The sequence below is a fragment of the Mytilus edulis genome, chromosome 9, assembly GCF_963676685.1.
Source record: "Mytilus edulis chromosome 9, xbMytEdul2.2, whole genome shotgun sequence".
NCBI lineage: Eukaryota > Metazoa > Mollusca > Bivalvia > Mytilida > Mytilidae > Mytilus > Mytilus edulis.
The window spans coordinates 40413629-40520412 of NC_092352.1; the positions used below are offsets into that span (position 1 = coordinate 40413629).

Here is a 106784-nt window from a genome sequence, read left to right on the forward strand (position 1 = left end):
GTTAATTATCACAATTAACATCATCACCATTTATTGAGTTTATCAGACTTGTTAATTGCATTCGACTCATGATGATGACACGCGTGCCATTGTAATTTGATTATTATAATATCAAAGATTAAATTTGGTCAAGGATCACTCGACAATAAAAGATACAGCAATACAAACAAATATAGTATAAAACAGACATTAGAAAGTGGGTTATAAAAATGCCTTACTAAAAGTTTTTATAAACAATAAAAAAAAATATATATAAAAAAAATTTACAGCAATTTTTCGTCACATGTTTTTTTTTTACGGATTTGTTGTTTTAACACATCATAATGACACTGACATACATAATCATAATTTAAAGTAATAATATTTATAATCACTTTAAAAATAAAACCATGTCAAAATGATTATCATGGATTAAATGATAAGAACAAGGACATACCCTTAAGATAAACTATCAATCATTGACTATGTTCTTCACAGTTTAAATAGTCACTATCAATTTAATGACATGTAAGATATGAAGAAAAGGGGTTGTAACGGTACAACTAACAACAATATCCTTGTTGTCTTTTGAAAGCTTCAAAATATTAAATTAAAGAATACATCGATGATCGTCTTGCAATGGCGAGTTATCTCGGACAAACCAAGACACTGCTTTAAGTCAAGACAACGCTTAATTGTAATCGGTATACTAAATAGGTTTAAACAATACACTTTTAAAAACCGATTACTTATATATATCAGATCGAGAACATCTTATAGTAATGTGACATAGATATGAACCCCGCTTTGTACATAACCGACATGGCGACCATGACTCTGTGTTTAACGTGCTATAAGTAACTATAGGTGAAGTTCACAGGAAGACATCTTATTACTCTGCCCAGACACACAGTTCTGACCCTGCGATCAGACACGTCTTTGCTCTTAGTGCCGTCTGTGCTTAGGGGAGTAGCAGCAGATATCCACAATTTTCAAGTCTATAACTTTAACCGTCCGGAATTAAATTACGACCGTTTGCATAGGAAAGTAGCAGGCTTCCAGGAGACAAACATGGTGGGTTAAAGAAAAAAGAGACAAGGCATAAATGAGATAAAATATTACAGTTAATATTTTTTAGTTGATAATATAACTTTACTTAAACTAGTACACTTCATTTTAAAAATTTCGGAAAGAAGAAGCAGTATGTTTTTTATTTGCATTTTTTGTTTGTAAAATGCATAACGTCTAGAACGAACGCCAGGCACTAAAGACGTGAGATGTATAAATACTGAATAACCATTCAAAAGAAGGAGCCTGTAATTCAGTGATTGTCGTTTGTTGCTATGTTGCATATTTGTTTTTCGTTCATTTTTTGTACATTAATTAGGCCCTTAGTTTTCTCGTTTGAATTGTTTTTGTCATTTTTCATTGCTGGACCCTTTCTGAAATACTATGCGGTATAGGCTTTGCTCATTGTTCAAGGCCGTACAGTGACCTGTAGTTGATAATTTCTGTGTCATTTGATCTTTTTGAATGAGTAGTCTCGTTGGCAATCATACCACATCTTCTTTTTCATAATAGCAAACGATATAAATGTATTGTATTTTACATGTACGGTTTTTTATGAATTATTAGGTGTCTTCATTTTTAAGAACAATTATTAAATGCTTATAAGGAGTAAGCATGTTGTCATGAAGTCACACATTTTAAAAACATTTAATTTTGTTCAAGTTACATGCGTATATTGGTTATTTGTGTTTGATTTAGAATTGACAGTATTTGTACCAAGAGCGATAACTCTAATTTGTTCTTATGACTTGAACGCAGAGCACAGATAGATAAATGTCTACTTGACCAAGGATTTGTATAGTATTGTTTACTATACAAATCCTTGACTTGACTAATCGGTTGACTTCATTAGTTCAGAATTAAGGTCTTAGTATTAACAAAACTTATATCTACACATGGTTTTCATATGGTATATTCCATTCCTTGGATTTTTTTTCACTTATTTTATTCGAAGCAAGGAAATTATCTAAAGGCTTCTATATTATTTTACTGATACAGGAAAACAGGTGAACCTTCATTATTCATAAGGATACTATTATAATGTTCCCTGTCTCAGCATTCTTACTTGCATATCACCACCACAGAAAAAAAGACACGTTGAGAAACTGCGACGAGCTTACTGGAAATATATAGAGAGTATAGTAACAACACAACAGATCGATCACAAACTTTAAGGCACTAGCAAGGAGCATTTTTGAATCAACATAAAACAAGATACCGTGACGTTTAAAGATATTATATGTCTCTGATCAAACAAAAGACCTGAAATTTGATAAAAACTTTATCAACACGCAGATAGATTTCAGCAAAGCATTTGATAAAGTGTTGAACACAGTCTATTAACACATGAATTTGGATCCAAAAGTTCCCAAGAGACAGAAAACAAGCTGTACTCTATTGTAATGGAATTTGATGCGATTGTCATAGAAGTGAGAGGTTTAGCTACTTTAAAACCAGGTTCAATCCACCATTTTCTACATAAGAAAATGCCTGTACCAAGTCAGGAATATGACAGTTGTTATCCATTCGTTTGATGTAAAAGAGCTATTGATTTTGCCATTGATTTGGGACTTTCCTTTTTGAATTTTCAAGGAGTTCAGTATTTTTGTGTTTCTTCTTTTTGTGACAAAATAATTGATAAAAATCTCAAACTAGGTTGGACACTTTTATTAAACGTTGAGTGGTATCAATATCATTACTACAAATTATAGTTGGGTAGAGAGATGAGAGAAAAGAACAATAAGCAGACCATGCTATATTACAAACATATCAACAAAATTTCAATATTTCAACACCTATTGTATTCTAGATTTTCCTGTTGCTGATTCCAGCCTTTCTTCAATTGATTGTGAGTTTGCTTCCTCCTTTATTGTGCATGGTATAAGTCAATACGATAGCTAGAGTTTCACGCTACGATAATAGTTGTCACAATAGAACAGTGTGAGGATGTTTAAAGTGACAGGAACATCAACAAAGCCTGGAAAAATTTTTACACCTCTGAATTACAGTAAGGAGGTACAGCATAAAAAAAGATACAGCATTTTATCAGTTGAACATTTTACCTGAAGGCCAGATCGTTAACCTAAAATTTCAACAAAAGCCACCTGAAATCGAGGATACAACTATACCGTGTGTGCAGGAACCGTGGACAGTTCCACCGCAAATTAACTTTCAGTCTGTTTTTTACCAACCAACTGGATCTGTATACCAATCAACAACCAGTTGACCGCCTGTTGTGTCGAGAACTTTACAGCCAACAAAAGTTGATCGATCGAAAATTCCGCACACCTTGCTGGTTAATTCAAAAGGACCAACAACAACTGGACCAGCGCCACCATCTCTTTCAAATACTGGTACTCCGTTGGCAGTTAATACACTCCCGCTGCCTCCTTTACAGACACCGTCTCACCTTTCAGCCAAAGCTGTATCAACTACAACGACAGCAGTAACAGTTGGGACAGCAGCAGCAACAACCGTTCCAGCTACATCTACATCAGCAGTTTCGATAACATCTGCACCAACAGCAGCAGTCCCAACCATATCATCAGTAATTTCAGCAGGTTGGACAATAATACCTTCCCATGCTGAACATCTATCTTAAAGATTGAGAAATTTATAGGCGACAATTCGCAAAATCCTGAAACATGTTGAAATGATTAAAAGCAATATTGTTCATGTTATGTCGTGGAATTGTCAAAACAAAAGACTGCCGAGTCATCCCCTTTCCATTTAGGACACCATGTCAGAATTAAGTATGTCACTTTTTAACTAATTTTGACGAATTGCATGATCTGTTTTCAAAGAAAGATTCAAAGAATAGCAACGTTTGTTATATATATATATATATTTACACCTTACAATATTACAAATTCATCAAGAGGGACTTAATTTATCAAAGTTGTTAAAACTCATAGAAATATATCTGACCATATATTACTGAATGGGTTAAGGTCTGATTTTAAAACAATTGTCATGACAAAAGAACTCCAAAACATATAAAAGTTTATATATTGTCTTAATTAGCAACTGTTTTGTTTGTTCTGTCTTGTGGTAAATATTGTACATAATTGAGTATTTGACTGTCTTCTCTATATCTATGTATATGTTTTATTGAGAATAAAGATATATATATAGTTATAGCTTGTCGCAATTTTAACCAAAAGGACAGTGAACCAGCGAACATACATATCTTCATTTTGTCGAAGACAAGTGCCTGTTTACATATGCTTTTTTAAATACCAATCATAAATGGACTTCACATTTTATTGTTTTGAAGTGACATTAAAAAAATAGAGACAAAGTATACACGAGGGATAGGGTCCTTAATTTCTGTATTCTCTATTTTTATGCCACTTTTCTCTATTCTTCTTTATATTTTTATCCCATTATTCTCTTCTTTTTTTGGAAATGGGGAATGTGTCAAAGAGATAACAACCAGACCAAAGAGCAAACAACAGCCGAAGGCCACCAATTGGTCTTCAATGCAGCGAAAAACTCCCGCAACCGGAGGCGTGCTTAAGCTGGAACCTAAATAAACTGGACCCTGCTGTTGTTTCAATCTTGTCTATTGTGCCGAAGTATCAATCAGCGGGTGGCCAGTTAAGAACCTACACAAAAATGTATACTAGTTCAGTGATAATGGACGTCTAGTCTCATACTAAATTCCGAAATATACACAAGAAACTATAATATAAAAAATCATAAAAATCATAGATCATAGACTAACAAAGGCCAAAGGCTCCTGACTTGGGTCAGGCGCAAAAATGCGGCGGGGTTAAACATGTTTTTGAGATTTCAACCCTCCTCTGTGACCTCTGGCCAATGTAGAAAAAAACAAACACACAACAACACGCACAGTACTTGAAAACTCAGCTCAAAAGAGGTCCGAGTCCGATGTCAGAATATATAACAAAAGAATCTAAACAAAATGACAATGATACATAAATTAACAAAGGACTACTAGCAGTTACTGACATGCCAGCTCCAAACCTCAATTAAACTGATTGAAAGATTATGTCTTCGACATCATATGGATATCAAATACAACCCATCTCGTTAGAGGCATCATAACATATATGGGAGGAATATAACCCGTATCATGCCAACATTTGTCTATTGTCTAAAAGCAATTTCTCTTTCAACGGACTTATCATTTCTAATTATATTTCCAAATGCTTTGAGAATTTTCTAATGAATTTCTCCCTCTATAGGAATACGCCCTAATAATAGTAAAGTTGCAGCTATTGTTGTACGTTTAGGAAAGTGCTGAATTTGCTTTAATAATTGTCTAAAGAATAATTCCATCTTTTTTATATCTGTATTTGAGAGCGATATGACATCTAAACCGTATAGAAGTCTAGGTATAACATATATTTGTATCAAGTGTACAGAAACTTTTGGATTGACTCTATTCAAACCGTGTAACCCCGTACCCACGAGAGAGTATACAGTTTTCCTTGCAGTAGTAATACGCTTGTTCAATGCTATATATATACATGCTCCTAATTGATTTCTTTAAAAAGTTTGTAAAAGTGAATTATAAAAATCTTATAGGCTGTCCAGATATCGCGCGGCCTTGTCTTACACCTTGTTGTTCCTCTATTGAATTTGAAAGCAACCATTTAAATTTAATTTTTGATTTAAGATTTTCATACCATCTTTTAAAGATTAACCAATTGTCCCCGGTGTAACCAAACTTGTGCATTTCTCTCATCAGGCCAACGTATGCCAAAGAATGTCAAAAGCTTTCCTTGCATCCATTAAAGCCACATATAGTGGTGATTTTGTCTTTATTGCTTGGATTATAAGTTCAGTTAAAATTAAAGCAGCAATAATAGGCATTTCTCCGGAGGTAAATACTTTTTGTAGTTTATTTTGGTTTTTAGCTACAGAGTTTTTATTTTGAAATAAATGAGCTTTCTCAACAACTTTTCCTACTGTACATGTAATAGTTTTTTTCCGATATGAGTTCGGATCAATTTTTGGTTTTCCATCATAGGACAGGCTATCCAACCTTTCAATAAAGTTGAAATATGTAAATGTTTAAAAATAGCATTTACAAAAAGAGTCATTATAGTTATCATAATAGGTCCACCATATTTCAAATGTTCAGCTGCTATATTTTCTTCATCAGCAGATTTATTATTTTTCATTTCACTAAAATACTTTTCATTTCACTGACTTCTGTTACAGGTGAAATATTTTCTATCTTATTTTCAGTAAAAGTTTTTATTAATGTTTTATATCATTTTCAACTAGACTAAAGTGTTCATATTGACGTCTTATTATATAACACACAATGCTTTCCCGCCGAACTTGGTATTCGTGTAAACTTTTTGTTTATGGCGCTCCATTCAAAGGAGAGATTATTTGAAAAATAAGGAAAGGAAACGCAGTATCTGTCGTTTCTTTCTCATTTCAAAACTGAACTGCTGGGTACCAATTTTTTTCCAGGTCTGGAAACTTGTTTAGGTCAGTGAGTTAAGCATTACATGAGTAGTTAGACACATGCCAGCATAGACAACAAACCAACGTTAAAACGATAAAGCGAATGCAGGTACAGAAGACAAATAATACTTTTGGTTTTATTTAATTTTAAGGTGGACATGGTGGACGAACATTGCTGTAAATTTTACACCACAGACACTTGTTTCTGTCAATGTGGGGGTTACTATCAACACCCGTACGAAAGTGATTTCGTACGGGTGTGGATAATAAACCCCACATTGACAGAAACAAATGCATGTGCTCACAACTGTAAGTGACAGGTTAAGGGGTGTAACTGTCATGTGACTGAGTGCCAGAGTGGACAGCACAGGCACTTGTTTCTATCTGAGACTACTATAACACAGTTTATAGTGTTATATAACACAGTTTATAGTGTTATATAACACAGTTTATAGTGTTATAGTAGTCTCAGTTTCTATCCATGCATTGATATTGATAGTGGGTCTTCCCATGGATAGAAACGAGTGCCTGTGGTAGACAGTTTCAAATGCAATTCAGGTGGGTTTTTTTAAATTTTTACACCAACTGCAGGAAACGGACAAAAATGCACATCGAAATCAAAATAAGATTTTATCTTTCCGAAACACAAAATGCAGTATGGCTAGTTGACAGTCGGAGGGTATAACTTTAAACTTAAATACATTGTAAAAGAAAAATAAACATGCAAATGTTATTTGTGGACTAAAATTTTAATTTATTGTAATAAATAATGATCAGAGCATGCAATGATGTACTGCCCAAGATTCCAAGTAATTCCCAAGTGTCTCATATATTAAGTTACATAGATATAAGAAGATGTGGTATGATTGCCGATGAGACAACTCTCCATCCAAGTAACAATTTATTAAAAGTAAACCATTATAGGTCAAGGTACGGCCTTGTATGCCTGTATTAATTAATAAAAATATAAGCGCATATGGTATGAGTGTCAATGAGACAACTCACCATTTAAGTCACAATTTGTAAAAGTAAAACAATATAGGTCAAAGTGTGGTATGCAACACAGAGCCTTAGCTCACACCCAACAGCATGAACAGCAAGCTATAAAGGGCCCCACAAAATGAATAGTGAAAAACAATTCTAACATCAAAACCAGTCTATCCTATATCAAAAAAACCTGAGAAACTGTAAACGCTTATGAACCACATCACAATTGACAACCACTGAACATCAGGTTAGGCTTTACCAAGAGTAGTTGTTTTTAGGTTCAGTCATTTTTGTTCCTTTGTCATGCTTGTTATTGATGAACCTTAACATTAAAAGATCTAAATGTCTAACTAAATAAAATAAAAAAATAAGTGTATTTTGATGAAACACACTTTTTTCTCATTACAAGGAAGAAGCAGCTAAACAAGCCACAGAAACACACACACATATCTATTGGAGTATTGGTCATCAGATTGTACTGAACTGGTTCAATTTTCATTTATACACTATTTCAGTGACTTAGGCCACACCAATTTGATTCCTTGTTCGACGGACCCGCCCGCACATATTTTTTTCAAAACAGATTTTTTTTTTTTAAATTCCCGCTTCCCGCATCCGGAAATGTAATCATGTCCATTTTCCGCACCGTGTTTTTGTATATGTTATAAAAAGATCTCAACATTTGTTTTTAAAATCACAGTCTAACCTTTATATAATGATTTTAAACATATAAGCACCCCTCTACACTGTAAATATCTGTGAGAATATTTGTTTCAGCATGAAACCAATGTATCCCAAGTGGGAGTGGTCTGATATAAATACATTGGTTTCTTTCCCCCCTTGTCTTATATTCCCTATCAAAAAATGTTCGTTGTTAAAATAAAGTACAAAGAACTTCAGAAGGATTTGCTTTCAACTGCAATTATATTGTATGCTGACGGCAATTCACGCTGCAGGTTTGTGCACCTGTCCTGATTGATTCAGGGGCCTGTTGTTCATCAGTTATCGTTTGTTGATGTTGTTCATTGGTATTTTCCCGTTTGGAAATATAAATTAGATTGTTGGTTTTCCTGTTCGAATTGTGTACACTAATAATTTTGGGGCCCCTTATAGCTTGCTGTTTGGTCTGGATCAAAGCCCTGTGTAAAAGGCCGTACTTTGACCTATTTTTGTTATTATCAGGTTGGGAACAACCCTCCCTCAGACCAGGGATCATTTTATAGTTGTAGAAAAGAAAATAGAAAAACTAAGAATTTTTCACTCAAAAAGAGGAGAAATACATTATATTTTAAACAACTTCTCTAAATTGGGGTCCACTTTATTTTGATTGATATTAAACTGTTTAAAGTAAATGTGTTAACATGGCTAAAGTCCAGGAATATTATATTACAAAGTTCTTGGACATGTTTTGACCATTTAATACCATATGAATATTACAGTTCTTTGGGAAAATATGAGCCCTTTTGTACTAAAAAGTGTTATACAAAAAAATAAATATTATAACTTATATTGACCCCTTATAAAAGGGATATTTATAACATTAAGGGATTGTTCTGAACCTGATTATGACTTGGATGGAGAATTGTCTCATTGTCAGTCACACATACATAGACCAGATTTAATTACTCAATTATTTCTTGTTGAACAGGGAAAAAATACTCCATAAATTAAAGAAATGTCAAAATACAAGTGATAAATCAAGTTTTAATATAGTCAAAACCAACTATTTTATGTTTACAAAAAAAAATTATAATCGCTCGCCTTTACTTTTTAAGCTTCGCCTCAAAAATTTGCAAATTAAATATTTTTTTATTAAAATTTTCAAATCGCTCGCTCGCCCCAATTTTTGGAGTCCAAAAATCCGTAGAACAAGAAATTAAATTGGTGTGGCCTTATACTTCTATAAATAAGTCTCAGATTGTACCTGTCCAAATACAAATAAGAAATGAATTTAACATTCTTAAAAACAAAAGGGGGGGGGGGGACGAAATGACCCTCATACAGAGAGGAATGTCACAGTAACATTTTCTCAGTTCTGATATAAAACAAATTATACAAGGTGCAATGTGTAATTAAAGAAAGGCAATTTATAGCTGGAAATTTTTGTGTTCAGGAACCGGTTTCAGTTCATTCTTTTTTCTTTTGCAGTACTCATTGAAAGATGTTGACATAACTGTCTATCTTCATCAACATATGAAAACTCCTTTAAATTTACACAAAGAATTTTTTATTACAGAAATTAAAGTGAGAAAATATGGACAAAGACCAGCACCATAACAGCTTAGAACCAGCAAAGGGAGAAAACAGCTTAGAACCAGCAAAGGGAGAAAACAGCTTAGAACCAGCAAACGGAGAACACAGCTTAGAACCAGCAAAGGGAGAAAACAGCTTAGAACCAGCAAACGGAGAAAACAGCTTAGAACCAGCAAACGGAGATAACAGCTTAGAACCAGCAAACGGAGAAAACAGCTTAGAACCAGCAAAGGGAGAAAACAGCTTAGAACCAGCAAACGGAGAAAACAGCTTAGAACCAGCAAACGGAGAAAACAGCTTAGAACCAGCAAAGGGAGAAAACAGCTTAGAATCAGCAAATAAAGAACAAGAATCTGAAGTTCCAGAAGAGGGTATTTCTCAGACTGACGTAACTTCTGATAAAAATACATCAATCATTTCTACACTGAAGCAAAAGGACGGGAAATATCAATGTACAGTTTGCCAAAAGTTTTTTCTAAAACACACAATCAGACGGCATATAAAAAATTTCCATGCTGATGGTAAAACGCATGTTTGTAGAATTTGTCTGGCAGTTTTTAGTCAAAAGTATGATCTTATAATTCATACAAAAACAGCACATTCAAGACCTCCAAATTACAAATGCAATATTTGTGACAAAACTTATATGCACAAGAATTCATTGATTAGACACAAGGAATGCCATTCTGATACAGAATTTCTCTGTAAAATTTGTAATAAAAACTTCAAATCAAGTGATAGTCTTAAAAAGCATTGTTCTTCCCATGGAAAAGAGAAAAAATATATATGTAGCGTGTGTGGAAATAAATTCATGGAAAAACATTATTTAAAGATTCATATGGCGTCCCATTCAAATGACAAACTTAGGGAATGCACAATATGTAATAGAAAATTTAGTACTATTGCTCAATGTAAAACCCACGAAGAAAAAGTGCATGCTGGGAATATTACATTTACGTGTCCAGTCTGTAATAAATTTTATTTTGAATCTTATCAATTAAAAAACCACATGAAAAAACATTCTGTCGCTGAAAAGAAACCTGGTTATAAATGTGGCACTTGTGGCAAAAGTATAACAACTCGTTGGTCATTGAAAAAACATGAGTTAAGACATTTGGGAGTTGAAAAAATTCGATGTGATATATGTGACAAAGGTTTTAGTGATAATTATACATTAAAGAAACATAAAAAGTTGATACATACTCTCAACTTCGATTTTAAATGTCAAATTTGCGGCCAAGGCTTTGTCTGCAAAGAAAAGTATAAACACCATCAAGCAAGGCATCTCAAGATTAGAAAACATCAATGTAATTTCTGCAAGAGAAAGTTTTTGTTAGAGAGGAGTTGCATTAGTCATATGAAAATAAAACATCAGGATGAATATTTTGCTGGTAAAAAATCATCTCTTCATGAATGTGAATTTTGTGGGAAAAAATTCTTGTATTTAAAACTTAGAAATGAACACATCAAGCTTCACACTGGACATAGACCCCTTATTTGTCAATTTTGTAATAAATCATATAGAACACAACAGACTCTTGCACTTCATGAGAAAAGACATACAAATCCATTTGAGTGTGGAATATGCCATGCACAATTTATTCAAAAGCATTTGCTTTTAAAACATTTGAAAAAACATGAAGATACTACTACCAAAGACCATCAACGACAACAGAATATCAGTGTTAAAGAACAAACACAATTTGGTCATGATAATCTACTTAAAATTGAGGCCAACAATTCTCATGATCCAATGTATATGGTACACTCAGAAGGAGCAGTGGATGAACAAAGTCAATTTGGAATGAATAGTAAACTGTCCAAAGAAAATCATACATCAAAGGAATTAAGATGTAGTAACGATGTGTTACAAATTCAAGGTGGGATTCAACCATCATGTGAGACTCCACTAGCATTGTGGACTGAAGGTCTAAATATAGAAGCAGTGAATGATGAGATAAAACCAGAAATCATAAACGAAATTAAGGAGGAAGTAAAAACAATTGAACCAGAGACAAACGATCATCAAATGAAAGAACAAAGTACATTTCTTAATCATGGTCAAAGATCAGATACAGGATACTTAAGTACATGTAGTTCTGGGTTCCCTTTGAAAACAGAACACACTTTACAGCAGAATATAGTAAACCCATTAAATGGTAATGTTGTAACAATGACTAAACTTGGATCAGTGAAGGTGAATACTGAAGATCTTCAGAAAATACTCAATAGGGGAAATATTTTGGATATCATAAAATCTCAGACACAAAATGATTTATAATGAATTACATATGCAAGAGTAAGTTTATTATTATCTATTTATTAAAGTTTGTATTTTTCTGATCTATTCTTTTATTTTTTAGTGGTAATATTTTTATACCCTGTCTGTATTGAAGGGGACATTAAGTTTTACCCTTGTATGTCTGTATGTACGTCCGTCTGTCCATACGTCTCAAAGTTTGTTTCTGCTCTGTAATTTTAGTTTTCCTCAACCAAATGTTATGAAACTTATATCACAAAATACAAATCAAGTTTGAATTTTGGTGGTGTCAATTTAACAGTTCTAGAGTTATGCCCCTTTAAAAATTGCAATATTGGTAAATTTTTCTCTCTGTTCTCTTACTTTTAAACCAAATGTTATGAAACTTATACACAATATAAAAAAGAAGATGTGGTATGATTGCTAATTAGACAACTCTCCACAAAAGATCAAAATGACACAGAAATTAACAACTGTAGGTCACTGTACAACCTTCAACAATGAGTAAAGCCCATACGGCAAAGTCAGCTATAAAAAACACAATGCTTATTAGTTTGAATTTCGGTGGTGTCACTCTTACCAATCTAGAGTTGCTGAATTTTCGTATTCATTCTCTAACTTAAATTTACCTCAACCAACTGTTATGAAACTAATACCTATACTTATTATCATATGGACACATTCCCCATTTATTTTTATGATACAATAACATGTGAACTTTGAAAGTTTGCATTGCAGTATATTTCCATGAGAAACATGAAAAAATTAAAGCTTCAGTATTAACACAAATAACATAAACATAAGCAATTCATCAATCCTTTTTGTCCATTATTTTTAGGAAATCATTCAAAGTTTTCACCATTACTCAGTTTGTAAAGACAAGGCATAAGCAGTCTGCACATCACCCCTTATAATATATATGTCAATATGACTTACAGGTTACCACCAATAAGACAGCAACCCAAAGATACAAAACACCAGTTAGACAGGAACCCAAAGATAAAAAACACCAATTAGAAACTAACCCAAAGATACAAAACACCAATTAGAAACTAACCTAAATATACAAAGCACCAATTAGACACAAAACCCAAAGATACAAAACACCAATTAGACAGCAACCCAATGATACAAAACGTAAATTTGTCACCAACCCAATGATACAATACACCAATAAGACACCAACCCAAAGATACAAACAACCAGTTAGACAGCAACCTGAATATACAAAACACCAATTAGACACCAACCCAAATATACAAAACACCAATTAGACACCAACCAAAGATACAAAACACCAATTAGACACCAACCCTAAGATACCAAACACCAATTGGACACTAACCCAATGACACACACACCAATAAGACACCAACCCAAAGATATAAAACACTAATTAGACACCAACCCAATGATATAAAACACAAATCCAAAGATACAAAACACCAATTTGACAGCAACCTCAAGATATTAGACACCAACTCAAAGATACAAAACACCAATTTGACAGCAACCTCAAGATATTAGACACCAACCCAAAGATACAAAACACCAATTTGACAGCAACCTCAAGATATTAGACACCAACCCAAAGATACAAAACACCAATTTGACAGCAACCTCAAGATATTAGACACCAACCCAAAGATACAAAACACCAATTTGACAGCAACATCAAGATATTAGACACCAACCCAAAGATACAAAACACCAATTTGACAGCAACCTCAAGATATTAGACACCAACCCAAAGATACAAAACACCAATTTGACAGCAACCTCAAGATATTAGACACCAACCCAAAGATACAAAACACCAATTTGACAGCAACCTCAAGATATTAGACACCAACCCAAAGATACAAAACACCAATTTGACAGCAACCTCAAGATATTAGACACCAACCCAAAGATACAAAACACCAATTTGACAGCAACCTCAAGATATTAGACACCAATCCAAAGATACAAAACATCAATTTGACAGCAACCTCAAGATATTAGGTAGCAATACACAGTTAGGAGTTTAGTTTCGCATTTTGGCCCTGTGGATTTTTAAAATAGGAAAGTTATTGTGTAATAAAATTCATTTTTAGGCAGATGCGTGCTAATTTAGCCTTCAAAGATAGTTTATAAGTTCATCAAGATTATGTTTTACATGTTTTATGGGCTGTTTTCTGTTTGACAATCCGTATTTTCATAGCTAGACCGGCCATCGGTCCAGAAATTAATGTACTATTTACACTCTTTTTCTACGCGAAGTTTTTGACGCAATTTTACAAAAAAATGAGATGAAAGACATATGATTTTCATTGGATTTGCTGAATGATATATGTACACAGTTTCAGAAAAGGTATTACTTCAAGCGATTGAAATTCTACTTTTAGCCAAATTTTTGGGGAAATATGTGACATCTTTCCCCCCGTTTTTGCAATATTTTATAACAAACAAATGCAGATTGTTGCCATGGATACACCAAAAAGAAATTATATTTTACCATGATTTTATTTACTGGATATAAAATCTATGGAAGATTCTGATTACATACATATGCGCATATATGACACAAACAGTAAGCTTGATATTGCAAGAAAGCAATGAAAAGGGGATGGTAAAATTCATAAGGGCAAATTTTAGTATTTTTTCCTGACTGTTTATTGCTACCTTAGACACCAAGCCAAAGATACAAAACACAAATTAAACAGCAACTCAATGATACAAAACGTCAATTTGTCAGCAACCCGAAGATACAAAACACCAATTGGACAGCAACCCAATGATACAAAACGTCAATCTGTCACCAACCTAATGATACAATACACCAATTGGACACCAACCCAAAGATACAAACAACCAGTTAGACAGCAACCTAAATATACAAAACACCAATTAGACACCAACCCAATTATACAAAACACCAATTAGACACCAACCAAAAGATACAAAACACCAATTAGACCCCAACCCTATGATACAAAGCACCAATTAGACAGCAACCCAATGTCACACACACCAATTAGACACCAACCCAAAGATATAAAACACTAATTGGACAGCAACCAAATGATACACACACCAATTAGACACCAACCCAAAGATACAAAACACCAATTTGACAGCAACCTCAAGATATTAGACACCAAGCCAAAGATACAAAACACAAATTAAACTGCAACTCAATGATACAAAACGTCAATTTGTCAGCAACCCAAAGATACAAAACACCAATTTGACACCAACCCAAATATACAAAACATCAATTACACACTTAGCCAAAGATACAAAACACCAATTAGAAACCAACCCAAAGAAACAAAACACCAATTAGACAGCAACCCAATGATACAAAACACCGATTAGACAGCAACCCAATGATAAAAAACGTAAATTTGTCACCAACCCAATGATACAAAACGCCAATTAGACAGCAACCCAATGATAAAAAACGTAAATTTGTCACCAACCTAATGATACAAAACGCCAATTAGACAGCAACCCAAAGATACAAAATATCAATTAGACAGCAACCCAATGATATAAAACACCAATTAGAAAGCAACCCAATGACACAAAACACCAATTAGACACCAACCCAAAGATACAAAACACAAATTAGTCACCAATCCAATGACACAAAACACCAATTAGACAGCAACCAATGATAAAACACACCAATTAGACAGCAACCCAAAGATACAAAACACAAATTAAACAGCAACTCAATGATACAAAACGTCAATTTGTCAGCAACCCAAAGATACAAAACACCAATTGGACAGCAACCCAATGATGCAAAACGTCAATCTGTCACCAACCTAATGATACAATACACCAATTAGACACCAACCCAAAGATACAAACAACCAGTTAGACAGCAACCTAAATATACAAAACACCAATTAGACACCAACCCAAATATACAAAACACCAATTAGACACCAACCCAATTATACAAAACACCAATTAGACACCAACCAAAAGATACAAAACACCAATTAGACACGAACCCTAAGATACAAAACACCAATTTGACACCAACCAAAAGATACAAAACACCAATTTGACATCATTTCAATGATGCAAACACTAATTAGACGGCTATCCAAATTATCAAGTGATACAAAACGCCAATAGATAGCAACCGAATGATCAGAACACCAAAAGACAGCAACCAAAATGATACTAAACAAGAATAAGTTAGAAACCCAATGACACATAACAACAATAGACATTAAGAGGTTAAGATGGTGTCTTTGACAACAGATTTATCTAAAATATGTCAAGGGCTAAATTTTCCTAAGTCTGAAGAAGTTGTAATACATTTAATAGAGTACATCAAAGATCTGACATTTAATTTTACATGAACTGATCATCAATCGACTGCTCTCATTTTGCTCGGGTTTCATTTTTGGAAAATATAATAGATGGAGATAATTTGTAAAAAGAAAGTCTTCAACAAAATAAGGTTTAAGAAAAAGTCAAATTGGCAGCAAGTGTTTGCTGACAAGTTGTAGGAGTTATTGCCCTTAAAATATTGTTAGTTTCAGCTTACCTTGCATGAATGGTGATCAGTGGCGGATCCAGGGGGGGGGGGGTGCGGGGGTTGGAACCTCTTTTTTGGACGATCATTTGAATGGGGACATGTGGTTGGAACCCCCCTTTATCCTGTGTAAGGAACCCCCCTTTTTAAAATGGCTGGATCCGCCCCTGACGGTGATCATGTTAACTTTGCGTCTATCCTTGTTGTTCATTGTCTGTCGTCTACCAAACTACCTAGATATTCTGGTATCTTGTGTAATAACTGTATCTTGGTATAATTATGATCCATCAACAAATATGGCAGCGTTTGCTTAAAATAGAACATATAATGGTAAAATTTTGCAAACTTCTAAGCTTTGGGTTATTTTCTTGAAAACTATAACAGAAAGATAGAAATTTTTTATGAGTAACTTTACCTAAACAATAAGATTTTTACAATAATTCAAACTGGACGAATAGTCAATTGACCCCTTAAAACAATTGTCATCCATGAAAGCTGGTGTTTGTCTCGCCTCTGACAAAAGTCACAGCATGCGAGACTTGAGTATTACTGTCCGGCGGTTGCGGCGATGGTGGCGTAAACTGTTTGTTTAAAGCTTTATATTTCTGAAGGTGGCAGACATGGATGCTTCATATCTTGCTAAGATACCTTACATATATGTTACGAAGTTTAGATATCTATCATATGTCCAGTGTCCTTCACCTCATTTCATGGTTCAGCGACTGCTTGAAAAAAAGGAGGTTTTTTTGTAATATGAATTCCTCACTTATTATGAGTAATATCTGTAATACTAAAATTACGAGGTCCAATTTGTCAGCCGTCATCACGTAAAAACGACGAATCAAAGAATTCAGCTTTATATATAACTAATATAGTACAAAGGTGTAGATTAAAAATTACACCACTCCAAGCCATTTTGTTTTCCAGGTAATTAATATTGCCAATAATTAAGAATTTCCGGGTCGAGTCCGATACCGATACCAATAGTATATATTCACCTGTTACCTATTACCTTATCTGTACGTTCCGCATCTAACAGGTGCACCAACAAACGGCGTATTTAGGATTATGCTATATACACGGATCATAATCACATGGTTGACACTACTAAATTCAATCATTGTCAAATTGTCACCTATTGTAGTATTTTAATCAGTAAGACTTTCTAAGATAACAGTACGAATACTAAAAATCTGGACTAAAAATGAGGTGTATATAGGAACCGTTTTCAATTTGTTAGCGGGCATGACATAAAACAGTGAATCAAATAATTCAACTTTATTTATAACTAACATAGGACAATGCTGTTGATTAAAAATTACTCCATTCCAGGACCTTTTGTTATCCAAAAAATTAATATTACCAATAATTGATAAGTTCCAGTTCGACGGGTTCAAACAGAAAGATTTGAAAGCAGAGAAAACTGTGTATCATATTATCGGCATGACTTTATCAGATAAAAAAATAATACTAAAATAAGGCTTGCGCATAGTTATATACTTTAATTCAGTCACGGACCCGCGATATCACGGGTGTGTTCTAGTTAGGATAACCATTTGGTTCATAGGTTCCTTGCAACATCTACATGTCAATCACCAGGGTTCACCTGATCTCGACCTCATTTCATGGATCAGCAATCAAGGTTAATGTAACATGAGTATGTCCGTTCTTCAAATACTATTAACAGTAGGTTAATTAAATGTGATGTATGGAATGACTGTAATGTGTGCATGTCAGTCTGGCAGGTTTGATCTGACCTCGCGGACCTAATCTTTATGGTTATTGGGCGATTTCTAGCTTTTGTGGTTTGGTCTGTTTTTTCAAGTACTAATAGCTGTAGGTCAACTATATTTGGTGTATGGAATGGTTGTATTATTGTGATTTTACAAACAGGCACACATGACTGTTTGCAATAAAGAAAACAATAGATATCAAAATGGCATATATTTTCACCAATAGCCTCTTGATTCATGCACAGTAGGTTAGAATTTTTTTTATTATATGATTATTTAAACACAAAAGAAAAGGCATAAGATTTATCTTTTATCATCGAACAAAAAGGAAGTAAAATGCTCACACTGATGCAGGAACTTTCTATACTAGAATGTCCCTGGTTGATGTGAGGTTTTAGCTTTCAAAAGTGTTCCACGAAAATAGTGTTTTTTTTATGATTTTAAACTTTGCTACTGAAAAGCTAGAGTTATCTGCCTTATACTATAAAAATATCTTGGTGTGGCATGATAAATATATAAAAAAAAAAATGGAAGAGTTCCGTGGAACCCAGTGTCTCGCCTATACTTTTCGCAGGCTCGACAAAAAATGGGCAAACAAATTATTAATTTTTTTTCTCTAGATATAATTTTTTATTGTAAGAAGCAGGAACATTGTTAGAAGCAGAAACATTTCTAATTGTTAGTTATATCGTTTGGTAAAAATCGAGGATGGTTTATGAATCTAATAAATGTTTTAAAAACTTTAATAACTGCAGACTGAATGGTAATGTTTCATGGAAGAAAAACTAAGTCCATGTATTAGTAATATACGGTAAAACAGGAAATAAAGGCTTACCAAATTTCCCTTTATATACTAGCCTGTGATCATAAAAATTGGCAGAAATCCAGGATAGTTTTAGAAAGTTAATAGAATGTTAACCACGTAGTGAATTTAATGTTAAATGGCAGAAAAACTAAGTCCATTTATAAGTAAAATACGGATAAATAGGATTTTTTTTAAAAACATTCTCATCTGGATACTATCTAAAGATCAGAAACATTAAATTTGCAAAAACTTTAACCAAATAAGGCTGTTAGTTTTCTCGTCTGAATTGTTTTACATTGTCATTTCGGGGCTTAACTGACTATGCAGTATGGGCTTTGCTCATTGTTGAAGGCCGTACGGTGACCTATAGTTGTTAATTTCTGTGTCATTTTGGTCTCTTGTGGTGTTGTCTAATTGTTAATCATACCACATCTTCTTTTTTATATTGATCCTTGTTTCTAAAAAATTGGGATTTCAGAGTCAAGATCTTAAGAGCGGGTGTTTCAAGTAAGAAACTATATCGTCGCAAAAGTGTGCTCAACATTTACAGAAACAAGTACAAAAATACAGTTTAACTTGTTATGCGTGTTTGTTAAATTGCTTGTTGTTAACGTCCAGTCACAAATACTTCAAGTATTTTCTGGCAGAAAACAATAAACAAAAATCCATTAGATATTTATTTTCGAAGAATAAGTCGACTAGGATGAGAAACGCACAATTTGACTGCAACGATAAAAAGGGGAAGAGGTATGTTTGGCATAGACAGAAATCTCGCTTTGCAATAGAGCGATCTACGAACCCCTAAAAGATTTGTTCCAATGGTTATTTGTCTTCCAGAGGGTTATGCACATGAGGCAAGGGATTGAAAGTACCCATTTCGACCAAAAGTGGCTGCGTTTTATACCTCACACACAACCATGTGGACTATGTAATTACATAAATTCACAATATCACAACTCCATGCATGTGCTTTGGGGTTCTTTTATACATAGATATATAAAGTGCATAGAAAATCAACCAAACAATGTTATTGTAGATTTGATTCTTTACTTCCGCCCCGGCTGGAACGTGAACATGTACTTTTCACTTCATACAACTACTTTAACACCGCCTAGCATTGCGCAGACGCCTTATCCCACAGATTTTGGCCAAATTTGAATATTTATGCAAAAAAAGATTTGAGATAGACGTTCTTCGATGTTAAAAGCTAGTAAACTATGCAGAGTTTGTGATCTTTTGTGTAAAAAAGCCTTCAAAAGCAGCATATGTCACCGAATAAAAAATATGGAAATGCGCAAAATTGATATACAAATGTTTTTAAAATAGCAATCAGGAATATTCCATCTTCAACTGCTAATTCATGATTTGTAACTTTTATATTTAAATCACATCTTCGCTTGCTTAGGTAACGATCAAGTCTCTTCTTTCCCTGAGGGGACTGGGTTGCAACTCTAGGCTAGCAAAGATTGTCTATTCATGGACAAGCCGAAAACCAAATTAATACAGGAAAACATAAGTGGTAAAGTATTGAAAATAAACCAAAAATAACCACAGGCGAAGCTTCTGACTTTGGACAGGTATATGAAGGGTTACTACTACTAAGGGGTGTTTAATGACAATGACTACCAATAAGGGTGTCCCACAGTCGGTTTGAAGGGGTTACCATTTTTTATACAGACCTAACAACCATTTTGCTCTGAGGGGTGGGGGATATGGTTTAAAAAATCTAATTCCCTACTTTGAATTAAAAAAAATTGGAACAGGAAGAAAAGATTGAATTCCGACTTTTAGTATTTGCGATTAAATTTTGTGTTTACGTATTTCTTTAAAAAAAATAGAGTTTCGTGCGACAAAATATAAATACAATATTTATGCCTGCGTAGTGCAACAAATGTTTTCAGATTGATAAAAAAAATATTAAAAAAATTTCTGAAAGTCAAAATAATGGTCTTTCCCATATGCTGATAGTAATGTTTCTGTTTCGATTAACTTGTTTATTATTTACACAAATGAAATAAAATGCAGGTAATTCAAGAATAACATTTCTGAATGTACCAGAGCACCTGGAAGTTTAACATTTGTAGATTATAAAGGTAAATAGATCAATGTTTTGGGAAAATTCGAATTTCTAATCAATTTTTACCTGGACTTAATTTACTAAATACACCTGACCAAAATGTGTCATAGTGTTTGATAAAAGTTACTCTTATCGATAAAATGTTACTTTATATTGAACAACATGAATATTCATAACTGAAGACCCAATCTCATATCAAAGTTCGCTCTTGGCTCGAATCTTTCTCAGGTGACTAATTTCTCGAAATCGAATCGTTTAGTTAGTTTATCTATCCGATCACCGAGTAAGCCGCATATGGTACTGTACTATACATATGTATTAGAATAAAACAACCAGTTTATGTGACAAAACACAAGTATTTAATTATGGGGGATGAGAAATTCCACCAAGCTGCTAGAGATGGTTATTTGGACTTACTTCGTAGTGCCACAAAAAGGGAATTAAATAGTACGGACGAAGATGGAATGACCGCCACATTGTGGGCTGCTTATTCTGGGAACTTGGACGCACTAAGACAAATTATTGGTAGAGGGTAGGTATTAGATACTGATATAGTAGATTTATACGGGTTTTTTTTTCTTCATTTATCTGCACTTTGGTTCATTCTTCTGATATACATGTATTTCTCATCTTTTTTACTATTTCCTGTATGTGGACAAATTTGTAAAATGATTATTTTCCTTATTGTAAAAAAATCCAACATGATTATAGGTATCACAGTATAATAATAAGGTTATCCAAAATAAACCGTTATAAAAAATATGTCTCAGGTGATTTGAACCTATTTTCTGACGGAACATTTTAACCAAGTGAACTTTTCTTCCTTCCTCGAATTCGAACTCAAACAAATGTCCTTATAGTTAACATTTTGCATGTATGTTTTGGCATTACTTTGTAATATCTAATCATACTTTCATGTAGATTAGGTTAAGATGTAAAACCCCGCTACCATAAATTATCATAATTTTAAAAATACATATACCAAAAAATTTGACTGCTTAAAAGTATTGAAATATAATCCTTGTATCGAAGAAAAGCAAGAATAAGCAATATTTAATGTTGTCCTCCTAAAAAAGACACTCAATGTCATATAAAAACAATAGAAATATTTACATTGAATTTGTTTAGTTGCTGTCGGAGACTGTGTAATAGTATACATAACCAGAAAGATATAATCTAAATACGGTCGAAATAATGGTAATTTTGACAAATACCACTGGGGTGCTTCAGGCTTATATTAAAACGCATTTGGAATATTTCTGACATTGTGAAAGCCTTGTTTGTTAAAATTACAGAAAAATCGAATTTTGCATATATTTGGTCCAAACATTTTTCAATCACGTTATTAACATGTTTTATTACATTAAAAAATATGATGGTTTGATCAGCAAAATAATAAATTTTGTTATCTTGCAATATATTTGAAGCCCAAGGCTTTTACAATCAATGTATTTGTCCGTTTGACATATGGCTGAACACTATGTCCTCTTTGTATGTACAAATACATATGTAAAGTCAATTTTGATCAGATGGCGGTATAGAACAGATTCGAAATATGGAATCTTACAGTATTATTTCACGTCATTTATAAATCTATGCATACTCTAAACTGGTGTTGCGATAAGTGTAACAGGGGTCTAGTTAATTCATACTATTTTTTCTTTACCGTTTTTCTCTAATATGGATACCGTCTATTTTTTATGGGTGAATGTCCAAAGTCCTAAGCCTGTGTAGAATTGCAATTGAAATGTAAAGCAATTTAAATAAGCGTGGTCTGGTTGACAAGGATGCAGATCTCAAGAGTGTATGGTTTCCGAATTTAAAAAAAGCCTTGAGCCATATCCTACCGTTGGCTTTTTTATTTGGGGGAAGTTAGAGTTAATGCCTGATCTTTTTCTATTTTCTATTTAATTAATTCACGATATTAAGACTCCAGGCGATAAATAATTGGACATATTGAAAAGACAACTATCTTTTATGGAAGGCCGTATTTGCCTCTTGTCTTATGTCTGTGTGTGTCGTTCGATTGCTGTTGCATTGATATTTTCTCCACGTCTCCTTATTAAGTTGATATAAATGTATAACCATTCGGTTGTTGTCTGCTCTTTGGTCGGGTTGTTGTCTCTTTGACATACTCCCCATTTCCATTCTCAATTTTATGTGCATAGCCTTAATGTAAAATTAATCCATGTAGGTATTTGGTTTTAATAAAACCTCAGCCATTTCACTTACAAAATATTTCTGTTGGTTAGGATAGGTACATTTCATGTGCAACTATTATTTACACATCAGACCTATAATATTATAATAAATATTTTATGTTAAAGGGTTGGATTATATTGTCGGCCTACAATAGAAGTTGTCAGTTTTCAAGGGTTTTTGTTTCGTGATTGTAAATGTTTGCATTAGATAAGGAAATGAGTTATTGAGGACAAATCTCCATAGTTTATAATCGATTGGCAAGGTTTTAAATTGTGCACAACATATGGCATAACTTCTTTAGATAAAACTTGCATATATATATGCGCATCATGATATTTCAGATTTGAAGATTTCGGGTTGTCTGGTATTGGTGAAATTAAGTTTAATATCTAGCTTAGGATCATACTGCTTATAATCTTTCAAATTTTATATTCACAATAGAATTTAAATTAAGTGTGAAGTTCAACAGATATCTATTATTCTATTCTTCATTGTTGAGGGTCTTGATTTGGCTGACAGAATATATACTAATGGACCAATACAATAAAAAAAAAATGGAATAAAAAATAGAGAAAAAAAGGCGAATAAAATTAGAGAATAATGGGGTGCTGAAATATAAAATTAGAGAATAATGGGGTGCTGCAATATAAGTATATAGAATAATGAGCACATAAAATTACATAAAATATTTGTTGACAGAAACACAACGACACAAAAAATACAGCAATCCATGACTTAATTGTTGTACTCTTGGTTATTTTATACTCTCTCAGAAGTCGGAATCTTCAGTAAAAAAAATTGTAGATAGTGTAACAACGTTAGAGGGTGAAAACATTTTATTATAATTTATGGTTACAACTTGAGAAAAAACAAACAATATAAGTTTAATAGCTGGCAAATTTGGAATATTTGATGACTGCAAATAATGCGTTATTTACACGCTACTGTTCAATAAAATTCAGAGTGGTTTGCCCTGGGACCAACTCTTAAACGAGGAAATAGTATCCGTTAGAAAGTACAGTTAAACACGTTTGAATAGTGCCAGTTTCAATTAACAACCCCTCCTTTACGAGACATTTTGTATGATCATTATCAGAATTGTTTTGTCACCAATGGAATAGATGCAATGACGAATGGTAAATATTGTCACGAAAGAATTCTGATGTGACGTCTAAATGAACTGTAAAGAAAAATGTTTTTGTGGCATAGGATGTTGATCTATTTGATAACACCTACATTGGAATGTGGGAGGATAAAACAGAAAGGTTACTATACTCAGGAAACTTCATAATTGAAAAGAATTACATAAATTTATAACAGAGTAAGTCAGTAGATGTGGTATGAGTGCCAATGAGACAAATCTCTATCCAAGTCACAATGTAAAAAAGTTAACAAACCTCGGTCAAAGTACTGTTTCAATACGGAGCTTTGGTTCACACCAAAAAGCAAGCTATAAAGGTCCCAAAAAATTACTAGTGAGAAACAATAGATATCAGGATGGAAATTTTGTATATCAGATGTGCGTTTCGCCGACAAAAGACTCGCCAGTGACGCTCGAATAAAAACAAACCTCGAAGGCCAAATAAGGTACGAAGTTGAAGAGCATTAAGGACCAAAAATTCGGAAAGGTTTTGCTGGATACATCTCATGTATCTGTTGCTCATCTGGGAAAGTATTTCGAAAAAAAACACAACTGTTTAGTAATATAAATCTTGTTTCAATAGACATTTGTTCAGATTTTTCATGAGTAGTCAGAAAAATTGAAAATGAAGCGTTTAGATTCAAATGATATTTTTACGGTTTTGATATAGAGGAATTTCAGTATGAAATAATACAAAAAGGGACGAAAAAACTAAGAAATAAAAAAGTCGAAATATTTGATTCGGGCAAATCCCGGTTTAAAACAGAGAGAGAGAGAGAGAGGAAAGGAATTCTATTTCAACATTTCTTATTTATAGAATTTAGACCGTCTTCGCAAATGTCTTCTTATCCAGCAGATTATGTTTATTAAAGAATGAATTGATTGTTGTCCAAGTTGGCCAATTCTTATCTCTAACTTTCCAATATTTATTTAAATCTTTCTTTGCATTACACAGAAGTAGATATACGTTAATATAAATTGCATATTTAGATTAAAGCACATAAATTGTTCAAAATAACTTGGTTACTAAAACTTCAAAGAATATCTGAATGTTGAACAAATATTTTGACACACCTATATAATGTACTGATATGTAGTATAGAGTAGAACTTTGACACCTGGCAACACAAGGGTCTTAGGGATTCCATGTTAATAACGAAAATTTATTGCCGTTGTAAAATATTTTAATTCTAACAACAAAAATGTCCAAATAAGCAATTTTCCCTAAATTTGTTTCACTGTCTAGAGGTTTTATTCCGATAATTGTTTTTTTATGAACATAAAAATGAGTCGGAATGAAATACTGATAGGATTTTGCAATCCATTTATACATTCATCTATAAAAATCTTATTCATTAATTACATTAATATTATTGATGAGGGATAATTTTATAAATTATCGTCATTTTTACATGCGCTTAAGTTTTTTGTGAAATTTTGCACCAAACTAACTTATTTTTATCGTGAAGACAAACTCAAAAGTCACTTCTGTAGGTCTTTTTGGTCGTTTACTTGAGACCGTCCTCATTCAATATTGGGATTATTGTACCCAATAAGCTATATATCTTTTCGACGTAAATCCCATGCATAGATATTTATAAATGTTTCTTTTGTACATTTAATGCTTATATATCATTGTTCGTTTGTTAGTTTTTAAATAATCTTTTACCGTATTAAAAACGGATCAAAGTTGCATATGGGATGGAGAGCATTCAAACGCCCAGGGAAGATTACAACCGATTTAGACTGGTTATAAGCATGATCTTTTCAAAGGCAAATGTAAACATTCTCTCCGTATTTACCAATGATCACTGAAATGCAAGAGACCGATAACAAATATTAAGGATATTGTGTACTGCAATACTACCGATCTATATGCACAATATTGTGTATGTGTTATGTAAACACGTTTTAATCAAATTTCTTCAAACTCGATTGACGACGAAACAAGTTACAATTTTTCTTCAATAATAGTTCCATTCAAAGTTAAGTGGAAATCCTTGTTTCTATAATTCGTTGAAAGGAAGTGCAACTACTAATTTAGCTGATTTTTGTTAAATTCATAACGTAAATCGATAGTTTTGTTCATGGTTGCAATTACAAAACTTTTATCAAAGTTACTAAAAAAATGTCTAATTTCAAATTTTTATCAAATTGATACCGTAGGGTTTTTGATATGAAGATGAAGTATAATTTTCATGTTGTTACTCTTTTGAACTCATCATTTGATTAGAACAATTTGACAATAGTGAATAATTACTATTCCATTTTTTTTAAAAAGAAAACGGATGCATGTTACATATTTTTTATGCTTACTTTATAAAGATGACTTTGTGATCGTCATATGGGGACGTTTCGATAGATTTTACTTTTTACAGTGAATATTTCATCTGATGATCTGTACTATAAAGGCGTTGTTCATATCTACATATATTTACGTGCATTTGTGCAGTTTTAATCAACCCGAATTGATACCTGTCATTGAAAGGCACTCAAACAAATATTTCATTATATACCACCAAGAACCACATGATAATTCAAAACAAAAATTAATCCGTGAGAAATCAGATCCATAAAACTGGCAAGGGGATGGGGTCATGATACTAAATAAAGATATACACAGAATGACAAAAGTAATCCAAACAGTACAACCACGCTTAATAGTATATCTCTGAAATGTAAAAGATGATCCTATATATAAAACGAAATTAACGTAGTAAGGACATGCTATGGACATGACATAAAAGTTCACTTTCTCGGTACTCTAAACTTCGTCACTTTATGGCTTAAATCTAGTACCGTCACATGATTAACACAATTATGAATGAAAGTTCTATTATTGTAAATTATTTATCCTTTTATCAGTTTAATTCAAAATAATTGAAATAACTGTCCAGGTTTGGCCATAGACCAACGTCAATAGATTAGATAGCTATCATCATAGTGTAAACTATCTCCGCCAGTTAAACAAACTTCAATAGATATCATCCTGTTGCGTGTGATAAAAACGTTTCAGCAATACTGATAATTCCTTTTACCATATGCATGATCGGCAAAAATGCAATTCCACTTCATATTCAAATTTTATTCTCATTGATAGATATGTTTACATAAATTCATAAAAAAAAATGAAATGGTAACATTGATTTGAATAACGTTATTCAGGAAAAAAAAGGATTTAAAAAAAAAAAGAATTACAAACGGACGGACAGACGCCAACTGATTGCAATGACACACTTCTTAATTCAAAACAGTGTAAGAGACTATTCACATATTTAATAGTACATTGTCCCATTTCATGAATAAAACATTACATGTACAGTAAAATAAAGACAATACAAATTTGTATATTTCCGAAGAAACACTGGGTTATTGACCAACATATGGCCTAGTTACTAGAATATTGAACTCTTGGCATCCTAAAGGGACTGTAAAATAAAAAGGACAAGTCAGAATTAAATGAACTTATATCAATATACATTCTTTCACTCATTAAGAGCTTACTCGGGTTTCTTAGCAAGAACACTATAGACTTGGTAGATATAGTGAACAGGGTTAAAAAATACTTAACCTCTAGTACAGGTTTGCTTGGGTTCATTGATTGTTGATTTGACGCCCATTTCTTCTTTTTCGTTTCAAAATTTCGTCCGCAACTTTTATTGCACTTTTTTTCTCGAATTTGTTCCAAGCAAACCAGATTAATGTCGACATACATTGGTGTTTTTTCCAGATATACTTTAAATGTTAATCATACAAATCAGAAAAGTGTTATTAAAACTTATAATGAAATTTCTGTTAGAGCTAATTTCCTATTAATGCATGTAGAGCAAGACTTTTGTTGGCTTGCTTGCTTTGTTCGTATATTGTACAATTGTAATTGGGATGAGGTCCAATCATTTAAATATACATATTTATATATAATATTTGTTATACATGGTGTGTTAGAGACCTTATACGATATATGGGATCAGTATATTCCATATGGGATGAGAGCAAATATCTAATAAAGGTTTAACTATGCCTACAATATACAATGTTTGAAGAATTCAATCTCAAGCGTTTATACAAACAAAGCAAGCAAGCAAGCCAACCAAAGTTTTATCCTACAAGCATTATGAAATTTGCTCTGACGTTAAGCACGATATTGCGTCTCAAATGGTAACGTCAAATGTTTACGTTTTACGGCGATTACCGATTATTTGGGATAAGTTTTGTATTTAACTTGCATTTTTTGTTTTGCACATCAATGTGGATACGTTTTATAATGTTTTGTTGTACTGAATATGCATTGAATATTTCCCAATGAAGGTAACGTAAGCAACAAACAACAAAATATATCGTGTTTGGGTAATGCATATCTTTATGAAATGAGAGTGAGTGAGTGTTGGTTGCTTTACGCCGCATTAGCACAAAAAGGCTATATCGCGGCGAGAGCTAATTCGAATATTTTTACAATTTAAAGCATATTTTTAAAATAAGACAAACAGTCCTTCAATATACTAAAATTCTTGACTAAAGCAAATTGAGTATATACAAATAAAAATCAACAGTAAAATAACGTGATAAAAATTAAAATCGATTTAAATATAATAACATTTTTATATTCTATAATAAATTCCAATTTCTTTTAAAAAAACAACAATATTTGTAAATGGAACATTATTAAATAAATCATACATATTATTGACATTGAAATGCTTCTTACGAATATCAGCAAAGTCAATACAATTAATTAAAACATGTTTAATAGTATACTTGCAGTTGCAAGGAACACATTGTGGTTCATCTTCATTTTAAAAAAAAAAAATTCATATGAAATGAGAAGATATATATATACGGTATGATGAGTGCCAATGAGACTCTCTACCAGAGATCAATTGACATAAAACGTATTAAAGTGCTATGTTTTCCCATTTAGATCCGAAAAGGAGGAGGATATATATTTTGCTTTAATATAAAAAGTTTGTCGAGAATAACAAGTTAAACGGGTCTTGCTTATAAAATTCACTATAATAGCCGGCGGTACAATTAGATTATGAAATGAAACGATTGTCAGAAAAAAAAGGTTAATTATAAATCATCTCATGTTTACAAGCTTTGTATGATGTGGAGAGGTATATAGCCACGCTTTAGGCCCAATTTTATTTTCACTTTCAATTCTATACACATGAATCTTATTGCAGAGAAATAAAAAAAAAATTGCAGTCAGTTTACGCTTCCCAAATTTGAAAATTTGATAAAGATGATTTGTTATCCTCTTGTGATACAAAACTTTTTCACAACTTGAGAACCTCATCTAAACGAACAAACCCAGTCATCTGAATTTTTTTTATGATGCTTTGTGGTCTTGTTGATAGTATCTGACTATCAAGAAAATTCTTTCTAAGGAACTATATACAGATGATCCACCATAAATAGCGTACCCCGAATCGACAACGTTGAAAACGTACGAAAATCGTCCAATGGACAAATTTGCAAGACATTTCATTTCTTTGAAAACGAAGTCGTTTTGACTACGCAAGTTATCAAAAAGTATGTAGCTGTTTTGTAAAGTTAAAGCACAATTACGGAAAAGGACTATTTAGCATGCAACTAATCTAAATTTTTAATAAATAACGTCGCAAATGACAATTTATTTGTAAAAAAACGGCGAAATCCGACATTGGACATCTTGCAAGACATTTGCCAGAAGCCGTTGCATTTTTATATGTAGTGTGAGTGCTCCAAAAATTCGATTTTGATATGGTCTATGTATGCACATATGCGAGCCGAATTTACACAAACGAAATATCATATAATCTTATATTTTAAAACCTATAAATTTTGATAACTTAACATCTTCCAAAATCTGACCAATATGAACACTATTTGTTTTTGGCAAAAAATAGCATTGGTCGTACCAGAAACACATTTCCAGTAATATTGTTATACTTTATATATGAAGCATATCATTCATTCGAATTTTCGTGGATATAACACTATTTTGAAGAACACAAACACCTCTGCTAAAATGATTATACGTATAGTCTGTTACGTCTGACACGCATATTTTTGACGTTTTGTCAATATGTTGTCCTTATTTTAGACTAAAGTAAAATATGATAAAATAATTTGTACTTTTTTTCGGAATAGTATTTACCTGTCTAGTCTATGGATATAAGTTTTATAAAACTTAACTGTTATGATTTTATAGAAAAGCTGTTTATTAGTGTGGACTGGTTGATTACACGGTATTGACGCAATAACGTGCATAACGTCTCTAAAAACAACATCACAACAACAACTACCCAGGATAACCATCCACCATCCAGTCAACAGTATCCAATAGTTTTCTTACATATTCTTTAAAATCGTTTGAAATGCTGTATTTTCTTTTTTTCTTTTTCAGTGGTGACCATAACAAGGCCGATTTAACAGGATTTACTCCGCTACATCACGCCTGCAAAAATGGACATGAAAATGTTGTTCACTACTTGGTAAATTTTGGATGTAATATTTGGGCTCTTGATAACGAGTACCACACGGCTTTAGACATTGCAAATCTTTATGACAGACGTGATATTGCACAATTTTTGGATAGTACACATTCAAAGCAAGAATCTAAAAATCCGAAAGTCGTTCAGAGTTTGAAGGAAAAGGCGACGCGCGATGCTGAAAACAATGTGAAAAGGTACGAAAGATTGCAAAAAGAGGTTGACCGATATGTGAAAAAACAGGAAAAACATCGTGAGGAAAGAGAGAATAACGACTTCAAAGCTCCAACGAAAGGAGGTTTCTTTAAAACACTGACTATAAAACTTAAAGGAAGTCAACGATTAGCCAACAATAAAAAGTTTCAACAACATTCATCATCGTCCAACTTTTCCGATTTGGCTATCGGGACGGGTAAAAGGGGTGTTGCGAAAAAAATTGCGATGAAACAAATGAGTCAAGAAGGGGGAGGAACTTATGATCCAAAAGAAGTAGGTACCAGTGGAAGGAGAACATTAAGGTCATTGGCACCTGGGTCAATGTTAGTTCAAGCCGGGTCAGCATCAGATGTCATGTATTTGACGAATCGTGAAAGTGATACACAAGGAATACGACCAGCTCTGAATAATGTTTTTACAGGAATGCCAAGTTCGAAGAATAAATGGAAAAGTGATTCTGATTTACTTGACAGTGGAATCGATGATGTTGATGAAGAAGAAGAAAAGCCAGGCATATTCAATCGTCCAATGTTGGGGAAAATTTCATTTTTAAAAAGTCATACCGGAATGTCTGGAACATTTACAGGAATGACAAATGGTCATCGGTCTGCATCTGCAGACGACCTTGATGGTATTGAAACTGTTGTAAATGGCTACCAAAATGGCGACGACCACTCAAGCAGTGGAAGTGAAGACATGCAATTTGCATCACAAACACAGATGAAAGATGTTCCATGGGAGGCTGACGAAGTTATCGATGACGACGACGATGCTACACCGCTCGTCCGATTCCTCGAAACATGCGAACTAAGTGGTTATTTGCATATGTTTACAAAACAAGATATTGATTTGAGTAATCTGTCTCTACTCACAGATGGCGACCTTTTAGATCTAGGATTACCAATGGGTCCGCGTCGTGCTATACAACATGCACTGAAGCAACGACAAAGTGTTTTATCGCAACCACGACCAATTGTTGACAGCTTTTTGTAGACGGAATTCAAAGTGATTACAGTATTTCTTATCTTGCCAAAAACTTAGACTTTAACCAGCATTTTTATTATAAACTCTGTGCATTGATTCGGACATGTATGTTTGGTTGATGCTAAATTTGTGCAAATGGTGGTTAGAAAATAATATCTTTAAACTATAATTTTTTTTTCAAATAATTGATATCATTTTTAAAAAGACAGTAAATTAGAAACAATGAATTGTACTGTCTAAAAACTGTATATAATAGAAGTGAACTTCTTCAACATGTTGTCCTTTGTTAACCTGACTGTAGACCAGCCTGGTCTGCATAGTTATCCATAAATAAGATGCTCATTATTGTTAATAAATTCAATCTTAAAATAAAAATGTTTTAAATTCCCGGTGAACTTGGGTATTACTTCACGTACGATCAAAAGAGCGGGACAGTAAAAATATCTTTGGTCCCTATTAGACCGCGATAAAACCCCGTTCTGTTTGAAAAATAAACATACTATAATTATTTTGCTTGAGAAATTTATTCATGATAAATATTACCTTTTGATTTCAAACTTTGTGAATTTAAGAAGGCAAATATCGCGTTATTTTGAGTTATTAGATTTAGTATTTCTCAATTGTATTATAACTTCTCAGTGTAATTAACTTAATCTTAAAAGAATCGTGAATTTTGGTATTGATGCAATTTCACAGTGGATAATACATATAAAAGAAGGTATATGGTATGATTGCCAATGCGATCTAACTCTCCACAAGAGACCAAATGACACAAAAATTTACAGCTATAGAACATACTGAAAGAAAAACTGTGTAACACAGCAACAAATTAAACGACAACCACTGAACGAATGATGTTATCGTGCTTCATCACGTTATAAAAATCTTTGTTTAAATACTACTTCATAGGAATATTACCTCTTATGTTCAACTTTTACCAAATAATACTTTTTGGCAGTGCACCAACGGACAAAGAAGACTTTTACTTGAGGTCAGTATAGGTCAAAGCTTGAGGTCACCGCAGTAATTGAAATACTAGAATCGAGCAACAGTTTTGGTTTCTGGGTTGCATCTCTTTAACATACGTTCATCCTTCGTCAAACATAAACTATAAAAGACCAACGGAAAGAACAAGATATGACAACTCAATATGCGTAAGTCAAAGGTCAAGGTCGCAGTATTTAAAACAGATTGAAATAGTTAGCACACTTTTATTTGAGACAAACAATTGATATTTTCTGACCATTCATAGGATTTCAAACCAATTTTTTGTGCACGAAAGTACTATTTAGTAAAAAAAAAAAAAGGCCTTTGTTAAAAGCACCGGGTCAAAGGTCAATGGTCACATGAGCAATTTATAGACTGCAATTTTGGCACATTATAAAATTTATCTTTATCACGAACCCAATCCTTTGAATATCCAAAAGGTATCCAACACAACAATAAGTCAAAATACTATGTGTACTTTTAGTCTCAGCTTTATATATGTACTGAATAAAAAATGCTTTCTTTCAAAAGGTCTCAAGGTATTCGTTAGTCTCGATCATCCAGCCGCTTTATTTTTCAAAGTAGATTAAATATGCGTCTGGGTTGTCGAGACTAAGTATTCGTGTGTTTCAGACGGACAGGAAGACTAAAATCATAATGTCATTTGCGGCGAGGACACGTCAATTACTTGGTGTGTGTTGATTGAATTATAACCGTTGTTTTTTGTCTAGCCTGCGACTACTGCCGCAGAAAGCTCGACATGAGGATAGTGATCCGGTGGCGGCGTTAATTTTAAAAGCTTTTTATTTTAGAAGGTGGAAGACCTGGATGCTTCATACTTTGTATATAGATGCCTTATGGTATATGAAGTTTCCGTCTTTCACATATGTCCATTGTCCTTTTTATATTCTAGAAGGCGGAAGACCTAAAGCTGTGGAACACGAAATACGTTTTATATGGGTTTGTCCTTAAATACAGATATCTGATACGAACTTCTTCTGAAATCACTAGATGCTTCATACTTTGTATATGGATGCCTTTATTATGGTATGAAGATTCCGTCTTTCATATATGTCAATTGTCCGTGACCTCATTTTCATAGTTTAAGATTTTTTGTAATGGTAATTTTTATTTCTCTCTTATTATGAGTAATAGGACAACTATATTTGGTATGTGCGTACTTTCCTCACAGTTTCAATTTGACCACGAACTCATTTCATGGATCAGTCAACAAGGTTAAGTTTTAGTGGTAATTTTTTTAATTCCAAATACTATAAGCAATAAGTCTACTATGTCTATATTTCAGGTGTATGGAATGCTTGTTAGGTGTACATCTTCAACTTACAGGTGTCATCTGACCGTGACCTCATTTCCATAATTCAGTGAAAGTTAAGTTTTTGATTTTGGGTATTTCCGTCTAATATACTGTATGCAATATTATAGGTCAACTAGATTTCATGTATGGGAATACTTTATGATGTTCATGACGCCAGTCTCGCAGGTTTTATATTATCTTGACCTCATGTTCACGTTTTATTGCTCGGTGTGAAGTATTTGTCTATGTTTGTTAAACTATAAGCAATATGTCAACTATATTTGTTTTTAAAGGTCCTACTTGCATGGTTCATCTGACCTTGAACTCATTTTTCTTAGTTCATTGGTCAATGTTTAGTTTTTGTCGAGCCTGCGATTTTTTTCGCAGAAAGCTCGACATAGGGATAGTGATCCGGCGTTCGCTAACTTCTTAAAAGCTTTATATTTTAGAAGATGGAAGACCTGGATGCTTCATACTTTGTATATGGATGCCTCATGTTACGAAGTTTCCGTCAGTCACATGTCCAAGGTCCTTGACCTCATTTTCATGGTTCAGTGGTTATAGTTAAGTTTTTGTTTTTCTTATACTGTTTGCAATATGTCTACTATATATGGTGTATGGAATGATTGTAAGGTGTACATGTCTAGCTGGCAGGTGTCATCTGAACTTGACCTCATTTTCAAGGTTCCGTTGTTCAAAGTTAAGTTTTTGAGTTTTGGTCTTTTTTTCTAATACTATATGCAATAGGTCAACTATATTGGGTGTATGGAAATATTTTATGATCAATATGTCAGTCGCGTAGGTTTTATTTGACCTTGACCTCATTTTCACGGTTCATTGCTCAGTGTTAAGTTTTGGTGTTTTGGTCTTAGTTTTTTAAAACTATCAGCAATAGGTCAACTATATTTGTTGTATGGAAAAATTGTTAGCTGTACATGCCTGCCTGGCATGGTTCATCTGACCTTGACCTCATTTGCATGGTTCATTGGTCAATGTTTAGTTTTCTTGGTTAATGTTAAGTTTATATGTGAGCTTTATAATTAGGACTATCAACACAATATCAACGATTAGTAAAGAAGGCGAGACATTTCAGTGTGTGCACTCTTGTCCTGGTTAAGTATATTTCTTAGAAACTTTAAGTAATAGGTCAACTATTTTTGGTGTATTGAATGATTTTAAGATGTACATTTATTTACCATGTGTTTTGTCTGACCTTGATCTCATTTTCTTGAATCGCGTTAAGTTTATGTGATATTTAGTAAAGCTGTATATTTAGACTATCAACATAAAATCAATGGTCAGTAAAGAAGGTGAGACATTTCAGCGTTTGCTCTCCTGTATTTAGTTGGCATATGCTGTTTGTACTTGGACCCACTTTTTTATTTTCCTTTTTTGTATGAGCTTTGTTGTTGCTGCTGTAGATATTCTTTAATATTTTTACTTATTGAATGTTTTCGTCCTTATCCTTTCGATGTAAGAATGACAGCTGCCCTCTAATCATATTGAATGAATTTTTCCATTAGTTTTTTATTTTTGAATTTTATACATTTTCCATGTCAGGTCCTTTAAAGCTGAAAATATGGTTCACTCTTTGTTCATTGTTAAAGGCCGACATTTTCCATGTGAGGTCCTTTTAAAGCTGAAAATATGGTTCAATCTTTGTTCATTGTTAAAGTCCGTATTGTGACTTATAAGTGCTTAAATCTAAGTATTTTCAACTCTGGTGGATAGTTGTTTCATTGGTAATCTGTTGTCTCCTTATTTCTATATAGATGAACAGCATATATGAACCACTGTTATTGTAATTTACATTATAACAAAATTCCGGGTGTTGGAACCCCCCTTTTTGGACAATCAATGCATTTGAATGGGTGCATATAGTTGGAACCCCCTTTAAAATGGGTTGGGATCCTCTTTAAAATGGCTGTAATGTGTAAATATTGTAATTTATATCACAATGGACAAGAACAAAAACTAATTAAATGGTGCTAAAATGTTGAATAATATTGTAATTTATATCACAATGGACAAGAACAAAAACTAATTAAATGGTGCTAAAATGTTGAATTTCAAAGATTTTTTACCCCAATATAGAAATAAATAACACAAACAAGGGCTTTATGTCCCAATTGCAAATACTTAAAATTATAAAAAAAAATGTTAACTACATGTTTACCTTGAGACAGTTATCTTAAGATTATCTTTTGATTACTAGATCACTGACTAGTACTTTGGAACCTTAAGTGTCTATTTTAAATCTATATCTGTCCTTTTATCATATTTTAGTTTAACAGTACGAATGACCTCAATTAATTTTTCGTGGAAATTGTAGATTTATCTTAAAGTGCACAATTTCACAACCGCCTCATGAAGAGAACTTTTGAAATAGCCGCAAGAGATATTTGTGGTCAACTTAAATATTGCCCTGATAATTCAAACTGTATAGTTCTGCTAGTGATAACTATTTAGACCATCTGAAATAATATCTTTATTTTGATAATGAAGACACGATTTCTAGAAAACATCTGCCAAAGAGATGGATGATATACCTGACAAATTATATATGAACCAGTTTAAACAATTCAAACTGCGAAGGTATGACAAAGCAGCATTTTAACCAGGTGCTCCGCAGGGCGCAGCTTTATACGACCGCAGAGGTCGAACCCTGAACAGTTGTATGGACACAACATTCAAGCTTGAAATGTCAAGATCTTACAAATCTATTATGCAATATTGTGCAATTAAAGATTTCTGCTTCAAACTTTTAAAAAATTGGAATTTGAGAAATTTGGAAAAAAAAGACAAGAGTGCACACACTGAAATGCCTAACCTTTTTTACAAATCATTGTTATAATGTTGATAATCCTAAATATAAAACTATATTACAACTGTCACATAAACTTAACATAATCCAAGAAAAACTACACATTGACCTTTGAACCATGAAAAAGCGGCCAAGGTCATATGAACCATGCCAGGCAGGCATGTACAGCTAACAATTCTTCCATACACCAAATATAGTTGACCTATTGCATATAGTATTAGAAAAAAAGACCAAAACACAAAAACTTAACTTTGACCACTGAACCATGAAAATGAGGTGTAGGTCAGATGACACCTGCTAGCTAGACATGTACACCTTAAAATCATTCCATATACCACATATAGTAGACCTATTGCATACAGTAAAAGAAAAACAGACCAAAACACAAAAACTTAACTATAACCACTGAACCATGAAAATGAGGTCAAGGTCAGATGACACCTGCCAGTATCACATGTACACCTTTCAATGCTTCCATACACTGAATATACAAGACCTATTGCTTATAGTATCTCAACCTGACATTTCTTTATACATTATTTACAAACTGTTTTTGAATTACCTCCCTTACACTTCTTTTAAATTGTTGTAATTGTCCGTTGACCAGAAAAACATAGTTTCCCCCCTTTTTTTTGCCCCTAATTCCAAAACATTTTGAGCCATAACCCCCCAAAGTCATTACTTACCACCCCTAATGGTATGGAAAATTGTGGTATAATTTCAGAGAGATTCATCCACTTAAACAAAAGTTATTGTTTGAAAACTACAAAAAGGCTTATTTTGGGCCCCTAATTCCTAAACTATTGGGACCATAACCCCCAAAATCAATTCCAACCTTCCTTTAGTGGTATTTGGTGAATTAGGTCTTTATCCTCTAATGACAGATATTTTAACAAACATGATTAAATATTAGAAAAGAATTCATGTTAAAAATAATATTTTATTAACAAATGCATACTCTCTCTAAAATACATTATCTAAAGCTTGGAAGAATTGTTGGGCTAGTAATATTGATGCTATCTTAAAATTACTTGATTTAAAAGAGTATCAGGTGCTCTCATCTAAAATAAACATTAGAAATATGTTGAAAAAGAAATTATATTTAAAGTATTGCAGCATATGGAAGAAAGAATTATTTAATGATAAAAGACAAAATAAGACCTCTGGAAATAAACTTAGAACTTATCGATTATTTAAACCAAATTTTAGTTTTGAGCCTTACTTATTGAAATTACCATATATTGAAAGATGCGTTTTAACAAGATTTAGGATTGGAGCTCACAAACTTGAAATAGAAAAAGATCGTTACTTTAATATTAAACTAGAAAATAGAATATGCAAACTCTGTAATGAGGAAATAGATGACGAGATGCATTTTCTTTTAACATGTAAAACTTTGGATAATATTAGAAATCCCTTTCTAAGCAAAGTATATAGTAAAAATAAAAATATTTCAAAACTTGACAAAAAAATCTCTTTTTATTTGGCTAATGGGAAATGAAGATAAAAAACATTTTGATAATAATTTGTCAATTACTAGAGGTTTTAAATATAAACAGAAATAAAATTTTAAATTAGATTTCTCTATATAAAGATATAGAATGATATGTATGATCAAATATGCATTTACATTAGTTATTTCTTTTACATTTAATAAATTATTAGTATTCTATGAGGTGTGCTGTCCAATAAAGGGACCAGAGTAACAGACAATTGGTCATATTATATCATATATTTTTATTATTACAAATTGCCTACTTCATTTGCTTTAATATTTTATATCAATCAATTAAATCAAAGTCAATAAAATGTGCTTTGTTAAACCTATTTTTTTTAATTTACTTTACATTATGTCTGAAATTATATTGTAATTATTCTGCTCATTTTTGGTGCCGTGATTGGCAAATAAAATATTTGTTGTTGTTGTTGGTATTGAACCTTCTGGTAAAAAATTATAGAGATCCATTCACTCAATCTAGTTATTGTCCAGAAAAAACTAGTTTTTCACTGTTTTTTTGCCCCTGTTTTTGTCTTTTTTAGCCCTTAATTCCAAAACATTTTGAGCCATAACCCCCCAAAGTCATTACTAACCATCCCTTCATGGTATGGAAACTTGTGGTATAATTTCAGAGAGATTCATACACTAAAACACAAGTTATTGTTAAAAACTACAAAAATGCTTATTTTGGGCCCCCTTTTTGGCCTCTAATTCCTAAACTATTGGGACCATAACATCCAAAAATCAATCCCAACCTTTCTTTAGTGGTATTAAACCTTCTGGTAAAAATTTATAGAGATCCATTCACTAAATCAAAAGTTATTTTCTGGAAATTAAATGTGTCTTTGGACGACACAGACGACGACATAATACCATTATACAACGCAAAATTTTATTTGTGGTCATATAAAAAAACAACTTTTATTTCTATGTGGACACATATTTCTTTGTGTCCACAGTCCTCGGACAAAAAGTGACAAAAAAAGATTTTTCTTGGTGTTTGAATGCACATATAGAACAGGAGTCTTAGAATACTAAATTTAACTACAATCAAATTATTCATCCCGGAAAGTAAAGAGTAAATTCTTAAAGTATTGTCCCTCTTATCTACAATGACTTATGACTAGATGTAAAATTCATTATGGAAAACAAAGTATGAAACTTATATATTCACAAGGTAACAGAACAGTAAAAGTGACCCTACCCAAATTTGTACTTGATCACAGTTTTATGGTAATAAGCATTTTGTCAAAGCAAACTGAAGTTAGAAAAGGATAAAAAAAAAATCAGCAATTTTTCCATTTGTAAAGGGGCATAACTCAAAAACACCAAAAAGTGAGGCCACCAAAATTCAAACTTGATCTGTGGTAATAAACATTGTGTATAGGTTTTATAACATTTGGTTGAGGCAAACTTAAGTTAGAAAATAGGAAACAAAAAATTCAGCAATTTTCCATCTGTAAAGGGGCATAACTCTAGAATGGTAAAACAGAAACCAATTTAGGGATGTACAGACATATGGATGTAATAAGGACAATGTACAAATGTACAAGTGTAAAACTGAATGCCTTTCTGCTACGACAGGGGCAAAAAAAAATCTTACACAGCTGACATTGTCTGCAACTTTTTGTCAAGTTTTTTTTTCTCTTCAGAAGAAAGCAAACTGATAAATATTGCATTCCGGTATGAAATGGCTGTGTCAACCTTTTCATGTTTATGTATGGTGGACACCCCAAAGGCTAAGGCAAATGAAAAAAAACCACAACATATAAATATATGTTTTACACTTTTTTTTATTTTATTATTTTATTACCATAAGCAGTATAATATAAAACAAGTAAGAAAATAAAATATTGCATTTATAATATATTGATTAAAAAGGTCAATTAATTGTGAGAAATACATTTGTTGTACATGATAAACTATAACCATATGATGTCCACTATTTTGATCCATAAATACTATTATATAAAATAACCCAAACTTTCTTTAAAGTTAATTCCTATCCCTCTAACAATGCAAAGTTAGTAAAACTATTTGATCTAAATACTGATGTGTTGAATGTCATACTGTTGGAAAGACTTTGGGTACGTGAAATCTTATGCAATGCGGAGTCCAGATATGCTCTTCTCTAGAGACTGAAATAGAAACAAATATAAATCATATTATTAAGATAAAATAAACCTCTCTAACCTAACTCTGCTTAAAATAAAAACATGCGAAAATTAAACTGTTGTATCAAGAAATCAAGATTTTAAATCTGTTAAACTATTGATAAATCTATTTGATTATTGTGTCACATATTGATTGAGATACATATTATACAACAATATTAAAGCATACTTAAAACAATCAATACCCAGCCATATCATTTGGCCTATGAGAGTCAAGGATTGCATTACCACAAATTAATTCACCAACTTCTTTCATAGATATAATAAATTGGTAAGGATGTTTGGCTTTAACTAGAGTTCTTATTAAAAACAAGATATTACATCTAAATTTTAAGGTCATGTTGTGTATAAAGCCCATAAATTTAGATATGATCCATGTAAAATAAATGATCCTTTGAATAAACTTATTCTAAAAGATTACCAAGTTCAAAAACAGTAGTAAAATCTTTAAATATTGTTTTCATAGATACTTACATTGTTTTTATGTTTTTTAATTAACAATAACCAGATAAATTTTGCTTTATATGGATAGTAATGAGAACTTACGGTCCTACATCCTGTAAATACTGTTTACAAATATTTTAGCATAGCAAAAAGTCTTACATTTCTCTGTCTATATATGAGGGTTTTACACTAAATATATACTATGTGTAAAGTTTATACTTGTTGAAAGTCTTATTTCCTTTTTTTCCCTTCCAAAATGGTGTCTTTCTGTCATAATTATGTAGTTTTCATCAAAAAGCCAATACCCTTACTCTTTTTTTTTAATAGCTCTGTGATGAAACTTTTCTCATAAAATGGTGGCCATGTTTATCATTGACCTTAGATTGTTTTTTCCAAGATGGGAATTGCATGTATAATTTCTTTCAGATTAGAATATGTCTGTTCGTGTAATTGAATGTAGAGAATGTGAAATATAAGCATCAAAAGATATGTGGGTCAGGTAAACGAGACATCATGCCTTATATCATCTAATGTTTTATATACATCAGTATATTACATTTACCTTGAAAAGAAAATTATGTAACACGACTTGAAAAATTAATTTAAACGTCAAGTCCAGCCATAAATTAGTTTTTTATCAAGTGTTTTAGTTTTTAATCTTTTCTTCTTACAAACATTTCACTGGAATATTCAAAAAAGAGACTAAATACTTCAAGGTATGACATATGAATTAAAACAAACTAAAATTGAATAATGTTTGGTAATATATTACACACTTAAAACTAATTCATCAAGATAAAATTGCTTTGTCACTAGTTATGAGATAAAAAAATTGATTATTTGTGAATGATAAATTAGTTCCACTTTAAACTCTGGCTTTGTTTCAATAAATCAACGTAGATTTAACGTGACAGTTGATCTATTGATTGGTCAGATATGCACTTCCTTCTTGTGCAATGAATTGGCAATTGTAAAAAGGGAGATAACGCCCAACATCCTGGTTCAAAAGATATTGTGCTATGATATAAAACAACAGGAAGTAAATAGTAATATTTTCTTCTCCCTTTTTTTTAAAAAGTTAAGCAGCATGTTTTTTTTAACAAGGTACAACATACTCATAGATACCAGACTCTTATATTTGTACACCAGATTAGATCGATTTGTTTTTTTGTGTGTGTTTTAACGCTACTTTTAAGAACCCCTGTTGGGCTATTTTGTGGTAGCCTGTATTTATAGGTGGAGGAAGCCGGAGTGCCTGGAGAAGACCATCGACCTTTGAAAATCAACAATCTTAAGTCTATTAAAATTGGAGTTCAGTGCACCCACAAGAGCAAGCTTCAAACTCAAAATCTCAGTGTTGACTGGCTAGTGATTACAGTAGTAACTACTTAGATCACTCAGCCACAGAGGTCCCCTATACCACACAAATCTCACACGGTGTTTCATGCAATCAAAATTTATGACAACACACTTGACCTCAGATGAGTCCAACCTTGGATGAGTTGAATACTTTGGTCCAGTCCCTTAGACTTCGACATGAGGTTCGACTGTATATGATGTTGATGAACAAAAACATGTAGTTCATTGAAATTGACATCCTATACACTAACTAACGCATTGTTACTTTGAAATGTGGTAAGGAAAATAATGATTATCTTCCCACTTTACTATCATAAATTATCTTCATCTACGATGTTACCTTGAAGTCCCAGATAATGACTTGTCCGTCAACTCCAGAGGTAGAAAATTTGGTGCAATCTGCCTTAGTTCCTGTATGAATAGTAACTTGCCTGTAAATTAATAAAAACCATATTAAATTTTGAAGATCTTGCTTCCTTTTAAAATTATAAGTACATTTTATCTCCTTATAAGGATAACATTGTACCAGGACATGTAATAATTTAAGGAAATGTGTTGTTTTGAAAATTTATAACAGTATCAACTTCCGCTAGTTGACTTATTTTAAGACTTATCTTTCTTAATACCAATATGTTTTAAGACAGATTACCTAAACTAAAAAAAATTTTAACGCAAGATATTTTGCTCAGCTAAAGCTTTTTATTCTCCAGGTTTTGAAGGATAGTAAGTTCTCTACAGTGTCTACCTTAGCATAAAATAAATATCATGTTTTTTTTTTAACAAACTATATGCATTTGTTCTTTGTATATATTTGTCATGTATTGGTTCAACATTTAGATATAAAAGAAAAATGATGCTGTAACATATTGACCTATGAAGGATTAATAGATTGTTGCTTGCTTTAGTTTAGTGTTCATTGCTATGAAGTCTGGCAATTCATATAATTAAAGCTTAAACTGACGACACTGACAATAAATCTATCTTTAATATATTAGATATAGGAAGATGTGGTGTGAGTGCCAATAAGACATCTCTCCACCCAAGTCACAATTTATAAAAGTAAACCATTATAGGTCAATGTACAGCCTTCAACACGGAGCCTTGGCTCACACCCAACAATAAGCTATAAAGGGCCCCAAAATTACTAGTGTAAAACCATTTAAACAGGAAAACCAACAATCTAATCAATATAAAAAAATCTATATTGCTTATTTTGAATCTGTAATTTTTTTTAAATAGATCTAGATTTATACACTTACGTAATAGTATTCTGATGCTGGGTTTTAACATCTGTGGAAGTTTCTTTGGCAGAAGCTTTCTTATCTAAATTTTTGAATCGATTCATGGCGCTGAAAAAAGTAAATTATACATTACAGACTTCATGTAAAAAATACAACAAGGAATTAATTTATGAATGGTATGATAGACAGATACAAATAAATTGAACAAAAAAACAAGAGCTGTCAAAATGACAGTAAACCGGATTCTTTAACATTTATTTGTGTTCTGGCATTTATCAATATTACAAGGACCAAAACTCCAAATAGGAAATTTTAAAAGGTTTGGTTGAACGGTTCATGAGTAAATGCACGGACACAACATTTTTTAAACTTTCAAGAACTGTAACTCCTGAACGGTAAAAGTCAAAATCGTCATTATTGAACTTGACCTCCATTTTGTTGTCAGTAACAACATATTAAAATTTTAAAAGGTTTGGTTGACTGGTTCATGAGTAAATGCAGAGACACGACATTTTTTAAACTTTCAAGAACCGTAACTCCTGAACATATTAAAATTTTAAAAGGTTTGGTTGAACGCTTCATGAGTAAATGCACGGACAACATTTGGTTGCCACCCGGCCACCCGACCGCCCACCCGCCCGCTGTACATCCCCAAATCAATAACCGACATTTTTGACACAAAAATCCGGTTAAAAATACCTTCTGACATATATGTGGGATAGACATAAAATATCATGATGTATGTTTGAATCTCTAAAATGGTTAGAAATTACTAATGCCTCTGTTTTTCAATTAACTGTGGAGACCATAACCTTGACACTTGCCCAGTTACATGAAAACATATGCATTCAAATGCAGTTAATACAGATATTATCATCAGCGGTTTTTTTTTAATTTAAAGAATAGATATTTATCATGAAGTTGAACTTTAAATCTTCAAAGAACATTTTTTGACATACTTGCAAGGCATGACAATTTATCTCTTAGAAATTAAATTAAGAAACAAAACAATTATTGATAATTAAACTTTCACATTACAAAATAATAATGTTGATACAGTTATTGTAAAGACATGAACATACCTAATTGTTCCCTCTTCTTTTTCTTTTGGAATGTCAAGGTCAGAAATGAAGCTCAAATTACCTCCATTATCTTGGGTGAAAAGCTTTGGACAACAGTCATAACCCTTAAAATTGACAAGTAAAATTGAAAATGCAATGTTAAACAATCTAAACATGAATAAAAAACATATTTAATAATTCATAGAAGACCATGGATCTTTTTGTCTCTAAAAGTGTGAACTGTATTATATAGAAACCTCAAATATACGTCATTTCTATTCTTCAATTTTAAAAATTACATGTTCATTCTGGCAAAAGCAGAAAGCAATAAAATATACATATATTCATATGATGAAGACATAATCTTTCTATCAGTTTAGTTAGAGTCTAGAGCTGGCATGTCATTTAACTGCTAGTAGTCTGTTGTTATTTATGTATTATTGTCATTCTGTTTATTTTCTTTGGTTAAATCGTCTGACATCAGACTCAGACTTCTCTTGAACTGAATTTTCATGTGCGTTTACTTTTCTACATTGGCTAGAGGTATAGGGGGAGGGTTGAGATCTCATAAACACATTGGACCCCGCCACATTTTTGCCCCTGTCCCAAGTCAGGAACCTCTGGTTATGTTAGTCTTGTATTATTCTTTTAATTTTAGTTTCTTGTGTACAATTTGGATTTTATTATGGCTTTCTTTATCACTGAACTAGTATATATATTTGTTTAGGGGCCAGCTGAGGGACACCTCCAGGGGCAGAACATTCTCGCTACATTGAAGACCTGTTGGTGATCTTCTGCTGTTGTCAGTTCTGTGGGCGGGTTGTTGTCTCTATGACACATTCCCCATTTCCATTCTCCATTTTAATTGTAGGAAAATGATTTTAAGAAAAATTAAAACATGTGAAAAAAGTTCCTGAGTAATTTTAGATTTGAACTAAAACTGGATTTCATTTTGGATTGTCACAGATTTGTCTTAACTCATTATTTTTCACAAACAAGAGATTTCTGATGATTATTTCATGTTTAATTAAGTATTTAAAAAAATTTGGCCTTAAAATCTATAAATAATGGTAGCAATCAATACTATATTTTTTTTAAACTTATTTTCTAAATTATGTTGGATGAAATTTTGTTTAATTTGAATTCATTTTTCTACTTTATCTTACAATCATGACATTACTTTATCAAAATGCAGAAATGACAATATAACTTAAGTCTTCTGCAATTCATTAGTTTATTTTTGTGCATTTGCTGCAGCTGACGAATATATCAGATACTGTAAATTCAGAAATTATTGCGATGTTTTTATTATTGCGAAAAATGTGACAAGGTTATAATGGCAATAGTAGAAACTCGCATTTTGAAATATTTTATTAGAATCAAACATGATTTATCTGAATATTGCAAAAATTAAAATCACATTTTAGTCTAAAATTACAAAATCGCAATAATAAATGCATGTAATAATTTCTGAATTTACAGTAATCAAAACAGCAATTTTCCATTTAGGGCTATTCCATCAAAATGTATGTCTGAGGAAAGGAAGGGAAGTTTAATTGTTGACTGTGAGTCATGGGTCTGTTTTCAGTATGTGTCTATTACCATTATGCAAAATGATTTGTGGTTGTAGGGATATTTTGAAAGTCACTTCTTACCCTCCCACATACATTTTAATGGAATAGCCCATACAGTACAGCAAACAACACTTACAGCTGCTATCATGCTGTTTTCTGTTACCCAAGAAATATCAATGAAAGGTAAAAAGCTTCCTTTTACAACAGATAATCTGCAAAAGAAAACAAAATCAATCATAATGAATAAAAAAGTTAATGACTTAAAACTTAAAATCAATCTTATAATTTTTAACCTGATATTTTTGTGTTTTTGAGAGTGCTTTGATGTTGACAGTCATGAGAAAATGTAAAATGATTGTAATTTAAAACCAGATGCTCCGCAGGGCGTAGCTTTATACGACCGCAGAGGTTGAACCCTGAACGGTTGGGGCAAGTATGGACACAACATTCAAGCTGGATTCAGCTCTAAATTTGGATTGTGATTAAATAGTTGACACAGCATAGGTTTCTGACACAGAATGAATGTGTTCTAATGAACTTAAAATTTTTGTTTTCTCTTAGAGCAATTCACTATGCTGTTGAATATTAATCCTCTCAAAAAAATGTTTGAAGAAATTTCTTTTTTATTTATGAAATTTCAAATGAGAACAAGTATGGACACAACATTCAAGCTGGATTCAGCTCTAAATTTGGATTGTGATTAAATAGTTGACACAGCATAGGTTTCTGACACAGAATGAATGTGTTCTAATGAACTTAAAATTTTTGTTTTCTCTTAGAGCAATTCACTATGCTGTTGAATATTAATCCTCTCAAAAAAATGTTTGAAGAAATTTTCTTTTTTATTTATGAAATTTCAAATGAGAAAAATTGAACCCAATTTTTTTAATCACATCCCCCTTTCCCTTATTCCAAAACTAATCTCAATTAAAATTTCTAATGGAGTTTGCAACAATAACTACTCATTTAAATACATCATAAAATATTAAGATGTAAAAAAAACTGCTTGTTATCACTGAATGGTAAAGATTATTTTAATTTATCAGTTGGTAGTAAAAAGTGAATATACATTGTATATTGTATATAACAAAGATTGAAGTTGATTCTGGACAAAGAAAGATAACTCCAATTAAAAAAAAATCTTGCTTTTGCACAATATTTTGCAATTAGATATTTCTTGCTTACTATTCTGGACAAAGAAAGATAACTCTAATTAAAAAAAAAATTTGCTATTTCACAATATTGTGCAATTAGATATTTCTTGCCATTGCGCAATACTGTGCAATTGAAAAGACTTGCTATTGCACAATACTTAATATAATAATTTTAGATCCTGATTTGGACCAACTTGAAAACTGGGCCCCTAATAAAAAATCTAAGTACATTTTTGGATTCAGCATATCAAAGAACCCCAAGATTTCAATTTTTGTTAAAATCAGACTAAGTTTAATTTTGGACCCTTTGGACTTTAGTGTAGACCAATTTGAAAACAGGACCAAAAATGAAGAATCTACATACACAGTTAGATTTGGTATATCAAAGAACCCCATTTATTCAATTTTTGATGAAATCAAACAAAGTTTAATTTTGGACCCCGATTTGGACCAACTTGAAAACTGGGCCAATAATCAAGAATCTAAGTACATTTTTAGATTCAGCATATCAAAAAACCTAACTGATTCATTTTTTGTCAAAATCAAACTAAGTTTAATTTTGGACCCTTTGGACCTTAATGTAGACCAATTTGAAAACGGGACCAAAAGTTAAGAATCTACATACACAGTCATGACAGTTAGATTCAGCATATCAAAGAACCCCAATTATTCAATTTTGATGAAATCAAACAAAGTTTAATTTTGGACCCTTTGGGCCCCTTATTATGTTGGGACCAAAACTCCCAAAATCAATAACAACCTTCCTTTTATGGTCATAAACCTTGTGTTTAAATTTCATAGATTTCTATTTACTTATACTAACGTTATGGTGCGAAAACCAAGAAAAATGCTTATTTGGGTCCCTTTTTGGCCCCTAATTCCTAAACTGTTGGGACCTCAACTCCCAAAATCAATACCAACCTTCCTTTTGTAGTCATTAACATTGTGTTTAAATTTCATTGATTTCTATTGTCTAAAACTAAAGTTATTGTGCGAAAACCAAGAATAATGCTTATTTGGGCCCTTTTTTGGCCCCTAATTCCTAAACTGTTGAAACCAAAACTCCCAAAATCAATCCCAACCGTTCTTTTGTGGTCATAAACCTTGTGTCAAAATTTCATAGATTTCTATTAACTTAAACTAAAGTTATAGTGCGAAAACCAAGAAAATGCTTATTTGGGCCCTTTTTGGCCCCTAATTCCTAAAATGTTGGGACCAAAACTCCCAAAATCAATACCAACCTTCCTTTTGTGGTCATAAACCTTGTGTTAAAATTTCATAGATTTCCATTCACTTTTACTAAAGTTAGAGTGCGAAAACTAAAAGTATTCGGACGACGACGACGACGACGACGACGACGCCAACGTGATAGCAATATACGACGAAAATTTTTTCAAATTTTGGGGTCGTATAAAAATCAATGTAATCTAAATATAATATATGGAGGAGTTAAACTGCTAAGTTATTAATACTCATACAATGTTGAAACTTCAAAATATTTACTGAGAACTGCCATAACTTTTCCTCACAATTTAGGCATAGAACAAAAGTATGCTATGAAGCATTGAATTTATTTGGATAATTTGCTGTTGGCCACACATCTTTGATAGTTTCTTATAAATTTACAACATTTCTTAAGACTTCAGGCAATTTGAAACTTGAAATTTTGCATAAATTCCTGTCTATTATTGAAGACTGTATAGTCATCTCTATAAATCTTTTAATTTGAGTCGTTTGGCTACTTTCACATTGACATACACCCAATGTTTCCTTTAATCTATATAAACCCATAGAAATGAAATTGTTATTATTGAATTGGTGCATTTTCTTAACCTACTTGTTTCCATTGGCAGCATCAGCTACAGAAACACTTGAATCATGTCCAACCCAAGCCAACTTATCTCCACTGGGAGAGAAGCTTACACTGTGTACCCAGCCACCTGTAATACACAAACATGGTAAAATGAGTCATATCCTATTCAAGTCAAAAGTAATACATAAACATGGTAAAATCAATGAGTTATAACCTGTTAAAGACACGGCCCAAAAGTGTGAATGATAAATAAAAGACATAAATGAAGAGTACTATCCTGTTTGTCAAGGACTTTTATAAAGAGCTATATATATATAAATGTGTGAATACTAAATCAAAGTGCTTGTGAAATATTATTATTATGAAAAAAGGAAGATAACTCAAATTTTTAATATTACTTTAACAACAAAGTCAACAATATCATTGATATTTTTAGAACTGATTGCAAAATTTATGAGTTTTCTTAACATGCATGTTTATACATACACACACATCATTGTGTAACTTGAATATCTGAATATATATCTTTCATTGATATATGTGTATGCCAAATAGTGGCTATAATGCTCTTTATTTTGTTTACCTCAAGAAACATGAAAAAGTTTAGATTATTTGATAACATTTAAGCCAGACACATAAGAATTTTGTTGCATATAAAATGCAATCTTTAACCTGAAAACTGTAAAAACACAAGAACTTTTATAAAACATAGGAATCAGTTCCCAACCATTCAAGACCCTCAGTGGAAGTTAAGATCATTAAAAACCACCCATGTCTTTCTATTAGTTCCACTTTTGAAAGGAAATTTGTACTACATGTATACCACCTGTTTATACAAAAATAAAATATCAAAAATAAAAGACCTGCATTTGTATCATATTGTTCCTTACACAGACCTATAAGTTCTCACACTAAATGACTCAAACTTCAGTTTGATATATCCTCATAGTTTAAATATTGCACAATGCTTGCACTCTGTGTCTGTTTTCCACAGCTTTCTGCGGCGAAGACATTTCGCTTGATTGAATTAATTAATATAATCACCAACAGGTACAGTTGTAATCTTTCTAGAATTGCATTAGAGGGAATAGATTATTGTGTTGGATACCTTTTTGATATTTTTAAGGGGTGCATTGGGTTTGTGATAAAGACTGAAACTTTACAATGTGCCAAAATTGCAATCAATAAATTGCTCATGTGACTAATGACTTTTGACACAGTGCTATTCATATGGGTCTTGTTCATGGAAATGTGCATTGGTGCACTTACAATATGTTTAAAATCCTATTACCGTATTAGAGCTCAAAAGATATCAGTCAATTGTCACAAAACAAATATGTTCCAACTATTTTATCTGTTTTAAACTTTGTGACCTTGACATTTGACATATCTTGTTCTTTCCATCAGACTTTTATAGTTCATGTTTGGTGAAGGATGAAGGTATGTTTAAAGAGATGCCACCCACAGACCAAAACTGTTGCTCAATTCTAGTATTTCAATTGCTGCGGTGACCTCAACCTTTGACCTATATAACATGTATATAGTGACCTCAAGTAAGAGTCTTCTTTGTCTGTTGGTGCATTACCAAACTAATATTTGGTAAAGGTTAATCATTTTCCTATGAAGTAGTATTTAAACAAAGGTTTTTTATTACATGATGAGGCATTCAGCGTTCAGTGGTTGTTGTTTGTTGCTTTGTTACATATTTGTTTTTCATTCACTCTTTTTGCTAAGTTTTTGCATCCACATCATTTCAATCCAGGCTACACCACTGGTTTTATATAGATATAAGAAGATGTGGTATGAGTGCCAATGAGACAACTCTCAATCCAAGTCACAATTTATTAAATTAAACCATTATAGGTCAAAGTACAGTCAATAGAGCCTTGGCTCACACCGAACAGCAAGCTATATAGGGCCCCAAAAATGACTAGTGTTAAACCATTCAAATGGGAAAACCAAGCCTTATCTATACAAGAGTGCACACACTGAAATGTCTCGCCTTCTTTACTAATCATTGATATTATGTTGATACTCCTAAATATAAAGCTTTATTACGACTGTCACATTAACTTAACATGAACCATGAAAATGAGGTCAAGGTCAGTTGAACCATATGCCAGACAGACAGGTACAGCTAACAATGCTTCCATACAACAAATATAGTTGACCTATTGCTATAATAGTTTAAGAAAATAGACCAAAACACAAAAACTTAACACTGAGCAATGAACCGTAAAAATCAGGTCAAGGTCAAATAAAACCTGCACGACTGACATATAGATCATAAAATATTTCAATACACCAAATATAGTTGACCTATGACATATAGTATTAGATAAAAAGACCAAAACTCAAAAACTTAACTTTGACCACTGAACCATGAAAATGAGGTCAAGGTCAGATGACATCTGCCCGCTAGACATGTACACCTTACAATCATTCCATACAACAAATATAATAAAACCCATTGCATAAAGTATAAGAAAAACAGACCAAAACACAAAAACTTAACTATAACCACTGAACCATGAAAATGAGGTCAAGGTCAGATGACATCTGCCCACTAGACATGTACACCTTACAATCATTCCATACAACACATATAGTAAACCTATTGCATAAAGTATGAGAAAAACAGACCAAAACACAAAAACTTAACTATAGCCACTGAAATATGAAAATGAGGTCAAGGTCAGATGACATCTGCCCGCTAGACATGTACACCTTACAATCATTCCATAAAACAAATATAGTAAACCTATTGCATAAAGTATGAGAAAAACAGACCAAAACACAAAAACTTAACTATAACCACTGAACCATGAAAATGAGGTCAAGGTCAGATGACACCTGCCAGTTGGACATGTACACCTTACAGTCCTTCCATACATCGAATATACTAGACCTATTGCTTATAGTATCTGCGATATGGACTTGACCACCAAAACTTAACCTTGTTCACTGATCCATGAAATGAGGTCGAGGTCAAGTGAAAACTGTCTGACAGACATGAGGACCTTGCAAGGTACGCACATATCAAATATAGTTATCCTATTACTTATAATAAGAGAGAATTCAACATTACAAAAAATTTGAACTTTTTTTTCAAGTGGTTACTGAACCATGAAAATGAGGTCAAGGACAATGGACATGTGACTGACGGAAACTTCGTAACATGAGGCATCTATATACAAAATATGAAGCATCCAGGTCTTCCACCTTCTAAAATATATAGCTTTTAAGAAGTGAGCTAACACCGCCGCCGCCGCCGTAGCCGCCGCCGGATCACTATCCCTATGTCGAGCTTTCTGCAACAAAAGCTGCAGGCTCGACAATAAAAACCAGAAAATTTTATGAACCACATCAACAAACGACAAGCACTGAACATCAGGTTCCTGACTAAGGAAAGGTACAAACAAATGCAGCGGTTTAAACATTTTAATAGGTACCAACCTTCACCCGTATCTGAAACAATAGTTTATCATCACAACATAGAAAGGCACACTATAAAATATCAATTGAAATGGCTTAACTCAATCAAAAAGATATATTAACATAAGTGAACATACACTGAATGAATAAATTTGATCTATGACACAATGTAAATACAAAATCAATAAAATAAGGGGTGAGATGTTAAATGAAATGAATATTTCTTAGATAAAATGCAATGTTACATTTAACATCCTTTTCAAGGAAATAATTGACAATTTTCTTACCTCCACCATTAGAGAACTCTGCCATTAAAGCCTGGAATGGCATCTTTGTTCCCCAAGGAGTAGCAGACGGCTTTCCTTCTACCTCCTTTACATAGGCAGAAAATACTCTGAATGACAGAAAAATATTAACCATATTACAGGAAAATATGCAATGTAGAAGTTATTTGTCACATCAGATTTCAGTCTACTGTGGGTTATATTGTGGGTACAGGGGAACCACTAATTATATTCAAGCAGTTCAATTTTACACACTTTATATTTGTAGTGGGTCTATGTACTGATCTAAGGCCAACTAAAATTATATAGTAGATTTTCATCCAAATTTTTGAAAAAAAAATGGGACGGGTGGGAGGATTTTTTAAAATTTTATTTCATATGAAACCCTCTTGTCACGAGTTCTTCATACCACGTGGGTATACACAAGTGTAAAATAAGCTTATATAAATCATGTATATACATGCTGTATAAGGAATGATACATAATTTTTCAAACTCTTAAATAATTATCTCTTGATTGGCAACCACTGTTATACATGTTATGCCATGATTGCCGCTTTAGAAACCTATTTATAGTATACATCAAAAACAAAGAGAAATGCTCTCACCAGTTGGAGTCAGATTATACCTACACCAACTTTATTTTGCTTTTTAAATGATGGTTTGTAGTCCCCATAAAATTAAGAAAATGTATTGGTACAATTGTATGTAACACAAGTATTATAAGTACAGAACATGAATAAAATTAAAACTCAGTGTTGAAAGTAATAATTTTATATGATGTAAAACATGAACTTAACCAAAAAGAAGTTGTTGTTTAATGACTAAATTGAGGGTATTGGGACAGAAGGTGTTTGCAGTTTGTCAACAAAAAACGACAGCCATGGGTAAACCAAGGGCTTGATATAATAAAATGTGTTTGTTTGTCAACTTTTTTCTCAATATACGGTCATAAATCTAACAAGTTTGTGCTTGAGTCCATTTCTTTAATCCAGTCATGTTTTTTGTACCAATTGGTTCCACAATTTTTGCACCTAGGATATCATTCACAGTCCAATTTTCCTGACACAAAGTCATTGTATAAATAAAAAAAAACACAGTTTTCTAATCATTTGTGACATACCGCAACTCGAATATTTCATGCCCTTCTCGTAATCAATTTCTATTTTCAGTAGATGATGTTGTCATCATAGAGCAGCACAATATGTTGACTTAATAATTTTCGTTAGAATACTCGAAGAAATACAAAACTGAAATTTGAAACAGGAAGTTTTGAATGAAATGAAATTATCGATCGTTCCTGGTAACGGACATGAACAAAATCTGGAAATCGTAATTTTTTTTTAAAATAAAAAAAATCGGGGCGGGACGATTTCAGAGGGGCGGGCGGGATGAAAATCTATCAATTAATTTTAATTGGCCTAATTGTTAGATGCTATTTTAAGATATTGTTTTTGTATTTGCAGCAAATAATAATTTATTTCAACTATAAACAATGCATACTACATGTATTGACCTTGTGAACAACCTATAATAACATTTTAAAAGAAGTCTAAAAATCATTTCAGAGTTAAATACTGACCTTGCTTTAAAGTCTGATGACCCAGCTGCTAGCAGATAATTATTGGGATGCCAATCCAAACTGTGAAGAAAAGCAAGATGAAATATTTTAATGAAAAAGTTCAATTTTTTCATACAAAAATTTTCTTAATATTTTTATTTTCTTCCAGAAACAAGTATTTCTTTATTCAAGGGGACACAACTTTTTTTTTAAAGCTAGCTACAGCTGTTCTCATTCCTTCAAATAGTGATATACTGACAGGCTATATCTGATCAATTATTTTATACTTCTGAAAAAATACTTTGTGTATGCAAAATACTTTTATGTATACAAAATTTCACAAAACTTTTGTTTGATTCATATAAACAATTGAATTTTTAAAGTGTTGAACAAAATTAAAATCATGCAAATAGAAAGAGGTGTAATTCTAGTCTTTAGGACAGGGCTATTACAAATACCATTTATAATCCAAGATTTTTCAATGTATATTTATAAATACTTATCTTTATTCTGATTAATATCACTTGACAAAGAGGCATTCAGTTTGTTATAAATATCAATCTTAATGTTTATTATAAATGTAGTCTTTACCAAGTAATGGTTGATCTGATTGGTTTCTTGATATGCTTGCTGACCCACCAATTGTTCTCTTCATCAAAATAACATACGGATATAACTCTGGCACTGCTTCCTACGGCAAACTTATTTTCTGGAATATAAAGGTCATAATTTGTTAATTAATATATTTGCCATTACTATAATATACAACTCATGACCAAGTTAACTACAAAATCAAACATTTACAATTGAATTAATTATTATTTGTATGATACCAATTTTTGTTGTCTTCATGGGCATAGTTCAATCATAAACATGTAAGTTTTTCTCAATCCATGAAAACTGGTACCCCCAAAAAATAAATGAATCCCCTATATAAATATATTTATTGGTGTCTGTTCAACAAATATTGTCTTTGATGCTATTTGAGAGTTTTATAATACTTTTTGATTTTTGAACTTAGGTGGCCAAACAAGTGTCAGACAATATCATATATTTCCTCTATTTTTTTTTAACTTAGAAACACTTAAATTTCACTACATAAGATTATCAAAACTTTTACCAAATGAGCATTACTGAAAATTTTAAGAGAGAAATCTAGATGCATTATTTTTATTTGGTAATTGTCTGATTCAGAAATGGAAATTTAGTCCACATATGTTTCAATATTGCAAAGACACCTGTATATATGTCAATTTCATAGTGGAAATCATAAAATAAATTTATCCTTTTAATATGTATTTCATATAGATAACTGGTATAAATAGAATGAAAAGGAAAATGAACTTTATCCTGGTACCTCCACAATTAGCATGTTAAAAATATACATGTCACTGTTAAATAAAATTTTCAATGACTTTTCAGAATATATAGAATAAAAGAGAGTCTAAAACAGGGACAACAGGGACAGTCTGGAGATAGAAACCAACATTTTTCTTTGCTTCAATAGTGGAAAACCTACCTAGTGGTGACCAGCGTACTGTTGTTGCTGCTCTATTGATTCTAAGAATTACCAAAGAAGGCTTCCATTTTCCATCAACTACTTCCCATACATAGGCATTTCTATCCTGTTAAAATAACCATACAACAATGTTTGTAAATAAAAGCTCAATTTATAATGTGATTTCTACTTTTATACCTGATGTATGATTTTGAGCTTTTTATCTTACTGGTACATTTAACTCCAGAATTTAACTTTCAAGGCTCTTTTAATTGTGCTACATGTGTATGTAAATTTTAAACTACCGGTATGGTGTTCAATGTTTTCCCCTGAAGCAACAAGATTAAGGACACAATTTTGATTATATCTCATTAATTTACCCCAAATGGCTAGATATAATCCAGAGCTTTCATGTTTTCCAGGCTCAGCACTGTCAATTTCAATTTCAAGGTAATTATTATTTCGCTTATGTATTTTGCTAATGTATTTTCATATTAGAGCTTAAACAACAACAGTCGTAAGATATTTCCATTTTATCTAGTGGCTAGAATATTTTACAACTTTACTACACATCATAGCCAATATACCAAGCTTTAAATATACAAAATATCAAGAAGTTGTTTTTTGTAGTTTCTAATTTGTAAGTTCACATTAAAACTCATATATCAAATATATCCTTGTACATTTAACTTACAGCTCCACAAGTTACAATCCTGTTACTTTTAGATGCCCATTCAATTCCCGTTACTTGTTGACCATGCTCTGTGAGACTGGCGGTTTCATCAAATTTGTTTCCACTTTTCTTGTAGATTCTCACTATTGAATCATTCTGAGATAGAGCAATTTCTGAAAAAAGAAAATTTTATAAAAATTTTCAACATCTGTCATTGCATAAACCCGTCCTAAGTCAGGAATCTGAAGTACAGTAGCTGTTCTTTGTTTATGTAATTTATACGTGTTTCTTGTTTCTCTTGTTTTATATAGATTAGACCGTTGGTTTTCCTGTTTAAATGGTTTTACACTAGTAATTTTGGGACCCTTTATAGCTTGTTTTTTCGGTAAGAGCCAAAGCTATATGTCGAAGGTCGTAAAATGACCTATAATGGTTTACTTGTATAAATTGTTATTTGGCTGGAGAGTTTTCTCATTGGCACTCACACCACATCTTTCTATATCTATCTACAATGTAAACAATTTTTTTCCCCATTTAATACCTGGTTTATATGTGCATTTGTATTTTTGACTTTACTTGCAGCTTACTTAGTCAGCAAATTGATTTCAGAAGTGTGTAAGTTTCTTGATGAATCTGATCCCCATTTTTGTGACAAACATAAACCATGACATATATACATGTCATGAGACGAGAGACTTGATAACAGCGGTTTCAATATTTCACTTTATTTTAATACATTTTCTAGTATTTCTTGTTTAATCTAGATTTGATACCAATTAAGAAACATGTAAGTAGGGTATTTTAAAGTACTTTTTTCAAACATTAAATGTAAGTTGCAAATCAAGCATTTTCCATAATGGCATATGAGTATGTTCAAAAATATTAGCATTTTTCATTTATTTGTCTGTTCTAAAAATGAATGAAAGGAGATATTGCATATATGATATATATGTCTGAAAAACACTCAGAATCCAATCAACACACAAGGTTGGTTTTTTTTTTAGGTAAAGCACCTTTTTTTATTATACACACCTGATCTATTACTATTCCATGCATGACATGAAACTGCTGTTACACCAAAACTATGCTTTTCTGTCATCTTTTTGTTTTACCAGACAAACTGAAATATACATGAACAGTTTTTATCATATTAATGGTGAACTTCTTTTAATACTTAACATATACGCTTATAATCGGTTTGATGATTACAATGTAACTATCACCGTTTCTAATTAAGAAAGTTTGAACCCCTGCTTTAAATTAATACATGTACTTTCCCGAACTCTGCTTAATACATCCTGTTGGATTGAATATTTTCATAGCATCAATTGTGAATTGATCTCTATTGGATCTGACACAGCTTTCGTTTAAATTAAATATTTTTTTTAATTCACATTTTTCAAGGCAGTGTCTGCACGTACCTGCACATTTATTCACATTAAGTATATTTTTATTCTTTTAACGTTCTTTTATAATTTTCATGTATCTTTCACATTTCATTCCTGATCCTATGACAGTTTATTATAAAGTCGGTTGCGGTAGGCATAGCCTACAAAGGGCAATTTGGCTAAGCATACACATATTCGGGTACGTGCAGACACTGCCTTTTTCACCCCTTTTATTTTTTAACGATCATTATGCATTTGAAAGGGGACATATGGTTGGACTTCTCTGCTTTTACCCCGGGTTGGTTACCCCCTTATAAATATAGCTCGATCTTCCAACTTCTCATTTGAGGAACTATTCCTCATTCGGATTTCTTTCCCCAACCTGATGAAGATGCTTCCGGGTGGGAGGATCTGCAAGTGCAATGTTTACAAACACCAATGGAGATACTTTTGCAACTCAAATATAAATATGCATACGTAACCAATATATATTCACCCCTTTTTACCTGAAAAAAATTGAGAAATTCCGTGGACTCTGATCAGTCAACACGAAAAGTTAGAGATAAAAGTTCTTCTTCACACTTGTTTCCTCTCTGACTAACCGGTACTTGTTTGATGTTCAACATAAAATATTTATCTTGAATTAAATCTATGTCTGAATAAGTAAATATAAATTTAAGCCATTGTTCATCTAATTCATTTATTATATATTTTTTGATAACTGTTTACTATTTTTTAGATGAAATAATATAATATTTTATTTTCTGTATGTTGTATATCTTAATAAATACTTCCTTCATGGGTCAAAGTGCAAAGGAAATACTTCCTTGTTGTGAATGTATACAAACTACATGTGCAGGATGTGTCCACTGAAAATGGCCAGTTTTCTTCTGTTTTTAGGCATTGCCATTCTTCAAAAGTCATTTGCTGATGTCAGCAGTGATGGGGTTATCATGCCAAGCAAATGTGAAGGTAATTTTTTATCACTAAAAAGTAATTTTATATTTAAAATAACTAAAAAATATATAAAGGCTGAAAAAGAAATTGATATTGTGAAAAAAAGAAGTATTCTCAGATTTTTTTTGTAATGAATCTCATTAAATATTAAAAGAAATTTAAAGTAAAATAATTTTATTTAATTTTTTACTAGAAAGTGCATTATCCACTATAAATCCAGATGGCATTCATTGATTGGCTGTTAAAAGGAATTATCTTCCTTATAGAATTTAAATCCCTGTATGAATATTTTATGCTGTACAAAATGTGTATTATGTCTTAAGAAAGCTTTCAATTATTTGCATTAGTCGAGATCAAATCTGTGCTTGTCTTTGTTTCCTTTTTAAAGACTTTTGAATATTACATTTGTCTCATCATTAACATTAAATTGCAAAAGGTATACATATATATACCTTAAATGTATTGCTTTATATTTATCTGGCAGTCTTTACATTTATCATGTTTATTTCTTCTTTTCTTTCAAAATTTAAAGATATATATGTTTTTTTTTTAATTTCTTCAGTTTCATTTATAAATAGTATAGACAGGTCTGAGGACCATCCCTTCAGAATGTTCAGAGACAGAAAAAAATTGATAACATAATTTCCCATAATAAATATGGAAAATTACAACAGCTGTAATTTAGGATGATGTAAAAGATAAAAGTCATCAAGTGAAGAGTCAAAAAAAAAAATATGTAGTTGCTGTCATAAATTTATACAGCTGTTGTGAAAGATAAAACTCAATAACTATATGTTTAGTTATACATTTTATATGTCATTGTCTTTCATAAAATTAATCAAAGAATTTTATAAAAAGGATCACTGCAGGTGATCAATGCGAAATCCTAAAATTGATAAATTTGAGTAGATTATGTTCCTATTTGAATGGTGTTTTTATACACACATTTGTCAGGGGAAATTGGAAGGATGAATAGGTCAGAGGAAATGAATGAGTTGAGGATGAATCTAGTATTTTTCTGTTAAACTTTTAGTCATAGTAAAAGTAAAATAGATTTTTTTCTGGCATCTACATCATATGTTGCTAATAAATATAGATTTGGTTGAGGGTGATAAGATAATCTTTTGAATCACAAAAGATTAGAAAAAAGTACTACAAATAAGGTGTAAGGGAGGGTTTAGATCTCACAAAATATGGATAACCCCACCAGAATTATGTGTCTGTCCCAAATCAGGAACCTCTAGTCTTTGTTATTTTTTTTGTGATTTTGAAATTGTGGTTCATGGATATGTTTTTGAGTTTTAAGAAGTGTACATGTAGCATTGATTTCTATAAACTAGTATACATTATTATTTAGCGCCCAGGAAGATTTTCTCTCTGCATTGAAGACCTTTGGCATGCATTTACTGCTCTTTGGTTGGGTTGTCAGTCGCCTTGACACATTCCATGTTTCAGTTCTTAATTCTATTAGACTTGACAAAATATTTGGGTGACAAATCCTTATGAATTTTATGTACGTTTATTATTAGGTTAAAATCCTGCCTTATGAACACTATTTGCTTCTCCCTTTCAGTTTGTAAATATTTAGTTATTGAGCTACAGTCCAGACTTGATGAAACAGGAAAAAATAAAGAAGTCATAAGAACAGGTCATGGAATTGACCCATCAAAGAAAAAACAAGTAGATTATAGAAAATCGTAAGTTGAAACATAAACCTGGTATAAATATATCAATGAATCTGACTGTTAATCAATTTGATTTACAGTTCTGCTATAATGGATATGCTAGAGTAATATAAAATAACTTAAAAGATGACTTGAAATTCATGGGAGACAACTCCAGTAAGATAAAGTATTTAAAAATATTAAATCAAGTTTAAAGATTTGTTTTGAATTGATGTCATAATTCTATTGTTTTATGTTTCAGTGATCTAAGACTTATAGAAGCTATACATGAACCACATGTATGTAAAAGAATTTTAGAGTATAATCTACATAAAGAGAGGAAGGGTAGTCTAAGATTTGCTAAGGGCAGAAGTCAAACAATGGACACATTACATGGTCTAGTGTAAGTATAGGTAAAAAGAGGTCTAAATGTAAGTAAAAAAGATACTAGTATATTACTTATGCTGCTGTATCGACTTCAGCCAGCTGTTTTAATGGAGAATCAGTGCTTTTCTTTTGATGATTAGACTTTAGTTTATTTTAGATTTCCTCTTCAATATTATCCGGAATTTTATTTTCATGAGGTACAAATATGTACTTTTCTGCTGGTAAAATCTTTTCTTTAAGACAAAATTACTAATCTGGTGTAGGGGGCCTAGGTGGCCAAGTGGTCTTAAGTTGTTCTACTACTATAATCACTAGCCAGTCAACACTGAGGATGTGAGTTTGAACCTCGCTCTTACGGGTGCACTTGACTCCATTCTTAATTGACTAGGATTTTCAGTTTTCCTACCCAAGAGGGTGGTTATTTTCATGCAACATGATCGTCGTTTTTTATTTCATGTTCCACATGTTTTTACTTTTTAATTTGACGTTCAGTCGTGCAAGACAGGTGCCTCGTTCAAAGTGTTCTGCTTTTTAATTTTACGTGCATCAGGATTTTAAAATGCTCATTTTGCGTGCTCAGTATTTTTTGAATAAAATTCAAACACATGGCAGGGATCGTCAAGAAATACATTTTTAATAGCTGTTAGCCATTTATACCAAAAATGTGTATACTAAATCGGGAATATCTAGTAAAACAGAGAGTTTATATATACAAGAAGACAGTGACTCAGTCATAAAAGGTTCACATCAAAGTCTATTTTTTTTGTGCAATGGTCATGATAGAAATTATTTCATGTTCAACGTGAAATGATGTCTTATTTCATGTTTTTTTCCTGTGCAAGCACCCCCCCCACCCTCCTTTAACACCCTCGTCTAAGGTTCATGGTTTTCTTCAGGCATTCCAGCTTCCTTCGCCAATTAAAACTGACCACCATGAATAACCCAAAATTTGTGCTTAAAAGTTGCATTAAATACAAAAAAATATAATTTGAGCTGCCTCATTTAGATCATAATGTATATGAGGGGGATAGCCACTTTTGATGGATTCAGGGGATAAAAAAGAGTGGGGATTTGGGATGTAGGAAGTAAAAAAAAAGTGGGATCTTGGAAAAAGACAGAGAAAATTACAAAACAGTTGAACTTAAGAAATAATCACCCCTGCATATTTGATATAAGAAAATTGTATTTTGTCTGCTGTCGAAAGAAGTGTACAAATTGTATACTGGAAGTATTTAAGTATGTATGTAAGGAAATCAAGTAAATTAACAATAGTTTTAAATATTCATATCCTGTATTACAAGTGCTTTGTTCACATGCACATCGATTTTTTTCTGTAAAAATTTTTTGAGTCATCAGAAAAATAATGTTCATAAAGATATTTTGTAATTATAGATTATCCTCATTCAATGAGATTGATGCGCTTTTAAAAGCAATTGAGATTAATTGACCAAAAATTATCTGTTTACTTTACCTTTGTTAACATTATTGACGACAGCTCATGAGCCCTTAGTTTCTTGTGAAACTTTTACCTATGTTTACTTCATTGACAACAGCAAATGAGCCCTTAGTTTCTTGTGAAACTTTTACCTATGTTAACTTTATTGACAACAGCAAATGAGCCCTTAATTTCTTGTGAAACTTTTACCTATGTTAACTTCATTGACAACAGCAAATGAGCCCTTAATTTCTTGTGAAACTTTTACCTATGTTAACTTCATTGACAACAGCAAATGAGCCCTTAGTTTCTTGTGGAACTTTTACCTATGTTAACATCATTGACAACAGCTCATGAGCCCTTAGTTTCTTGTGAAACTTTTACCTATGTTAACTTCATTGACAACAGCAAATGAGCTCTTAGTTTCTTGTGAAACTTTTACCTATGTTAACTTCATTGACAACAGCAAATGAGCCCTTAGTTTCTTGTGAAACTTTTACCTATGTTAACTTCATTGACAACAGCTCATGAGCCCTTATTTTCTTGTGAAACTTTTACCTATGTTAACTTCATTGACAACAGCAAATGAGCTCTTAGTTTCTTGTGAAACTTTTACCTATGTTAACTTCATTGACAACAGCTCATGAGCCCTTATTTTCTTGTGAAACTTTTACCTATGTTAACTTCATTGACAACAGCAAATGAGCTCTTAGTTTCTTGTGAAACTTTTACCTATGTTAACTTCATTGTCAACAGCAAATGAGCCCTTAGTTTCTTGTGAAACTTTTACCTATGTTAACTTCATTGACAGCAGCTCATGAGCCCTTATAAGTTTCTTGTGAAACCTTTACCTATTTTAACATCATTGACAACAGCAAATGAGCCCTTAGTTTCTTGTGAAACTTTTACCTATGTTTACTTCATTGACAACAGCAAATAAGCCCTTAGTTTCTTGTGAAACTTTTCCATATCATTCTACTGTGCTGAGAAAGGAAATAATCTGTCAGTAAGGTCAAAGGAAAATTTTGTAAAATAGTGAAAAATATCATTATATGCTTGATACTGATCACAAAACTTCATTTTTTTTACATAAATAAGGCTGTTAGTTTTCTCGTTTGAATTGTTTTACATTGTCTTATCGGGGCCTTTTATAGCTCACTATGCGGTATGGGCTTTGCTCATTGTTGAAGGCCGTACGGTGACCTGCAGTTGTTAATGTCTGTGTCATTTTGGTCTTTTGTGGATAGTTGTCTCATTGGCAATCATACCACATCTTCTTTTTTTATATATTCATCACTCTTAGTATTTTTTCCAATACAAGATATGTTGTAAGTTTTTATATTTCTTCTATTTTTTTTACACTGGTTTTCTCATTTGATCAGAGATTTTTATCTTTAATATTAAGATTTTTTTGATGCAAACTAAGGATGTAAAAATTGATCTTACAATTCTTGATCCTATCAAAACATGTTAGATGAAGTCTGTCTTTTAACTATATTGTTTTTGGAAAGGAGTCAGTGCAATAAATTAAAAAAAATGTCTTATTGGACATTAAAGTTGTAGTAATAAAAAATAGGATTGCTTGGTTTCTGCATACTCAGCAATTCTTAATTCCAAATATTATGAATAATGACTAAAAGTTTTGAGTTGAAAGGCTGGACAAATTTATGCTCTTCAACTTCATACTTTATTTGTCCTTTTTAACTTTTTAGGATTCGAGCGTCACTGATGAGTCTTTTGTAGACAAAACGCGCGTCTGGCGTATGTACAAAATTTAGTCCTGGTATCTATGAGGAGTTTATTTATATATTTTTGCCGTAAATATTAAAAGTGCACATACATAAATTGACATACAATGTATGCCATTGGCGGATCCAGGGGGTTCCGCGGGGAACCCCCCTTTTTTGGTCGATCAATGCATTTGAGTGGGGACATATAGTTGGAACATATAGTTGGAACCCCCCCCTTTTTTCCTAGGTTGGGAACCCCCCTTTTTTAAAATGGCTGGATCCGCCCCCTGTATGCCTATATATTGTTTTGTTTATAGTATGAAAGATAGTGTGCATGCAAGAACCAGTTAAATATTCTTAGAAAAGATGTATTCCAACTAAAAAGATACAATGCAAAATGAAGTTGGTTCATGAATGCAAAGCCATATATGGGCAAATCATGAAAATCAATTGAAACTCATTTAATTTTATATATGAAATAACAAAAATTCTTAGAAATAGTTCTATTATGATGTTATAATTGCATGTTTTAAATCTATTGATTCTGTTTATTAAAAGTAATGCAACCTGTTGTTGTTCTTTGTCTAAATATAGGACTTTATATCAGTATATATATATAATAAGATGTGGTATGATTGCCAATGAAACAACTTTTCACAAGAGACCTAATTACACAGAAATTAACAGCTATATTTCACAGTACTGCATAGTCAGTTATAAAAAAGCCTGAAATCATAAATGTAAAACAATTTAAAGGAGAAAACTTATGGAAAAATTAATTTACAATCAAAATGAACGAAAAACAAATATCTATGCAACAAACAACAACCACACAATATAAAGACATGAAAATTGTGGTAAGATATAACAAAAATCTTATAAATTCCATAATAAAAGTTTTCTTTATGTTTTCAGTGATAAAGGAGTCAAAGTTGAGCTTGGAATTCCATATGAACTTTGGGACTCAACATCAGTGGAAGTGGCTCATATGCAAAGATTGGTAAGAACATTCTTACTGGACAGTGTATATGTACATAATTTCTTTTGGGAAAACGGATGCAAGCTTATAATAATGGCACAATTATATATAATAGTATATGCTTTACTAACTATGCTGCTTAGAAATTATATTCTATTATATAACATCAGAATTTTCTATAGCACTTATTGTAATTTCTTCCTGTTTATACTCAATCTATTTGACATAACAAAAAAAGGTTAAAGGCAGTGGCGGATTCAGAACTTTTCCTAAGAGGGGGCCCGCTTCATGCTTCAATGATGCCCTATATAATGAACCAATTTTTTCCTACGAAAGGGGGGGCCCCATGCCCCAAGCCCCTCCCCCCCCTTGGTTCTGCCTATGAAAGGTAGCTGTTTTAAAATTAATTAATGATTCTGATTTCATATTGGGAAATTTCTGTTTTATCTTAACCATCCTTTGGCTTTTGTTATCTTTGAATATAGTCCATAGTGTAAAACGTGTATATTCCTTGCATTTTTTCTTATACTTTCCTAATTTATTTCTTGATAGTTTATGCTTGAAATATTAAGTTAGGGAAAAAAATACATGTTGAACAAATGGGTGCTGAATCTTTGTGGTTTGGTCAATTTAAAAAAGGTGACAAATTAGAATGTCTTGAAGCTGTAAAACTGAATTTAAGACCCCCTTAACATATAATTGTCCTTATTTAGAGTAAGAGCTTGTCGACTTTTCTATTGTTTTGATATTATTTGTCCCAATAGTTGTATACTACAATGTAAAAATATTTTTGAGGTAGAGCAGGTGTGATATTTTGATTTGAATTTATTGTCTAAAAGAGAAAAGCACATTGAAATAACTGTGTTCTCGTGCCAATAACTGATACTTTTACACTTTTAGTGTGATACAATTGTTGAACAGTATGATGAAGATCTAGAGGACTGGTATTATAATCACCAGGATGAGGACTTGATGAAATACCTATGTAAAGACAGAGTTCTACCAAAAGATGACCAAGGTATACATCATTTTTTCCTAGTACTGTAAACCTAACTATTTTTTAACAGTGTTTTATAAGTGTGACTTTTATGAGATGAAAAATAATAATTATGAATTCTTTTAGAAGAATGAAAAAATTTAGATGCAATACCAACTATAAAGAGCAAATCAAAAAAATAATTCCTTATTCTCGGTTTTGATTAATATAAATCAGATATCAGGTGGTTACACCTTACAATATGTCATATATATTGAAATTGTCATGAAATCTTATTCCTCTCTCTTTTCAGAATGTCTGGTAGAAGAATTTGTACCTGAATTAGAAGAAGACGAGGAAAAGAAGGAGGAAGAGGTAGAAAAGAAACCAAAGAAGAAAAACAAGAAGAAAAGTAAGACTTTGAATATTTTTTTTATGTTTCGTAATGTATTTATATTTTCACGGTCCATTGAACATAGAAAATGATAGTGCGAATGGGGCACCCGTGTACTTTGGACACATTCTTGTTTTCACATGTAAATTCACCTCCCTACTTAATTTTTAATGCATAAAATATAAGAAAAATGAATTTGGAAAGTATATGAAAAAAATTGGTTTGTTATACTCTGTCAACATTAGTGACTATATTTGTAGAAATAAAAAATCAAAGGTCCATAACTGTGTCCTCAGTCCACTTTGGTGGAGCAGTTTCAATATAGATTAAGCATTACTTGTAATACCATTTTAGTAGTTATAGTGAACTACTTTCATTGTAAATAATGTTAATCCAGGATTAAATTTGAAAATACAATTTGTAATGATTAATTCTGTAATTTTTATAGGTAAGAAGAATATGAAGGGTGAAGAAGGAACAGCGGAGGATCAGGAAGCAAAAGTTGGAAAGGAGGAATTATAACAATCTAAACACTGTTTTTTTTTATCAAGGAAAACCTATTGATGTTTTCTATAAGGAATACATTTTTTTAATTTACAAGCTAAATGTATTAACCATTTGGAAAAACGATCTTCATTACACAGGTTTATGAAATAAAACATAAACACACCAAAGAAAAATCTTCTTTTATTTTTATCAGTAGAACTTGAACAAGTCCTGTCACTGTGTTTCTAATTAAATTGCTTCTAGCATTTACTCATATATAGAAAAACAGAAATTGAATTAAAAATTTACTTGTCAAAATTATGTAAAGAAGACATTTTTTCAGGATTCGAATGATAAAAAAAATGAAAATCGTCTTTTGGCTCATAATTTACAAAATATATATTAGAAAGAGATAGGTGTTTGATACATTCCTTACCTTAAACTTGTTGACTTCTTAGCAGTGCAATTATTTATTACTAACAATGGACAAATGAAATAGGAAAAAATATGTTGTAGCTTTACTGAAAATCTGGATAATAACTTTGAAAAGTGGACACATTTTGTTTTCTAAAAACCATGCATTAAAATTCATTCTTTTTTTTTACATTTAATATTTGCACAATTAAAAAAACATGTTATATCATTATATATTTATTATTAATGTGTTTTATTTTCCAATTACATAGAAAATACAGTTTTTTTAAAACTTAACTGTGTTGCATATTTTTATAAATAAGAAGTAATAGATAGCAATGGGAACCAGTGCTGCCTCATATGTATGTTCTTGCATAATAAAGATATTTTTGTTTAATTTCGAACTACGAACTAGAAAATAAATTTGACACAATTGTATTATTTCATTTGTCAAATGAAATTACATTTATTCTACATTTTTTCCAGTATCTATTGTTGGTTTTTTTTTTTAATGGCATTTATATTTCATCTTCACAATTTTATTTTACTTTTTTTGGAAGAGGTTTTATGGAAAAGAGGGTAGATTTTATAGATGGTGATTTTTTTTTATGAATTTCATAATAACTTTTATATTATCAATTTATAATCATTTATCAAAACAACCAACATAAGATTAGATATGTATGTGTTTGAAAACCATTCTTGAAATTGCTTTCAATGGATACTTTAATTAAGCGTATTTCATAAAATACCAAATGTAATCTTTCAAATAATGATGCCAATTTAATTGTTTAAAAGTAAAACTGATATGAAAAGGAATTGTGTTTGAAAGTATATACTATTTATTGTAAATATGTTGTAGATTTTTTAATGCCATCATAATATTGATATATATATTTTGTGATTTTAAATGGAAAGTGTGTCTTTATATTTAAGTGTATAGCTGTCTGTTCAAAATCATTACATAGAACAATATCGTGTGTGTCATTGACTTAGAATTAGTAAAATAAATCCTAACAGTCCTAACAGAGCCTTGTTTTCAACTTCAATGAGATTATAAGTTCATTAGATTTCATAGCATCCTGTATGAACCAAAGTTTATTCGTTATTCCAATTGAAATAAAGGAATAAGATACTAGTATTTAATTTCACTCTTTTTATGTACAATATTTTAGAATAAGACAATTGATTTAATCAAAGATGGTGCTTATAACTATTATTGTAATTATTTCTAAGATCTTAAAATCCATTTGCATTTGCTATAAAAATGCATCTTCAAACATTCAGTTTGATTAATTTTGATATGGACTTTTTTAAATATGCTTTTTATGTAATAAGTGCTACTGGAAATATTAATATTGAATTTTTGTCCCAAGGTTTTTAACATCATTATTTATTATTGTTTTATGTTTTGTATGAAATACTTGTGTCAAAACAGTATATATTTTTTTGAATATGTAGAAGTTTATAAAAGATATCTTTAAGATATTGTGAAGAACATTTTTTATATGTTAAAATACCATATTTTTCATTTGGAAAGGGAGATATCTTTTTTATTATTAACAAGAAATAAATAAAGAAATAAAACCATCAATGATCATCAATTATTTGATTCTTAAGTAAAATAAATTGATCATTAAGTATCAGAGATATAAATTGTAGTATGGTGTATGTATTTTGTATAACAGAATTAAATGTAAAGGGTGAGCTTCTGGTTCTTTAAGATAAAATGATTTTAATTTTTTTATGCATATGAAATCCTATGCCTTGTTGTACGAGTGTTGAGATCTGAAAATAAATATTTTATTATTGTTATTGGATTTTCTTTTTGTTACTTTGAACATATTATACTCACAATCTTGACACCATGTAAAAAATTGTTCGCACACAAAGAAAAATTCTGAAATTTGGCAATGAACTGTAGTGTTCTAATTGAATGTATTACTGAAAATTCAGAAATTATTGTGTGCATAGCCCAGTAGTCAGCACTTCTGTGTTGACTTGAGTTATCATTGATATGTTCATAATTATAAATTAACTGTTAACAAAACTTTGAATTTTTGAAATACTTAGGCTTTTCTACCTCAGGAATAGATTACCATAGCTGTATTTGGCAAAACTTTTAGGAACTTTTGGTCCTCAATGCTCTTCAACTTCGTACTTTATTTGGCCTTTTTAATATTTATTTATTCGAGTGTCACTGATGAGTCTTTTGTAGACGAAACACACATCTGGCGTAAATATAAAATCTCAATCCTGGTTTCTGTGATGAGTTTATTTATTATTGCAATTTTGTCATTTTAGACAAAAATGCCATTTCGTTTTTGCGATATTCAGAATAATCCTGTTTGACATATAAAAATTTTAAAAAGTGAGTTTTAATTAATGCAATAATTACCTTGTCGCATGTATTGCAATGATAAAAAAATCACAAATTTGTAATTTCTGAATTTACAGTATTACTTTCTCATATAAATTTATTCAAATGTTTGATTGATTTTTATGTTTCAACTCCACTTGACTAATGACTATTTCCTGGCTGCCATTTTTAGTTGGTGGAGAATGCCATAGTGCAAGGAGGGAACAATCTACCTTCTTCAACAGGAAAACTGGCAGTCCTAGTCAATTAATGTGGATTCATTATTATTCCCAGTGGCTAACAATTTTCATGGATTTCGTGAGTAAAGGTGTATCACCAAATAAGATGTTCAACAAATTTCCCTTAAGCTTGTATGCAGACTTTGATAAAACCATGAAATTAAATATCCATGAACATGTAAGTTTTCTGTGATCCACGAAGAATTGGTACCCAGGAAAATAAACGAATTCTCAGTAGAATTAAAGTTGAAAGCACCTAACACTCTCAGGTGTCCACACATGATCTCAATGTTGACAGGCAGTGATACAGTTGTTGAACTGCTAAGACCATCAGATGACTGCCTAAGAGGGTCCTACTCAGGTCATGCTTCAGTGATTCCCTATATAATAACCACGTTTTTCCCAGAAAAGGGGGGGGGCTTTTTTGGTCGTAAATTGGTATCACAATGGCGTCGTCGTCGTGGTCCGTCTTCATCAACCTCGTCGTCGTTCGAAGACATTTGGTTTTGCACTCTAACTTAAGTTAAAGTAAATAGAAATCAATGAAATTTAAACACAAGGTTTTAGACCATAAAAGGAAGGTTGGGATTGATTTTGGGTGTTTTGGTCCCAACAATTTAGGAACTAGGGGCCAAAAAGAGCCCAAATAAGCATTTTTCTTGGTTTTCGCACAATAACTTTAGAATAAGTAAACAGAAATCTATGAAATTTTAACATAAGGTCTATGACCACAAAAGAAAGGTTGGGATTGATTTTGGGAGGTTAAGTCCCAACAGTTTAGGAATTAGGGGCAAAAAACAGGTCCCAAATAAGCATTTTCTTGGTTTTTGCACAATAACTTTAGTATTAGTTTATAGAAATCTATGAAATTTCAACACAAGGTTTATGACCACAAAAAGAAGGTTTGAATTGATTTTGGGAGTTTTGGTCCCAATAAATTAGGGACCAAAAGGGTCCAAAATTAAACTTTGTTTGATTTCATCAAAATAATAATTATTAGGGTTCTTTGATATGCCAAATCTAACCATGTATTCAGATTCTTAATTTTTTGGTCCTGTCTTCAAATTGGTCTACATTAAGGTCCGCAGGGTCCAAAATTAAACTTAGCTTGATTTAAAAAAAAAATTAATTCTTGGGGTTCTTTGATATGCTGAATCTAAACATACACTTCGATTTTTGACGAGCCTGCAACTTTTGCAGAAAGATCGACATAGGGATAGTGATCCGGCGGCGGCGGCGGCAGCGTTAGCTCACTTCTTAAAAGCTTTATATTTTAGAAGGTGGAAGACCTGGCTGCTTCATACTTTGTATATAGATGCTTCATGTTACGAAGTTTCCGTCAGTCACATGACCAATGTCCTTGACCTTATTTTCATGGTTTCAGTGACCACTTGAAAAAAAAGTTCAAATTTTTTGTAATGTTGAATTCTCTCTCAAGTAATAGGATAACTATATTTGATATGTGTGCACCTTGCAAGGTCCTCATGTCTGTCAGACATTTTTCACTTGACCTTGACCTCATTTCATGGATCAGTCAAGGTTAAGTTTTGGTGGTCAAGTCCATATCTCAGATACTATAAGCAATAGGGCTAGTATATTCGGTGTATGGAAGGACTGTAAGGTGTACATGTCCAACTGGCAGGTGTCATCTGACCTTGACCTCATTTTCATGGTTCAGTGGTTATAGTTAAATTTTTGTGTTTTGGTCTTTTTTTCGGTGTCTTATGGCTATTCCTACATTTTGTATTTTACTATTCTGGCTATTCCTACATGGGGGATTAGTGAAAGAACCGGTGCATTACGTTTGCGCGCGTTACCATTACATTTGCGCGCAAAAATCATTACGTTTGCGCGCAGCTTTCGATTACATTTGCGCGAATTTTTTTGGCAGGTAAACTCAGGTAAACTCAGGTAAAATACAAGTAATAATGCTTATTTATTTATTAATTTGTTCAATTATTTATAAGTATCAGTACCCCTTCCGTTAGTCTTAGTATGTTGTCTCCCTGACACATTCCCCATTTCCATTCTTAATGTTATCATAAGGCACATATTTTGAAAGTATTCAATCAGTAATGTTTTAGGGAAAATACAGGTAATAATGCTTATTTATCTATTAATTTGTTCAATTATTTACAAGTGTCAGTACCCCTTCCTTTAGTATAAGTCTCATAAGGCAGGGAAAAAAGAGATAAAACCGCAGATTTTTTTCGATTTTCAGACACAATTCAGTAAGTCAAAGGTGTATGCAAAATTTTAAGAAAATCCGTGACGTAGCCCATTCATATATTGTAACTTGACCTTAAGCTATAACGGAGTTTTTACTTGCTTTTTCAATATAAACAGTATATAATTTGACTGATAAACAAACTATTTTTAAAATTAATAATTTATTAAAATGAAAATACAAAAAAAAAAATATAGTTATTTATAACTTAATATAATTTTTATTTATATTTTTACCTGAGATTACCTGTAAAATAAATGCGCGCAAATGTAATCAAAAGCTGCGCGCAAACGTAAAATATTTTAATCCCCAAATGCGCGCAAACGTAGTGCGCCCGAAAGAACAATACATGTTGTTATTGCGAAACATGTTGTTTTAGTCATTAGTGTCTAATTTGGTCAAAGGTAAATTTACCTGTGGAAATTAAATAAAAATTATTATTTCTATGTAAAAAATGAGACTTTTTTGTTTGAAAGCATGTATAAAGTAATAATTTTAAGTATTTTAATACCATGGAATTTCTAAAATATAAAACTAATTGAAAGAAAATGAAGTAGAAGCATTGGTAAAATAAAAATAAAATGAAAGAAAAAGTAGTAAGAGCATTTAAAAATCTGGAAAGTCTGAAAAAAAAGTATTTAAAAAGAAAATTAATAGTTACCAACACTTTCAACTTCAGCCTCAAAGAATTTATTAATTTCATTATCTTAACAAATTATGATTTTTAAAAATGAATATAAATTGAATATCAAAAGTACTTAATTATCATAGATAAGTGTATAAATTGGCCTAATAGATTAAGCAAAGCCAAATGACTTTGAATTTTGATTACCCGGTAGCTTTGAACACTATAAACTTGTGAAGCATGGTCTCCAACTTGTTCGTAGAGCTGCAGTACTGCCACTTTTACCACCCAATACAATTGAAGATGTTTGGTTTAATGCACTTGAAGACATTGGTGATTCAGATACTACCACACCAACACTTAACTTTACTGACTATGTAACCAGCTACTGAGTAGTGAACAACCAAAGTCTGTGGAATCACTATGCAACAGAAGGTCCTAGAACAACAAACTATTTAGAAGGTTGGCATAGTAAGCTAAAGAAGTTTGTAAAAGCAGCTCACCCAAACATCTTCAGTATGATTAGTGTGTTGAGACAAGAAGAAGCCTTCCATGCTCTCTCATTGATCCAGTACAGAGCTGGTGGGAAACGTATCCCAAGAAAGAGGAAGTACAGGGAAATAGATGACAGACTCCAAACACTGAAAATAAGGTTACAGAATGATGAACTTACTCCAGTCGAGTATATGGAGATGCTGCTTCTCATCTCCTGCACATTGATTAAGACTGTATTCTTTTATATGTTCAATCATGATCAATGTATTACTATGTGAGTGCTATGAATAATGTCAATTTAGTATACTTTTGGTTCTTTGTTTAATGTAACTCAAAATTTAGTGCTTTGATTTAAAGAATGATTTAACATTGATATTTCAAATGATATTATTTACTTGTATATATTATTGTAAATAATTGGAATTACTTGTGCATGCCATTATAGCTATAAATTCATATTGTGCTTTTGAATATTATTTACGTAAACTGTGCTATGAAATTATTAAATAAAATAAAAGACTGTGATATAAATTTTTCTTTCTTTATTTTCTATAAGAATTACCCAGCTGGATTTACCTTGATTCATTAGATCTCATGAGTTTAGTGTTGTTGCAACATAATCCTAAATATTCCCATTGTTTACAAAAAAATTCAGGGAACTCCTACATAAAACTTTACTATTTGACCTATAAAATTCAAAATGTAGGAATAGCCAGAATAAACCTTTTTTTCTCATTCTATATGCAATAGGTCAACTATTTTTGTCTTATGGGCAGATGTCTTGGTTAATGTTAAGTTTATGTGACAGTTGTATTAAAGCTTAGCCTTATACCTAGGACTATCAACATAATATCAAGGCGAGACATTTCAGCATGTGCACTCTTGTTGATTATGGGTCCAGTTTTCAAGTTGGTCCAAATCAGGTTCCAACATTATTATATTAATATTGTGCAATAGCAAGAAATTTTCAATTGCACAGTATTGCGCAATAGCAAGAAATCTTCAATTGCACAGTATTGCGCAATAGCAAGAAATCTTCAATTGCACAGTATTGTGCAATAGCAAGAAATCTTCAATTTCACAGTATTGTGCAATAGCAAGAAATATCTAATTGCAAAATATTGAGCAATAGCAAGAAATTTTCAATTGCAGTTTTTATGAAATATTCTTTGAAAATTGGACTTATCTTTCTTTGTCCAGAATAGTAATTGAATCAACTTAAATCATTGTTTTATACAATATACAATGTATATTCACTTTTACTACCAACTAATAAATTAAAACAATCTTTACCATTCAGTGATTACAAGCACTTTTTTTACATTTTAATATTTTATGATGTATTTAAATGAGTAGTTATTGTTGCAAACTCCATTAGAAATTTGAATTGAGATCAGTTTTGGAATAAGGGAAAGGGGGATGTGAGAAAAAAATTAGGGGGGGGGGGGGTGTTCAGTTTTTCTCATTTCAGATTTCATAAATAAAAAGAAATTTTCTTCAAATATTTTGTTTTGAGAGGATTAATATTCAACAGCATAGTGAATTGCTCAAAGGCAAACAATTTTTTTTAAGTTCATTAGACCACATTCATTCTGTGTCAACTATTTAATCACAATCCAAATTTAGAGCTGTATCAAACTTGAATGTCGTGTTCATACTTGCCCCAACTGTTCAGGATTCAAACTCTGCGGTCGTATAAAGCAGTGCCCTGCAGAGCATCTGGTTATTATTTTAGACTAGTATTACATGTATCATGTTTGTGTAAGACATGTAAATTTATATCTGTTTGATACATGTCATCTTTTTCTTATATCTAAACAATGTTTTCGGGCAGGTTTTTCAAGCTTTGTTTCCTTATTAAAAGTATATAGGCCTTAAAAATTACTCTTCTGCAGGACAGAAGCCTTATACAATGAGTTTGATTGTCCTTTGATGTTCATATTTATTTTGCAATCCTCTGTCTTCCATGGATGAGTAACACTTTCAAATTTAGATCACAATCAATATGCTTTGATAATGTCTCTTCATTATGTGGATTCATTATTATTCTTTGAATTTTGTGATTTCAGGTGAACAACAAATCTAACTGGTTAAAAAATGACACATTTTCTATAAGAATGTATGCAAACTTTCGCAAAATTAAATCAAATATCCACAAAGTTGTAAAGTTTTCCACAATCTATTTTTCTGTATCCAAATTATAAATTTGGAGAAAAAGTCATTAATTTGAAGAAAAATAAAGACGTGACACAACTTACTATCAATAAATGGGGAATGTGTCCATGGGACACAGATGATGCCCCCGCTTGCATACAACGTTACAAAGGGACACAACTAAAAACTGTTAAAGCGACGCTACCTAAACTTGTACTTGATCTGAGTTTTGTGGTAATAAGCATTGTTTATAAGTTTCATAACATTTTGTTGAGGCAAAGTAAAGTAAGAGAACGGAAACGAAAATTCAGCAATTTTTTCATTTGTAAAGGGGCATAACTCTAGAACAGTAAAAGTGACGCCAAACAAATTCCAAACTTTATCTGTGTTTTGTGGTTATAAGCATTGTGTATAAGTTTCATAACATTTTGTTGAAGCAAACAAAAGTGAGAGAATGGAAACAAAAAAATCAGCAATTTTTCTATTTGTAAAGGGCACAACTCTAGAATGGTGAAAGTGACAGAACCAAAATTCAAATATGATATGTGTTTTGTGGTCATAAGATTTGTGATTAAGTTTTATAACATTTGGTTGAGGCAAACTAAAGTGAGAGAACGGAAACCAATTTTGCGATTTACATAGGTACAGCTAGACCAACAAGGGTAAAACTCTGCTTTAGCAGGGGCATAATGACTTATTTTGCAAATGACAAGACAATTTTATACAATATATAATTTATTATTAGCAACAAATATTGATTAACAATAATACAATGCTGATCCACCGACTTGCATTTATACACTCACAACAATTCTCAAAACAAAGCTTATAACAAAGGCCAAAATTGCAATTACAGAAAGTTTAAGTCAGAAATATCAATATTTTGTTAAATTCTTTCACTGCAAATATGAGACAAATATGGCCAGGTCTCAAACTATAAAATGTCTTGCATGGCTATAAATTCAGTCTGTTACATTTAAATTTAAAGTACTAAGCTTAATGAATAAATAAAAATCTATTAATACTTTAAAAAATTCTAAATTTAGTTTTTCTATAAGATGTCTATTATTCTCTATTAATTTTCTATAAATAGAGAAAAGTTGTCTGTAAAAAATATAAAAAACAGAAATGCATTCATTAATTTTGTGTGTTAATGATTGTGCAAGATTTTATAGCCAGTCAAGGACGTTAAAAAAAACCATAAGAATAAATTTTGTATAAGTAAATATTATTCAAATAAAGCAAGAAAAAAAATATGATTTGTTAAAAATAACTTTTAGAAATATCATTTGACCTACTTAAAGATGGTTATTTGTTAAGAATGCTAAATTGTCAATGTTTAAGTATATATATATTTATTTCTTAACTATAACATTACACCTACCTGTTACCATGTAATGAAATAAAAACAATGTAAGAAAAATAACTTTGATTGATTATTATCTATCATTAATATAAAATCAACAAAAAATAATTCACTTCCATGAATATAAAACAAACAAAATAATTTAAACAGTACACAGAAATATACACCATGAATATTGAGACAAAATAATTTAAACAGTACACAGAAATATACACCATGAATATAAGACAAACAAAATAATTTAAACAGAACAAAGAAATATACAACTTATATTCACAAAAGTATAACAAATAAAAGTTACTCTTAACAAAATATTTCTTATAAATGCACCTTCCAGCTGTATTAATTTATTGCAGTAAACACTAAATGTTTGTTTGAAAATGCAGACTGTTTTGTACACATATTACTTTTTTTCTAAATAGACATTTTTTAAGAAAATGTATTATGTACACACTTTTTTTTTTTTTTTTTATACCAAAGACATATAATTGGTAGAGGGTGCAAATCATATGGAACTAAAGTACCTGAAGACTTTTTTCATTATTGTATTATTTGAAAGTTCATGTATGGAATTTAATGATATTTTATAGGATTATACACAAATGCAGACTATAAATGGCTAATTATATATATCAACTGAAACGAAAATTGATCGGTAACTACAAACAACAAATCAGCTCAATATCTGCAGATACAATTTATATCTTAGCAATTACTGTAGTTTTGAATTATGAAAGGATTCACATGAGTAAAACTAAATGATATAGTGGATTACATGTCTTCAACATAAATATCAAATATAACTTAAAATATATTCACCGACCACTTAAAGACTGAGGCATAACAAATTAACCCATTGGACACTTATGTCATAATCTGCTTTTCTGCACTTGTCAGTAGTACAGAAATATTTTTAAGGTTGGCATGAGACAAGTTTAACTAAGACAGTTTTTATTTACTTTTTAAAAAATTTCCAACAATCATACATAAAATTTCTATAAAGTGTCCCAAGTACACGGATACCCCCTCTTGCAGTATCATTTTCTATGTACTGTGGACCCTGCAATTGGGGTAAAAACCATAGTTTGGCATTAAATTTAGAAAGATCATATTATAGAGAACATGTGTACTAAGTGTCAACTTTCAAGCTGATTTGACTTCAACTTCATCAAAAACTACTTTGAAAAAAAACTTTAATCTGAAGTGGGACAGACAAACAAACAAACCGACAAACGAATGTAGAAACTAATGTATGCACAGACAAGAAAACATAATGCCTCTCTACTATCGTAGGTGGGGAATAAAACATATAAAAGCATTTGTAAACTGATGGATATATCATTGTTGTATCATGTGTTTTTGCTATCAATATTATTGATGGTCAACATTTTTGTAAGTTTAAGAATGTTTCTGATCAACTTCTGCTGTATATTCATTACCATGTGAACCTTTAGGTAGATACGGTACAAATGTAGGAAGAACTTGATCGTCCATGTTTGGAAGAACAATAGTTTTCTATAAAACAAAACAATAATTAGCCAAGGACTATTCTTTTAAAATGTATGTGGGAGGGTAGGAAGGGACTTTTAAAATATCCCCATAACCAAGAACCATTATTAGATAATTTTGCATAACAGTATTAGACACATACTGAAAAAAGACCCAAGACCCACAGTCAACAATTAAACTTCCGTTCCTACACTCCCACGTACATTTTAATGTTATATCTGTAAATAAAACAAAATTAAGATTTAAGTAGCTTAGTTTTTAGAAGGCATTGGAAATTTACCGAGTTCCAAATGTCACAAATCCATTAAAGGAAAATACAAATTAAGGCTTAAACAAAACCTTAGGTCATATTAACATGATAAAATGAAAAACATACTGATATGGAAAGAAATAAACAAGGGATATTGCAGAAACACTTTTATACCATCCCTTGTTAAATGTGAATTACTCTAGCAAGCTCTTCAAGTATAATATTTTACATGCAACAATACTCATAGATATTCTTACAGTATAATTCTTTTATACAAAATGTTTGAAGTAAATATATTATAAATGTTCAGACAACCTGCACCAAATATAACATTATAAACACACATTACAATTTAGGGTCTTAAAGTTTTTAAGGATACTTATATTTTAATTTAGGGGAAGAAAAAGGTAATCATAAAACTTTAATTTAATGTCACCCAAACAGAAGTATATTTGTAAAACCAATAGGGGTCTCGAATAGCAGATGTGTGCATGTTGAAAAGTAAATCAAATGCCCCGCAAAAAAACCCACAGCATTTGATATCTAAAAAGTTCAAAAATAGCAAAGGGAGATAATTTGTTAAAAAAAAAAGAAGCAAAGGGAGATAGTTTATGTTTAAATTAAGATTTGTATTATAATGATAACTTGATATTGTTTGAAAATACTAGGTCAGAAAAAGCTTAAGTGAGAATGACAAATAACAATAAAAACCCCATTTGATCCATATAAATACATCTGCAATACAATGTATATAATATTGTGAAACCATGGCATAAACAGATTTAATATATCATGTATCAATACCTTATGGATGTGTATACAAACTGTAATTTAGTTACCTGCGAAGATATTTAAATACTGGTAATTTTTGTGCACCATATCATAGAAGAAAATTTTCTATTTCAAGAGGACACTGTACATTATAAATGTGTCTTGACTACTGAAGATTCAACATTTTTCCTAGGAGTACTTACTTTCTTATAAAACAACTTGTTTGTTTCAGAATATGTTTTTCAAATGATGATTCAATTGAGTAAGATGATTTGAAGAATATCATGTTTAAAGACATATTTAAGAACAATATCATATAAACAAATTAGTAGAAATGCTATTCAATTTAGCAAAGGGAGATAATTTGTTAAAAAAAAAAAGAAGCAAAGGGAGATAGTTTATGTTTAAATTAAGATTTGTATTATAATGATAACTTGATATTGTTTGAAAATACTAGGTCAGAAAAAGCTTAAGTGAGAATGACAAATAACAATAAAAACCCCATTTGATCCATATAAATACATCTGCAATACAATGTATATAATATTGTGAAACCATGGCATAAACAGATTTAATATATCATGTATAAATACCTTATGAGGGATTATGATATCAATAATTTATTCACAACCTTGGTGAAAATCTTCAATAAAAATGAGCACCATCTAGATAATAGGTATAAAAGGATTAAGTAATCTATTATATGTCAGATATCATATGAGAAGCGGCCAAAGAAACTGATAAAACTAAAGTTTCTAAGGTCATTCAATTTAAAAACTGTATTAATATGGAGAGAAGTACAAATAATTAAAGGTAATAGGGAAAGAGTTGAAGGCAGAGCATAAATAGAAACAAACATATAATTCTTATTTTTTTTTAAACATTTCACCATTTTGGGACAAATAGGAAATGTCAGATGTAGATAGACACAGGCAAGTTATCATAAAATAGATTCAAAGGAAGGATCTGTCATGAGTTTGAAAGACATTAGGGTATGAGGGATAAACACAGGAACTAAAATGCAATGCAATAAGGATGTGTATACAAACTGTAATTTAGTTACCTGCGAAGATATTTAAATACTGGTAATTTTTGTGCACCATATCATAGAAGAAAATTTTCTATTTCAAGAGGACACTGTACATTATAAATGTGTCTTGACTACTGAAGATTCAACATTTTTCCTAGGAGTACTTACTTTCTTATAAAACAACTTGTTTGTTTCAGAATATGTTTTTCAAATGATGATTCAATTGAGTAAGATGATTTGAAGAATATCATGTTTAAAGACATATTTAAGAACAATATCATATAAACAAATTAGTAGAAATGCTATTCAATTTAGCAAAGGGAGATAATTTGTTAAAAAAAAAAAGAAGCAAAGGGAGATAGTTTATGTTTAAATTAAGATTTGTATTATAATGATAACTTGATATTGTTTGAAAATACTAGGTCAGAAAAAGCTTAAGTGAGAATGACAAATAACAATAAAAACCCCATTTGATCCATATAAATACATCTGCAATACAATGTATATAATATTGTGAAACCATGGCATAAACAGATTTAATATATCATGTATAAATACCTTATGAGGGATTATGATATCAATAATTTATTCACAACCTTGGTGAAAATCTTCAATAAAAATGAGCACCATCTAGATAATAGGTATAAAAGGATTAAGTAATCTATTATATGTCAGATATCATATGAGAAGCGGCCAAAGAAACTGATAAAACTAAAGTTTCTAAGGTCATTCAATTTAAAAACTGTATTAATATGGAGAGAAGTACAAATAATTAAAGGTAATAGGGAAAGAGTTGAAGGCAGAGCATAAATAGAAACAAACATATAATTCTTATTTTTTTTTAAACATTTCACCATTTTGGGACAAATAGGAAATGTCAGATGTAGATAGACACAGGCAAGTTATCATAAAATAGATTCAAAGGAAGGATCTGTCATGAGTTTGAAAGACATTAGGGTATGAGGGATAAACACAGGAACTAAAATGCAATGCAATAAGGATGTGTATACAAACTGTAATTTAGTTACCTGCGAAGATATTTAAATACTGGTAATTTTTGTGCACCATATCATAGAAGAAAATTTTCTATTTCAAGAGGACACTGTACATTATAAATGTGTCTTGACTACTGAAGATTCAACATTTTTCCTAGGAGTACTTACTTTCTTATAAAACAACTTGTTTGTTTCAGAATATGTTTTTCAAATGATGATTCAATTGAGTAAGATGATTTGAAGAATATCATGTTTAAAGACATATTTAAGAACAATATCATATAAACAATTTAGTAGAAATGCTATTCAATTTAGCTTAGAGCCACACTTATAAAAGTATTAACTCATTTCCATTGCTACTAGTTAACAACATATGAGGCTTATTGTAAAACATTCACCAGAGATGAAATGACAAAGAACAGCTATAGCCTTCAACAATGAGCAAAGCCCATACTGTATAGAAAGCTATTGTAGGGACTAACAGTAACATGATACATGTAAAACAAGAAAATCAACAGCTTGATTTATGAAAGTACAACAAATAAATAAAAAATTGAGAGAAACCAACCAATGAAGACCACAAATTGAATAAAGGCTGCTAAATTGGGATAGGCACATACAGAATTCAGCCTTTTAACATTATCTTATTTGTAACAAATAATTGATATATCTGCCTTGAATATTTTGATTGTTGATCTATGTTCTCTTTAGGTCTAAATGCTGTTAAAATCAAGATAGTTTGTCCTTGTAAAATTTCACTAAATTCTCTAATTTGGCTTATTAGTAGTAATAATGTCAATACTTTATGAGACAAACTTAACAATAATCATTCTATTTCACTTTCATACATGTTTATGCAACAACTTCAAATATTTCACTTAGTATTGGAGACCAAACAGATAAAAAAAAATAACAAAGTAAGCCCAATAATGTCCTGTCTTCCTCTAAAATACTCTAAAGCATCATTCTCAGATAATCACAGATAAACTTTGACTTTTGACATATTTTACCTTTTCAGTTTCTATATAAAAAAAATCAGTGTCTCGCCTTCTCTTTCTATTAATCACAGGCTCAATAAAAATGAGTAAATAAATCAATTAAATATTCCTGTTGATACTATCTTTTGATTGTAAGAAGCTTCTGTCCAAGTTTGGTAAAAATCCAGGATAGTTTATGAATCTAATAAATGTTTAAAAACTTAAACTGCAGACTGAATGTAATGTTAACTGGAAGAAAACTTCTTTTTTTCTATATACTAGCTTTTGATCATAAACAAGCTTCTGTCCAAGTTTGGTTCAAATCCAAAATAGTGTAAGAAAGTTATAAAAATTTCAAAAACTTTAACCACAGAGTGAATATTTGTGGCCGCCGGAATATAGGATCACTTAGTCTCGCTTTATCGACTAAAGTAGAAGGCTAAACAAAAACACTCTAGTTAGAGGTTTTTATTCTTACACAATTCAAAAAAAATCCTACATATGCAGATGCACAGAAATTTAAGTATTTGTCATCTTCTGCCTAGTGACAGAACTGCATCTTAATAAAATTCTAAGGTTGATGTTTTTGATATGTGAAGAAAGTTGTTTACTTTATAAATATTGTGAAAAAGCTACTCAGTAGTTAACAATATTTAGGTAGTACAAAACACTACAATAACAAACATTAGGAAGCCGCAATCATTAGGTTGTCAGTGCATTAAGCTTGGGATTTCCATGGTAACATAAATTGCGCTGATCTCTGAATTTAGGCACAACTGTGAATTGCTGACATTATTACACAGAGGAACCAGTTTGTGAAGACAGGGATGCAGTTGAAGGAGGCTTAGGAACAACAGGCACTGTGTCAGTATCGTATTCTGGGAACAGTATTGGGATAACGAAATCATCTAGGTTTGGCATGACCAGGACTCGCTACAAAAATCAGCATTTAATGTTTTTTACATCAATATAATTTTCACTGATTACTGCGGATTCATTATTATTCGTGGAATTTTAATTTTTGTGCATTTCCTGATTTGTAGGTAGACTACAAATTCAGAGTTTCAAAGAAACAATAATTTAAAGTTTTAAAGAAGTACAAATTTTAGATTGACTTGTATGCAGATTTTGACAAACCTACAAACTCTAGTATTTGCAAAACACATTCATTCTTAATCCACGAAAAATTGGTAATCACAAAAATGAATTAATCCACAGTACATCTTCATAAGTATGTATATATTTTTTTTCTCTGTTAGTGTTATGTATTTTATTTCATTTTTATAAAGTGTATTGAATCATAAATATTTAAGTTATTAATGTAGAGCATCTTGTTTCAATGTAAATGATGAAGACATACAGCTATAGAATATATACTAATGTTGAATACTAATAGTGTTTTTTTTAATAATCTAAATACTAGTTGTCTCATTTGCATATACCCAATTAGAGTTATAATTCACTGTTACAAATAATTGATTGATTTCTAGATATCATTGCACTTCTCATGTAACAGAATATCTCCCATTTGAAAGAATAATAAGACAGCTTTATTTCAATTGTTGTAAACACAATCCTATCCTTTTTCCCTCGAGTGTGACCTACTGATTTAGACTTATCCTTTTTCCCTCGAGTCTGATTTAGACTTATCCTCTTTCCCTCGAGTGTGACCTACTGATTTAGACTTATCCTCTTTCCCTTGAGTGTGACCTACTGATTTAGACTTATCCTCTTTCCCTCGAGTGTGACCTACTGACTTAGACTTATCCTCTTTCCCTCAAAAGTGACCTACTGACTTAGACTTATCCTCTTTCCCTCAAGTGTGACCTACTGACTTAGACTTATCCTCTTTCCCTCGAGTGTGACCTACTGACTTAGACTTATCCTCTTTCCCTCGAGTGTGACCTACTGACTTAGACTTATCCTCTTTCCCTCGAGTGTGACCTACTGATTTAGACTTATCCTCTCTCCCTCGAGTGTGACCTACTGATTTAGACTTATCCTCTTTCCCTCGAGTGTGACCTACTGATTTAGACTTATCCTCTTTCCCTCGAGTGTGACCTACTGATTTAGACTTATCCTCTTTCCCTCGAGTGTGACCTACTGACTTAGACTTATCCTCTTTCCCTCAAGTATGACCTACTGACTTAGACTTATCCTCTTTCCCTCGAGTGTGACCTACTGACTTAGACTTATCCTCTTTCCCTCAAAAGTTACCAACTGATTTAGACTTATCCTCTTTCCCTCAAGTGTGACCTACTGACTTAGACTTATCCTCTTTCTCTCAAGTGTGACCTACTGACTTAGACTTATCCTCTTTCCCTCAAGTGTGACCTACTGATTTAGACTTATCCTCTTTCCCTCAAGTGTGACCTACTGATTTAGACTTATCCTCTTTCCCTCAAGTGTGACCTACTGACTTAGACTTATCCTCTTTCCCTCCAGTGTGACCTACTGATTTAGACTTATCCTCTTTCCCTCGAGTGTGACCTACTGACTTAGACTTATCCTCTTTCCCTCAAAAGTGACCTACTGACTTAGACTTATCCTCTTTCCCTCAAAAGTGACCTACTGACTTAGACTTATCCTCTTTCCCTCAAGTGTGACCTACTGACTTAGACTTATCCTCTTTCCCTCAAGTGTGACCTCCTGACTTAGACTTATCGCCTGTTTTGTCCTTTAATGAGCAACACAACTGGTGCTTTAATGAGCAACACAACTGGTGCCACAGGATATACTTACCCTTCCAGAGCACCTGAGATCACCCCTGGTTTTTGGTAGAGTTCATGCTTGTCAGTCTTCAGTTTACTGTAGTGTTTTGTGTACTGTTGTTCATTAGGTTATTTTCTTTTGTTTTTTTGCCATATAATTGTCATGTTTTGGACTTGTGAGTTTGAAACCTTTGGTATTTATTCATCTAGCTTTTACACAATAACTTAATATTCTAATTGATAATAAAAATTGAAGCCATTATAAATATTTTATGACTTTTACCATCATAACTTGTAAATAATTTTGTAAACTTCTAGTGTCTCAAAATTTAATAAGTAACTAACCTGAAATTCAATAGATAATTTTTTCTCTATAAATTCTGTAATATGTGAGACAGTAACTCTCCTCTCACCAACTTTTGGTTTGGCAACTAAAGTTAATTTGGGGTTTCCTCTAAATCCATACCTTTAAAATATTAAGAATATGATGCATTTCAACTCTAAGAAGAAAAATTGATCACACATTTCTTGTAAAATAAAATAAAAATAAAATAATGCATTTCCGTAAAAAACTCTGGTTTTAGTGAACATCGTTCGTGTATTTAGGGGCATCATCACTTCTGTTCCAATGTTGAGTGAGTGGTAGTAAACTATAATACTATATAACACACATTATTCGGCAAATTAATTTCTCATAATTGACAATCAGCACTGCTGTCATTAGAGGATTGTGATTAAGTACTTACAAAACGAACTTTAGTTCTAGTTTATCCTGCACAATGGCGATCACTTAGATGCTTGATGAACGTTAATAGTGTAGGGATACAGGCGATCCCCTCTATCTGGTGCATAATTGACGAGTTTTTTCCGGTGACAGATGAACTCGAAAATGGTCTATTCAAATAAGTAAAATAACGGTTTAATTCTTGTACGAAAAATGAAAGAAAAACAAATATGTAACACATAAACAAACAATAAATACTGAATTAGAGACTCCTTACTTGGGACAGGCACATACATAGAGAATGTGGTGGGGTTAAACATGTTAGCCAGATGCCAACCCTCCCTCTAACCTTGGACAGTGTTGTAACAGTACAACATAAGAACGAACTATGAAAATCAGTTGAAAAAGTCTTAACTCATCAGATGGATAAAAATACAAATACTACAAATACAAGTGGATGTGGACATATGCACACAAGTAATCATACCATATTCTGTCAGTAGGTGGGGGAGGAATGTTGATAGCTAATACTCCCGACAGGAAACGTAACTCTACTGTAAGGACCAAAGGTGTATTGGACACCTCTTCCATTGCTTTCTTAACATACTTCATTTCTGTGGCTGATTGAAAATACTTAGAATCTGTGATCTTCTTCAAATATCTCATAAATCTACGTTTACCACCTCCACTGAAAACATAATATAAATCATTAAAGGAACAACCATTTAAGTTCGAGGGAAAGGGGGGGGGGGATATGGTTTTTTCCTAAAATAAAATCTAATCCCCAATTTGGCACAATTTGATGAAAAAATATTGTGGTCAAGCAGATGACAAAAATAATATTCTGAATCCCGATTTTCATCATACCTTATAGTGTTCAATTTTGAAAAAAAAGGATTTGATTGATACTGTTGAAAAACTAAAAAAAAATTTGCTCACAAATAACACTGCTGTAAGTATCAATAAGTCGGCCTTATGTGCATCAAAGCACAAAGAGGATTAAGTAGTAAGTATCAATAAATCAGGACTTTGTATTGGAAAGGATGTGAAATTCCATTACACAGTATTGCATGCATGTTTGAATGTCTAATGGTAGTAAGTTTCCAATTTTGGAAAAAGAACCATTAACCGTCTGTTGGAAAACTGTACAAGTTTCTTATGCATATTCAGTAAACTAGAGCTTTGATGAGTGATGAATAATAAAACACATTACACAGTATAGCATTGCTGAATATTATATAAAGCCTGATATCAATTTTTTTTCTAATTTCTAGTTATTGTATGAAAATAGCTAGTACTAATTTTACCTTCTTTTCTTTATTTTCAATTTCTAAAGTTATCCCTTTCTGTTCCATTTTTTACTTTTTTTGATTGGAAAGATAATGCACAATGTTAAAATTTAATATCAAGTATGACTATTTTAAAAAATAAATTTGAACCTTTCTTCACTTCCTTGAGAAGCTACTACTTCTTCTTCTTCATCAGTAGAAGACTCAGCGCTGTCTTCCTCTTCCTCATCAGTTACTGCAGATCTATAGATAAAGAAAGTAACATTAATATGAAATATAGCTGCAATGAACATGTCTAAAGAATTGCAAGATATTGAAAAAACTACGCTCCACTAAAAAATAAAGAAAAATTTAAATATTCTGAAAATATAACTTTCATTACAATCAAGCAAGGGAGACTCAAAAACCGTTTTCCATATTTTTTATACTTAATTGACCATGACAACTGACCAATTGACCCCAAATTAAAAAATCTGCTTTCCATTTCCTATATCTTCAATCTGTATAAATATAGTTCCAGTCTAGCATGACTCTAGCAAGGGAAACTAAAATTACCATAACATTCTTTTTTTTTTTTTTTATTGCACAAAACAGTGACCTTTATCCAATTTTTTTTCAAGATCATATAATAAATTGCTTTGCTGAGGGCATAATTGCTTTGCTTTGCTTTGCTTTGCTTAGCGCATAATTGTTTTGCTGAGCGTGCAATATTCACGCTTGATACAGGTTTGAATTTGGATTGTAATTAAATATTTGACACATAATAGGTTTTTGCCACAGAGTAACTGTAGTCAAATAACTTAAAAATTGGTTATATGATTTGAATTTATATTCAATTTTTGTTTTTGTTCAATACACTATGCTGTTGCAAATTGACCACCTGCCCTCCCTAAATCACTTTTGTGCAATATCCTGTTAGATATTAACCCCCCCAAAAAAATATTTTGAAGAAATTTTCTTTTTAATTTCTGAAAACTGAGATGAGAAAAAAAAGTCCTCCCCCACAAATTCTTATTTAACTACCCACCCCCTCCCCCTTTCCCTTATTCCAAAAAATATTCATTTCCTCAAGATATAGTCAAAATCTCAATTCAAATTTTGATCAAGTTTGCAACCAAATATTGTTGTTTTGAATTAAAATTGGATTACCTCCCTTAGGCTGCTTTTAAATTGTCTTAATTAATTGTTCTTTAACCAGAAAAAAACTTGTTTTTTTGCTCTTTTTTGCCCCGATTTAAGCCATACACCGCCCCCCCCCCCCCTAGTCAATCCTAACCATCCCTTTGTTTTATGGAAACTTATGGTATAATTTCAGAGATATTCATACAATTTAACACAAGTTATTGTCTGAAAACTACAAAAATGCTTATTTGGGCCCTTTTTTTGTAGTTGCCGCCACCAACGAGATACCAAAATCAGTTAGGGTACTACTTGTACAAGTTATTTTTATCTACTTGAAGAAGTAAAAAAAATATACACATATAAGTAAATAAATAATGTTTGAATAATCTCCCCTTAATTTTCTCAAAAACTTACATGTATTAGTAAATTTTTCTTACAATCCCACAAAAGTCCTCAAGTTTTGAGATGTAAATTCATGCCTTTAATGATTTTTCCCAGGTTTGCTCAATTTTTTCATCTCATTAATTTAACAAAGAAACTGATTGTGCAAAGATCTTAAGTACTTGCGCAAGGCCTTCAAAAATTGCTCCTTGGGGGCTTGTAAATGAGCAGTGTTCTGAAGATAACAGACAAATGGAATATTCATTGTCCATGAAATTACACTTAAATGATTAGTAAAGAGATCTGCAAAGGGCAGAAAATTTAAAATTCTATTTGAGCAAAGAAATTATAAGAATTCAATAAAAGAAGATAGGATGTAAAAAAATCTGAATGTCTAAGGGACATAGCTCAGCCAATATTTTTTTTACCTATACAAGTAAATACAATTCACTAATTTCACTTGTATAAGTATCCTACAAATTTACTTATATAAGTATATTAATATTACTTCTTCAAGTAATTAAAAATAAATTGTACAAGTAGTACCCCTGACTGAATATACGACCAAATTTTTTCATTTTTTTGTGGTTGTATAAAAACTCAAAAGTTCAGATTGTACTGTCATACATACAATGACATATAGCATTAGAGGGTACTTTAAACAAGAATAACTATGATAATAGTCCTTGCTTGTTATTTTTTTCAAATATCAGGTTGTTTTTATAGTGCAAATTTTGTGTGGTACTATATGGACATAGGTACCAAAGCATCAACATTGACTATTGAAAACCTGACGGAAGTTTAAACAAAGACAGCATTAGACCCCTACCAATATGAATTATAAAGTTTATCACTAATACATACTTTGAATGAGGTTTTCTGGACTCTGTGGTTTCTTTAGCAGCTTTCTTCAGTTTCATTAAGTTTACTTTAGTCTCAATTGTCATTTTGAATCCACCTCCATAGTTTATGTCTAAATCTACCCAGAATCCCTGATTATTCAAGAAAGGCTTACCAGCTCTGCGTATAACTGGCATTTCTGATCCCAGATTTATATCTGTGATTTTAAATGCTTCTATAAAATATGGGATCTATAAAAGATTGAAACAAGATTTTTTTTTAACTCGAAGTTGTTCAAAGATATTGCATTGCGTGATTTTTATGATATTAAATACACATGATACAATTTATACAAAATGTGTGGTTACTGTGGTATCAACAATTAAACCCTAAATAAAACTCAAATTTGATGAACTTGATGAATTGGCCTCTTGATGAACATGATTGGAGAGCCAGAGTGCTTGGATAAAACACCCATCTTTCAATAGGAAAACTGACAATTCTAGTCAATTAATATTGGAGTCAATGCACCTGCTACTTGCAGTATTCAAACTCACAATCTCATGTACCTCTAATATCTAATAGCAATGAATATCATGTACATGAATATTAACATAATTTTTCAGATTATTCCATACACATTTTTCTTTCCTCTCTTTAATTACAAATCAATGAAAGCAGTCATTGTTGAAGGCTGTACATTTACCTATAATGGTTTACTTTTATAAATTGTTATTTGGATGGAGAGTTGTTTCATTGGCACTCACACCACATCTTCCTATATCTATATGACACAATTTGGTTTAGTGGATCATTATCCACATGTCTTTTAGTATACATCATGTACATATTAAACAGATATGTATATAGAATATACAACTTACATGTATTTTATCTAGTTTCTTTTGCAGCTTGTCCATTACTTTATCAGCCCAGTATTTCTGATGAAGAAAATCCCATGAACATCTGGAAATCATAGCATTTACCCAAAGTAATTGTGTTTCACAGTCTATAATGTTTCCTACACTTTTTTTATTGATTATAAAGTCAGTATAATATTCCCTTGGCATACATCTTCCCATATAAGAAACAAATTCTTCAATACTGAAGGGAGCAGATTCTGTTTCGCCTTGTTCATTCATTGGTGAAGATGAACCAGTTGAACTTATAGAATCTGTTGACCCATGGCGCTTATGTTGAGGCGTCCCATCAGAACTTTGACGCTTATGTTGAGCCTCTGTGGAAGATGTTGAAACATTTTGTGTTTTAGAGGATCCTTTTTGGAGAAAATATTGCTTAATGACTTCTAAATGAAGCTTTAACGGAGTCCCTTTACATGCAGCGTCAATCTTTTTGAACCACTCTTCCTTTTCATGACAAGTCCTTGCAAATAAATACAGAATGCTAGGACCACACTTATCTTCACTAATGATTTCAAAACCTTGGTCTGACTCCGGTAATGATTCATTAACTTTACTACCTGGTTTCTTCAAGGCGATGCATATTGGGTATTTTTTACTCCATATTCTTTTTTTCACAAGACCAGGAGGCATAAGGAAGACCCTGCTTCCTTCAAGGTTGAAAATTCTCTGATGAATATATTCAATATTCTTTGGAGGTTCTTCATCCCACATAGCTCTTTTAGCAATATTAGTTTTTGGAAATCTTAGACGTAATGTAACACCATCTAAGGTGACATGCACTGAATGTGTATTGTTAATGTGATAGTTTTCTGGATTATAATCTGCACTTTCATTCATCCAACCCTGAAAAATAGTAAATATTGCACAATGTTGCATAAACAAGAAATTATTTAACAATGTTTAAATCTGAATTGTTTTTGAATTCTTTTAAATTGATAAGAAATGTATGAAGAATTCTTTTAAATTGATAAGAAATGTATGAAGAAAACTAAAACACTTTATTAGGTTAGACATGAAGTTACTTATATTCTAATATTTAAACTTTTTAAAGGTAACTAAATAACCCCTTAGCCATGTAAGCCATCCATACATTCGAAGCCTATTTAGTTGGGTTTGTTTTCATCATACTTTTCTTATCAATTTTCCAGAATTTAAAATTATTCATGATTCAAATAATTCCTTGTTAAAGAGTTATTGCACAAAACACATATATATAACAGTTTTTTTTAGTGAATGTATGTAAAGCTATGACTTTGAATGGCCTATTTGTGTTGAATTCTAAACAACAGTTGAAAACAATTGAAATGGTTCGAGACCACAAATAATTTCGTAGTGCATTTCTTTTAGAACATAATTGGAAATTAAAAAAATCCCACCTGCACTTTCTCAATGAAATTTTTACAGTGTGTTGTACTACTTTTGGGACAAATTATATCAAAATTATAGAAAACTTCATCGGCTCTAACTCAAAATATGGACAATTTTATGTTTAGGGTGTCTTGAAATCTTTTGACAGCTTCCGAAGTGCTAAATTTTAACCTTTTTCAGCTGGACCAAATCACTACTTTCCTTTAAAATTCTGGACCCAAATTTTTTTACAGTGTAATTTCACCCCCCTACTTGCAATTTGAAGCATTAAACATGGAGAAATAAATTTTGGAAGGGGTATAAAAACATTGGCAAGTAACCCACTGTCAACACTAGGGACTATATTTGTGGAAAACGACAAATCAAGGGATGACAATTGTGGTCTAGAACCAAATGGGGGATCTGATATTGGTCTACCATATACTTAAAACAAATTTTTTTTTTTATTTCTTTAGGGTGTTTAGCATATCTTGAATTATCCCCAAACAGAATCAATTTGTATCAATTTTTAGCTTTTCATGAATCATAATTAAGTAAAGTTGCAACTTAAACCTGTTGTCTATAAAACTATAAATTTTTCAATTATTTGTAAGGACTGTACAAGAGTCAAATGTAGAATGCAAAACAGGCACTATTTAAAAAACTCAAAAACCTTAACATTTGGGAGTAAGAGGAAAGATTTGTCAGGCCAGAATCATTTGTCCGGATTTGATAGCATGTTTTACAATGTATACTGCAAAGGCCTAAATTAATATTTTGTTTGTTTCCCCAATCCCGACCCTGCCAAGCAAGGTGTGGGTAGGTAGGTAGGGAAATAATTTAATTTTTTTCCAAAAACTTGAACAATATCGAACGATGCAGCAAGCCTGAAAATTAGAAAGGAATAAAAAAAAATTCTACTTAGTTTTGACAATAAAATTTTATGTGTAGCACAGTTTTTGCAGGGTCGGTCCGGATTGGGGAAACAAACAATATTTTATTTTAAGCCAAATTGTTTTCCTTTTGAACTAGCAATTTAGCACTTTTAAAATCTAGTTCAGTGTGTTCATGGTGGTAGTCTAGTACTGAGCAGGGTTCATATTAACGTTTTTTTTTTGTATATTTGCAATTTTATTTGCCTCCCTATGTCATGTATGTTAAACATGTCAAAACAGTCATTATCTTCAGCAACATCGCTCAAATTTGCCACAATAAAATATACCGGTACTTTGTTTTCTGATCAAGTGTATGTAAAGTACAGGTGTATTCCTTAGACTTTAAAATTTATTAAATTAAATTGAGCAACAAAAATCATGTTTGTCAAAAGCTTTTCCACTGTACCTTATGTACTGTAACACCATCAGCAAGGCTAACATCCTTCAAATTAGGTTCTGTCATAGGCTGCAAATCTTTGACTGGAATTATCTTTGGCAAAGTTTTAGGCATACTTGGCTTTGTTAAAAATATATAAGAAATCCACCCCAGAGAAGCAATAAAACTTCCTAATATCATACCAGAAATATATGACGGTAGGGGAATGACAATATACAAAAACACAATACCAATCACAATCAGGAATTTTTTTGTAGGAACATGTTTTTCTACACTTTCTGCTACACCCTGTAGTTTTGACGGATGTGACTGAGGTTTTACTGTAACTGTTTCATCAGCTGCATTATAAAATGTTGCCTCTTCTAACTCATCTACCTTATCTTTGGATAATTTTGACATCGCTACAGGGGAAGTAAATTTTGGAACTTTGCTTTTCACTAATCTTCGCTTTAAAGAAGTTTTCGGCTTCTTTGTTTCAAAAGTATTGTGACTACTAGTGACAGAAGGTACCCCTGTAAAATCTTCAATCGGTTCATTTGAATAAAAGTCATCTACAATATTGAATTCTTCAACTTCCACTGTTTCTATTTCAGTATCAGAATGTGACTTCCCTTCAAAAACATCAGTGTGTTCTTCCAGAACTTTGTCAGGAGTTGGATTAACATGCTTAAGCTGTTCAACTGTTTCTTTTTTCACTGCATGTTGAATTTCTCCTGTTCTTTCAGTTGTTTTACTTGTGTCAGTATTTATTGCCTTCATTTCTTTTACTTTTACTTTTTCATCTTCATCTTTACCGATATTTTCAGATAATTCTTCAATTTTTTTCCTTGCCCTTTCAGCTTTATCTTTCACAGCAGAAGAAATTTCAGCCACATTCTGTTTCAGCCATGACATAGCAGAGCCCTCTTCTTCAACAGATTTTGAATATTTCTGCAGTTTGTCAGCACTCGAGGACCTTATTGGGATGGGTTCAGCTGTAGTGTTAGCACTAATCTGAGTAGGGATATCCCAACTCCTCTGTGAAGCAACAACTTTTTTGGGCTCTCCTACTTCTTTTTTTATGAATCTTTTTTTATCCTCTGAAGGTTTGTCACTCTCATCATGACTTTTCTTGTCTGTAGACATTTTATTTGGAGAGTCAGGAGGTTTATTATCTTTTTTTAGTTTGTCAGATTCCACTTTCTTCGTCAATTCTCCTGTCATAGTCGTCAAGTCTTCCTCATCATCTTCATCTTCTTCTAATGACTTAAAACTGAATTTCATGGCAGGCGTAGAATCCATCTTTTTACCCAAGCCTTTTGTTGGTGGCGGTGGTCGAGCTGGTACTTCTCTCTTAAAACTCATGATGTTGATTTTTTGTTGGAATCAGAGAATGTACATCTTGGTCAGATATATGTTTCAATACTAAAAGTAAAAAAAATATGAATATATGTATATATAAATGTATATTTGTTACCGTAAATAGGTGAAATTAGGAACTACATGTATTTACTCGAATTTAGGAATTTCATGTAATTCCTGATGCATTTAGTAAATACATAGATATGGCTGTTATGAATCTTAACTCAGCTTAAAGGAAGGAATTTTAAATGGATCTTACTCGAGGAATCAACTCACTTTCTCAGCATTCATAACATTAGCTTTGCAAGGTGCCATCAGTAAGTCAGAGTGTGCATGTAAAGCCGGTTGTGTTCAAATGTCATGCAAGTCTAATGCATATGTTTTGTGTAACTCAATATGTCACAACAGTTTGTTATGTCATAATAAGTAACTTGCATTTATTGTATAAATAGGTATTCATTCTATATGTAATCATGTTAATTGATTAAATGTACATTAGATAATTCATGTATAATATATTGTAATTTTATGGATTTATTGTTTTGCATGTTGTAAATTATTTACAGCGAGTTTCAAAAATTATAAAACAGCTATTTTACAGTGTCAATACACAAACTGTTAAATAAGATCGTGCAATCTTTGGGTACCTTTGATTCCTAACCCTAAGGTAAGCCCTACAAAACCTACCCCTTTACTTTCATATCGTTCCTTGAATTATGTCTAAAATTTTAGATGTCAGTAAAAAGCTGTAAAAATTACAAAAATTCAGTGAATACCTGAAACAATCAGTAACTACATGTAATTACTATATAGATTAGTAATTACATGTATTTACCATGTTTACTGAATTGTTCAATAATTACTTTTAATTCCCAATTTGACTTAATGTCTCATATCAGTGTCCAATATCTTAACCCTCTTATCAACATCCAACATTGTCCAATATGACTCTATGAATCACAAAAACGATGTCTGCTCTCCTCTCATAGTGAGGTCTATAAATTTCATTGAATCGTCTTTTTTTAGATTGACTTTTGTGTATATTATCTGTATTTTTTTGTATCTATCATGTCTATAGTATTTTTCTTTTGATTGATGTGAATAATAGAGCCTAAGAGGGAGAATAGATATTTGCACAGTGATTTAAACAGCAATTACTAACAAAAAAATGAATCCCAACCTTCTACCTGTGGTATTAAACATTGTGGTACAATTTGAGAGAAAATGAAATACTTATACACAAGTTATTATCCTGAAAGTAGAAAAATGCTTGTTTTCGGCCCCTTTTGGGCCCTTAATTCCTAAAAGGTTGGTCCCACTATCCCCAAAATCAATCCCAACCTTTTTTTTGTGGTATTGAACCTTCTTCAAAAATTTCATAGAGATCCATTCACTTAAACTAAAGTTATTGTCTGGAAACCAATGTGTCCTCAGACGACAACGCAGAAGACTCACTAATAGATGCAGACTTGACAACATCATACCATTATATGATCCCAAAAATATTTTTGCGGATTTATAAAAATCAGAAAATTACAAATTAATTAAAAGAGTGATCTAATACGGCAGTTCCAGGAGATGAATCTGTCATGTGACTCTATCACCAAGTGACAAAATGTAGGCATCGTCACTTCCAACAAAATATTTGGGAAATTAAAATCTAATTTAAAAATGGTCACCCTCCCTCAGTCTTACGGCAGTCTGCACCAAACACTTTTTCAACTACTAGTCTATAAAGACCAATATTCTGACATTTTTCTTATTAGTCCAAACAAAGTTTTGCAAAAACTTACTAGTCTGAATGAAATTTTACTAGTCTGGGGCATCGGACTAGTGGCTAACCGTGCAGACTGACTTACGGGAATGAAGATTACATACTTAGGGAACATAAATTATTTCTATACTAAACCTATAAATGATATTTATGAAAGTGCTGGAAACTTTTATAGTAAATAGAGCAGGGATACAGGCAAGCCTTCTATCTTGTAAAAGAGGGACGAAAGATACCAAAGGGATAGTCAAACTCATAAATCTAAAACAAACTGACAACGCCATGGCTAAAAATGAAAAAGACAAACAGAAAAACAATAGTAAACAATGGCACAACATAGAAAACTAAAGAATAAACAACACGAACCCCAAAATATAAAGGACCTTATAAAGGAGTGCATAATATATGATCCTTTCCCAAGAAAGACATGATTCCAAAACCGACGTATACAGTATAAAATAAATTTGGCTTATTTTGGCAACCCCTTAAATACCATAAATATTTGACCATGTTGACAACCTTTACAAGAACAAACATGACAAAGGAAACAACATGAACAACAACCTCTTATGTTCTACTTTATTGCTGAGCGACTCATATATCCAAAAAACATCTGACCATCAAACAGTAAATAAGATAAAGAAAATAAAAGAATGCAAGAGCATCATATTTTTTATTGACAGGTAAATGGTAGCAATATAAAATATGTTTAAAGACTGACTAGATTATATTCTAGACTGGTCAATGCTGTAAAGTGAATAAAACTGTAAAACATAAGTGTAAATGTACAGATATTTTCAAATAACACTCCAATAGGAATTCTTTTCTTAGCAAGGAAGAAGAGATGTAAAAAATAAATAGTGATAATAATCAGATGATTCTCAGATGCCAGATGGTCAATGAAAATTTGTACAGTTATCACTATTCTGTCTGTTTAATGTAAAGACAACACCACACACCTTTTTTGCAAAATATAAATTACCTATATTTTGTCTTTTTTCACAGCATTAATAACGACAATGTCTATCTTTTGTACTTTGAACTGTTCCAGGAAATTTTGCTTTCTGCTACACAAATAATAAATTAGAGTTGTCTCCCTTACAAAATTGTTCTGGTTCCATGTTGTCCCTTTAAGAATTATCGAGTAAAATAAATATTTGGGACCAGTTTATATTATTTTACGACGAAGTCGACAGTCTCATTCGAGTTATTTCTAGAATTAAGCTAGAAATTTAAACTAAAAAGTAGAAAGTTCTCGAATTAACTTTCATTTGCGCAGCAAGTTGCGCGATATGATAAGGGGATGTATGCATTGTCAAGAGGACCAAGTAAAATAGCTTCTAGCACAAGGAGAGGTAATATTTTTTGCTTTTTTGTGTGTTTGTTGGAATGTTTCATCGTCATGTTATACGCCATTTTAAAGAAAAAAATCTGTAGAATCGTTTTAAAGAGGTTTTATTAACGTTACAGGTCCTCCGAAAGCGATAGACAACCTTGAAATAAAGGACGTAGAAAATCAGCAAAAGGGGACTGGTGCATTGACTATGAGGTAAGAAAATGTTCTGGTAGGGCTAAAACGTATGGTACAGTGTAAAACAGCTGTTAAATCTAACTGTCATTGAAAAATGCATGTGTTGTTATGAAACACGTGTTTGTACAGGATTATTGACTGGAAGGATTAATGACCTTAAGACGATTAATTTCTTATCATGTGACTTCTTATAACGGAAAAACAACAACATTGACAATGTCACTACTTTTGGTTGTATTTTAATATTCATATTAAAATCTAAACTTGCAGTAATAGTTTCTCATTTTATTGTTCTGATGCAATGAAAACAATTAAGGTCAACAAAAATATGAAGGATTGAAAATAATTGTTTATCTTTGATACATGTATATCACTTCTAGAAAACCAAAATCCTCAGTCCTAATAAACAAAATAGACGTTTTTAAAGGCTATTTTCATTGTTTTCTGTGATGTTTTCCTGCAGTAATAACAATAATACATTTTGGGCTTAACCTCACAGGAATCTGGGTCCGTCCGCCCTTATTTCGGTTCGCCCTAGTTACTGTTCGCCCTAGTTCCGTTTCGACCAGAGACCGTTCGCACTGATACCTGTTCGCCCCATGTATGTTCGCCCTGATTTTTATTATTTTTAGACAGTTATGTTGTGTGTATTTAATTGAATATGTTGCAGTCAGTCCATATATAACAAATTTGTCAAAACACACTTGAGATCAAAGAAGCCAAGCTGCGAAAATAATTTCCCTTCATGCCTAACAATTTTTACATCAGTGTTTTTACCCATCCAAGCTGACTATTTTATTTGAGAAAAATGTTATTAATCCATCAAAGACAATATTCATATACCAATCAGTGATATCAAATATTTCAAATTATACCTAATCAGCAATCAAAATTCAATCAACAGTAATTAAAAGTAATTATAAAATAAAGTGTAACAATGCAGCCAAGAATTTAATTTAATTAATATTCTGTATTTAATTTTTAATAGATATACATAAATTTTAATATATATAAATATATATTTCTTTCATTAATGTAACATCTACATATCATAAATGAAAATAGGGCGAATGAACCCAGGGCGAACGGATTACCAGGGCGAACAAACTCAGTGCGAACGAACCTAGGGCGAACATGTAATCAGGGCAAACGATCCCGATACCACCTCACAGTATCCGATAAGCTGCGCAACCATAGCTCATACTTCAATCTTCATATTCGTAGGTCTTTATGCTAGTTTTTGACATTTAGCTATATATAGTAGACTACTGGGACAACTATGCAAGAGTTACAAAAGTAGATCACAGTAAAAATCAGGAAACTGGTTATAGAGATTATTGTGACTTCACTTATGTACTAGATTAATATATAAGTAATTACAGGGGGGGGGGGGGGGGTAGGACGGGTCCTGATCCCGAAATCCCGGTCTTAAAAACACGAAATCCTGAGGTCCCAAATTTAAATAAATTAAAATCCTGACATCCTGAAATTCGAAAATCCTGAAAAATCCCAAAAGGGTCAATCCCGAAATTCTGAGCTTAAAAAACCTGATCCCAAAGTCCTGATAAAGGTCCTATCCCCCTCTATTACATGACAGCTGAAAATATTCACATATTGTGTAATTACTTGTACAAAGAAGACTATACAAATTTATATGTACAGTATGTATTTAATCTTTTAGCTCTCCAAAACCTACGTTCAATCATCATCAAATGAATGGTAGAAGATCTGGTTACAATAAACAAAATCCACCACCTGTGCAAGAAGCTTTTCCTCAACACGAAGAGATAGTCAAATTTCTTACTGATGGTAAAATTTTATTTTGTAATTTTAATTTAAAAAATGAAATTAAGGAAAAGCTACATTTGTGACATTGCAGTGTATTCTTAACAATATGATAAATATGTATGACATGAATGATGGCCTTTGTACTGTTTTGTACTGTATTTTAAAAACCTGAAAATGTACATTTAAAAACTTGAGTTTAGGTTTGGGGTCATGATTTTTTGGTGACACCACAATGTCAAGGACTAATATGTTGGCCATTTTCAAGAATATTTTGACCAAATTAAAAAGAATAAGTTTTGCCAGCAATTACAATGTTTACAATGAGGAGGTAAATGTGGGCTAAATTAAGCCAAATATTAATTGATTGGATTATTTTCCTTGGCTTTTGTAGAAAATTAATGCAGGCAAAGTGTATTTTTCATCACACTAGCTGCCAGTTATAATAATATTATAAACAGGGATAACCCTTAACATACATCATGGACATATTATTTGTTTTACCCAACTAGATTTTTTTTTACATTTCCAATCTTAAATGTATAAAGTTTACCTCATGAATGCTAATTTTATGAAACGTAATAACACAATGCTGAGAACAAATATTTGAATTCGGTAATTGAGTCACTTATTGTTTATAAGAGTTATGTCCCTTTAGATGCATAGAATTGCATTTTTTTGTTTGTTACCACACACTGACTGAAATGCCCTCCGAGGAAAAAAACCCATCATGAATGTTCAGAATTTTCCATACTGGTTCTCCTGTACTATTTGTAGATGTTTCTAGCATGTCTAGTCAAACTAACATCTATTTAATATTATCTGTATTTTTTACAGCTTGGAGTAAAGTCAGCAGTGAATTAGAATCAAAAAAGAATTTTAGAGAAGGTAAGAAGCTTGCAATACAACAGTCATATCATTCTATTCATGAGTCATGTGTTAGTTGTACAAAAAGATTACATGAATAGAGCGCATAGTCATCAGTCAGGGGACTTATTGAAATAAGTGATTTTTAAATTTGTTTTACCAAATTTTAAACACATAGGTTGAGATATTATAGGCTGCAAATTCCATTTTAGTTGAAAAATGCTATAAAAATGGCTTTACATAATGAACTGATACTTTCTTAACAGATCTGATTTTTCCCAGCAGTGGGAGTATTTTTCCTGTAAAATTCAAGGTTTCATCTTATAGATTATGTAATAAAATTCTACTGTTCACGATCAAAATTTCACTGTTCGGGGTGTTGAAATTAGTGGGGATTGTTAAAATAATGATACTTAAAGAAGTGATTTTTTGGAAGGAAATTGAGGTATGATACTTAAACAAGTGATTTTTATGTCATTATCCTCTATTTGGTACAAGGTCATCACCTGACATGACCAGGTCATCCTATCAACACAGATGTTGGTTCTGATAATTTTAGCAACATAATTAGTCCCTGGATCATTAGTATTCTATATTTAAAGCCACAATAAAATTAAATCACTTAGTCTAGTGATTAATTTGTACTACTTGGATAGGTGTTTATTAAAGAAAGACAACTCTTACTTCCAACCTTCATGGACATAATGTTACTGTAAAAATCAGTGATTTAGAAAATCACTCATTTGAGTAAGTCCCCTGACTGGTCATGATAAATGTATGAGTCAGATAAAAATTTAAATGTCTCAAAGCTTTGATTTAAAGAGTTTGTAGATGTTTTTCCATGTTTAAAGTTTTCTTAAATGTTACTTGGTGTTCTCCCCACATTGATCCCATTACTATCCATGTACAATAATGTATATACAAATTTTGTAATACATGTCAATGCATGTATAACCTTGTTTCAAGCAATTATAAGAAGACATAATAATTGGTGGTTCAGTGGTTGAACTAGATAATTTACTGTATCACTATCCTGTGTTAACACAGGTTGTGTGTTTGAAACTGGTACATGGCAGGTGTTTTGGACTCGAATTTAATTCACCTGGGCTCTCGGTCATAAAACTTTACTAAGTACTCTCGAGTACAAAATAATTGCTCAAAATACAAAATCCTGTATTTTGATTGGTTGATTCTTGAGTCTGAGTACAAAAATTGTGCTCGAAAGTTTTATGATCGCAAGGCTAGGATTGTCAGTTGTAAAGTTAAAGATTATGATTCTCTCCAGCGACTGCAGCTTCTTCCACCCATAAAAACTGATATAGAATAGTGCTAAAAGTGGCATTAATACCATCAATCAATTCATCAAGAAAGTTATAGTACCACATTCATTACACAAGCTATAAGAAAATCATTTCAGATAGGATCACATTACATGTACCTAGATATTTATTGTTTGATCTTTATCACACAATCACAAATAAATAAATAAAAAAAAAATACATTTCATGTAAGTTTTGGTCTTAAAATTGTCAACTGAAAGTGCTGCTTTAATAATATTAAACTTCACATTGACCAGTCTGTTGGATACAATCTTGTTGATGATAGAAATAAATAATTGTTATTGTACATGTTGTAGGTGGTCCAATTGTTTACAGAGACAAAGATCCAAATAATCCTGTTTTGAGAAGTAAGTAGCAAAGATTGATATTCTATAAGCATGATTAGATTTTTTTTCTGAATGTGAGAATGGTTGATGAAAGAAAACATGTATTTTTTTTTTACCAGAGAATGCCTTGTGAATGTCAGAAGAAAGATGTATTTACGTATTTAAGTTGAGATCTAAGCACATTTAACAATATTTAAGTTCAATAATTATTTATATAGTTCATTGATATTAGTTACCCATTTTCAAATATCAATAGCTCACCTTGAGATATACCAAAAAAATGTAGTGTATGCTGTTGGTCATTGTCTGCAATTTGTATCATATTTTTTTTTTAACCACTTCAACAATTCAACAATTGTAACCACAAAAAAAATACTAAATACCATACATTCTATCCCTATTGAACATGAATTCCATTGATGTTGCAAAAACTTAATGGTAATGCAAGTTATTGACCTCTCTATAAGATAGCTACCTGTAATAATAAGATGATATGGTATGAGTGCCAATGAGACAACTCACCATCCAAGTCACAATGTATAGAAAGATTACATTTATAGGTCCACGTCAAAAGTACAGTCTTTCAACACATAGGCTTGGCTCACATCAAACACCAAGCTCTATTGGGCCCCCAAATAACTAGTGTAAAACCATTCCAAACAGGAAAACCATCCATCAAATCTATATAAAAAATGAGAAACAAACACCAATGAACCACACAAACAAATGACAATCACTGAACAACACCAATTATAGAATTAAAGGTTCATTTAGTAAATACAGTCATACAAGATTCCTGTCATATGTACAATGTATACATGTAATAAATATTGATCAATAGTTTTGGACAAACAACATTGTTTAAAGAGTGGTCTTGTTCAAAGGAGTGAATAACTCATTAATAATGTTAATTTCAAACATTGTTGTACTTTATGATGTCAAATTTAAAAATTAATTATTCTTTATATATTGTTTTTTCTTTTTCAGATTTTAAACCTTTTGATCTGGAGTCCTATTGGGGACAAAGAACGTATGAGAAGATTACAAGCAGTTGATACAGCCTTATTATTTTAACTTTGCCATAGTTCTTTCATGTTAGTGTTGTACTGATTTTGTTGTTTTTTTATGACTGAGAAAGTCTGTCTGTTAGATGAATGAGTAAATGTTTTTGAGAGATGAATTTTTTATTTGTAATTAAAGAATGCAATTTTTTATTATGAGTTCTGTCTTTTTTTTGTACCCAAGTCACCCAGGCAAAAGCAGTTCTTGTGCTTTTTCCATTATTTTCTTTATTTCACTAGAAAACCAGTAGAAGACTAAGTTCAGTATGAATTTATCAATGTTGGTTTATTCATCCTGACGCTGGTGATATATGCAGTTGGATGTTATTAAGGTCTTCAATGTTTATTACTATATGACGTCAGTTAACTGTGAAACGCAATTTTATATAGAGATGAGCAGAGCTGAGTAATGCAGACAGCGAGTCAACCTATAAAAATAGTGATCTTCGAATAAACCCAAGTTTTGTTTTTACTCGAGCAGACACTATAAAAAAAGATATGTTCTGAAAACAGCAGAGCTTTTTTTTTTAAGTTAAATTTACTGTGACTTTTCTGTTTTGTACAGCAGGACATACAATTTGTACATTCCATATTGGAAGGTTGAGGTTTAATTGTTTGATTAAGAGGTTCATTTGGTATCACCGACTTCACCAACATTTTATTCATTACACTATACTCAAAACCAATCAAGCAAAAGTTTTCCTATTAAATTAAATGATTGTTTGAGAAATCTATATTTACTCGTGTAAAGCCTTCTTTTGGAATAAGAAAGATAGATATGCTAGAGATACTTGAGGTATAATCAGATGATTGAAGCATTTAATTTTCTACTTGTATTCATATGGGCACCAATTGCCTCCCTTTGACAGCAGACACGTTATTGTACTGAAATGATTCACAATTTATGACCAAACTCCGTAAGTACCTGTCTGAATTGCATTTAATTTATAGATTCAACAACACTTATCGTTATATTGGTGATATTTGTTATTTGAATAATCAAGAATTTCTTAGATATATTGCAGAAATTTGACCAAAGGAACAAAATCAAAATTAAAAACCAATTTTTCAGAGAACAATTGAAGGTCTTTCCACCAGTTAATATCTATTTTGATATTAAGATATTAAAAATCAGTCTAAAATGTCAGTTCATATGGCTTTATGATATACAGATATGAATTTAAAGCAAAGGTCAAAATCTAGAACGTCAAATTGACCTATGACCTTGACCTAATTTCAAGGTCACAAACTGAGGATCTCAAGTCAAAAGACCCTAGGTCTCTAATATGTATGGTTAGTAAGTTATATCACTTTACATAAAATTTTAGATATGATAGGGGCAAAAACTCCCATTCATTGTCTACGCACCCTTTCAACTAAAATTAAGTTACGGCATGTCGCAACTAATAATTTAGTCAAAATAATTTGTCGATATCTTATAAGGTTAATGAAAATGAGTGAAAATAAGACAAATTCAAAAATTAGAATATGACCTTGACCTAATTTTCATTTTTTTGGACCAAGGACCTCAAATCAAAAGATCCTAGATCTCTACCACTTATGGTTTACAAGATAGAAATGCATATCACGTATATGAAATGCATAAGGGGAAATAACTCTCATATGGAGTGTTCATATCGCTTCGGTCAAAATAGGACAAATCATGAGAAGGATATAACAAGCAATTTTGTAAAATAAATTTGTCGTAATCTTTTACAGTTGCGAAGGAGTTGTGGACACAAGGAAAACAGTGTTTGGGGAGATAACTCTTACAAAGAAAAGTATTCGGTTACGCAAGGTAAATTTCAAAAGCGCATAAACTGTTCGATATCATATACCAAATATCTAAGCGACATATTGAGAAACAAATGTTTATCGCAAGAACAAAATTTGGCGGAAGAAAAAAAAAATAATCAGAAGAAAAACAATAGGTCTTTCCACAGAAAAGTGGAAAGCCCTAATAAATCAAATATAAACAGTAATAACTGTCCTTTCCTAGGTACAAGTATTTAAATATGACACAGGACACTATACAAAAATTACGGCAAAAGGGAGGATTTTGTATCTGGATTGTTAATTTTACTTTTTGTAATAAGATGGTCCAAATCGGGGTCCAAAATTAAACTTTGTTTGATTTCATCAAAAATTGAATAATTGGGGTTCTTTGATATGTGTATGTAGATTCTTAATTTTTGGTCCCATTTTCAAATTGGTCTACATTAAAGTCCAAAGGGTCCAAAATTAAACTAAGTTTTTTTATTATGGGCCCAGTTTTCAAGTTGGTTCAAATCAGGATCCAAAATTATTATATTAAGTATTGTGCAATAGCAAGAAATTTTCAATTGCACAGTATTGCGCAATAGCAAGAAATCTTCAATTGCACAGTATTGTGCAATAGCAAATATTTTCAATTGCACAGTATTGCGCAATAGCAAGAAATATCTAATTGCACAATATTGAGCAATAGCAATTGGAAATTTTCAATTGGAATTATCTTTCTTTGTCCAGAATAGTAGTTGAATCAACTTAAATCATTGTTTTATACAATATACAATGTATATTCACTTTTACTACCAACTGATAAATTAAAACAATCTTTACCATTCAGTGATAACAAGCACTTTATTTTACATTTTAATATTTTATGATGTATTTAATTGAGTAGTTTTTGTTGCAAACTCCATTAGAAATTAGAATTGAGATCAGTTTTGGAAAAAGGGAAAGGGGGGTGTGAAAAAAAGGGGGGGGGGGGGGGTTAAATTTTTGTCATTTCAGATTTCATAAATAAAAAGAAAATTTCTTCAAACATTTTTTTGAGAGGATTAATATTCAACAGCATAGTGAATTGCTCAAAGGCAAAACAAATATTTTAAGTTCATTAGACCACATTCATTCTGTGTCAGAAACCTATGCTGTGTCAGCTATTTAATCACAATCCAAATTTAGAACTGAATCCAGCTTGAATGTTGTGTCCATACTTGCCCCAACCGTTCAGGGTTCAACCTCTGCGGTCGTATAAAGCTGCGCCCTGCGGAGCATCTGGTTGTAATATATCTAAACCATACCAAATCTTATAGTTATACACACATACAAAGTACTACATCTTCTTAATATAATATGCGTATTTTGCAACAGAATATCAAATTGCTATCCCCTACTATTATTTCCAGTTTTGGGTGTTAGTTTCTAGTATATATAAGATCGAAGGACAGCAGGTGTGACATCA

At 31.7% G+C, this 106784-nt stretch overlaps 6 protein-coding genes across 10 annotated transcripts; 4 read left to right on the forward strand and 2 right to left on the reverse strand.

Moving 5' to 3' along the window:
• Nucleotides 1-6411: 6411 nt before the first annotated feature.
• On the forward strand, nucleotides 6412-12078 carry LOC139488317 (zinc finger protein ZFP2-like). Of its 2 annotated transcripts, none has more exons than XM_071273849.1 (2): nucleotides 6412-6519; nucleotides 9719-12078. In XM_071273849.1, exon 2 carries the CDS (start codon nucleotides 9737-9739, stop codon nucleotides 12014-12016), a length of 2280 nt encoding a protein of 759 aa, XP_071129950.1. In that variant the 5' UTR covers nucleotides 6412-6519; nucleotides 9719-9736; the 3' UTR covers nucleotides 12017-12078. The 2 variants fall into 2 exon arrangements, with proteins under 2 accessions (XP_071129950.1, XP_071129949.1); XM_071273848.1 differs by having other exon boundaries at nucleotides 6452-6604.
• A 9217-nt stretch (nucleotides 12079-21295) lies between these two features.
• Nucleotides 21296-32554, forward strand: LOC139488318 (pre-mRNA splicing regulator USH1G-like). Its single transcript, XM_071273850.1, has 2 exons — nucleotides 21296-21682; nucleotides 30882-32554. The coding sequence occupies exons 1-2, from the start codon at nucleotides 21516-21518 to the stop codon at nucleotides 32173-32175; spliced, it is 1461 nt and encodes a 486-aa protein (XP_071129951.1). The 5' UTR covers nucleotides 21296-21515; the 3' UTR covers nucleotides 32176-32554.
• Nucleotides 32555-40565: 8011 nt separating this feature from the next.
• On the reverse strand, nucleotides 40566-59074 carry LOC139488319 (actin-related protein 2/3 complex subunit 1A-B-like). Of its 2 annotated transcripts, XM_071273851.1 has the most exons (14): nucleotides 58955-59069; nucleotides 58093-58180; nucleotides 57082-57233; nucleotides 56409-56514; nucleotides 55481-55598; nucleotides 54911-54970; nucleotides 53333-53439; nucleotides 53067-53078; nucleotides 49635-49737; nucleotides 46780-46855; nucleotides 45091-45194; nucleotides 44027-44116; nucleotides 43108-43198; nucleotides 40566-40928 (listed from the first exon to the last, which is right to left on the reverse strand). In XM_071273851.1, the coding sequence occupies exons 2-14, from the start codon at nucleotides 58157-58159 to the stop codon at nucleotides 40890-40892; spliced, it is 1125 nt and encodes a 374-aa protein (XP_071129952.1). In that variant the 5' UTR covers nucleotides 58160-58180; nucleotides 58955-59069; the 3' UTR covers nucleotides 40566-40889. The 2 variants fall into 2 exon arrangements, with proteins under 2 accessions (XP_071129952.1, XP_071129953.1); XM_071273852.1 differs by lacking the exon at nucleotides 53067-53078 and having other exon boundaries at nucleotides 58955-59074.
• A 149-nt stretch (nucleotides 59075-59223) lies between these two features.
• Nucleotides 59224-69685, forward strand: LOC139488321 (protein canopy 4-like). The gene is made up of 7 exons (XM_071273853.1): nucleotides 59224-59420; nucleotides 60979-61102; nucleotides 61332-61472; nucleotides 65537-65621; nucleotides 66501-66618; nucleotides 66890-66988; nucleotides 67419-69685. Exons 1-7 carry the CDS (start codon nucleotides 59285-59287, stop codon nucleotides 67490-67492), a joined length of 777 nt encoding a protein of 258 aa, XP_071129954.1. The 5' UTR covers nucleotides 59224-59284; the 3' UTR covers nucleotides 67493-69685.
• Nucleotides 69686-76686: 7001 nt separating this feature from the next.
• On the reverse strand, nucleotides 76687-97790 carry LOC139488322 (testis-expressed protein 2-like). Of its 2 annotated transcripts, none has more exons than XM_071273854.1 (8): nucleotides 97631-97790; nucleotides 93546-94940; nucleotides 90819-91700; nucleotides 89959-90185; nucleotides 87742-87834; nucleotides 86790-86990; nucleotides 85924-86044; nucleotides 76687-83800 (listed from the first exon to the last, which is right to left on the reverse strand). In XM_071273854.1, the coding sequence occupies exons 2-8, from the start codon at nucleotides 94878-94880 to the stop codon at nucleotides 83663-83665; spliced, it is 2997 nt and encodes a 998-aa protein (XP_071129955.1). In that variant the 5' UTR covers nucleotides 94881-94940; nucleotides 97631-97790; the 3' UTR covers nucleotides 76687-83662. The 2 variants fall into 2 exon arrangements, with proteins under 2 accessions (XP_071129955.1, XP_071129956.1); XM_071273855.1 differs by having other exon boundaries at nucleotides 76687-78850; nucleotides 97631-97787.
• A 60-nt stretch (nucleotides 97791-97850) lies between these two features.
• LOC139488323 (MAPK regulated corepressor interacting protein 2-like) lies at nucleotides 97851-103711 on the forward strand. Of its 2 annotated transcripts, XM_071273857.1 has the most exons (6): nucleotides 97852-98003; nucleotides 98119-98197; nucleotides 99861-99988; nucleotides 100802-100852; nucleotides 102468-102518; nucleotides 103485-103711. In XM_071273857.1, the coding sequence occupies exons 1-6, from the start codon at nucleotides 97952-97954 to the stop codon at nucleotides 103550-103552; spliced, it is 429 nt and encodes a 142-aa protein (XP_071129958.1). In that variant the 5' UTR covers nucleotides 97852-97951; the 3' UTR covers nucleotides 103553-103711. The 2 variants fall into 2 exon arrangements, 1 of the variants encoding a protein (XP_071129958.1); XR_011655987.1 differs by lacking the exons at nucleotides 102468-102518; nucleotides 103485-103711 and adding an exon at nucleotides 102077-102228 and having other exon boundaries at nucleotides 97851-98003; nucleotides 100802-101937.
• The last annotated feature ends 3073 nt before the right edge of the window (nucleotides 103712-106784 follow it).

Coding starts and splice junctions, on each gene's coding strand:
- LOC139488317 (XM_071273849.1), top strand. CDS start 9,737: ATGGACAAAGACCAGCACCATAACAGCTTAGAACCAGCAAAGGGAGAA.
- LOC139488318 (XM_071273850.1), top strand. CDS start 21,516: ATGGGGGATGAGAAATTCCACCAAGCTGCTAGAGATGGTTATTTGGAC. Junction 21,683..30,881: donor AGACAAATTATTGGTAGAGG/GTAGGTATTAGA, acceptor TTTCTTTTTCAG/TGGTGACCATAACAAGGCCG.
- LOC139488319 (XM_071273851.1), bottom strand. CDS start 58,159: ATGACAGAAAAGCATAGTTTTGGTGTAACAGCAGTTTCATGTCATGCA. Junction 53,440..54,910: donor TCATCAGACTTTAAAGCAAG/GTCAGTATTTAA, acceptor TCTGTCATTCAG/AGTATTTTCTGCCTATGTAA. Junction 46,856..49,634: donor GATGCTGCCAATGGAAACAA/GTAGGTTAAGAA, acceptor TTTCTTTTGCAG/ATTATCTGTTGTAAAAGGAA.
- LOC139488321 (XM_071273853.1), top strand. CDS start 59,285: ATGTATACAAACTACATGTGCAGGATGTGTCCACTGAAAATGGCCAGT. Junction 66,619..66,889: donor TCTACCAAAAGATGACCAAG/GTATACATCATT, acceptor CTCTCTTTTCAG/AATGTCTGGTAGAAGAATTT. Junction 66,989..67,418: donor GAAGAAAAACAAGAAGAAAA/GTAAGACTTTGA, acceptor TAATTTTTATAG/GTAAGAAGAATATGAAGGGT.
- LOC139488322 (XM_071273854.1), bottom strand. CDS start 94,880: ATGAGTTTTAAGAGAGAAGTACCAGCTCGACCACCGCCACCAACAAAA. Junction 91,701..93,545: donor ATGGTGTTACAGTACATAAG/GTACAGTGGAAA, acceptor ACTATTTTTCAG/GGTTGGATGAATGAAAGTGC. Junction 87,835..89,958: donor TCCAGAAAACCTCATTCAAA/GTATGTATTAGT, acceptor CTTTATCTATAG/ATCTGCAGTAACTGATGAGG.
- LOC139488323 (XM_071273857.1), top strand. CDS start 97,952: ATGTATGCATTGTCAAGAGGACCAAGTAAAATAGCTTCTAGCACAAGG. Junction 100,853..102,467: donor AAAAAAGAATTTTAGAGAAG/GTAAGAAGCTTG, acceptor TACATGTTGTAG/GTGGTCCAATTGTTTACAGA. Junction 102,519..103,484: donor AAATAATCCTGTTTTGAGAA/GTAAGTAGCAAA, acceptor TTTCTTTTTCAG/ATTTTAAACCTTTTGATCTG.